Genomic DNA, 113,188 nt, shown 5'->3' with positions numbered 1-113,188 from the left:
AAGTCGCGCCTAGATATTGCATGAGCATGAGCATTTAATCATTTCTAGCATTTATTATTATTATTATTATGAGGATATTATTTTTCTTTTGTTATAAGTTACTACATATTTTAAGCCCAAAGAATTATATTTTTATTTCAGCCCAATTCTTTCTTGGAGCCCATTGCTTGAGCCCAAAGTAATTTCTTCTCTAGAATTTTCAGCACCAATTGAAAACCCTAATTTACCTTTCTTCTTGATAATATTAAAATTATGGAAAGATTGTTCCTTGATTAATTTTACTGTCAAAAATAAACCTCTATCTTCTAGTATAAATACCACTTCTCTTTACTATTTTTCCTCACACTCAAAACAATTATTCATAGAGCTTTTCGGCAGAGGTAAATCATCCTCCAGTTTCTTCCACAGTATTATTTTCGCACAATTCTCCTTTCTCTGTTTCTTTTGAAAACCTTTTGAAGGTTCTATTGCCATATAGATGATAGTGCCTACTAATTATTTTTCTTTGTCAGATTCGTACATATATATGTAGACTAGTTGAGTTTTCTTTTCCTTTTTTTCTTTTAATTTAAGTTCCTACATGTATTGTATAAGTAATGTCAATTACTTTTACTACCTAAACTAATCTTGTCGCTTATTTGTTTTATAAGTTAATGTGCATATATATACTAGATGTACAGTATTTTCCGTAAGACATATATATATATATATATATATATATATATATATATATGTATTTAAGGAGTTATGCTTAAATATTGTGTTTTAACATATTCTGTTTTACTACATATGTTGTATTCTGTTTTAGTTAATAAATAATTAGTGCTAAACGATTTTATTATTATAATTATATATATATATATATATATTTAATAAGTTGAGTATTTTTCCCTAGCACACGTTTAAGGTAAATTATATATGTGTATATGTATTTTACCAGTAAAGATTTATAGAAAAAAGTTTATCTATCTGTATATATATATATATATATATATATATATATATATATATATATATATATATATATATATATTCATATTTTTATGTGCATTTATTGGTTGAGCATGTTGTAATTACAATTCTCATAATTCATTTTAGGAACGGCGCGCGAGACTTGATTTTAATTGCGAGTTTTTGCACAAGAAAGGTTAAGGTGGAGTTATAACGTTGCATTTAACATTTATCCTTATTATACGTTTTACTCAATTTATATGTGTGAGAAGCAGGCAGAGCCTCCGGGCTATGAGACAGAAAGTTATAACCTACGGGTTATATGAGAAAGAACGTTATAGCCTACGGGCTATATGAGACAGAAAGTTATAGCCTACGGGTTATATGAGAAAGAAAGTTATAGCCTACGGGCTATATGAGACAGAGAGTTATAGCCTACGGGTTATATGAGAAAGAAAGTTATAGCCTACGGACTATATGAGACAGAGAGTTATAGCCTACGGGTTATATGAGACAGAAAGTTATATAGCCTTCGGGCTCAGAGACAGAAAGTTATTGCTTTCGGGCAATATGAAAGAGCAGACAGTTTTTATTACACTTATATGTTGTTGTGATTCTTATAATATGGATAAATGCACCCCACTGAGTTTATTGTACTCACCCCAAAACAATATCTTTTTCAGGAGATGACTCGGGCGATGGAAGGCGGGGCGAATGATGGTCAAAGATGAAAGAAGAATAATATTTTCAATTGGAATAAAGACTCATTTTGTTTATGATGTTTATTTTACATTTCTCAGTCGGATTTGGGTTTTTAGTTATTTTAAATATTGAAATCTTGTTATTTTTAATCAAAGTACTTCTTTTATTTAATTAGAAAATTGGGGCGTCACATCAACCGACGTGATGATTTTCATATTATAGGATCTTTGTATTGAATATGTAACATATAGTGGTAGCGCTCTTACCCATTTTTAAAAAACAACAAAGAAACTATTAGTACATTTATGATAAATAAATTAATATTTGATCTCTACGAGTCGAGTATTAGTGATAAATCAATTCTCGACATACTCGATCACTACGCGTCGAGCAATGGAGCATCAGTGGTCGAGCATTCGTAGAAAATGCAGTAATACTCGACATACTTGACTATTACGAGTTGAGCGGTCGAACATTTGCACTAATGCTCGATACAAAGGTTAAAAAAAAAACTCTAAATAAATATAATTTATATATATTATAAAAATAAATAATTTTAAAATTTTATCTTTCAAAATGGTATACATCATTTCACCACCTCATTATATTTATCAAACCTTTATGCTGATCAAAGCCACAAACCAAGCATTCTTTAAAATGCATGGACTTTATTAGTGGGCCTAATCGGCTCTGTGAGGAGTCAAGTTTACTTATAAATAAATCGATTAAAAAAGCAACGACCACTGCTTGACCCTATACACCATCAACTTTCATGTTTGATGTGATTTTCTATCATTTTTTGAGAGATTGGGTAAGAATATGTGGGGACATTGTGCATATCTGTACATTTTATGATGAAATAATAAAGTATATAATCTCATTCGTTTGATAATATATATGGGAGAAGACTACTATTATTTTTTATCATATAAACTATCAATATTATGTTTGTTTAAATATTTTAAATTATCAGCAGTATATGTAAACTATATATAGTTGAGGAGGAGAGGGGGGAGGGGGTTATTGTGCTTTTTCCCAATAATAATTGATAGTATATTTATAATTATTTAATGTATCGGCTTAAAAGGTAGGATACATATATAATCACACATATATAGATAATAAATTGATAATTAGATATTGCTTTATCATAAGTATTTTGATCCTGAACCAAACAAGATAGTAGTTTAGATATCATCACTCTTATAACACGTGGCCAACGATAATTTTAATTAGTTGAGTGTATGCTATTAATAATATTTGTTGTCATGGGGGTAAGATGTCAACGAATATTTTGAGAAGAAAATATATTCCCTCATCATACATAAAAAATAATAACAAATTTTGTTGTTTTTGGAGAAGGATAATACCATAATAGTAATAAAAACAAACATAGAAATAACAACATAAAGACAAACTATAGAAAGAGATATAGTGATAGATGTAGAGCTCACACAAGTAACTAGAATATACTTTGAGCCATTTTTTTATATACAACAAATTAAAGGACAACTCCCGAGGGATTTCAATAACAAAAAAAAAAAAAATGTGAAGTTTATATTTATTTCCATGCTAAATTTAGTATGAATATTTATTACTTCCCTCAAAATTATGCATACCTTTTTCTTTTTGTTACGTCCCCTAAAATTATACATACCCTATTTTTTGGACACTACCCAACATATAATTCTTACAATTTTATTCTTTTAACTTATACTCCCCCTCTCTTCCTTCGATCAGGACGCGGCGGAGTCACCGCCACCGACCACCTCATCTCTCTCTCTCTCAAGAACCACCGGTCCGACTCCCCACTCAGACGACACCCTCTTCGATTGTCCGGCAACCGCGACGGCATCGGTTGTGGCCTTTGAAGAGGGGAGGGGAAGTAGCAAGAGAGAGAGTGTGTGGTGAGGAACGAAATTAAAATTGAGAAATGAATATTAGGGTTTTCAAATTAAATGAGCCCCTAATTATTTCTAATTTAAGACTGAGTCTATTGGGCTGGAACGTCCCAAAAAGGAAAACAAGTCTATTGGGCTGGGACAGAGGGAGTACTATTTACTCATAATGTACTTAACAATACCCTCAATGTGGGACCCTTTCTCCACTATCATTACTACAAACAATTTTTTATTAAAATTCGTGCCAGAGTCAACCATGCATAATTTTGGAGGACGGGGAGAGTATGACAAATATAGAGCAACATTATCCGTACGAACTAAGTTCATTGGATGTGTAAAACTTCCAAATGTTTGCTAAATTTCCAATAGTCATTCTATATATATCCTATTCTGGTTATATCAAAGCATTTTTTTAATTACAAGAGATATCTAAATATAATTTCACCGCACGCAGGCGGGATTGAATCCAAAACTTCTCACAAATGAAATTTTTTGGGTGCATCAACTTTGCCACTAAAGCAAGGCCTCATTGACAATTATATCAATTCACTTGATATAGCTTGATTTATATTCAACTTAGCTAAAGTAAAAAAGTAATATTATTTGTTATTGTTGCTAACATAATCATTCAAGGTAACGTGATAAAAAAATCATTAAAAGCTAATTAGATAATCCATCTATCCCAAACTTTACAAGCTATATGAACAATTATATGCATAATTAACTTGCAATACAACAATGTAAGAATCTCACAATTTTCAAATACAGACCACACTATATATCTACATAATGACATTAATTGTATCAGAAAAAAAATAGTGCAAAATATATGACTCGACAACGCTTCCAGACATAGTCTCGTAGAGACGAACTGAGTAATCAATTCATACGTTTTCATAATTGGTAAATGCTTGTTTTTGCAACATAGTGTCCGATACACTGAATTAATTTTAAGCAATTATCCATTATAGTGTCATTATATTTTAATCACTATAAACTATTTCAGCATTAAAAACTAAAAATATTTTATGTGACAAAGTATATACATTTGTTAAATAGTTATCTTAAGTAATTAAATAATGAAAAGAAAAGAGATAAAAAAATTATATAGCCATTTATTAGTTATATGTGACTCATGTGACATTTTATTTTGATGAAAATTGATTAGGGCACATCGATTTTCTCATCATACTTTCCATAATTTTGATGAAAATTGATTAGGGCCCATCGATTTTCTCATCATACTTTCCATAATTTTGATGATGTTGTAAATATATCTTCTAGATATATCTTATGTGTGTTGACCAAGAAACCTAGAGGGAGAATAACACTTGACATCTTCAAGCCGCCGGAGTTGACTGTCCTCCGTTCACACCGGACGTGTGTGAACGTTCACACTGGACGTGTGTGAACGTTCACACCGGACGTTCACACTTAGTTTAACACCTATAAATATGGGTGTATTGTGAACTTCATTTGTATTCTCTAATCTATTCTCTCGCTTCTCTCAAGTTTATAATATCTCACTTCTCTCTAGTTTATAACACGTTATCAGCACGATAGTTCTAGTTCTCTCATCATCTCCCTTCAATCGTAAAAGCTTTGGAAATTGATGAAAGATGAATCAAAATGGTTATGAATTCGTCTATAACAATAGATTCGAAAAATTATTGCTTTAGGAGTCTAATTCCTTGACATTTACAATCAAAGGTACTATTTGTTTGTTTGGCTTGATTGCTTCAATTTTTTTTATTAAATCTATGCAGTTTTAAATCTATGATATGATTTTGCAAATTGTTGTTTAATTAACTCCGAGAAACACATTAACATTGGTGTTGCCATTTGTATATTTAATGTTGTATGCAAAATGTCAATTGATTTTATAAATGGATTAAGCTAATTACGTGAATTCTGATTAATGAAATTGATTCAATATATTCAATTCTTTTTCATGCTAATATATGTATAGTGATTGATGTCATATATTCCTTGTTAATATATGTATGCGGCAGCGGTCACACATTTATATAGATGTATGCGGTGAGTAAATATATGCTTTTTCCAGTAATCTATCTTTGTATTCAAGATATTACTGTTGTTACTTTGCTTAGTAATTGTTTATGCCAATTTCACATGAGATGATTCAATATCTACCCATAGATTATTATTCAACTTTATGCAATTTTCACTTATATTTGTGTTTCGATTTAGAGATTTGATGCAAATATGTTATATTGCATTTGATATATTTGTTTATTATGAATAATATAATTATCTTTGTTTTCAAAGAAACACGAATAATCTTAAAGATTATATTTTGATGCTATTAAAATAGCACAAGTAATATTCATGAAGAATATTACATGCTCTAAGAGCAAATAAATTAAATATTTGGATAACATATCCTTGAATCTTTATCTATTTGATTCATATTGTTGCTCCCGATGTAGCACAATCAATATTCCATGAAGAATATTACATACTCTTCAAGAGCAATCCATATTACATGCTCTTGAAAATTAGACCTTGAAGGTCAAACGGCCCTAAAAGCCGAATGGTTGTACTCTTTTTCCCTTACTAAGTTTTTTCCTACGAGATTTTCTTAGTTAAGGTTTTTAACGAGACAACTACTGTAATATATGAGTAAATATATATGTCTTGTACTCTTTCCCTCTACCGAATTTTTCCCATAGGGTTTTTGCGGAGAGGTTTTTAACAAGGCATGAATATATATACATTAATATCATATGAAATCTTGTGATATTTGTCTTGGTAAAATACACATATTATTCTTCAAAAGAAGAAGTATTTCTTTAAGTTGACATTAGATGAGAATAATGTTAACACAATATCAGGTGCATCAAACATCATTGAAGGCTCCGGAAGAGCTTGTATCATTTTGCCAAATGATACTAAATTAGATATTGAAAATGCCCTGCACTTTAGTAAGTAACTTACTAAGTTTCAAGAATATCCGTAATAATGGATACCACATCGAGACAATTGTGTGGAAGGTAGAAATGAATATCTTTGCATAAATTCTTTTGTTTCAAGCTATAAGCTGACAAAAGAAAAATTAGCATCACTACCTTCTGGAATGTATTATACATTCATAAAAGCAATTGAGACAAACCATGTCATGAACGTGAAGTTCAATGATACAAAAAGCTTTAAGCTTTGGCATGATAGGTTTGGACATCCTGGAGCGACTATGATGCGCCGAATAATCAATAATTCATATGGGCACAACATAAAGAATCAAAAGATTCTTTCTACAAAAGAATTCCCCTGTGATGCTTCTGCGCAAGGCAAGTTAGTCATTAGACCTTCATATACGAAGGATAATACTGAATCTCCATATTTCTTAGCAAGAATTGAAGGAGACATTTATGGACCTATACATCCACCTTGTGGACCTTTTCGATAATTTATGGTATTAATTAATGCCTTTTATAGATGGTCACATGTATGCTTGCTTTCTACTAGAAATGCAACATTTGCTAGACTACTTGCTCAAATCATAAAATTAAGAGCTCAATTCCCAGACAATTCAATTAAAAGAATTCGTCTTGATAATGCTGGTGAGTTTACATCCCAAGCATTTGATAACTATTGTATGGCTATTGGAATTGAGATTGAACATCTAGTAGCTCATGTCCATACTCAAAATGGTTTAGCGGAATCATTTATTAAACGTCTTCAAATTATTGCTAGACCATTACTTATGAAATCAAAACTCCCAACTACTGCTTGGGGTCATGCCATATTACATGCTGCAACATTAATTCGACTAAGGCCATCAGCCAATCATGAATACTCCCCAATGCAGATTATTTTTGGCCGAGAACCTGATGTTTCTCACTTACGAATTTTTGGTTGCGCGGTTCAAGTCCCAATTGCACCCCCACAACGAACAAAAAATGGGTCCCCAACGAAGACTTGGGATATATGTTAGATTTGATTCACCATCAATTATAAGGTATCTAGAACCTTTAACAGATGATTTATTTACTGCACGTTTTGTAGATTGTCATTTTGATGAAATGACATTTTCAACATTATGAGGAATAAATCTACATCCAGAAAAGCACAAGGAAATCTCTTGGAATGAGAAAAACTTATCACATTTTGATTATAGAACAAATCAATGTGAACAAGAAATTGAAAAGATCATTCATTTGCAAAATATTGCAAATCAAATTCCTGATGCTTTTGTAGATACAATAAAAGTGACACAATCTCAAATACATGCTGCAAATACTCCAGCTAAAATTGATGTCCCTAAAGGACAAATAGCTTTGGCAGCAAATGAGTCCAAAATTCGTCAAAAACATGGTCGACCAGTTGGTTCCAAAGATTCTATGCCTAGAAAAAGAAAGGGGCAAGATGGAAACCAAACAATGACGAAAACGACTAATCAATCAAATGAAAGTGATGTAATTCCTGAAGAATTACCAGTATCTGAAAATCATGAGATCTCAATAAATTATTTACATCAGATACTAGAGAGAGAAAATATCATCGTTGATGATATATTTGCCTTTCATATAGCTCTTCAAGTTTTAAATATCAGGATCCTGAACATAAATCTGTTGCTAAATGCAAACAGAGACTTGATTGGCCAAAGTGGAAAGAAGCTATAGAAAGGGAATTAAATTCCTGTGATAACCGGAAAGTATTTGGGCCTATAGCCATACATCCGGAATCTAAAATCCCTGTTGGATATAGATGGATTTTTGTTAAAAAGAGAAACGAGAAAAATGAAGTTACGAGATATAGAGCAAGACTCGTAGCACAAGGTTTCTCACAAAAACCAGGAATTGATTATGAGGAAACATACTCTCCAGTAATGGACGCTATTACTTTTAGATTTTTGATTAGTCTGGCTATGTCACAAAGGCTTAATATGCGCCTTATGGATGTAGTGACTGCTTATCTATATGGGTCATTAGATAATGACATATATATGAAAATTCCCGAAGGATTTAAAATGCCTGAAGGATTGCAGTCAAAACCCAAAAGCATGTATTCAATTAAACTGCAAAAATCGTTGTATGGGTTGAAACAGTCTGGTCGTATGTGGTACAATAGACTGAGCGAGTATCTTTTAAAAGAAGGATACAAGAATAATGATATATGCCCTTGTGTTTTCATTAAGAAAACCGAAAGTGGATTTGCAATCATAGCAGTTTATATTGATAATTTCAATTTAATTGGGACTCCTGAAGAGCTCAATAAAACTGCTGAATATTTGAAGAAAGAATTTGAGATGAAAGATTTGGGAAAGACAAAGTTTTGTCTTGGTTTGCAAATGGAACGTATCCGTGGAGGAACGTTTATCCATCAATCCACATATACAGAAAAAGTGTTAAAACGCTTCTATATGGATAATGCACATCCATTAGCATCACCAATGGTCGTTAGATCTCTTGATACTAAGAAAGATCCATTTCGACCAATTAAAGAGGGTGAAACGATACTTGGTCCTGAAGTACCATATCTAAGTGCAATTGGAGCATTGACTTATCTGGCTAATAATACTAGACCAGATATAGCTTTTTCTGTTAATCTTCTAGCAAGATTTAGCTCTGCACCCACTTTGAGACATTGGAATGGTGTTAAGCACATTCTACGTTATCTAAAGGGTACCATTGACCTTGGATTATATTATCAAGAAAATTCTGATAATACTCTAGTGGGGTATTCGGATGCAGAATTTTTATCCGATCCACATGAAGCGAAGTCACAAACTGGATATATTTTCACATATGGTGGAACTGCTATATCATGGAAGTCTGTGAAACAAACCTTGACTGCAACATCCTCAAATCATTCTGAAATCATTGCAATCCACGAAACAAGTCGAGAATGTGTATGGTTGAGAAATGTGACGAGTCATATCCAAGAGTCATGCGGGTTAGCTTCATCAAAGGCCAAACCAACTGTTTTATATGAAGATAATGCTACTTGCATCGCGCAACTCAAGGAAGGATACATCAAAGGAGATAGGACGAAGCATATTTCTCCCAAATTCTTCTACACACACGACCTTCAAAAGGGTGGCGATATCGACGTGCAACAAATTCGCTCAAGTGAAAATCTGGCGGACTTATTCACCAAGGCATTACCAGCATCGACATTCAGAAAGTTGGTACACGAGATCGGCATGGGTCGACTCAAAGATATTCAATGATTTCAAGTTCAGGGGAAGCAGTTGTACTCTTTTTCCTTCGACTAGGTTTTGTCCCATTGGGTTTTCCTAGCAAGGTTTTAATGAGGCAACATTTTTTTATGGATTGGTCAATCAAGGGGAAGTGTTGTAAATATATCTTCTAGATATATCTTATGTGTGTTGACCAAGAAACCTAGAGGGAGAATAACACTTGACATCTTCAAGCCGCCGGAGTTGACTGTCCTCCGTTCACACCGGACGTGTGTGAACGTTCACACTGGACGTGTGTGAACGTTCACACCGGACGTTCACACTTAGTTTAACACCTATAAATATGGGTGTATTGTGAACTTCATTTGTATTCTCTAATCTATTCTCTCGCTTCTCTCAAGTTTATAACATCTCACTTCTCTCTAGTTTATAACAGATGAAAATTGATTAGGGCCCATCGATTTTCTCATCATACTTTCTATGTGGTCCGATTTTTCTCTATTATTTCCATGAGTCAATTTTCTCTCATTTAAGGGTATCGCTGACTTTTTCCATAAAATAGTACGAGTACATTTTATCATGATAGCTATATGAATATTTTTATTGTCAATTTTAGCTAGTCTCGTGTATTACCAGTTTACCACTAAGCTTTATTGAAACAATTTAATTGTAAAAACCTAAATATTCCATACGTATGAAATCAAATAATATTATACTACTATATGTTTATTTTTAAATTATGATATATTTATATTTTTAGTTCGATCAAACTCACGATCTAAGAAAAGCAAAATTAACTAGATCTGAAGAATCATTTTCAACCAAAGAGTCAATCATCATTTAAGGGTGGCTACTCAAACAAAACAAATACAAGCTGAACTAATAAAATCTAATGACTACATGTTACTTTATCGAGACAATAACATAATATTTGTTGGAATACAAGCTTGCGGGCGTAGTACAATGTAACACAGAAATGTAGGAGATGAGAATACAAGGGAAAAACTGTATTGAAATTACAAACTAATAAACCAGGAAAGGCAGCCGAGTCGAGGATGGTCCTCTGTCCGCAAGACGAGATACGCCCCGGTAGTGCTCTCGGTTTGGCGTGTCGTCCCCAAAGATGAAACGGCTTCGTCTCGTAGGTAGCAGCACCGCACACCAACGAGCTCCGGCGAACTGGAACGAGGCGAGAACAGAACTCAACAGATGTAGTATGCAGAGTATCAGAGTGATGTTGCTTGTGATGATTTTCAGGTTCGAAATGATGCATGGAGGCTGTCCTATATATAGGCACAGTCCACATCAATAGGGGGATTAATACCATTGATGGTATTCATAAGGTGTCGGGGGTTACAGCAGTAACGGACGTAACAGCCCTGCTGTTTGAATCCTGCCATGAATCCTCCGACGGCGGTTACAGATGTGTAACAGCCCTGCAATTATGTGGGAAGCTTCCTGGGAGACCAAGGGTCCTCCCGGGCCACGCCCGAGTGGGCTTCGTGTGCATGCGCGTAGGCCCAACCGAATTGGGCCTCGTCCCAGGTTTTCGTTGGTCCAAAAAGATAAGAATCGGCGTGGGCCTAGGGTAGGCCCAAAGACCAATTGCCAAGATCCAAGTCCACGGCCGCGCGTCGGGCGACGGGGCCGGGGCCGGGCGGGCGGCGGCGACGGCGCGCGTGTGGGCTTTGCAACCCGTCACGTGTGCACACAGTTTTATTACATCCTGTGATGTAATAGCTTTTATACTGTAATAAATGTGATCCACATTCCAATGTGGGATAAGTATTAAATCTTATTTAATGCTTATCTTTTCCCACAACTCCATGTTTCAAGTACCCAACTTTAAACAATTATTTTTCACTCACCGAAAATCGATTTTGAGTAAATAAATATACTACGATCATCTACTCGGAATGTAGATCGATCCTGTCCCATTTAATTCTGCTAAATTAAATGTTTTCGGTACTCGAAAAATTATTAAACATTGGTTACTCACAACCAATTTCCAACAATCCCCCACATGAGTGGAAATAGCCAAATGCAAATGCAGACACAAGCTCTGTTCTCAAGAGACCTTAGTGCATTAGAATAGGTGGTTTGCGGCCTTGAACCATCCTTAGTTAATACTATCGGATATACTGGTGAATTGGTAGAACTTGATGTCTTTGAACCATTTCTCCATCGTGTATACCGAGACAACAATATTAACACACTAACGCCTCAACCTCATTTCGTTCTCACGTTTTTGTCCTTTGCGGGCCTTGGACAGCTCTTTGGATTCATAAGTGTTAGGTCGATGCGGCCCCCACATCTCACTTATATAGGTGATTCTTTCCCGAGTATCCTGCTATACTCAACCTCCTCGAGGTGTTTAGGAATCATTAAAAGTCAATGACTTAACCTTACCACTAAGCAGGCTTCAACACTCAGTTGCTCTCTAGGGAATGCAAGTAGATGAGTGTTCTACTTGGAATCTTATAGCTTAGTTTTCCCATTGAACCACGTTCTTGGGATCTCCAGTCATCATGGTTGGGTTACCACTATAATCATCCTTATTTTGTGGATTTTACACACATTCCCTCTAGCAATTTATACATTTGATCTCGATTCAAAGCTTTAGTGAGCGGATCGGCCAGATTATCTATTGACTTTATATAGTCAATTGAGATAACTCCACTTTCGATCAAATGTCTTACGGTATTATGTCGTCGACATATGTGTCGAGACTTACCATTGTATAACCCACTTTTCGCCCTCCCAATAGCTGCTTGGTTGTCGCAGTTTATCATGACGGGCGGCACGGGTTTTGACCAACATAGAATATCTTCCAAAAAGTTTCGTAGCCATTCGGCTTCTTCACCTGCTTTGTCTAAAGCGATGAATTCTGATTCCATGGTGGACCTAGCAATACATGTCTGTTTTGTAGACCTCCACGAGATTGCTCCTCCCCCTATAGTGAACACGTAACCACTCGTTGATAACGAGTCTTTCGCGTCGGATATCCAGTTAGCATCACAGTACCCTTCAAGTACCGAGGGGTATCTCGTGTAGTGTATTCCAAAATTTAGAGTATACTTTAAGTATCTCAAAACTCTCTCAAGTGCTTTCCAATGTTCTTTACTTGGATTGCTTGTATAACGACTCAATTTGTTCACTGGGCATGCAAGATCAGGTCGAATGCAATTTGTAATATACATAAGGCACCCAATGATCCTTGCATATTCTTCCTGTGCAACAGGTTCACCCATGTTCTTCTTCATGTGAACGTTGAGTTCTAATGGGGTTTTTACAGGCGATTTGTCAAACGCATTGAACCTTTTGAGCACTTTCTCAATGTAATGAGATTGTGTCAAAGTTATTCCATCGGTGGTCCTGAGAATTTTCATTCCAAGGATCACGTCAGCTAACCCCATGTCTTTCATGTCAAAATTCCTTTTTAACATGTTCTTTGTATCAACAATGATACGATTGTTGCTTCCCATAATCAACATGTCGTCTACATAGAGACACACCATAACGTACCCATTACTAGTGCTCTTGATGTAGACACATTTGTCACATTCGTTGATTTTGAAGCCATTTGACAACATGACATTGTCAAATTTCAAGTGCCATTGCAGCGGCGCTTGTTTTAGTCCATAGAGAGACTTTACTAGTTTGCATACCTTTTTCTCTTGTCCAGGTAATACAAACCCTTCAGGTTGTTCCATATAGACTTCTTCTTCTAGATCACCATTTAAGAACGCAGTTTTAACATCCATTTGATGAATCTCAAGATTGTGCAGAGCAGCAATCGCGAGAAGCACTCGAATAGATGTAATCCTCGTCACTGGTGAATAGGTATCGAAAAAATCATACCCCTCACGCTGCTTAAATCCTTTAACGACTAAGCGCGCCTTATATTTGTCTATTGATCCATCAGCCTTATATTTCCTTTTTAGGATCCATTTACATCCTAAGGGTTTACAACCTTCAGGTAAATCAACCAACACCCAAGTGTGGTTTTGCATGATTGAATCAATTTCACTCTGGAATGCTTCCCTCCAGAGTAGTCCGTCTGATCTAGAGAACGCCACTTTGATAGATGAAGGTTCTTCATCTAGCATGAATGCGATATATTCTGGACCAAAGTCCTTGGCTATCCTGCCTCGTTTACTACGTCTTGGTTCTGACCCTTCAAGGTCAGGGCCTGGTCGCTTTCGCGATTCGGGCACTGTCTCAACAGGTTCAGATCTAGTAGCTTCTTCTCTAGTATCATTGTTTGTACTAGCTTCTTCTTTTCCCTTGTCTTTACAAGGAAAGAAATTCTCAAAGTAAACAACGTTATTTGATTCCATCGTCATTCCTACAGTCATTGTTGGAATGTCTGACTTGTGAACCAAAAAACGATGTGCATTGCTGTTTAGTGCATACCCAATAAAGATACAATCAATTATTTTAGGACCGATTGTGACTTGTTTGGGTGGAGGCACTTGTACCTTGGCTAAACACCCCCACACTTTAAGGTATTTGTATGAGGGCTTTCTGCCTTTCCACAACTCATAGGGAGTGACGTCCCTTCCCTTGAGTGGTATTTTATTGAGGATATAGTTGGCTGATAGAACAGCCTCCCCCCACATGTTCTGGGGTAATCCAGAACTAATCAACATGGCATTCATCATCTCCTTAAGAGTTCGATTCTTGCGTTCAGTAACACCATTAGATTGAGGTGAATATGGAGCAGTTGTTTGATGTATTATACCACTAGCGTTGCATAATTCCTCAAACGGAGCAACATATTCTCCTCCTCTATCACTTCGAACCCTCTTAATTCGACTACCAAGTTGATTCTCGACTTCTGTTTTGAAGTTCTTGAAAGCTTCAATAGCCTCATCTTTACTTTTTAGAAGATAAAGATAGCAATACCTTGTGCAATCATCGATAAAAGTGATAAAGTACTTCTTACCACCTCGAGTTTGCACAAACTTTAGATCACACACGTCGGTGTGGATTAGTTCTAAAGGTTTAGTGCTCATTTCCACAGAGTGAAATGGAGACTTCGTCATTTTTGCTTCAACACAAATTTGACATTTGTTTTGAGTGTTAAACTCGTTTATTTTTAGTAAATCCATATTTACTAATCTTTTTATCACATTTAGATTCACATGTCTACAATGCTATAAATCACAACACTCAAACAGATAAGAAATAAACTCCTTCTTATTGTTATTGAGTTAGATAAGCTCATTGGCTATGCTCTACCAAAGTGCTATCTAAACAATAATTATAACAACTTGGACTCAAACTCTAGTCTAAGACGCCAAGTTGTCTTGATCAACTTCTACTCAATGATAATGATATCACGTCTCGCCTTCTTCTTTTTGAGCTTGTAGCAATCCTTTGCCAAGTGACCCGGTTTGCCACAGTTGTAGCAATCCTTCATTTTTGCTTTGCCCTTGTCCTTGGCATTTGGGCGAGCACGCTTGTTGTTGGAGGGACCGCCTTTCTCCAACAAGTTGCCTTTGATTTGAGATGAGTTTTCGACCTTGGTCATACATTCCCTCACGTCAAATTCTAGGCGCAGCTTAACCATGAGATCTTCAAGAGTCATCTCCTCTTTGTTTTGCATAAGGTAGCTCTTGAAGTCAATCCAGCTTGGCGGTAGCATCTCGATGACCGCCGCAGTGATGAAAGCTTCGGGCATTTTCATCCCTTCGGATTCCAACTCATGCAAGATAAGTTGGAATTCTTGCACTTGATCCATGATCGATCTACCATCGATCATCTTAAAGTCTAAGAACTTAGCTATTACATCATCACTACGATATTTGTTTTCTAGTGCCTCCCAAAGTGGTTTGGAGGTATTTACATTGGCGTATACATTGTATAAACTATCCTCTAAACATTCTAAAATATAGTGTTTACAAAGATAGTCACCATAGCGCCAATCGTCATACGCGGCATGTACCCAGAAATTGGTCTCGTTCTCTGCCGGCGCAGGAGGCTCGTCTTCCCACAGGAAATCGACCAAGCCTAAAGTCGTGATGTAGAACATCATCTTGTGCTGCCACATTTTGAAGTGTAACCCACCAAACTTAGGTGGCTTTTCGGCTATCGCATTTGCCCTCGGGGGCTGCGTTGGCACCGATCCCGCCATGTTGCCATGGCTCACCACGTTGGTCCCGAAGGCCCCAATCGTTCGTCCAAAAGTGGACCCCATGGAACCACTCGAAGTGGAACCAATCGTTGATCCAAACGGAGTTGGGCCAACCGTTCCTTGCACGGAACTATCTCCTCCAAAAGTCGTTTGGTTAGCACCAAACAAGAAAGGCAGCGGTGTTGGACCACCAAAATGTCCACCACTAAAGGTGGAGGCAGCAGCGGCAGAGGTGGCGGGTGCCACGGTTGATGCGGCTGCGGCGGAGGCGGCGGCAGAGGCAGCGGCATTGGCAGCGGCAACGGCGTTGGCAGCCTCAGTGGAGTTTGCAGGACCGGTCGACATCTCCAGCAAAGGTGTTTAAGTTACGAAAGTTTTAAGTTCAGTTACAAGTTCAAAACTCCCACGTTGCAAGCTTATCTCGTCTTGCGATTGTTGGAATACAAGCTTGCGGGCGTAGTACAATGTAACACAGAAATGTAGGAGATGAGAATACAAGGGAAAAACTGTATTGAAATTACAAACAAATAAACCAGGAAAGGCAGCCGAGTCGAGGATGGTCCTCTGTCCGCAAGACGAGATACGCCCCGGTAGTGCTCTCGGTTTGGCGTGTCGTCCCCAAAGATGAAACGGCTTCGTCTCGTAGGTAACAGCACCGCACACCAACGAGCTCCGGCGAACTGGAACGAGGCGAGAACATAACTCAACAGATGCAGTATGCAGAGTATCAGAGTGATGTTGCTTGTGATGATTTTCAGGTTCGAAATGATGCATGGAGGTTGTCCTATATATAGGCACAGTCCACATCAATAGGGGGATTAATACCATTGATGGTATTCATAAGGTGTCGGGGGTTACAGCAGTAACGGACGTAACAGCCCTGCTGTTTGAATCCTGCCATGAATCCTCCGACGGCGGTTACAGATGTGTAATAGCCCTGCAATTATGTGGGAAGCTTCCTGGGAGACCAAGGGTCCTCCCGGGCCACGCCCGAGTGGGCTTCGTGTGCATGCGCGTAGGCCCAACCGAATTGGGCCTCGTCCCAGGTTTTCGTTGGTCCAAAAAGATAAGAATCGGCGTGGGCCTAGGGTAGGCCCAAAGACCAATTGCCAAGATCCAAGTCCACGGCCGCGTGACGGGACGGGACGGGACCGGGGCCGGGCGCCGGGCGACGGGGCCGGGCGTCGGGCGACGGGGCCGGGTGCCGGGCGTGTGGGCTTTGCAACCCGTCACGTGTGCACACAGTTTTATTACATCCTGTGATGTAATAGCTTTTATACTGTAATAAATGTGATCCACATTCCAATGTGGGATAAGTATTAAATCTTATTTAATGCTTATCTTTTTCCACAACTCCATGTTTCAAGTACCCAACTTTAAACAATTATTTTTCACTCACCGGAAATCGGTTTTGAGTAAATAAATATACTACGATCATCTACTCAGAACGTAGATCGATCCTGTCCCATTTAATTATGCTAAATTAAATGTTTTCGGTACTCGAAAAATTATTAAACATTGGTTACTCACAACCAATTTCCAACAATATTGAGTGATCAATAAATTGATGTACTCTTATTTAACAATAATAGACTCTTATATTCCAATCAATAATTAAGGATTCTCGCATCCTTTCTAACAATCGGAATTATGGCCAATCTAGAAGAGGAGGGATTTCAAAGAAATTTTACCGATCACGAGACGAATTCTTGTTAGTGATGTCTTTCATATGTATAGAACGGCCTATAAAACCATCCATTACTCAGTGCGGCATGCGGTGAATTATATCATAACAATGTTTGAAATAATAATATCTCATTGTGATTGGGAGAAATTGTATAAGAAATTATAAGAGATTGTTTCTTTCCCATAAAAGAAATATTAGGGATTATCACATAATATGCGTTAAGTGTAAATAAGTGTCTGTGAGTTATAACTTTAAAAAAATGGTACATAGTATTATTTTTTATAGGCCATTTTTTTTCAATTGATTAGTATTTCAGAATAATTGATGTTGCTTTTCTTCCACTTTAAATATCACTAAACTCCAAAACATCACAAGGAATATGGGTAGGAGGTTAATTCAAATACTATATAACTAGTCGTTGTATAAAATTTCAAATACATTTGCCTAGTCTAGACGGAAAACATTGTGGCACAACAAATTTGTACAAATTAAATAATTGCAAGGAATTATTCCCTCAAAAAGAAATTGCAATATTTAAATATATAGATCGACAATTATAAGGCGGTACCGTACTCCGACACCAAATTGACACGGACGGTACAGATTGCTGGAATTTATTACGCAATTTCTTTTGCTATGTCCACGCTGTCACCGACGCACGTGTGAGTTGATACCACAATTAATGACTTAATAATTGATTAAGATGCCACCTCTACACGTTTATCCAGGTTTATCGAATAATGATGTATTTAAAAAAAATAGAATAATATATGTTAACGATGAGGTTATTATTCTAAAAATGCAGAGCCTATTTTCGCAGCACAACATTTTTGTTTTTGGTTAATTATTCTGCGACATTATATCCACTTCCATTTTTTAATATGTTCTTTTTTTACAATAAATCTATACCACCACTTTATTACCAACCACAAACTATTTCAATAGATTTTTTTATTTTTTTAAATAAAAATATAATTTAATTATTTTATTGTATTGTCTATATTGCCTTTTATCTATTTTTTTGCATTTTTTATTTTTATAAAAAAAATAAAAAGTTACAAAAATAACTAAAATGGACAATACATTAAAATAACTAAATTTCTTTATTTTAAAAAGTAATTTAAATAAATCAAAATAGTTCTATTGAATTAATTTATGGGTGACTACAATGTGGCCGTCGAACATCACTCTTTTTTTTAATCTTGTAATTGACTTCCTTTTCCTTTGCTGCTATAGGAGAAGGCTAAAATAAAAATACTTTTTAAAATATAAAATATGAACAATTTTCAGCCCTTAGATCATCAAGATGTACAGTTAATTCATCACCTTGTTGGATGAATTCATGATCCCGAGGTCGAATCTCATAGGTAGCAAAAAGAAATTATTTTTCGCAATTCAAACATTTACACAGAGAATTCATAGGTGTTTTAAATAGAATTCATACATTTTAATTAGTTTATAGTTTATATGTTAAAAAATATGTATACCGTAGCCCTCCCATGCTGCTATATATATATTTTCTCTATCGCTACGGTATAAATATTTTCTCTATCGCTCTATTCTTTGTCCCATTTTTTTGGGATGCTATAATCGGCATTCTTAATTTGTGTGTCCTATTTTTTTGAGACATTATAATCGGATTATAATCCGGACGAATGGAGTATTTATTTGAAAATTGTGAATTTGGAGGTAAAAAAAGAAGAAGATGCTAAACAGATAAAAGAAACTCCAAAGCTTAACAAAACTCGTAGGCATACACTACAAAAAAAGTCGCAATTTATTACAGAGATATTGTTCTATCTTAGCGTCAGTTTTTCGATGAAATTTTATCTGTTTAAATATTGAGTTATTGAACCATTTGTAATTTATTAGATGTAATATTTTGAATTATTGTTTTTATGGAATTATCGATTAATTATAGTTATAATACTACAAGAAAAACAGGTTAATTGATCATTTTAAATAAATAATAAATAATTTATTTATTTTTAACAATGAAAATTTGTTGAGGTAGCAATGTCAAAAATGAAAAATGCGTGAGATGCCATACTGAAAGAAAAATATTAGTACTAAGGAAACAATGCACGTTTGATATAGAGTAAAATTTTGGAATAGCCAAAATGGATCATAAAACACAAATTATGGCCACTCATTGAAAAAACATAAATTTTGGCCATTTTTATAGCTTTGGGACGTTTTTGCCCTTAATTGGGCGGACTGGGTAAGGTCAGGAGCGCGGGTCGCGTGCCGGGTAGGTCAGGCACGCGGGTCGGGTTAGGCACTTATGGCACTATTAGTGCCATAAGTGCCAACGAAATTTTTTTTACTCCCCCTGCCCTGTCTACCCCCAGACCTCCGACCCCACCCACCCCCAAGCCAAAAACAAAAAAAATTACTCCCCTAGATAAATATAAATCAAATTTTACTTTTGTTATTTTATTTTATGGCACTAATAATGTCATAAGTGCCAACGAAAATCCAAAATAAAATAAAGTAAAATGGTATTTTTAGCACTTATGGCACTATTAGTGCCACAAGTACCAAACATGCAGAACAAATATAGAAACAACAGCATCATCTAAACCCTAAATGGAACATTTAAACCCTAAATGGATAATCTAAACCCTAAATGGAATATTTAAACCCTAGGCGAAATATTTAAAAAGTTTCTTTTGGCTTGGGGGTCGGGGGGTAGACATGGCAGGGGGAGTAAAAAAAAATTTCGTTGGCACTTATGGCACTAATAGTGCCATAAGTGCCTAACCCGACCCGCGTGCCTGATCCTACCCGGCACGCGACCCGCGCTCCTGACCGTACCTAGTCCGCCCAATTAGGGGTATATTAGGCATATTGCCTAATTAATGGCCATAATTTGTGTTTTTTCAATTAGTGGCCAAATATTGTGTTTACATGTTCAATGTGGCCATTTGACACCATTGTTTCTTATATACTCTAAAAGTCGATGTGTGATCACATAGAGGAGCATATGGGTCTCTAATCTTAAATTCACATCCATAGCACAAAATACAAACCAATGATATTCTTAACCCTAAATGCATATTTAATTTGATCACATTTTCAAAACCACAAAAATTCAACTCAAAGAGATTTTATTATGTTATTCATTGATTGGGTACCAAAATATATTTATTGAAACATTAGGACATTTCTTTGGAGAGTGTTAAACGTTGGGACATTATTATATTCGTATATCTTTTCTTTTTATTTCTTACAAACATGTTATAACAAGTTTTGACTTTTGTGCATGGAAAATTATATCGGTATATAAAGTCTTTGAGAAAATCTATCAATTCTATAAAGCAATACATGTTGAAGCCCCCATATTCTTTCTCTCTCCTACATGGCACACTCACAGGGCTTTATTTTGTACTCCTTGAAAGCCTTTTTTCTCACCATTTTTGAAAGCCAAATGCGGTTCTTCCTCACAAGGTATGAGTTCGACCCTTGACTCTTACAAATTAGCGGTTCTTCCTCACAAATTCTATTCAGCCTTGGTGTCGATTTCTCTATTATTCAGCCGTTTCTTTTCTCAGATTTCTCTCACAATATCAAGCAATCAACCGTTTCTTTTCTCAAGTTTCTCTGTTATTCAATCAATCTTTCACAAATTAGGGATGTGCTTCATCCATGGCTGCAAACGCATCTTCCCCACAACTACAGATTATCCATGGCTGCAAACGCATCTTCCCCACAACTACAGATTATCCATGGCTGCAAACGAGGCAGATTCAGTCTCTCTCTCTCTCTCTTTCAATTTCGATTGCCCAAATTTGGGAGGTGCTTCATCCATGGCTGAACCCCACACTACAGATCCATGATTCAAGGTAAGTAATTGGAAGTGATAGATTTGGAAAGGCAAATCAGCGGATTTCATTCTTGCCATATAGCTCTACACCTTCATTTTATTTTTTTACAGCCTATTCCTCTACAAGTGGGCTTTAGAAATTGCAGAGAGAGGGAAAAGTTGCAGGAAAAGTTGCAGGTCATTCTTCGTCCTTGGAGCAACAGTAGGTAACTCTTTGAACTTTGAGGTTCTGAGTTTTGTGGGAAGGATCGAGGCTCATTGAAGTTTAGTGCCATGTGTGGTTTAATGTTATTCCATCTCGATCATGGTTTTGGTTTTTTTCGTTTTTGGAGAATGTTGTGTTTGTTTCGATTTTTTCAATTCTGGTCGCATATATATATATATATATATATATATATATATATATATATATATATATATATATTGATGTCGTGGATTTTGTCTTCGGTTTTCAATTTATTTAAAGAACTAACCATGGATATGCTATTGTGTACAGGTACTACTGTTTTTCGTCTGGGGATTCTGTTGTTGCAAGGTTAGTTCAATATCATCCTTTATTGCAAGGTTATTGGATTTGATCTGTGTTTAAAGATAAGATTTTTTGGGCATTTCATATTGATATGCAGGCATGAAAAACAACAGTTCTGTTAGAGTATACTTTTTAGTTTTTTATTTCTAAAATTTGGGATCATACACACCCAGGTTCCTTCAATGAGCTGTTTTGAGGAGAGGGCTATATTCTTATCACTTTGCAGGTTGTTCCATAATCTTATTTCCCATCTGACATACTCTTCAGTTGCGGTCTGTTCTTTTACTCCTTTTCATTTCTTTTCATAATGCAGTGAAAAAATCGCTCCCTCCAAGCTGCTGCTGAGGAACAAAGAAAGGCTGGTGAAAAAGTAATGAGGTTGGCAGACGAACAGAAGGTATTTAGTCATTCTCATAACTGAAATCTTTCACATGTGAAGTTCAGATAGTTATAGGAAATCCTATGTTGGCTTTGTAATTTCAGAAACAAAAGGAGGAACTCCATAAGAAAATCATTATGCTGGAGAAACAATTGGATTCAAAACAAGCAGTACAACTTGAAATTGAGCAGTTGAGAGGTAAAGTAAATTTTATGAAGCACATGGGAGATGAAGGTGATCAAGAAGTGTTAAAGCAAGTTGAGTTGCTGATAAAAGCCCTAAGGGAGAAGGAATGAGACATTGATGGTCTGGAAGCGTTAAACCAAAGTTTAGTTGTGCAGGAGCGCAAGAGAAATGGTGAGCTACAAGATGCTCAGAAAGACATGGTTAATGTTAGTTCTTTAACATTATTAAATTTCATGACATAGAAACTCATTGCACTCTTCACTATCGCTTCGTGATCACACACACATGAATCTATGAAATATGATTATTTGGTTTACAATTATGAGTATATCTCTCCACCCTTAAAATTATGATTATTTGGTTTACAAATTCTGAATGAAAGCTACTGTTTTCAATCTAATTTGCTTCTGCATCTTTATATTCAATTCTTGCACTATTTGCAGTCTTTCATGTCAATATTTTTGGTAGAATTGTTTCAAAATATGTATCCTACGTGGCGTTCTCAAATCTATTAATTATATATACAGATACATATTTGAGAGCTCTCAGCAATTCTGTATCCTACATGGCGCTCTCTCAATTATGTATTCTATTCTCAATTATGTATTCTATTTGCAGTTTTGGATTTCATATATGCTTAATTTTTCATTCTATACTTGCTTTCTCCATTTATGTTGTACTCTTCGTCTGAATCACGACAAACTTACGATACTACCCTAAATATTGTGTTCGAGAATTGATGGCCGAGTCAGTGTCATATTTGCTAAGGAAAAAAGGGTGCCAATTCAGAAACTAAAGAAATGTATTATGTTTTTTTCAGGTGAACTTGTCATTAGTTTTTTTTTTTTTCTTAAGAATACTCCCAAGAGTGAGCTTCAGTCTTTGTATATGTGAATGATTAGTACTTGGTGTATATGCATTGCACAATACATCCATTCATCTGATTGCCCCTATCATATTAGAGCATTTAAATTATTTAATATATGATATATGCAAAGCATGATGAGGTATTTTATGTTTAGTCCATTCTGTTATTGACTCTTTATCTTTATTAAATAGTAAAGTAAAAGTGTGAGGAAGTATGTTTGCTCTTTAGTACTTCTGTTTGTTGGTAGGTTGTTTTCACATTATTTATAAGGGATCAATTTTTATATTGCAAATGTTGAACAGGTATTCTGAAACTTATGATTGAAGTTGTTGAGGAACCATCGGAAATGAGAGAATCTGCATCGAAGCTCTTCTTTGGTTGTCTATTGTTCAGGTGCTTGACAATTTGGAACTTTATGTATGTATATATGAAGAGTTCCTGGTTGTTCCAGTACTGCCTCCTAAAGTAGCATATCTCCAAAGTGATTGTAGTCCATGACACTCAGAGGATCTTTGATGCATGTGCATTCACCCTAAAATCTTTGAGTAAGCCGGAAAGCTTGGATGCGGCATGACTTGTAGTACCGGCGCAAGCTGTGCACGTATAGGGCATCCTCATTGCCAAGGAATTCACAATTTTCCACGACAGAGAGATCGTTGTCTGACCAGAAAGCTATTTCTTGCTGAGCTTAAGGCTTGCTGTGTTCTGGATGGTGAGACCATTGGCCATAAATCGGCGGGATACAACAGCTGTAGAAGGTGTTAGATGATAAAGAACTTGATACTCAGTAGAAAATCAACTCTCCTACACAACCTTAGTACTAATCTGTATACAATTGTTATACTACAGAGATTTATATCTCATGAAGACAAGTCCAGAAAATAGAGAGCCATACTTCCAAACATTAGAAAATGACTTTTCTGGTAAAAGGGCTTGCCAATATACAACACACAATGGTAAAAAGGTTTGCCAATTCTGATTGAGTTATTGTAAGTTCAAATTGACGTGAAAAACTTCTAATTATAAGCTGTGTTTATGAGATGATTTTTTGAGTTATGTCAGCTAAAGATATTACTTTTGAGGCATAATAATAATGTAAAAAAAATATGAACGATATCAAAATCATGTCAAACGAATAGTGTAAACTATTACCACACTTATTAACAAAAAATATTTATTTATAAATTATAATGTAGTATAATATCCCGTCGAATTTCGATGGATAACACACTTTTTTAAATAATCAATACTCCTATGTTGCATCACCATATTTTTGCATTTTTATTTATCCTAATTCTCCAAAGATTTTAATATTTATCCATTCTTATTTATCTAAATTTTCTCATCCCACGATGATTTTTTATGAGATTTCACCAAAATTAAATCTATATAAAAGGATGCTCTTACTCTCCAACCCAAAATTTCAAATTTAATTAGTGGAATGATTGAGATTAATACTATTTGAATTGCTTTGTCAATTCAAGTTGATCAAATTTATTTGGTTAAATAAAAAATTCTTTAATTTTATTTTTAAAATTAAATACCAGTGATTAAATAAATTATTTATTCATTTTACTTTGGTCATAAAATAAGATATTTTGCATATTTTTTTTTTATAAAAGTTGAATTACACATTGATTTTTATGAAAATTTACCAATTGAAATACTAAATAAATTAATATGATATAATTTGAATCTCATATCATTTTTTTAAGCCTTAGATGAGATGATTCTCGAAACTTAGTTATGGTCTTCCAAACTTCAAATAAGATGATGCTTACTAGCCAGTTTTATTCTTTTAAACTCCAAACAAAATGATATGTGAAACTCAATTATGTTATTTTAAGCTCCAAATGAGATGATGCACATAAACCTGTTATGGTTTTTCAAACTCCGTACAAGATGATGTTTAGAAGTTAATTATGATCTTATAAGCTTCAGATTGTATAATCTCACAGGTCAGTCCTTGTCTTTCAAGCTCCTAATGAAAATAATGTTTAGACTTGAGTTATAATATTTAAAGCATCAGATTGTGATGTTCAAACGATTGACACATAAAAGCCAGATATAGTGTTTCAAGGTCCAGACGAGATAATGCTCAAAAGTTTGGCGTTCAAAAGTCAAATATTGTCTTTCGAGTTATTGGTGATCGACTGGTCTTATAAAGATGAGATGAGATGATGCTTATATGACATATGAGATCTTAAATTAACTTTTATTCGTAAATATAGAAAAATTGTACAAAATTTATATAAACGGGTATTTTTATTATTTTAGAAAAAAAATGAACAATCAATTGATGAAGCTATTAGTTCAAAAACGTCTATACTTTTATTTAGGTTTGCAAATATTGAAATCTATTTAATTTTTTTTTAGAATTTGTATTATGAAGTTTAATATAAATTTACTGTGAAAAACTATTGCAACTATAAAAAAAATATGGAAAACTATTTATTTTAAATACATATTACAAGTATTTCTTTATCTAATTTTTTTTCAATGATTAAATTTAATAGAATATCAACATGGGAAAGATAGATGAGCTAATGTATTCATGGAGATTGAGCCTTTTATTTCGGTTATGAATTGATGAAGTTTGTATAAACTCAATAAGGAATAGATGAAAACAAATGTAAACTGTCATATAATGCATAACTGAGGGTGAAGCAAATATTAAATTGTGAGAGTGCCACATAAGATAGAGAATAGTTATGATAAATAAATATTCTCATATAAATTGATATGATATAATTTGAATCTCATATCAATTTTTTTAAGCCTTAGACGAGATGATTCTCAGAACTTAGTTATGGTCTTTCAAACTTCAAACAAGATAATGCTTACTAGCCAGTTTTATTCTTTCAAACTCCAAACGAAACGATGCTTGAATTAAACTTAGTTAAGGTATTTTAAACTCCAAATGAGATGATGCACATAACTCTGTTATGTTTTTTCAAGCTCCATACAAGGTGATGTTTGTAAGTAAGTTATGATCTTATAAGTTTCAGATTGTATAATCTCACAAGTTAGTCTTGGTCTTTAAAGCTCCTAATGAAAATAATGTTTAGAAGTGAGTTATGATATTTAAAGCATTAGATAGTGATGTTCAAACGATTGACTCATAAAAGTCAGATATAGTGTTTCAGGGTACAGACGAGATAATGCTCAAAAGTTTGGCGTTCAAAAGTCAAATATTCTCTTTCGAGATCTTGATGATCCTCTGGTCTTATAAAGTTGAGATTAACTTTTATCCGTCAATATAGAAAAATTATACTACAAAATTTATATAAAAGGGTAATTTTTATTATTTTAGCAAAAAATTTAACATTTAATTCCCGAATATAGTTGAGATTAATATAAAATAAACTTTAATACATCAAGTTAAATTAATTAAAAATAATTATACTTCCTCCGTCTCACTCTAATAGTCATGTTTTCCTTTTCGGGATATCCCGCTAAAATAGTCATGTTTTTATTTTTTGTAATGATTTTACACTATAAACACTGTGGCCTTATACACCTTTACACACTTTTACACTCAAAAAACAAGTTTTTTAATTTATGTGTTGGAAAGAAACAAGACTATTCTACTGAGACGAAGGAATTATATAAAAATAACACAAATAATTTAAATCATAATTTAAAGTCCCGTCGAATTTCGACGGGTTATACACTAGTAAGTAATGAAATGAAGTCAATTAGATTAATTTAGAGTTAAGATAGATAGCTAATCTCCGTAGGATAGCTTAGTTTTGAATCCGGATAGATTGTTGAATGGGATAAAATGTAAAGACTCTACATCGGTAGACCAATCCCCAATTAAACAAGTTAAAAGAGCTAATAAAGCAAGTCAAAATAGTCTATTAATTACGAGATCAAGTCAACTTACCTTGTTTTACTAAGTCATTAGATGAAATAATTTGATAACATTTACCTATATAAAGAATCTAAGTAAATCTTGGGTAAATCGGTCCAAGTATCAAACGCTATATTTGTCGATCAATTTAATTATCTGACTTAGTTATAAAAAATCCAAACTTCAAAAGTCATGAACCTAGTTAAAAGAAACCTTCAAATGTCACTAAGAATATCTTTAAATGGTAAAATTTTAAATATGAAGCATTTGTTTAAAAAAATTTAAAGCAAATTTATTATTTGAAGAAATACAAAAATAACCCACGCACATACTAATTTCTTTAGGTAAGTCAAATTATTTATCTATTAATTGGGGGGAAGCGCTCTTGTTTCCTGAAAAAATATGAAATACGTCATTTTTAATATTTAAATTCGCCTAAAATTAAAATCAGAGTAAATTTTGACAATAAACTAAAATTTATAAAAACCAAATTTCCGACACCATCTATTATAATTGTGCCTTTGCTTTGTGTCATCGCCATCTTGATTATGCGCTGCACCACCATCCAGTACTTCTATTTTCACTCACCATTTACATTTTTGTAGTTCCCTTCTTAATATACCTAGACTTTAGACTGTGACGACGTTTACTTTAGAAGATTATTTTAAATAAAAAAATAATAAAATTTATTTATTTATTTATTAAAATAAATTGAAATTTTGAGATATCTCAAGATTCTTGATAATTTTTATCATTAAATTAACTTTATTTATATTTTGATGAAAAAGTGAGATTGAATCCTAATTCTAAAGATAAAAATTCTCAATCGCATTGTTTTACCGACCATGTAAAATAAAGAGCCCTAAATCTAGCTTGGCGATGTAGATTTCCTCCATACTTCCTCAGTAGTAATTCATATGTGCCATAAAGATATAAGTGCACACTTGGTGAATCGATGAATTAGTGGTGCACTTGCTATAAGCACGCGCGCGGTATACGTTCAAACTTTTACAAATAAATAGGAAAATAAATTGCGGAAAACTAGACTACAAAATTAGAATAATTAAAAATAACAAGACAACAAGAAATTGAATTATAGAGATGTAAACAAAAAAATCGATAGTCGAATCGAGATAGAATCTATACCCGCAAGAAAAATTTTGTTTCAGTAATGCTCTCGGTTTCAGCGATTTTTCTCCAAAGGTGAAATAATTGAATTCGGATGAAGAATTGAATAGATGATATGTAAAGACATAATTTGATTCGAACTGTTGTTGCTTCTTCAAGTCAACATCACGCACGAGCTTGTGTTTTGAGACTTAAAGTATACCACGCTCATCTACTCACGACATAAATTAACATCCAATAATTATTTTAAAAATATTTAATAAAATAATTATTTTCAGAATGGTAATAAAACCATTTCCAACGCTTTCGTCCAAGATTCGACAAAACCATCTAGCATACATTTTTATACTATCAACTTCTCAGTTCAATTACTTTATTTTATGATATTCAATCATTTAATTAAAAGTATAGTTAATAATAAGATCTTTTTAACTGTGTCCCCATATTTTTTGATCCGATGCACCTTGAAATTGCCCAGATAAATCATCACACATATACATTTGTGAGTGACTTTTCTAATCCAATAAAGATATTTTAAAAAACACATACACATACACTGTATAAATCTTGTAATGAGTTTTTCTACTATATCTTTAATTGAATGATTGGACACGAGCAATAAAATAATTTGACGTAAAAGTTGATAGTGAAAAATCACACGTTCACGGACGTTAACAACCGCCACAATCTTTGGCTTCTCGAAATAGAACTGCATTATTAAGTTGGGAATTTATACTAAAAATCGGTATAAACATTATGATTGTTTATGCATCCAACCCCAACAAAAGAGTAAATCTAGGAACAGAAATTGGTGGGATCCTCATGAGTTGTTGAGTGGGGTTGTCGCCAATGTGACTATCCATTTGCATGTGAAGTTTAAATAATTCCCCATTTTTAACTCATTAAGTGAACATTTATGAAATACTAAAAAAATAAACCCAAAAAGAATATACTCTTACTTATTTCAACGGGGCATCTTCTACACTTCCGCTTCTATCCTTCACTGTCTCCCTCATCGCTTATATTATTTGAGTTTTAATATTAAAAAAAAGACAAATCAACATTAAAAATTGAAGAGAGGGGAGGGGAGCCCCAGCCCCACTGTTTGTTTTGTCGACAGACCCAATTCCTTGCGCGGCTTTATCTCCGCAGATCAAAAGAGTAGAGCAAAATAAACTCAACAAAGAGGGTACTACTACTACTAGTACGCGGTGAGAAAACCTTCTATCAACTCTCCCCCACTTTATCTCTTGCTTCGGAATCTTCACTTTTTCTGTACTTGCTTCTATTGTTTTCTAATAACAATTGATTTGCTCTGTTCAGAAACAATATGAAGCTGTCGGCTTGCCATTCTCTATTCCCGGTGTTCCTCTGTTTCTCTTGACTAGAGAGAGTTGTCATTCTGCGTACCTAGCTGAGGAGAATTTCTTTGATGTGGAATTTGTAAAGTTTTGATCTTGGTTATGTTTTGAATAAATGCCTGTGCTCATCTAGAGAGAGAGAGAGAGAGAGGGAGAGTGATGGGATCTGGGAATGGGTATTATGGAGGAACAGAATTTAGTTTGGACCCCAAATGGGTGGTCGATCCGAAGCTTCTATTTGTTGGCCCGAAGATTGGAGAAGGCGCCCACGCCAAAGTCTACGAGGGAAAGTAAGTTGACTTTATCACTTTTTTGTCTGAATCATGATCTCTACTCTCACCATTTTCCTCATTTTTATCTGTGTTGTTTGATTTCTTTTCTTTCTCCTCTTTTTTTATAAAGCTCTTTTTGTTCGATTTAGGTATCAATTCGACCCTTTCTTTTTTCAGTCACTTAGACTCATAGCTGTTGTTTCTATGGTCTTTTCAATTTGATCTCACCTATTTGCTCACAATCAATCTCTCAGGTACAAAAACAAGAATGTTGCTATCAAAATTGTGCATAGAGGAGAGACACCTGATGAGATTGCAAAGAGAGAGGGCAGATTCGATAGAGAAGTTGCAATGCTGTCGAAAGTCCAGCACAAGAACTTAGTTAAGGTTGTCTTTCGCCCCTTTTGAATTTTGTCTTCGATTTGTGTATGTATATGTAGTTCTGAAATTGTTGCAATGTTAATGGTGGGGGAGTTGTTGGCTATGGCTTATTGGCTTCACCTTTCTCTCTACAGTTCATTGGAGCTTGTAAGGAGCCTGTTATGGTCGTGGTAACCGAGCTTCTACTTGGTGGGACGTTGAGGAAGTATTTGCTAAACCTACGGCCAAGGTGTCTTGATATGCGGGTTGCTATTGGGTTTGCCCTTGACATAGCTCGTGCAATGGAATGCTTGCATTCTCATGGAATCATACACCGGGACTTGAAGCCTGGTAATGATAATTCGGTAGTTTCCTTTGAGCTATTAGGCTTGTTATGTTGATATTCGAACTCAGCTCTCTCTATTCATGATATCAACCATGCTAGATGTTCGAATCTAAACTTTCTCTTGTAGGGAATCTGCCGGCTTCTCTAGTTGCATTGCATAGTTGTTAACAATATTGTGTTTTATGTAGCAGCCGCTTAGACAGATCCGTTGTCGCATATAGGTTCCAACTTTCGAGAGAAAACTGAAGTCTGCTTTGTTTCTATTCTGTTCTTTAAATTACATAATTGTGGGACACATGTTCGATTACTTTTCGGGTACCCTTTTGTTTATTTCTGATGACTGGTTGATTTTAAATCAGTCTCCATTGCTATGCCTACCAAATTGAAAGCATACTATTCTATTGAAAGTGTAGATTCTTGCTAATGATGAGGGATGTTTTAACCACATCCAATATGAACAGTTTAACTTAATTGCTGATTAGAGGATGGTAGAGTGTATATTCATGTTCTATCATTCTATGGTCTTGTGATGAGTATCCAAAAATTGTACGTAAGAGAAATCTCAATGACTCTGTGTATTATATTGAGATACACATTGGACATAGTGAATATTGTTATTTAGTTGACAAACTTGATTGATTTGCCTTGGTTTTGTTTTTCCTCCAGAGAACTTGCTCTTGACAGCAGACCACAAAACCATCAAACTTGCGGATTTTGGTTTGGCACGAGAAGAGTCGTTGACAGAGATGATGACTGCTGAGACTGGAACCTATCGCTGGATGGCGCCAGAGGTACTACCCAATGCCTTTTCTTCTTCCGATTTTCGATTGTTTTTCTGCGACTTCTTTGTGTCAGCACTCAAAGAGTACCTTTTGTTGCTTTCCTGTTGCTCTTGTTGTAGCTTTATAGTACGGTGACACTTAGACAGGGAGAAAAGAAGCACTATAACCACAAGGTGGACGCATACAGTTTTGCCATTGTGTTGTGGGAGCTCATACATAACAAGTTGCCGTTTGAAGGCATGTCGAATCTGCAGGCAGCCTATGCTGCTGCGTTCAAGGTAACTCCTATCTCTCGTTGATGGCCTCACCAGGTGTTTACATTGGGTGATGACTTAGATAGAACTAAGGGTCAATTGTGTGTGCATTTGTTGGCCTAATAGTAGAGTGATTAATGTCTGAGAACTAAGACCTTAGGTCTCAGGTTTGAGTCCACCTGCACACGATATTTAAAATTTCTGTTTGTCCAACCAAAAAGAAGAATAAATGTCAATTGCCTATTAATGTACGAATTTTCACTCATTTTGCAATTTTAACATGACCCTTGAAATGTTGTAATTACGTTACCACCTTTTAATTTGTTGCAAAATTTACACCCCCAAAATTTTCTAGTTACCGGAAAGTTGACGTGGCGTGTCTCACTGGAGTCGCTGCCTAGCTGCAAGGCCTCTTTATTTTCGATTCGGTTAGTATTACGCCCGACATGTCAAGTCCCTGGTGACCTGAAAAAAATTGGTGGCGTCAGTTCTGCTACAAACTGAAAGGTGGAATATTATTGCAACTTTTTAAAGGTCGTGTTAAAATTACAAAATGAATGGAAGTTTGTGAATTAATTGGCAATCAACCATAGAAATCATATAGGCTAATTCACCACATACTTTGACGGACTGAGCAAATTTTGAGGTGTGTTTAATCATGCAATCCTTCAAATACTCAATCTTGTGTGTTGTCAATCTAATCTATCATCCAAGTAAATGTCTCCCCTTAGTTACATTCATCCTCTAACCTTTTCATGATAACGAACCTAAATGTGGTTGATTCGTATGTGAAAGCGACTGAAACTCTAGGTTTTTCTTGTCAGAACGCAAGGCCAAGTGCCGAAGAACTTCCACAGGATTTGGCCTTAACCGTGACTTCGTGTTGGAAGGAGGATCCGAACGACCGGCCCAACTTCACTCAGATAATACACATGCTCCTGCACTATCTATCCATGATCTCACCTCCCGAGCATGCTATCCCACCGCGGATCTTCACCTCGGAGAATGCCGTCTTCCATCCGGAGTCTCCGGGCACCAGCTCGTTGATGGCCAAGAGAGACGACAACTGCGACACCCCAAAGACGCCCATGGAAAGCAAGCCAAGAGGGTTTTTCTTCTGCTTTAATCACTGCTACTAATAATATCTAGATAGCTTTTCCTCCTAAAAAGTGGAAAATTTAAGCAGGATAAAAACCTTTTAACTGTGACTGTGTGTGTAAATTATGGAGTTTGGGTTGCTGTGATGTATTGTAGGTGTAAAATAAGGTGCATCCAAAGGCCTTTGACTCCATTGATATGGTAGAACAAAACTCAGTTACCCAATAAACATGCAGCGACAATCGCTGCTGCTTATTTTCCTATCAATGTATACTACTACTTCTTCACTATGTTATTGTAATCAACATTTTCTTGATCTAGATTTATAAAACCTCTCTTTCATATTTGAGGTTGAGGTTTCAAGTTTGGATTCTAATTTGAGTCGAGTTTGTCGCGGTCGCTTTGTGAATTGGTATAAGGCCAAAATAAGAAAAATAAATAATGTATAGCGAACTTTCTTTGCGTCATCCATATCAAATCTTCAATCTTTAATAATATCCTTTGATTTGGTAGCATAACTCATTCATATTATTTTGGAGATTTGAGTGATTAGTGGTAGTTTCTTTGTCTCCCACCACCCTTTCAACTCTCATCTCCACAATCTGTAAACTATTTAATTAGCAATAAATATTAGTATTAGTGAGTGTTTAGGGTACCCCATAAATGATTCCAACCTTTAAACACAATGCGTGATTGAATTACACATTACACAATTGACTCATATGTACACAGTTGACCAATATAGAACATCATTGACTTGTACAAGATTGATTCATATACGGTTGATAAGTCAAAATATGCTATATATATTATTGGTTATATAATTAAAAGTGGTTACAAAATTCTTAGTATTTTTTTTAATATTAAAATCACCTTTTTTTTTTAATCAAAAGTGGCTATATATATTTTTCCCAAAACTTTAAATATCTATAAATTTTTCTTCACGGTACGTAGAGAAAATTTAGAATCTTGAAATTTTAATTTGGTGCCATTTTTGAAAATTTGTTGAGTAAATAACACTCGATCAAATCCATATAATTGAAAGGATGAAGATGACGTTTCGTTTTGGGCGGTGCTAGGCGAGACGACGATTAATGTTATAGAATGAAACTCCATATATATACCCACATGTAGTAGTACTTGAACTTGAAAAAGGGCTAAAATAGTATAATGGCAGTATATGTTGTTAGGTTTATTAATTACAAGCATACAAGTATATAGATAATGATTCCAATAGAGTGGGAATCATGTTTTGAGAAATGTACTAGTTCCGACATAGGAGAAGCATGTCGTGACCTCTAATGCCAAGTATGAATTTAATTATTGCAAGTCGCAAATGAAGAAAATGATGTTACTTTGTAAAACAAAAATTTGACTATCCTCTATCTAGCTAGGATATTGGCAAAGTGGAGGAACATATCCAACTTATTGAAAACGGCCTTAATAATTGTCACATGATAGACCCATCGATCGAGTCCTTAATTAGGTATTATTTTCATGTGATTTATCCTTTTCTTCTTGAAAAAGATTGTACAAATTAATTATCTTTGCATATAACTTGTGTCTAAAGAGCTAGCCTCAACTAATACTATATGGTATATAGAGCACTCCCCGATATTTATTTTGGTTGGTGTGAAGATTAATAAAATTAGATAGTCTTATTAGATACAACAGAAAATAAGTTAAATTCCTAGTCGATTTTTTTTTAATAAAAAATGTAATTTATAGTCCCAACAATTTGGTAGTTGGATTAGGGGGTGACAAATGCATATACATGATGGTATTGATGGTATTGATGGTATGAGAATGTAGTATATTCGTACTCACGTAGATATGAGTATAAATACTAATTAATAGCATGTATTGGGACATGTACTATAATACTCGATTATTATCCTTATGTTGAATTCATTGTGTGCTGACATAATGTACATGCAAGTATATATAGAATCATAACTCGATACACATCTAAATTAATATCTAAGAGCTACATGCATGCTCCACAAACTCTAGAAGCAAGATAGTGAGAACATTCAATGATGGTTTAACTCATTATTTAATAGGCAAATTAAATCTATTCATGACCGGCGTGGAATTAGACAAAAATTCTATCAATTAATGGAATCTTTCTCTATCGTTACACTATAATCTTTTAATGTGGTAATAGGTAATAGTAGCATTTTTTTTAGATAATAAAATAATTTTTACATCCAGTAACATAATAATATATGCTTTGTAGTTATTTTATACATATTGTAATAAAAAATAAAATGGACTCTCAATTCAAAGTGACATGTGCTTTAAACACAATTGAACTTTATTATACGAATGGAATCATAAACATACAAACTTATCAAGTATTGCTATATATGAATTTGCCCCTTTATTTTATTTGTTAAACAAAAATTCTAATGGAATGATAGTAGTAATATTTTTATGTTAAATAAATGAGGATTATGGGAGAAAAATTGCGGATAAAATTACATTTTCCAACATAGTTGGAGAGCATATTGTTGAGAAGTCATCAAGTCAGCAGATATCTGGAAACTTCCATTACAAGTTTTATTTCTATAAGCAGATAACATAGTTGGGCTTCCAATAAATCCACCCTTAGATTTACTGCCCAATATGCTATATTCCATGATAGAATAACCAACGAATTACCCATCCTACCCTCGCCAGCCAAATGCAATTTCCAGCCAAACTGGCCCTCTAAAACACAATGGCAAGGGTAATATCGACTTTCCAACTGACATCAAATTTCATGACTAGCTTGGGCACCAAGTTTGATTCTGTCAACGGTAGGGCCTATTTGTGATATGGGTTTTCCCGCTCATTACACTACACTCGCTTACTTAACCGAGTGTAGAAAAGGGGGAAAGCATCCGACACTCTCTTCGCAACTTCAAATGAGAATGCATTTACTCATCTAAGAAATATTTGATCCCGGTTTTTTCTTATCCATGGCTAGGTATAACGGGATGCGAATTTTGATTTAATATCGGATGATTTTATGCTGTTACTATCTCAAAAAATTCTTGAATGGATAGGTAAAAATTAAATCTCGGAACCAACAGAATGTTCATCTAAGTCTCAACTTTTTCCTGGGTCTGCTTCAGATTCTATGAGAAGGCCAAAAATACTGTGTGTCTGTGTGTGTGTTTAATCAAGATGGTATTTTTGGGTTGTTATTGCTATGTTTCTAGTTTAAGCTTTCGAGCTCAGTGAATATGGTGTTGAGGGATTAGTTTTTTTGAGGAAAAGGGATTTTTTTTTTCATGTGGGCTCGAGCTTTTTTTCTCCCCATTTTTTCTCTGTTTCAAATGGAGAGGGCTTTGATTTCTTCTGATGTTCATTCATTTTCTGGGTTATGGAAGACATTACTGCTCCGATGATGTTTTCTGTTTCTTGTGTGCATATTAGTGAAAAAAAGGAACATTTATTTCGGATAAAGACGTTTTGGATATGATTAAAATGAGGTGCATTAAGAATAATGTTGGTGTTTTTGATCTTCTGAATAAGGAGAATGAATCTTGACAGAGATTCTCTCTTTCATGTTTGCAAGTTTGTTACCTAATCAGAATAGACAAAGGGTTACTTTAGTTTTTGATCGTCTGGCTGTAATTTGTAGGAGGTGTGATAGTGCAGAGTTATACCTCATTTTTCTATGGTGCTGAAGCTGAGTTTGTTGACAATGTTGGTAATGCAGGTCGTGGCTTATTGATAGTCGAGGGCTCGCGAAGAAGGTGATCAATGCTGGTCTCCCTGCTGCTTGTCAGATCAAAGATTGTGGGGCGAATAGGCGATGCCCCAACTGCCACCATCTAATAGACAACAGTGATGTAAGAGCTTCATTCTCCATTCATCAAGACATTGTGCATTGTTTCTTTTAATCCAATTTGATCGTGCGATGTCAATCTTGTTTTCAAGCATGTTGTGGAGTTTATGTTGCTTCTACTTGGCTTTATACTAATGAAATTTAAGTTTTATGACTTCTTTCAGGTTTCTCATGAATGGCCTGGCCTTCCTGCTGGTGTAAAATTTGATCCATCTGATGTGGAGCTATTAAATCATTTAGCTGCAAAACGAGGCGTGGGGACATCGGAGCCCCACTTGTTCATAGATGAGTTCATCCCAACATTGAAAGATGAAGGAGGTATTTGTTGCAATCATCCAGAAAATCTTCCTGGTGAGCTTAGGCCTAATAACTCTTTTGATAATGTTCTTGGCTGATTTATCCTCAAATGTGATGAATTCATGCCCCAAATGTACAATTTTGCTTCATAGACTGGGTGAAGAGTGCAATGCATTATTCTTCATATCTATAAACACAAGCAGCAACGAGAAAACAGTAATCTTTTGCATCTTAGTAATGGGAAACCATACACATCTCTTGTTGAGTACAAACTTTAAGAATATCAGACTAATCAAATGGTTTTTATGGCTTGCACTTCACTTTTCATTCGTTCTATGCTAACGATTGAGTCATAGATTTTATGGTCTAATGTGTTGAGTCCTCTGCTATTCCTTTAGTATAGTTACTTGGTCCGATTATTGGTGCCTTGATAGATTTTGAATCGACACGTGATTAGAGAGTTCATAGGTTCTGATCAATTGATGAAACCCTTTGCTATCAGGTGCCAAAAAAGATGGAAGCAGTGTGCACTTCTTCTATAGGATAACCAATGCATATGCTAGTGGGAGTAGGAAGCGCCGTAGGGTTCAGGATCAAGAGAGCCCAATGAACACACGCGTGCGTTGGCACAAGACTGGCAAAACCAAACCAGTGATGGAAAATGGAATCCAGAGAGGTTTCAAAAAAATCATGGTTCTTTATGAAACGTCCAAGAGGGGATCGAAGCCTGATAAATGCAATTGGGTGATGCATCAGTACCATCTTGGGAGCGATGAAGACGAGAAAGAAGGAGAGTATGTGGTCTCGAAAATCTTTCATCAGACTGACAAGGACAGGAATGAAAATCCTACTATGGTAATGGAAGAATCTGTTGATGTAAAGGCAGTTCCCGTAATCCCAACGACTCCTAAGACGACTACTCCAGATCCTCCTCGTCAGGACCAAACCCCCTACTCTGATTGCGTCTCGGAAGATTATTTCCTTGAGTCACTTCTGCAGGTTGGCAGCAACTTTAGATAGATAAAAATAATATAGACTAATCCATTGTGGATTAGAAAATTGGAACAAAGGTGAAAATGGAATTATATTGATAAAGTTGGCTACTCTTGCATTGATATTATTGGATGAGTCTATTCATTCATCAAGTTTCATACTACTATATTTCTCACATTTTCATTTCTTTCTCGTTGAGCAGCAAACTCAGCATCTCAAAGATGATGAGTTCATCCCTTGCTTAGGTGCAAACACTGAAGCTGTCGATTCAAGACAACCTGACTCCCTATTCTGCCACGAAATAATCGGATCTTATGATGTATTTGGTGATTCGAGACCAAACTCAACCCAAGTAAACTGTGACATATATGGTGTGCACGAGAGAGACACCAATGGTTGCAGTGGATTTGGGGAGCTTGAAAACTTAGAGCTCGATACTCCACCAGATTTCAACGTAAGCCCTTTCTCTGCTTCTGCAACATCATGCATTTTACTTCACAATTCATAGGCTATATAATGTCCTTTTTGTTCCACACCACAGGATTTGCAGTTCCCCTCTCAAGACAGCGTGTTTGATTGGTTGGAACGACTGTAGAGGACTCGAAGCATCCCATTTTTTATGACTGCAAACCTCTCTCTTGCGAGCAAGAAGATTAAACTAACCAATAGCAAGAGTTGATCGCGAAAACGAGGTTGATGAGATTTGGTTAGTATCAATGTGCATTAGATCTGAGCAGAGTTGATTGGTGGAGGTTGAAGAGCAGTATGGAATGGAATGTTAGTTATTAAACAAGTATGAATGCTGTCTCGTTTTGTCGCTGAACTCCCATTGCTATCAGCTGTGAGAATGTATGTAAAACAATGTTGCATTATCTGTCTAAACTATTTCCTTGGCTTTGTAATATTATTGACTGTCTGTACAAACTCTTGGTCTTATGCTTGGCTATCATCTTGTGTATGTACATTCATGTCGACTTTGCTGCAAAAAAAAAAGTTCGCCAAATTATAATGATATTATTATTATATATTTATATTTAACTTGATTATGCATCATAGGGTGTGTTGTGGTGTATTGGTCGTTGCTTTACGATTTGTTTGCTACGAGTGATCAGGTGCATAGCTATATGATAATTTAATATCATGTTTGCTTAAAATTATGAGGTTCTTTATAAATATGTATTCTACAAATTTGTGGAATTTTGTATATCATTTTTTAGGTGAGGTACGTAGTACAAATTCTATTTATATCATTAATTAATTAATTAATTAAACTACCATAATTTCACTCTCCTACCATGAATTAATATACTACTATTAAACTACAAAAGTTTCATTATCTCATTACAATTTATTTATAAAGCACATAATTTAATACATGTAATCAAACATAATATGAAAATTTATATAATGTAAGACATTTCGATCAAACATATCAAATCGTATCTCATATTATCAAGCAAACGAGCTCTTAATCTATTATGCGTTTACGTCTAACATTTTTCAAAAATGAATTTACAAATAAGTCCATGGTCATTACAAATCAAATAAGTCTAAAATGGTATGGGCTGGTTTGGCTCAATGTCTCTATATTAGATTGGGCAGGGCTCAACATTCTATGGCTTATTTTGAAATGGTCCGGAATTTTTATAAATTTATACCTATTATAAAAGAACCTTCTTTTACAAAATTTGATTTGCCTAATATGTTCCTATTTTTAAATTTATTTTAAGGATAATCGTAATCCTTTTTTAAAAAAAAGTTAATTATTAATATAATTATGAACATACAAGAATTCCACTCCAATCATAATTCTAAAGATTTTATCACATAATTTATTATTTGAATCCAAGACTTATTCTTTTTTTGAATACAAATTTTCGTTATCCTTTTACGAAAATATAATTAATAAAGTTAAATCTTATTAAATTACATGACCAGATCAAACCAGCCCAATCCACTCATAGAGAGCTTTACAGAAATGGCTTAGAAATTAGTCAAGTTTTAGATTAGATATTGACTCACGATATCATTCTCATCTCTCACACTAATTTCTTTTATTAGTTTCGTTGACCAAGATTTTGACTCAAGTAGATCAGACCTCTACTTACTATTCTTTATGAAACAATAAATATGTATTGCAAATAAAACAATTTATTGGATGTTTAAATAGAAAAGAAGCACATTTTGTTGACGTCATCAATATAAAGGTTATTTCATTAAAAACTATTCATCTAATTAGTTTGCAATTTGGACTTAAAGTTTTTATAACACACCAAATAAGTATATATTGATGAATTTTTAAGTTATTTTATACTAATTTTCTAGTGTGTTAGTTTTTTTTTTTTTTTTTTGAGAGGGTTTAAGTTCTATTTTTATTAATCCTACTAAAATTCTATATATCATTACTACAAATGTTATTTTAAATTTATATATTAGTATATATTAAAAGTTTTGAATATGATCACATTAATATATATTAAAATAAAAAATAATTTAACCCTTCGAATAAAGATTTGAATCAATGTAATTACTTAAGGATGTGATGAATTATATATAGGATAACACATTTTTAGAATGTGCACTTTATTGTGAATGAATAATATAATACACAACTTTATGCATCATTTCTCCAATTTTGACAAATTAAAGATGTTAATTAGTAATTACCATTGGAACAATTAATATATTAAAATTCTTCGATTTTGATTATAAATTTTGTTTATTGAATCGAAGTATCAAAACTATACTAATTATCATTAGAACATCATGCCAAACTATGATTAAGTAATAAATATAAGGGGTATTAGCCTATAAATACCCAAACTTTTTGTATTTTCTGGTTTTGCACCTCAACTTTAAAATCTGCCTATAAATACTCAAACTTTGTATTCTTTCTAATTTTGCACGTGACGAATTTTTACCTCCAAATCGTTAATGAGATGCATGACAACCAGATTGAGAAGGAAGTTTGAAATTCATAAAGTTGTATGGTGGTGTAGTGGTATCAATCGGTGCTTCATTTTCTACTTTGAAGGGCATGGGTTCAAAACTTAGCTACACCATTTTACCTTGTTAGTCTCTTTGGGATGGCCTAGTGGTTGGGGTGGTTGGCTGTTGTCCAAGAGGTCACAGGTTCGAATACTCTCGGCCACAATAACCACTAGGTGGGGTGTGTGTGGTTTGTATTATTTATAATGTAATTTCATCAAAAAAAAAAGTTTGAAATTCATAACGAAGCAGATAAGTTTGTTGTCAATGTCGGATTTAGAACATGTCATTATAGATTTGGGATGTCAATTAAATTTTTTTTATTTAATTTATCAAATATATATATATATATATATATATTAACTATCCCTTTTTAAATAAAATAAAAATGACAAAGTATGTAAGTCGAAGGAAGCAAATTAGAAAACGAGACAGAATAAGACAATAATAATGGGATATTCTAATATTCGTGTTCTCCACCAGATGAGATGCGTGTGGCAGGTCTTTGCAACCCCCACCATCCACATGCCAATACTTTGTTTTTAATAACGTACTCATCAAACCAACTATGTAGCTTTCTACTTCTTTATTTTCATGATATTGTTTTCTAAATTAACAAACAAGAAATTAAAATATGATGCAATCAACATAAAAAAAAATAACTGAAAAAAAAAAACAGTTGGTGGGATTTGATAGGCGAATAAATCAGCATCAATATGGCCGGGGGCGGTGCAGAAAATTAACATCACTCCACAAAAACAGTTGAGGCCAACACCAGATGCAGACAAGAGTCATTGACCAATACAAAATACAAGATATTAATTCTCATATTTTGCTTCTTTATTTGCCTATTTCATTGCTCTAGATGAAATTAATCTGAGACTATTTGAGATTAATATGTTTCATAATTATCTGAAATTGTTTTTGTCACATGGATTAATTTTGTCATATGAGAAGATCAAAACTCATGGCATTGTCTTGAAACTAAATATCTGATTATATCCTCCAATTCGAACAACCTATTGCAAGACTGGTAAGAAATAACATACGTAATTATGAAAACGAAAAAAAAAAAAAAAAAAAACATAAGAATTATTTACTAAATTCGTATCTATCCAACTGAACAGTCTATCAATCCCCAATTTCTAATAGTAATAAAAAAAAATGTTAACTAGAAATTTAACATATGTATTATACACTTTTCACATTTTAAAACTAGTTTACATAACCAACTTACTCACGAGTTAATTGATCGAGTAGTACCAAGCTCAAACTTGACTCATTTACTCACGAGCTAACCGGTCGAATAGTGCCAAGCTCAAACTTGACTCATTTAATTAACGAATTTCACTGAAAGAGCTTAAACATACTCAAGTTAATTGGTCGAGTAGTACCAAGCTCAAATTTGACTTATTTACTCACGGGCTAACCGGTCGAATAGTGCCAAGCTCAAACTTGACTCGTTTAATTAACGAATTTCACTAAAAGAGCTTAAACATATCCTCATTGCAACACATGACCAAATTTGGAAGGAGAAGCAAGAAACAGAGTTACCACAAAAAACAGAGAGAATCCCGTAGTAAAACATCAGTGCTAAAATTTCATTAGTCCTAAATCAAGAAAGTACAAGCTATAAGAATACAAAAATAAATAGCCTTTCATAGAAGAGTGAATATTTCATAAAAAGGAAACAAAAATCAAAAACAAAAAAAAACCCAAAATTATGGAGAAGCCTCTGCCCTGAGCAATGATGGCGGTTCCTATACAGCACCAAAGCCATGAAAGGCAGAAAACAGAGCAGGGCCAAAACACTAGGTGGTCAGTAATCAAATCATCATCACCATTGAAGCTCTCTTCACATCAAAATGGAACAAGCTTCTTCTCTAGGAGGGATCTTGTATACAGTATTCCCGCTCGTCCCCAAAACATGTGTGCCTCGTCTCAATCCACCGGCCTCATCTGCGCTCTCTCAAGCAGTGTCCGGGCAGAAGGTACTTGTACTTGTCCGCATTCTCCAACAGATAGGAGGGGAGATTGACGGCCGACAGAGAGTGAGGGATCGGCCCCATTGTCCCGATTATATCCCTAAAAGTGTACTCTTCGGGCAGCATGTCATACAGATCACCCCCCTTGCAGATCACTTCCTGAATCCTTTTAGGGTTCAAGAATCGGGTGAACCTCACCCGGTCGCTGTGGCTGTAGGCCTTCATCTTGAAGATGAAATCGCTCAGGTATCGGAAGCAGAAGCTACAATGCCAGCCCGAGTCCGAGAGTAGGTAGTCAGTCTGCCGGTAGTGAGCGTATTTAGTCCTCCCCTTCTGGTATCTATGGACAGAAGCTCTCCAACTGAGCTGGTGCTGCTGAAACTCAAACGAGTACAGGTAGTTCCGGAGCTGAAGGTGAAGAATCGGAGGAATATCGTCACACCACCTAAGGAGATCAATCGTGTGCCCACTAGGAATCTCATCAACATCGGACATTATCAGCAGATCATCGTCCTCTATCCCTGCAACCCTCAGAAGCTGATCAAGGGCTAGCCTCTGGTATGCTTCCTCAACAAACGGGTTCTCACCTCTCCGGAACCTCCCACCAATCTCACCATAAGTCAATCTAGGCTCAATGAATTTGAACTGGTCCCGGTGTATGGCAAAGTTGTGAGGTTTTGGTAGGCCGGTGAATGTAGAATTCGACTCAAGCAACACATACTGCGTGATGTAAGGGTATAGCTCCTTCCATCGGATGGTAAGCATGTCAACCTCGTTGCTGAACAAGACTGCATCATACACACGCCTCGGGAACTCACGGATGCCCCAACCGTGGAGCTTGCAGAGAGTGGTCATCGACACATTTTGATTGTAGTAGTGAGTTAGAGGGATGAAGGGCTTCGGGGGAGACTCCCATAGGGGCCGGAGGAAGTAGGTGAGTTTCTGGCCGTGGCAATATATGGTGAAGACCCCTGCCGGGGCAATGAGGAGGAAGAAGAAAACTACTCTGAAATCTACACCGTGGAGGAAGCAACGGAGTCTCGACATGGTTACAAATGATGGGGAAGCTTGCTGCATATAAAAACAAGTTGTGCCTAAGATCAATTCAATCCCAATATCAGAATACTAGATCATTCATAACCTCAATACTATCAGCACCAAAGTTTTTACTAATTTTGGGGATTTTTTTGGCCTTATGTATGAATCACAAAAATGTTCATCATGATCATATACAATAAAGAGCCAAAATTCAAGCAATTTTCAAGGTGAAAGATACTAACAAATCAACAGCTTCTACCCTTTCACCTTCCTCAACTCGAATGCAATGAAACACACACACATGCATATATAAATACCAACCATAATGAGGATCACCAATAGAGAATTTCTCTGCAATAAACTAAATAGAATACCCCTCAAAAGGCAATGCATCAATGCAGAAAACCTAGACTACATATGATTCTCCAATAGATACGCCAGAAATTTGCAAACAAACTCACAAAAAAAATCAATAAATTAAGCGAAGAATTCAAATTCAAAAATAACATTAAATTGCAGCTTTTGTTATCATTGAAGAGAGAAAGAATTTATGCACAAAAATCGAATTAGCAAATTGAAAGGGATTGTATAACGGAAAAGGTAGCATACCTCGTCACAATCATCTTCGCATATCTCATCACTTTTTTTGGAAGTATAATAACCATCAGAAATCATCCGGGCGCAAGCTTTCTCTCTCTCAATGTTCATACAGCTTTCCTTTCTCTCTCTAATCCCTCTTCCTCTCCGTGAAGAATTACACATCAAAACAAAAAATCCAGATCACATAATTGAAGAAACTACTGAAAAACACACAAAATTTGGGGGAATTGAAGCGAACTCTTCTTGTTCTTAAAAACACCCCATTTTCGTAGACGAAAAAAGGGCTGGTTTTTAATTTCTCCCAAGATTCAATTGGCGTATTATTTGTGTTTGGCCTTTTTCAAAATATTCTGAAACTGCTCGTCTTCTTCTTCTCGTCTTTCTCTCTCATGAGGGTTGTTGCAGTTTTTTCAGAGAGGGAAAGAGAGAGGGAAAGAAGGGGAAAACAAATATGCAGAGGAAAATCTTTCGACTTCCTATGTTTACTCAAAAACAAGAATTATCCATGATTGAATATCCATAATAATCCCATATAGTTATTACAGATAGGTATAACATTGGATGATTTTGGAAAGTTGAAGCAAAAATATGCGGATGACCGCATGGTACGTTGTTCTAACAATTTTACAATTTTGTCCCAATCCTAAACACCATCACCATCACCTTCTTCTTCTTCTTCTTTTTGTAATAAATATAAATCCATCAAAAATAAAGTCTCCGAGTTTATTAGAAAATATTTGCACATATTTGATCTATACAGATATTATGACGTATGAGTTACCTCAGAAAAAAGGATATTATGATGTATGAGATTATAGTATTAAATATCCATGTCCCCGAGATTGAAGAGTTTGATTTGAGTATCACTTATAGTGAAATAAGATAAGATAATGACATTATTGTATTTTTTTTTTTTTTTTGAAACCAATGACATTATTGTATGAAAAATAAATGAAATTAGTGGCGTGTGTCAGATATTTATGAATCGAGATTTGAGAGTAGTAGTACAACTTTTTGATAAAATGGTCGTATATTTTTTTTTTTTTGAGGTAGAACGAGAAACTATATTAAATCACGCGAAGCAATATCTGTGAGCCAAGCAGGAAAGCTTGACTTCCAGATCATTACACCAGAAGAAGAAGCGGCAAAGTTCGCCAAACAATGTGCCGCCCGATTAGCTTATCTCCGGGCATGGCAAAAATCAAGGACAATGTGGTGTTTCGCATGAGCAAACGCCTCAAAAAGGTCGTCGCAAAGAGAGTCAGTTCCTCCTCGATCCTCATGAAGCACGTGCACAGCAAGAAGGGAGTCGGTGAAGACCAGCAGCGGACCAAGCTCATTCTCCAAACAAAATCCAATGCCAAGCAACAAAGCATGGAGTTCGCCCATCAGTACGGTCTCCGTCCTCCCCACACGGTGAGCAGCCGCTGCCACAATCCTTAAATGGTCGTATATTATAAACTGCAACATTTTTTTAGGCCCAAACTACCACTTTTTTTTATTCTGGAATACTTCGCTGTGACAATTCACTTGTGCCAGTTTTCTTTTTGAACCATTCCACGTATTTTTTTTTAATAAATAAATTTTTGCTATATTAAATATAAATTCATATATTTTACACTGTAATATTATCGTATTTTATGTTATTTTTCTTAATAATTGTACCAAAAAGAACTAAGTCAAGAGAGAGGGGAGAGAAGGAGTATGAATTTCGATTGATTCATATTTAAAATATGAATTATGCAAATTTATGTTTGAATAAATTTATTGTACTTAAAAGCTGAATAAAATTTGATGCGAAAATATATATGTATTTATTTTTTTGCCATACGAGTTGAAATTGTCAATTTTATTAAAAAAAAAATAGACTCAAAATGTTGTTATTTTTTTTAAGAATAAAGATATTTCTTCCATCTCACTTTAATAGGCTCACTTCTTTTGAGTACAGATATTAATAAACTTACTTGTTAAGATGAAAGTGGTGTGATCCACACCAATTAAATACATTTTTTTACTCAAAATGGAAAACGGGCATATTCTAGTGGGACGTCCCAAAAAGAAAAATGAGCATTTTAGAGTGAATAGAGGAAGTAACTTTTTAGGAGGGAGGGACACATGTTTTAAAACACAAATATATAAATGTGAAAAATAAGGTTGAATAGGGTATTTGAGAGTTATGAAAAGGTTAAAAGTATGATAAATGGGAAATTAATTATGGTACGTACTGTTCAAAATAGCAAATAATATTTTTTTTGGGACGGACTAAAAAAGAAAATTAAAATTATTTAAGGGACTAATGAAGTAATATTTTGAACTTATATGACATTAATAAAATGTTCACCTTTACACATGTAATTTCTTGTTTTAAATTTAGAGCGATCCTACTCAACTTTCAAGTACTTGAAAAATTGTTGTGGACAAAGTTGATGTAGTTTTTGTAATAATTGATCAAAGTTGATGGTTTGAGATAAAATTTAAAAAATGGCGATAATTTAAGATATTGTATTTGAATACTAGGTTAACTATAGTTTATAGTCTAAATTTTGGATCGATTATAAAAATGCTTCGCCCTTTAAAATATTTCAAAAATAATCGGACCTTTGGGCACTAGTTGTAATATGACATGGACCTATAATTTTTGGGCTTGAAATTCTAGTGTGGAATGTCCAAAGTAAATATTCCGCGTCTAAAAAAAAGTAAATATTCTGAATTTTTTAAATTACATTAAAAATATATTTTCTACATTGATATTAAAAATTTAAAATAATGTGATTTTGATGCGCAAGAAAATATAGATATATTTGTACGTAAATAAATTAGAATATTTATCTCATAAGTATTTAAAACCTTTCAAGTGTGAATTTCCAACCCGTGGATCATATATATTTTTAAATGGGGTGATTCTATTCACAGCCCCCTTTTTACTCCATATAGCCACTCATATAAAATAATAATAAAAAATAATTATAAAATTACAATTTTATCCTTAATTTATATACCTCAAATTAAATATAATTTATTTTGTAGTGGAATCTAATATGCAGATAGTAGTTTTGCGAAAATATAATTAGGAGACAACTCAGAGATGAGATTCAATTCCTATATAAGAGACAGGTTTTCGAAGCTAGTTAGCTTCATGTTCCTCACATTTTGCTTCATTTTATCAGCAAACTATAAAATTTATTTTTTTGTATATGGAGTTCTATTACAGTTCTATTAAATAACAACGAATATAGAGAGAGAAGCATATGTGCATAAAAAAATTAGAGATTATACAGTTCTGCATCTGCATCAAAAAATTACAAGTTCATTGGCTTTACCAGATTAGGATTCTCAATTTGAATAACAAACAGAGCTACAAGCAATCTTTTCTTCAGTGGTGGAAGAATGGCAGCGGCCAGTCGGCTTCCTTTTACCTATTTTATCTCACTCTTGCTCGTAATTGTATAATTAGAGAGAGAAGCAGATTCAAGAAAATTTATTTTTGAGAGACTCATTTGTTGGTGTATGAGCTATGACTACATAGACAAAATTTATACATATTGCAAACGATGTTCCTCCGTTTTGGCCATTGCTATTGGCTGATAGCACCCATGGCAGTTTTGCTCGCCATTATTGTTGTTCGGACCGTGAGAGGGCAAAGGCGATGCCTTCATTGAAATTGAAGGCGGAATCGGTCGCCGAAAATCGAGGGAAGAGGCGGTCGCCGGAAATCGAGGGAGGAGGCGGTGGTAGATTTAGGGATCGAAAGTTTCAAATAGATATGAGAGACGTGAGTCAGGGAACTAGAGACGAGGGAGGAGGCTGACGGCGGCGTCGGCGCCCCTGCCACTGCTGTTTGTCGGAAATATAAAGGGGGCATCGGCGGAGGATTTAGGAACAAGGGTGGGTCGGTGTCTCTTTGTGTGTGTGTGTTCTGGATCGCGAGAAAGAGGTTAGAAGGAGAGAAGGAGAGGCGCCGATGGTGGTGGTTGAAGCAGCGGCGACCTTCGCCGGAATAGAAAGAAACGGCTATGGTAGATTTGGAAAGAAGGTGAGGAGGTTCTGCACTTCTGCAAATTGAGGCTATACATGTTAGATATTTAGGAAGAAAGGGATGAGTTTCTGTGGGGGCTATACACGTTAGCTGCAAAAATAAATTTGTAGGTCAAAATAGTAAATCTGTATATATTTTTTAATATTATTTTATATAAGGGGTTATAGGGAGTAAAATGGGGACTGTGAATAGAATTACCTTTAAATATCATAGAAACATGTCGGGCTTATTTGGCCCAAATGCATCGGACATCTTCGGCCCGATGCTTAGATAACCCATATGTGGTTTAGCGATTGTGATCTTGAATCCAACTTGTTTGTTCATTATTCATGATTTTATCCTAAGATGGTGATGATTGATTCATAAAAATAAAGTAAAAAATCAGTCACAAGTTAAGTGCAGCTTAAAAAAAATCAAAATTTGCAATAATAATAATAATAATGAATGGCTCATCAGTTGACTTCTGATTCACAGATGACACAAAAATTCTGGTTGTTTATGATTAATTAATTAATTATGGTTTGCTACATGCTATCTGCCCATAATGTGTAATTATTGACTATGACCTTCAAACAAGCTCTCTAATGGAATGTATCTTTAGGTATCAAAATTAGCTAATAGCTATATAGCCTATATTAATGTTTCTTGGCCTACAAAGGAAATACACAGATGTTGCTTCTTCTTTTTTTTTTTTTTTTTCTTTTTTCTTTTTTTTAGCACATTGGAATTGATGTGCAAGAAATCTTCTGGAACGAAACTTAAATGTCTAAGCAAAGCTCTGGTACCATTGTTGTGGAAAGAGCACTGACTAATAATTATAAATTCACTCTAATATTGGTGGTACGAAATATTAGTGGCAACAATATAAGAATATATCTCAATCTTCTATTCAATCAAGCAACAAAAATGAGAAATCAACACCAACAAATAAACAGCTAAGATCGGCAAACAAGTTTCATTGAATTCTTTTAATCAAATTCAGCCAATTTAGGCATATGATGTTATATTAGGTAGAGAATTACACGAAATTATGTAAAATAATACTCCAGCCGTCTATAAAAATTGTAGTACTATTATTTATATTTTCATCCATTCACAAAAATTGTACTAGTAATTTTTTTTCATAAATCACCTTTTGTGTTTTAAATCTCATTCATGTTCAATATTTTCAAAATATTCAACATGCTAATTTTGATGGGCCTCCTTTTATACTTTATACACATATTTTAACTATTTATTAAAATTCGTATCATGTAATTTACACTTTAATTTTTGTAAACGGAGAAAGTAATAGTAATAAATACGAAAGGAATTCCAAAATTAAATATACACCAAAAGCCATTTATATCTATCGGTGAAAGGGGGCTTTTGCTATCAAATAGTAACAACTTTCCTTCCTACCATTTTGAACATGGATTAGTAAATACTCCATCCGTCTATGAAAATTATGGTAATATTTGTTGAATTTTATGTACCAGGTAAATGATATTATCATTATGTGAAAATGAGTGGTTGATGTTGAATTAAGTATAGATTATGTGTAGATTTTTTTATAAATAAATTATACTTAAAAGGGTAAAAAGGTAAAGATAAAATATAGAATTATATCCTAAAAATAAAGTACTTATCATATACTCCCTCCGTCCGCTAAAAGTGGACCACTTTTACTATATCGGACGTCCGCAAAGAGTATACCACTTTCCTTTTATAGAAATGGTCCCACCATCCACTTTAATCTTTTATCCTTACAAACACTCTTTATTTACAAAAAAATCACCCCAAATTCAATCTCAACCACACATCTCATAAAGTGGTGAGACCCTTTCTCCACTACATCAAAATTATCACCAATTTTATTAAATCTCGTGCCTAGCCAAAGTGGTCCACTTTTGGCGGACGGAGGGAGTACTGTTTAACAAACACTCGAATATTAAAAATATCATAATTTTAATGGACAGAGAATATAAATAAGAGAGTTTAGAGTGTAATTGGCCAAGTGATACAAAAGTGATGGATAAAATTGAAAAATTGGCTACGAATATTTTAATTATTGACACATTTCCCCACTTATATATTTAATCAGTTTTATAGAATTGCACACATTTTTTCAGAAAAAAAAAAAGAAAGAAAAAGAATTACACACATTAAGCCCTATAAATAACTCGAATGTGGACTTATCAATTAGACACAAAGTTTTATAGTATATTAATATGTTTATTTTTGTCAATTTTGAGAGTCCTAAGTTAGTATGTAGGGATGAAATAGAAAAGACTTCATGTAGCGTACACGTTCAAATATAGATGATTATCCAACAAAGAGTCAAACACACTAAATGTGTGTATTTGTGTGTGAAACTCGAGCACATGTATAAATAGGCAGCAGCTGCAGAGCCAGAGTTGGGAAATTGAGGTTGATAAAAATGGCGACTGATGAAAATGCAGTGATCGAGCACAGAGCGTATGCTCGGGTGGGTTTGTTGGGCAATCCCAGCGACGTCTACTACGGGCGCACGATATCATTCAGCCTTGGAAACTTCTGGGCTTCTGTCAAGCTCCAGCCTTCCGATAATTTGATGATCCTTCCTCACCCCGCCCATGATCTAGTTCAATTCGACTCTCTCACTCACTTGGTTCTTTTCTATTCTTCCTTTTCTTATGTTTTTGGCTTTTATCTGGGAATGTGTGTGTTTGGATTGAGTTTGGGTGTTGGGGTTTATTGAAATTGTACCATCTTTAGTTAGAATTTTCTGCTTGTGGTTTTAATCTTGGTGATTGAATTTTAGCTGGATGTGAATGATGTTATGGGCTGATGTTGATTATCTTGAAATTCTTTTTTTCTCGGTTGAATATTATTTGTGATGTAGATCTGGATGATTTGTTGGAAATGAGATAAATTGAGAGAGAATATAATCTAATTGTGGTTACCTATAATTGGGATCTTGCAAATGATAGATTTTGATTCAATGCTGTAACTTTCCTTGTGTATTGTATTGATGGATAATTGTTTTGTCGAACTTTGTTTGAAAGGGGGATGATTTTTAGAGGGGCTGCTGTGTGTTTCTGTTTGTGTAGGTTAATCGGCTCCAGACCGATGGTTACTATGGAGGGGTACGTCTGCTCATGGCGATCTGTAAAATCTTTCACAACCATTGCAAGGAAAACAAAATTAGTTTACGTGAGGGGAATTTTAAGTTGTCTTATGATACCAACATACCTCGCCAGGTATTGCTTATGATCTTCCCTGTTCGTACTTGTTGTGATCCAGTCTCTAGGAATTGTACAATGTGATTTGGATGTCTTGATCTATGGTTCATCGTGCTTTATGTGATTGGTATGCTCTTGCTCTTCATGGCATCTGAAGACGATATGAGCAGAATATTGAGCTTTCGCCACTTCCTAGTTAATCTAGAAATGACATAAAATACTATGTTTAAATTCAAACTCTCGCTTTTGGCTCAGGAGATTCAGTAGGCAGTATGGAAGATATAGGATTTAGGATATCATGCAATCTTGGAACATAAGAGGCACCGAGGTCAAAAGTCACGATGTAGCAGGTTCTTAATCAGCACGAGTTTAAGCTCATTTAAGGTTTAACCTCCTCACATTCTCCGTTTCATTTCTAAATGTGGAACTGGTGACATGTTTTAATTTAGGGGGCTCTTTTATGTGGCATAATATGTTCAGATGAAGGTTTTGATCTGGATATAAGTACCATCTTACGGATTTTGACCCCGTGAGATGGTCTAACAAAATTGTGTTGTCTTAAAGCGCAGCAATAATTTTCTTTATGTTCGTTGCTTTACCAAAGAGCTCAACAGTTCTAATACAATATATTATTGAATTCAGTAATCAACTTCCTCTGTTCTTATTTCTCCTGTAACCAAACCATTGTTTGCTTGCTGTATATTCCAAGAAATGCACGATCTTAGCTGTAGTTTAGTTTAACACTAATATTACGTTTACGTATGCCATTGTTTATTATTTTTTATACTCCTGCGCTCAGCTATATTTTTTCTTTTGAATTGTATTAGACTGGGCTTTCTGGTTCTAGTGCTATTGTATGTGCTGCTCTTAGCTGCCTTCTTGACTTCTACAAAGTCAGGCATCTAATAAAAGTTGAAGTCCGGCCAAACCTTATCCTTAATGCAGAGAAAGAACTCGGTATCGTTGCTGGACTTCAGGACAGGGTAGCCCAGGTCTATGGAGGCCTCGTCTACATGGTATGCATTTTAACTGATGTTTCCTATTATCCTTGGAGTGGAATTATCTTCATCCATCCCTTAATGTATTTTCTTGTAAAATTTGGTTTCGGGGAGGATTAGGATTTTGACAAGAAACTCATGGAGGATTTAGGACATGGAAACTATATGCCCATGGATCTGGATCTTCTGCCACCGCTCTACCTCATCTATGCAGAGAACCCAAGCGACTCTGGAAAGGTAATAATCTTATCATCGGATGCCTTTCTGTTCTCGGTCTCTCATCCAAAGTAGTAAAAACTCAGAAGCAAGTTTTGCATGTAAAGGTTTCATCTGCTGTTGAGAAGAACACATAGGAGTATAAATTTGACTCAGTTTCTCGAATACATCTGATCAATCACTTATATTTCCTGTGTTTAATCTCTATGTGCGTGTGACATTTAAGTCGTATGTAGAATATCTCAATCATATATGGTGACGAAGTGCATATGATTATTATTATTATTATTATACAACAGATGCATAGTACAGTCAGACAAAGGTGGTTAAATGGTGATGAGTTCATTATATCATCGATGGAGAAGGTTGCAAATATTGCATTAGAAGGAAGGACAGCGTTGATTGAAAAGGACTACGCTAAACTCGCAGCCCTCATGAACCAGAACTTTGATTTGCGAAGGTAAGGCTTCTAAACGAAAGCTTCAACTCACACACACACACACGCACGCACACATCCATGCTAGCACGTGTTAAGTAGTGCTAATTCAAGTTGGTATTCTGCTCAGAGAAATGTTTGGCGATGAAGCTCTTGGAGCTATGAACATAGAGATGGTTGAAATCGCTAGGCGAATAGGTGCTGCATCAAAGTTTACAGGCAGTGGAGGCGCTGTCGTCGTGTTCTGCCCTCAAGGTTCTTCACAAGCAAGCCTTTTGGAGGATGCATGCAAGGCAGCTGGTTTTGCCTTCCAACCACTTCAAATCATGCCATCTTTGCTAAATCAAGAGGATCTTGAAACTATGTCATCAAGATGAAATACAAATGCACTTATCTCCCCCTTGCTTTTCTATAGTCCCATGATTTGACTAAGGTTTTATGCAATATTGTTAAGACTTTGTAAAACAACAAGAAGGGTATTTTGTAATTGCTCAAATTTATATTCTTGAACTGTGGGAAACCACAATAAAATTTTCAACTGCCGTTACAAATCACAATCGTTTTATTTTTTATGCACTTGATAACTTGCAATTGGTAAAGTGGATAGAAGATCTTAGTTACAATCAAACATATCTTATTAGCCCTTTCTTTATGCATGTGTCATGCCATTCAACTTTGACCCAAGTAATAATTTGGCAATGATTTCATCCAATTGAAAGAAGTATGACTACATTGAAAATTTTAAAAGAATTTACCTTGTCATTGTTTTCGCTAAAATGAAATGTGAATGTGTGCAGCCCACGAACTTTAGAACTTTATTCCAAGAGAAGTGAGAAGGGAATAGTCCCAGAATTGAAGAAAAGGGCTTCAATGAATATATCCATAAATCACACAAAATAATTGGACTCTGCAATCAAGAATATTTCAGTATAACATATAAAGCTAATGAAAAATATAGGCTTAACATTACTTAATACAGTTGCCACAGTTAGAAACAGACTGAGACAAAGACAATAAACTTCAAATAGTAATACACCCTGTGAAATGAGAAAAGAATTTTGGGCATAAGCTGATCATACAACACCCTAACATGATCAACACCTTTCTCAGAAAAATCACATTTAGATGAGATCATTGCTTACAAAATCTAACATCTAACCAAAAGCAAATCTGCATATAAATCATACAAAGCTTCATATGAACACCTTAATCCGCCATCGGACCGCCACCACCACCACCCGATGGAGATACTTGAAGACATCAAGAAATGCCCAACCAGAAATGTCATCCATCATTTCACAATGTTCTTGCTCAAAGATCAACTACATCCCATGAATCCTAGTTTATACAGCTAAGAAGCAACTCAACAATTCAACACATCTGCGGCCATTGTACAGTTTCTCCTAATTGCTATTTTTTTTCCAATCAGAAAAATAATCAAAACTTTTACACTTACAGAGATGCCTATTGATCATCATCACCTAATGCAGCCATGAGCTCGTGCGGCGACGGAACCCAAATCGGTAGGTCTATTAGCTGCTGCTTTAATCTCTCCTCTTGTGCACTGCACAGCCCTTCAGCTACATCGCACAAATTCGATACGCACCCAATTATTGCCTCCTGTGCTTCAACCTACAGTTCCAAATTACAGAAAATTGACCTAATTAGAAAAAAAAAATAGAAGCTTTCAGAAACTAAATGTGGAGCTACTGATGCAGCTCCGGCGAGTACCTGAGAGAGAAGATCATCGACGAGTCTTCGGCGAGAGGAATCCGCCGCGGAAGGCTCGCCGGAGCTTGAAGCCCCATCAGAAGACGTCGTGGGATGCAGCTCCTGACGCTCCATCGACTGCGTAGTAGCGTTCTGCTCCATTGCCGTCAACGTATTCGACAAAAGTTCCCACCGGCTGATCTCTTCCAAATACCTCTCCCTCAACTTCAGCAGGGCCCTCTTCCTTCGCTCAAGGCGGTGCTTCCGCTCAGCCTCCGGATCCGGCGGCGGAGGGGCGGCGACGGCGGGTTCGAGGCGGGGGCGCTTTTTGCGCTTGCAGACGAAGCCGTCGATGTTTATGAGCTCCCAGTCGTCGGGATTGTGGCAGCCGGCTTCACTGGCCATAGCTACAAGCGGAAATTTTCGGTTCGTAAATGCAGGGAAATTGAGCCAACGAAATTTTTCAAAAGATCGCAAATTTTTTGACCGCTAAACCTTGAAAATCAATTTTTTTTCTTTTTCTTTTTTCGTGGAAGCTTAAAAGTGTCGGATATTCTCATTTTCGCCCCTTCCTTTACTGAAAACCAAGGTTTGGTCCCTCAATAATAGGAATTTATAGTATAGAGACATATCGAATTAAGTGACATTTTAATTGATGAGCTCTTTTTGTGAGACATGGTAATAATCTAAATAATAATTGTAGGATTGGGGCTAAAAGCCTAAAATTTAATGCTACTTTCTTTTTCATTTTTATAGAGGGTTTTGTTGCGAAATCAATTTTACTAATGTTGTTAAAGGTCAAAAAATGTTATGAATAAATTTAATACTCCCTCCGTCCATGAAAGAACTTCCTAGGAGGGAGTGGCACGGGTTTTAAGAAAAAATATTGTTGAGTGGATAAAAGGTAGTTGAGTGTATTGGGAGTGTTGAAAAGGTGTTATAATTAATATTGAGAGTTGTGAAAAGTGAAAAGTAAGAGAATTATAAGTGGTGGGGTATAGTCCAAAAATAGGTAGGAAGTTCTTTTGTGGACGTCCCAAAATGAAAAGATATGAAGTTCTTTCGTGGACGGATGGAGTATTTATTGTCATAACTAACTTTACGTTTTATGATATGCGAAAAATGTAGCCATGGTATATATCATTTATTTAGACTTGCTAATTTATTTATCTTTATTCTTCCATTCGAAATATATAAAACTTAAACAATTCGTCCCTCAATTTTATAATTATTTGGTTATAGTGAGTGAAGTATAATTAAATGATTGAGTATAATGTGAGTGAAGTAAAAGTCTCACATTTATGAGAGTGTTAGAGCATCCGCAATGGGCTTACTTGATAGTGGGGAACCACATTGAGTAAGTAGTGCTGCATTGGGGTTACTTGATAGCCTACTTGATTTTTTTAGTTTTGATTTTTATGCTTTTCATTTAAATTAATTTTACTCAAATTTAAATAACATATTTTTCTAATAGTTAAAAACGCAATTAAACTAAAACATCATTAAAAATTACATAAAAATTAAAAACACCTAATACATCATTAAAAATTACATAAAAATTAAAAACACCTAAAACATCATTAAAATTACATAATTAAAATCCTAGTCTAGACCACGACGCTTGAGCACATCGACGACCATGGATGTGTGCAATGCTCTTTGGGCGTCCGTCGTATCCGTGTTGAGGAGCTGCATATCGAGCTCCCTCTCCTTGATATAGTTCCTCCTGGTGTACTGGGCGGTGAATGCCCTCATCTATTGGTCGAACCTGTCCAACCTCTCCACTATTTCGGGTGGAGGCTCCGAGCTCATCTGCGACGCCGACGCCTTCCCTTTCCCCTTCGCCGCTTTGGCCGCCGCCTTCGCCGCCTTGTTGCCAATGGGCCGGGAAGAGGAGATCTCCTCGCCCGACGCCAAGGTGGTAAAGCCGCCCTCTTCTGTAGTCTTTGTCCTCTTGAAGGCATGCACGTCTCCGGCGAGGTACATCGACTTGAACTTGGGATTGTTTCGGAGAACTTTCCACGCATTTCAAAAGTTGAATACGGCCTTTTGTGGGCTTCGAGCCTTGTCGCGGAGCATATCGTCAGAATGGCCGGAAGGCCAATTGTTGCGCGTCTCCACCCAAATAGCTTCTCAGAGACGCACATCCGCGCTCACTCGGGCCCAGTGGCCTTGAATTTGTCGGATTTTAAGCTCGACATCGATGATGGGGTTGACATGGTCGCGGATCCGTCCCCAATACGCCTCTCCATTTTGATCCGTCCCACGGATGGCGTCGTTCGTCTCCTCCGCCCAAACTTGGACGATGAGACCCGTATGCTCGGGAAGATAAGTATGACGGAGCCTTCCTTCCGCCGCCGGCTTGTCGTGCTTGATTTTGTGGGCGATTTCCTTCCTCCGGCCGCCTTTCTTTGATTTGGAGGCACTTTCCTTGGCACTTGCTGGGGTCTCCTCCAAGTTGATCCCCCCCCATATTGGGGTGATAATCGGCGGAGAGATCGGGGCACCAATTAGGATCATAGTAAGGGTTGTGTGGATCCATGAAGGAAGAAAATATGAGGAGAAATGGAAGAAACAAAATTGTAGATGAAGATGTGTGGAGAAATGGAAGAAAATGGTTTTTAAAGAGAAGAAGAGGGGAAAAAAAAAAATTGAACGGTCAAGGCACGAATTCCAAAAAAATAACAGTCAATTTTTTTTCAAAATTCATTTTTTTTTATTCAGGCGCGTGCATTGCACGCGCCATACAATCCCTTCCTTCGTGCATACTCGAACACTCGAGCAAGCCTCAAGTAAGGGCGCCCCGCAACGCCTTACTCGAGTGCAATGCTCTACTCGAGTAAGGCGATCGAGTAGAGCGTTGCGGGTGCTCTTATATATAGTTATTAAAGTGGAGTATAAGTTATCGTTGGTATTTTGAACATACACTAAAATTTATGTTACAACATATTCTACTGCTGGAGAAAACAATACTACTGCTATCATTTATGCCCCACATCTACGGTTTAGGGTTTAGGGATTGGGTAATGCTAAACAGTCACATTGTGGTCACCCACAATTTATTTAAATAATAAATAATTTAATTTATTTAACTTATTTAAAAAAAATAAGATTTAGTTATTTTATCATATTCTCTACATTGTAATTATTTTTTTATAATTTTTTGGTAACTTTTTTTATTTTTATTAAAAAATAAATTAAAAATAAAAAATGCAAAAAATAAAAAAGAATAAGTACAATGTAGAGAATATAGTAAAATAACTAAATCCTATTTTTATTTTAAAAAATAAATTAAATAAATTAAGATTTTTCTTATCATACTAGTGTGTGGGTGGCCACAATGTGGCTGCATAAATTTATTGTTAGGCATTAGCTTGAGAAAATTTCAACTTCTTTTTAAGAGTATAAATAAGTGTCAGATTCGGTAAGCGGTCTATGGTTGAAAAAAAATGCAGTTAAGAAAATAAATACTAACGTCTTCAAAATTATGATTATAAACTACCATTAATCCTTTAACAAAAAAATATCGAGCAGAATTTTCAAATAATGGTGCGTTTATTTTAGTTGTAAAATTTTCATTGAAAAATGATGGATAAAAAAAGATAAAAAAAATTTATTTTTTTCATTTTTTTATCATATATTTAGTAGAGATGAAAAGATGAGAAAACACCATTTAACGATGCTATTATTCAACATTAGAGAGAAAACGAGTTGCTAGAGAAAAAAAATTCACTCTATCCTAATTTTTTAAAATCATAATAAACATGTGAAAATGATGAAAAAATAGTGAAAATATATATTTTTATCTCATTTCCCATCAAATTAAATGCATCCTAACAAAAACGAAGAAGAAGATCTTGGTTCAGCGCCTGAAAATTAATCAAGCTTAAACTTGAATAGCCCCATTTGGCCCAGGCCAATAGGCTTATTGGGAAATTTGGATGGGCCCACAATTGGCAGTTCTTTAATTTAGGGGTGATGTTATACATATGTGATATGTCCTATTTTACTTACTATAACTTAGAGATGGCAATGGATCCTGGACCCGGTCCAGATCCGCAGATCCATATCCATTTTTTAGGATCTGGATCTTAGGAATAATGGACCCAATGGATCTGGATCGGATCTGGGTTATTCCTATAATTTCCGGATCTGGATCTGGAGCAAAAAATCTGAGACCCAGATTCGGTCCATGGATCCATTTATATATAAAAATATATATAATGTTATTTATTTTTATCTAACTCTAATCTAATATCTATGACTAATCTATATATCTCTTTTCATAAATAATATATAATGCAATTAAAGATAATATTTTACTTTTATTTTAATTTAAATTTTAGTTTTCATTATTATTATTATTATTATTATTATTATTATTATTATTATTATTATTATTATTATTATTATTATTTGTATTGATAAGATTAATTTTCTTTTTTCTATGTAAAATAGAGGACACATTGTTCCAGTGTCATTTAGTACTTGATTATTATATTCTTATTTCTTATTGTTATTAAACTTCGATAATATTTTTATAGAATATGGTTAATTCATTTATTTTGAATAATTGTTGAAAATCTAGACAATAATTATAATTTTATTTGGGATTAATTTAAGATTTATAAATTTAATTTAGAAGACAAAAAGTATGGATCCGGGTCTGGACCCGAGAACCTGTGGATCTTATGGATCTGGACCTGGATCTCATTTTTTTGGATCCATTGGATCTGGACCGGATCTGGGCCTAAGTCAAAAAATCCGGATCTGGATCTGGACCAAGCAGGACCCGGTCCAGATCCGGCCCATTGCCATCCCTACTATAACTCTCTATTTAGAGCTTGTTTTGCTAAGAATGATTACGATATACAATACATTTATGACAGTTTAATAATGGCTACGGGGACATCCCGGACATGTCACGAGTCTTGACATTAATTGGATGATAAATGATTTATTACGATTTTAATTTGGGTGTATAGAATCACTCTTAATTTAGGATTGAAAATAATTAGAGAAAGAATCAAAGAACCCGAGCTAAAATTTTCAAGCAGTCTCTGTACAAGTAATTTTTATGTGTAAATAGAATTTTAATGGACTTAGAATTAAAATTCGATCACTTACTATAATAAATAATTATTCTCTTTCTATTGATTTAATAACATATATTAACGCTACCCCTGAAAATTGTGTCATTATAGTTGAAAGAATATAAAAAATTACATATATATATAGGGTTGGGATCTATGAAGAAGTAATTATATTTCGTTCTGAATAAGTCAATAAATTTACCGAATAAATCACGCGACCGCACAAATAGTTATTTTACTGAATAAACACGTACATTTTTCGTTCATGCTCTCGCGTGATTTATTCAGTAAATGTATTGAGTTATTCAGCCTTCGTTGTTTCCTTCTACATTTAGCATTCTTTATTGATCCATTCCCTATATATATATATATATATTTAAAAATTCATCTTCTATAAAAATAAATTAATTTTTATTTTTATGTTGAAAGATTTTTATTTTTTTTTCTAAAAGTTGGACTGGGCTAAAATTAAATTATGTAGATATTAGGCTAAATATATTTAATATATACAGGACAAAATCCGCCCCTGGTTATTGAGTGTATTGGAAATGCTGAAAAAAAATATTATAATTAGTATTGAGAGTAGTGAAAATGTAAAAAATAAAGATAAATATAGTATTACATAAGTAGTGGGGAGTAGTATATTTTTTTGTGGACATCCAAAAAAAAAATGAAATTTTATCACGAACGGAGAGAGTATTAATTAATAATTATATATTTATGTTTAGTAATTATGTCAGCAACTAAATTCTTATATGTATACTTGTGATCCCCTCGTACATAAAAATCGAATATAGAATTCCGACATCCCACGATCCCGATGTTGAACAATATAATTGTGAGATGCTAAGAGCAATAGAAAGTAAAATAAAAAAGCAAAGCATGAGACATGCAGGAGCGATAGGCGTTGGTGGATCGGAAAATGAGGCACTGAGTATACGGGCGGCGATCCACTGGTTGGCGGCCTCAGTCATCCCAGCTGACGTACGAGTCGGCTGCCCGCACCACACGTCAGCATATCTTCATTGCCTCCTACCACATTAATTAATATTATTAGAAATTATACAAAATTAATTATGTTATACCATAGTAGGCTGTGTCAGATCAAGTGATATTTGGCTGGAGGCGCGCCTCAGCTCCTCCACACCTATGGCGTTTTCATGTCGGACGCATCCCATCTGGTCCAGGAATCCTGGCTTAGGCGACATCCAATAGGGAAAGAAAACTACATTTTACAAGATTTTCAATCCCATGCATGCATTCTCTCTTAATCATTAATTAGTTAATTAAAATTAGAGAGGATGAAGTCTACGATAAGGCGGCCGTCGGATTCTCTTCCGGAAGAAACTGTCGCCGTATGGCGGCTGAATTTCCACCGGTGTGGGACTTTGAATCGCCGAAGTTGTAGACTGCCGGAAAATTACACGGCGGCCTCAGATGAACGCGTCTTCCTACAGCAATATCACCCAAAGTTAATGGAAAAGCAGCATTTTTGCACGTACACTTCATTTTTGTGTATCAGAAAATATATAGAACAACTTAACAATGTAGTACACCAATTTATATATGAATTTTGAGTGAGGATGGGGTCGGAGGAGAGGAGAAATTTGAAAAGCTTATTTGGCTTGGTTGAGGTTCACACTAATAATGCATGTGTTGCGAGTTTGTTTATGATTTTGGATTTATTTGCTGATTTTAGGCAGTGGGAGTGGCATTATTCTTGCTCCACTTTTGTTGTTCTTATCTAGCTGCACTTTGCAGCTGGAATCCAGTTTTGTTTGGATTTATATATACACTATTGATACATATTGATATATCTCAACAACATTTTCATAAGGAGGGAGTGATTAGGCTACAAATTCATTTTAAAATGAGAACTACCAATTATGAAATTATAAAAAAAATGGGTAATGAAAAGTGATGATTTACATTTTAAAAAAAAAAATCGCCTGCTATAAGATTTGAACATAAACCATAATTTCATTCAACGAAATGATAAATTGACCATATATTTTCATAATTTAAGGGCGAAAAATCTATACCTATTATAAAAGAGCCTTGTTTTACAAAATTTGATTTGCCTAATATGTCCCTATTTCTTAATCTATTTTAAGGACAATAGTGTAATATCATATTATTATTATTATTATTCTAATCTTTTTTTATTTAGTTGATTATTGTCATAATAATGAACATAAAAGAATTCAACTACAATCACAATTCTAAACAAGTTCGATTTTATCTATATTTATCACATATAAATCTATTATTTAAATCCAAGACTTATTAATTTTTTTAAACAAATTTACTATATAAATTCAATAAATTTATAAAGAAAAACTCAACGAAGAATCTAAATCTATATACACAAAAAGATTCGAAAAATGCATAAACACATTGAGGAAATATTTTTTAGTTAGATAAATAATATCAAATAATAGTATTGTTATCCTTCTACGAAAATAAAATTAGCAAAGTTAAATTTCATAAATAATTTGATTGGATAAAAAGGCAAAAACATGGGTGAGACTGATCGAGTGTATGGATGAGAGGGTCAGGGAAGGGTTGGGGCGCAGGTCAGCGGTTGGGCGCAGGTCGCGAGTCTCAGGCCGGTTGAAAATTACGAATAATTCAAAGTAATTATTGTTGTGATGAAAAAATAAATTTTTTTTCCGCGATGATTGTCATTTTTACCCACGAGAACTTGTACTTTTCATTTATTTGGTCAAATAATTATTATCGTAAGATAAGATAACCATTGATATGAAGAAATGTAATGTTTCAATAAATATCATAATATATATAAAAAAAGCAAAAAAATATTGTTGCAACTAAGAATTGAACCAACGAGAGATGATAGATGAAGGAGCGTACCACTGAGCTAACAAATGTTATTTGTAAAGTAGCAGATACTTTTTATTTATTCGCTCCTGGTGAGAACCAATTTAAGTTCTATTTTTATTCCTACAAATATTCTATTATTATTACTATAGATATTATTTTAATTTAATACATTAGTATATATTAAAAGTTTTGAATATGATTACATTGCTATATATTAAAAGAAAAAATAATTTAAACCCTCAAAATAAAGATTTTAAAAAATGTAAATACTTAAGGATATGATTATTAATATATAGGATAACATATCTTCAGAATGTGCACTTAAAAAATTATCATGGATAAATAATATATCACACAACTTTATGCGATATTCCTCTAATTTTGACATAGATGCTAATTAGTAATTACCATTGGAAGAAGATATGGAAAATAATGCATTAGTTTGACATAAAATAATGCACGACTATTATGATATATTCAAAAATTACTTTAAGCAACATTAATTTGTACATTAATTCATCAAGTAATTGTACTAATTTTTTGTTCAACTTTCAACTTTCAACTTTCAACTTTCAACTTTCAAATTAAATTAATTCATTGGTTTGACAATCTTTTATGTGGAGTTATGTATTCATTTATAGCCTACATACCTAATTCTTTCAAAATAATTAAGAGCTTCTATAAATATTACTCTTAGGAGGCCCTTGCTACCTTATAGATCCATCAAATTATAAAAATATGCATGGCATAAGTTAGGAATGAGACTTTGGGAAGAAGACATATAATTTTGATAGTGTAAGGGGTGTTTACTATTGAGGGTTAACTTAATAGGGAAAGATAGCATATACACCCTCGGTTCCAGCCAAGACGATACATTTATTTTTCGGCACGAAATTTAAGGAGTTGTAGATTAGTGTTTTAAGTGGGGCAAATTGCATGAAAATACCCCACTTTATACCAAAATCTGGTTTTTTGACAATCTTTTCAATTGTAGCAAAAATTTGAACTACCTTTCAATTTGTTGCAATTGACTTCCGGAGTAATTTTCCGGCCAACTTAATGCTGATGTGGATTCCCGTAAGGTTGATGTGGCACGCCTCGCCGGCTAATCAAACGAAAAATTGCATGAAAATACCCCACTTTATACCAAAATCTGGTTTTTTGACAATCTTTTCAATTGTAGCAAAAATTTGAACTACCTTTCAATTTGTTGCAATTGACTTTCGGAGTAATTTTTCGGCCAACTTAATGCTGATGTGGATTCCCGTAAAGTTGATGTGGCATGCCTCGCCGGCTAATCAAACGACAACGTCTCTAATTACCTTAAACGATGTCGTTTTCCACGATTTTAAGCAAATTACAATTTCTAGTTTTATATATTTGTTGATTAGGGCTTCAAATGTCCTCATTTCTTCTCCCAAATTTTCTCATCTCAGTTGAAATTCTTGTTCCATAAATTTTCTAAAGAAAAAAAAACATATGAATTAAATAAAAGTATATTTTAAAGAGTACAAGATACTTGATGTGGGTATTTTTGTACATGATGAGAAGTAGCGCCTCTCCGGATTAGTCACACTATTTGAAGCCTGCAAGATGCATGGCTCTGGTTCTTCGCATCTGCAGAATTTTGGAGGTAAAGGGAAATTGTATGAGCTCAGTCGTCCCGTTTGAGAAGAAGAATCCACCAGTTCAAAGATTTTTGCTGCAAATGAGAATTTATGGAACAAGAATTTCAACTGAGATGAGAAAATTTGGGAGAAGAAATGAGGACATTTGAAGCCCTAATCGACAAATATATAAAACTAGAAATTGTAATTTGCTTAAAATCGTGGAAAACGACATCGCTTAAGGTAATTAGAGACGTTGTCGTTTGATTAGCCGGCGAGGCGTGCCACATCAACTTTACGGGAATCCACATCAGCATTAAGTTGGCCGGAAAATTACTCTAGAAGTCAATTGCAACAAATTGAAAGGTAGTTCAAATTTTTGCAACAATTAAAAAGATTGTCAAAAAACCAGATTTTGGTATAAAGTGAGGTATTTTCATGCAATTTGTCGTCCGGCGAGGCATGCCACATCAACTTTACGGGAATCCACATCAGCATTAAGTTGGCCGGAAAATTACTCCGGAAGTCAATTGCAACAAATTGAAAGGTAGTTCAAATTTTTGCTACAATTGAAAAGATTGTCAAAAAACCAAATTTTGGTATAAAGTGAGGTATTTTCATGCAATTTGCCCTTTTAAGTGTGTAATAATAAAGTGATAAAGTAGGAGAGAGAATGTAATAAAGTGATAAAGTAGGAGAGAGAATGTAATAAGAGAATACTTAATTAGTGTTAATTAAGTGTTTAAAATTCCTTATTTTTGCCAAATATAGAAATGTATCATCTTCGTTGGGATGGCCCGAAAAGGAATATGTAGCATCTTGGGCGGGACGGAGGGAGTATATGTTAACTCATTATTTATTAAGATGAATTCAAATTTTAAGATATCTCAATACCCTTGATAATTTCTATAGTTTAAGATAACCGGCTTGAGTCTTATCCAATTGAAAGGGGATTGGAGAAATCCCATTAATAAGGATAAAAATTCTCAATTATGTATATTTTAAATCATGAAAAGTAAATGCATCTTAAATTATCTACAAATATTAAAATAACCATTTTACTTAAGCAAATATTGATTCTAATAACAAAAATAAAAATATAATAATGCTAACCACTACTACCCAAAATGCTCTTTTATAAATATATATTTTTTGAACTTTTACAAGACAAATTTTGAAAATTTGATAGATTAATTATTTATAAAATTAGTTTTTACAAAGTTATATTTGTAAAAACAAATCGAAAACCTTCCATCACGTTTAATCAAGTGTTAATGGTGTGAAACGTACAAAATTTGGATAGTATGGCTACAACTTAATTTGTTCACATTTACTCTATGGACAATTTTGTCTACAGTGTTAAGCAAAATGATTATTTAAAGGTATTGACACAAAAGAAAAATGAGACATTCCTTATTAGTGATCTTCAAATTTCAAGTATGAGTATCATATAGTGAACTCTCTTTTTGTATGCCATGTAACTATAGTAATTATAGCTAGCCATAATAACAATTTATTTTATGATTTAGAAATATTTAATTGGATTAGTGGGACTATATAAGATGATAGCAAAACAACTTTTTTTGTCTTGTAATTAGAAAAATATAATATGTGCATTTTCTTCGTCTAATCTTACTCAATTATATTATAATATATTATCATTATAACTACAATACAATTTTGATGATCAAAATTCTACACATGTATATGATTTTATTTTATTTTTTATTTATTTCTTTCTACCTTCTTGCAAGTATTTATTAAAGTTAATAATCAATAATTAATAGTATTATAATATTTTCATCTTTAAATATATTATTATTTTTAATAAACAGGGATGTCAAAAAAGCCCGAAACCGACGGGTCGACCCGACTAGACCGATAAAAAAGGTGGGTTAGGGCTGAAAATTTTTAGCCCGAAAAAAAATTAGCCCGAATGGCCCGAACCAAAAATAGCCCGAGCCCGATAGGGTTGGCCCGAAAATCGAGTGGGTTGGCCCGATTAACCGAACATATTCTTAATAATTGATTTTTAAACTTTAATACTTTACTTTTTAATTCGATAATAACATTTTGAAGCTTGTAGAATATGTTTTGATTTTTTTCAACGGTTAATAACAAACATCTATGATATAAAAGTCAAAGAAAGATAGTCATTTATGTTAAATCTATATACAATTTTTATCAGAAACGAAATTAATGTTAGATATTATGTAAACTTATGTTAAAATAACACTATTTTTTGTATCTAAAATAAAGTGAAATGTTTTGATTTAAAAAATACGACATATTTTTATTACAAGAATATGATTATCTATACAAAAATTAAACATATAAAAAAAATCGTAAAACTTGCGGGCCCGAACGGGCTAGCCCAAAACCAAGTGGGTTAGGGTTAGGGTCGAAAAATTTTAGCCCGAAAAATAAAAAAACCGACTAGCCCGAACCAAAAATAATCCGAAACCGAATATGCTAACCCGAAACCGAGTGGACTGGCCCGATTGACATCCCTACGTGCAACGCACGTAACCTCTGCTAGTAATTTCTAAATGTGGCGTGCGAGTATTCTAGAATGGGGAGTACTGAGTAATTGGCGTCGGTCCAACTGCCATGTGAGTCATGTGAGGGACAGAAATATCATACCTGGTGATGAAACGTGTTGGGGTCATACTTCATAGGTGTCAAATGTCAATACAATCATGCATTAAAATCTCATACAAATAGTGATATGCATAATCGATCGACGCCCTATACATTATTTATGAGAATGTAAAGAACAGCATTTACGTTTTCATCATTATGTTTGAATTGTCAACTTTAGATATTACCATAAAAATTGTAATTTAATTTATTTTTTACCCCTTTAAAAACTATAGTGAGGAGTAGAATACTGATACGACTTATATATGAAGTGTAAGAAAGAAAGCAAAATACATTCAGATAAAAGAGAATGATGTATATTTTATCTATAAAAGAGAATTATATTGATAAAATATAGCACAAGATTTGTGGTAGAACTATTATTTATTTCTAAGTTGGTAACTTTTATAACTAACGTGATACATAATTTACAATAACTATTTTAAAAGTGAACAAAAATTTATACATTCAACATATATGTTGATAATATTTTAAAGCTTTGACTTCCCAATACTATACGATTTTGTTTATATGATACATAAATCATTACCGACCATACATATCAATTCCCTTCCAATATACTCCTTTCCTCTACGTAAAATAGTCATTTTTTGCTATTTTTTACGTACATAAAATTAGTTTATTTTTATTTTTGATTTTTTTTTTAATAACAAACCTCAATCTCCACTCATAATACTAATTTTTAAGTGGAACCCCTTCTACATTCACAATACTAAATTATTTTTTATTAAAACTCGTATTGTTCATTTCTATAACTATTTATCATGGACTGATGGAGTATTATTCATACGTGTATTTGTATATAATTGTCTAGGTATTGAAATTTGGACCAATGTAGTAAAATGTATTGAATAGATTTGTACCTAATTCAAGAAAAGTCGACCATCGAACGTGATTAGGCTAAGAGTAGCACCAATTAGTCTCTATTGTCCTTATCTAATGTGTTACTCTAGCTATCAGTGAGTTTAGCCAAATCAAGGATTTCCTAACTTACCTTTTCCTTAGTGATGCAAGAATTGAATATCGAGTTAATTACAATTTTTTTAATATTACCTTTTAAAATCCAGATCATACTTGAATCTAGGGCTGTCTAAATGGTTATCGGGTTTTGGGTATCCAATTAACCGAACCGAAATTTCCGGGTTTGGGTATCCAATAAACGAAAATTTCGGGTAATGGATCGGTTTCGATTATTGTTTTTTTGGAAATTTCGGTTATCGGTTAACCCGAAAAACCGATCGGGTTAACCGAATAACCGAAAATTATTTTATTAATTATTTAATATATATATATATATATATATTATCAATATATCATACTATATAATATATTATATATTTGTAAATTAATATATAAATATATTTGTAAATTATTTAATATATATATTTGTAAATTATTATATATATATTATATATAATATATTTGTAAATTTACATATATATTATATATTTGTAAATTTATATATATATATTATATATTTACAAATATATTATAAATTTGTAAATTTATAATATATATTGGTAAATTTACAAATATATTATATATATAATATATATTATATATTTACAAATATATTATATTTGTAAATTTACAAATAATTTACATATATAGTATAATATATTTACAAATATATTATATATTTGTAAATTTACATATATATTATTTATTTGTAAATTATTTAATATATATATATATAATATATATTTGTAAATATATATTATATATTTGTAATTTCTTTTAGAGTATATAGAGCAAAAAATATTTGAATTTTATTTTTTAAATGGGTATTTCGGATACCCAAATAACCCAATTGGTTAACCGAAGCGGGTATTGGGTAACCGAACTTCTAAAACGGTTCGGGAACGGTTATTGAAATTTGGCAATTTCGGGTTCGGGTAACCGAAAATTCGGGTACGGGTAACCGAACCCGAACCGATCGACAGCCCTATTGAATCTACAACTAATTCTAAACAACCACAAAAATGCAAATATACCAATTGATATGGGTTGAGTTTAGATTGGAATATTGTCTAATGGCTCTTGACTTGTTAAATACTCCCTCCGTCCCAACTGAAATGTCCTGTTTTTCTTTTTGGGTTGTCCCACTTGAAATGTCATGTTTCCTTTTTTGGCAATACACTCTATCTCTATACTTAATATTTAAATAATTTCCACCAACCCATTTTATCTACTTATACACATTTCTTAATTTCCGTGCCGAAAAGAAACAAGACATTTCAGCTGGGACGGAGGGAGTATTTCAATTTTATATTTCTTGATATTTTAGAAACAAAACCAACAGTAAATGTAATGTAATGAATAAATGAGCTAAATAAAATAGCTAAAGCCATAATAAGACTTGGAGTGCCCGCAACAAACAATCTAGTCGATGAATGAGTATATAATTTGTTAAACAGATGTAAGATTCCCACTAAAAAAGCCCCTTTTTTCCACCAATCAATTTTTCAAAAGGCCAGTAAAGAGAAAGTTCCTGCTGCCTGCTAATTCCAGCATTTTCATTAAAAATACAATAAATTTCTAGAAAAGTTGAACCCCTTTTGTTTGAAATTTGCGTGTCAAATTCCCTTTTTCTGATACGGATTCTGAATCCTGCAATGACTCCTGGCGATAAAGAAATGTTGCCAAGACTAATTTTCGCTGCTCAGCTCTCTTTCTCTCTCTATAATTAATCTAGTAAGTGGGATCTTGAAAAAGCTGGTTGAGTCTTCAGAAGTTACAATTTTGATGATGGTTTTTATTTGGGATTTCACATTTTCGCTTAGATTGCAAGTTTCTGTGTGGACACATTAATTTGGTGTGTATTGCGTGCTTGGATGTCTCTTCTTGGCCTTAGTCTATCTAATAAATATGGAGTTTAGTCTATCTAATAAATATGGGGTAATTTCAGATAAAATAGAAGGTTTATTTGACAAGAGCAATTTGAAAGAGACTTGTATGATCTTTCAAAAGTCGGTCCACCGTTTACCAGTACGCTGTTTCTTCTCTCTCGAAGCCGCCTTGCTTTAAATCATTGTCGAATTCACATTTTAGTTGTGATTTTTTAAGGTTATATATGAGTTTTCCGCATGCTGCAGTTCAATAAATCAGGCATCTATTTATTAGCGCACAATTTGATTTGTCTTCTCTTGGTTGTTAAGAGGTTTTCTTGATTCCCTGCCGTTGTCTTGTAATAATTGGACTTATCGTTTTAGGTTGGGATGCTTTGTGTCGGAACTTTTGGGATTTTAAATTGACAGTTTTCTGTGATTCACTTTGTGGTGTAGGAGGGTTTGATAATTGTGAATTTTTTGGGGGATTTTTGCTGATTTTCTTACTTGGATGGGAAATAAAAATTCGAGCCCTAGAGATGAAGGTAGTTGGAGGCAACCTTCAACAACTAGGACTAGTTCTTCTTCTGGATGGACGCACGACTCTGCTCATGCAACATTTTCGCAGTATGCACAAAATTATCCTAAGCCGAATCAACCTTCAACGACTGGTTCTAGTTCATCTGCAGGGCTGCAGCATGATGACATGAACATTGAATCTTCGAATTCATATCATCATGATCAGAGGCCCCCTGTAGCGCCTTTATATCCAGCAGGATATCCCCCGATTGAGCAGTTCTATGCTACGCCCCAATATTATGCACCTCCATCACCTACACCCGAACCATACCATTTGCTCGATCCTACAGTACATGTACCAAAAAAGAGGCTTGATAAGAGGTATTCGAGGATTGCTGACAACTATCATTCGTTACAGGAGGTATGTGTGGTACTTTGTGCCTGAAGACATCAGAATTGGCGGTTTCATCTGATATCATGTGTCATATGTTTGAATGCTGTTGTTACTTCATTGGAATGAACTAGCCGGATTAAAAATCTGAGGAGCATTACCTTCCCCTGACAGGGAAGGTGTAGCTTCAACATCATTTCCATATAAAATGCACGTGAAGTTTTCACCTTCGATAGCTAAAGTTTGGACAAGGCTGTCGGAAGTGTTTTAAGTTCTCGAGTACCATTTCTCTGACAAATCTGCAACTTTTATGTGCCTTTGAGCATGCATGTCACGGACTCCCTGAATATGCCTGGGATAAGATGTTAATTACAATGTCACTCCTTATATATGCTTTTTAGGATATACAACTTTGTGGCTTTAAGCTGATTTCTTTGTTTGGTGGAGTAAATAAAGAGAGTATACACAACATAGATGCAAAACATGATATAATCCATCTTTAAGAGAGTGATAGAGAAGAATAATTCGCTGTAAATGGAAAATGCTTAAGATTCTTGCTTCAAATCAGCTTATCTAAATGTTATGATATCTATAATTTGAGTACTAGGGATGACATACAAATAGTTTCTGACAATTTGAAAGCCAGATTTACGTTGAAGAAGGGAGTGGTCAAATAATTCTTATCTGAACCATATGTTGAGTGTGTATAAGTTTCTTTTCTGTCTTATGATTTTCTCAAAGACACATTTCTGTATACTCTCAATGCTGTGATCCATGCACACACACACACACACACATATATATATATATATATGAGTCTTGAAAATTAGTCTTGTTGAGGAGATTCATTGGAACTGATTTCTGCAGGTGACTGAAGCTCTTGCACGAGCTGGTCTTGAGTCTTCAAACCTAATTATCGGGATTGATTTTACTAAGAGCAATGAATGGACTGGTAGGTATATTTATCCATATAGATCGATTGCATTACTAGAACTTCTGGAGAAATATTCTAAACTTGGTTTCATTTTTAGGCAAGAAATCATATAATGGACAAAGCTTACATCACATTGGAAGTGGTCTGAATCCCTACGAACAAGCCATAACTATTGTCGGGAAAACCTTGGCAGCTTTTGATGATGATAATTTGATCCCCTGTTTTGGGTTTGGAGATGGTACTACATGATAAATTGTGTTTTTTCTAAAAGTTATTGTTGATGTAGCAATTTGTGATCTGTTTCTTTGTTTAAATTGAACTTGGCAGCATCAACTCATGATCAAGATGTATTTAGTTTTTATCCTGATGGAAGGCATTGCAATGGATTTGAAGAAGTTCTACACCGTTACAGAGAGCTTGTTCCCAATCTCAAGCTGGCAGGTTAATCCATAAATAGTCTATCTTGTATAGCTTGGTGTTAAATATAATTTTTTTCTCTAACGCTTTCTTTGCTGCAGGGCCAACATCATTTGCACCAATAATCGAAATGGCTATGACTGTTGTTGAGCAGAATCGGGGCCAGTACCATGTTTTAGTGATTATTGCAGATGGACAGGTATGCTACCTTCATACATGGCTTGTATAGAATAGTTGTTAGTGGACTGCAGTCAAGGATTCTTCTTTCCTTTTAACTATATTTTTGATATAATTCTGTGAATTTTGAAATATTGTAAAGTTCGAAGAAAAAGTTAGAACTGAGGACTAAAAGAGCATATATGAGGCCTGACTACCACGCAAGATGCAGCAGCTTTGTTATTTTTTGGAAAGTTTTGTTTGAAGTTCTAAAACTATGATATTGGGATCTCTATTAGTATCTGCACGGCTTAGAATTCTCTCTTTCGGTCATCAATAGCATTTGGAAGCGCAAGACAAATTTGATCTAATTTTGTAATGTACAACCTTGAAGGATTTCACTTGTTTCAGTGATTCTGATGGATATAGTTGAATGTTTAGGTGCCGCTAGAGCTTTTCCTTCTGTTACTTTTTATTTGGTTGTACACGTCTCATTTATCTTGTCCTCTTCTTAGGTCACAAGAAGTGTTGATACTGAATATGGTCAGTTGAGTCCACAGGAGCAGAAAACTGTTCAAGCAATAGTTGAAGCTAGGTAAATATTAGTAAATGCGAGCTGTATTCTGTTTCTCAACTTTGGAGTAAACATGTTGAAGTAATGTTGCTATAATACCTGCAGCAAGTTGCCTCTATCCATCGTTTTGGTTGGTGTTGGAGATGGCCCATGGGATACGATGAAGGAATTCGACGACAATATCCCTGCACGGGAGTTCGATAACTTCCAGGTAAGTCTCTTTCTTCAGATGGTATATTTCTTTAACTCGTTGAGCATATACCATATTTTTCACTGAGATTCTCTTTGGGCTTCTAGTTTGTCAACTTCACGGAGATCATGGCTAAAAATACTCACCAAACTCGAAAGGAAACAGAATTTGCTCTTTCAGCATTGATGGAAATCCCCACTCAGTATAAAGCAACGATGGAGCTTAATCTGTTGGGGTAAGCTTCTCACACGTGTGGCTTTTTGTGTGTTTCTTCATCTCGTCTGTACCTGCGCACGGTCCCTTTTGGTGTATTTACGACACTCTCCGCGTCTATTAAGTGAATGTGCTGCTTACTCTTTTTTTCATGTTTTGGGCATTTCAGTGGAAGGAAAGGGCACATTCCGGAGAGAATTGCACTTCCTCCTCCCATCTACGGCGCTGCTGCATTTGGCAGCAGTTCAAAGCCCTCGCCTGCAGATACTTTTCAGTACAACCCTAGTTCGTACTATGAGTACACTGCTCGTGCTGCTACAGCTCCTTCTGCTCCGAGTTCTAATTATGAACACCAGGTAAATACAAACAAAATACATATATTTTGTAGGGGTAATTGCGCATGCACTAAGCTCAGCCTGACAGCCTCTAAATACACGAATTTTCAATTGTTCTTATTTTTCACAAGGTTGTCGATTGCCCCCAAATTAATGTTGAAGTAGATGCCTGAAATGTCTACATAGCTTAAACGATCAATATAATAAACGATGTAGTTGGATATGTGCGCCACTTCAGCTAGTCAAGCATTATTTGCCACTTCTGTTAGCCACAATAACATTAATTTGCCAGAAATTGACAACTGTGTGAAAAATCAGAACAATTGCAAATTCATGTAATTTGAGGTTTTAGTCTAAGTGCAAAATCAGAATTAGGTGAATGTTCGTGTATTTAAGCGCAATTACCCCTAATTTGTAATATCGAATCTGCCCTCTTCAACTGCTTCGTCCATCCAATCCAAGAATTAAACTATGAACGCGTTTTGCAGATTTGTCCCATATGTCTTAGTAATCCGAAGGACATGGCCTTTGGCTGCGGTCATCAGGTAATCTATTTATTCGATTTGTAATTCAAGAAGATGCAATGGCAATGGCACCGAGTTAAATCTCTTTGTATTTTCAGACGTGTTGCGAGTGTGGGCAAGAACTTCAGCTGTGTCCAATCTGCCGGAATCGGATAGAGACGAGAATAAAGCTTTACTGAAGCTTAGCTAGTCCAATGCAACGGTACTAACCCTACCGCCAAATTCTTTATATTGGTTTTCAACGTCATAGAAATGAAGCCATAGAATGATGAAATCTGATCAGGGACGCTGATTGATTGATTCAAGAATTTTACTGCTTCGAACAAGATTTGTTTGTAAATACTTTGTTGATACAGAATATTAGTATTTCTCTAGTCGGATTTGCAGATGTGAATACTTTCTTTTTTTTTTTTTTGAGAAGAGATGTGAATACATTTGTTTTCTAATTTTTTAATTTTTATTCACTGCTGTATTTTTACGTTGGTTTTCCTGTGCCCAGTGGAAGTCCCTTTTTGCCTAGTTGTTGTTTAGTCAATGCCACATTTGGTGAATTATGTTCGTATATGTATTTGAAACTCAATTATACAGGTATATATGTTCAAATTTGTAATATATTTTAATATTTTGTATTTAATGTAATGTATCGTTTGTAGTGTTTATAAGATCTTAGTAGCTCAGAATACATGTATTTCGTGCTTAGCAAAAATTTATCCATCAAAGTAAACGCAACCTATGTGAAGTTAATTTCAAGCTCGTGTGGTAGACATATTAGGATATTAGGATATGACGATATAACTTAAATTAGTATATATATTCTAGAAAGAGTTGATTGTTACTGTATTTTTTGTGTTTGGTAATTTAAAAATGAAATGTAGATACCATGAATTAGTTGCTTGGTACTTCCGTTTAAAGTCTAGCTTAAATTTGCAATTTACAATTATAATCTTATTACTATTTCTCTCTCCTCTCATTTTCTCGCCAAATCTTCAATCTTCTTTTTTCTATTTTAATTATATTTAAAAAATTGTTAACTTCGATTCATGAAAAAAAAAAAATATGTATGTTAAACTAAAGATTATGAAAATATTTTTAATTCGATGTAAAATTATAAAAAGATAATTTTAAATGAATAAATTATGATCATTTAAATTATCAAAATTAATTTTTGTTCTCTCTTATTTATTTATAATGTTGAACATCATATTTTTTTCATTTTATTTTTGTTTGTTGGTGAAAAAATAAGTGGATGTTATTTTCTTAACTTTCGAAAATTTTTACATGATTGTATAATTATAATTATTTTAAATTTAAACATTTTAAAATTATAATAAGTTTTAATGCAATTAAGGAGAATAAAATTTATACTATTAATTTTGAAATGAATTTATAAATAAAAAATTAGTTATATATATATATCCTAAAATTAGAATTTAAAATATTATATAGATTTATTTAATTATGTGTACGAATTCTTTATTTATTTATTTACATAAACATATTTTTCGTTATATGTATTTGTTGCTCAAAATGCGATTAGCTTAAATTCTTTGCTTTACATTCTATAACGTATTTAACTATTATTATACAATACTAATTGGATTTAATATTATACTCATCAAGTTAATAATATTGCTATTATACATTATTTTAAATCAAATACTAATATTTAAATTAAACATATTTTTTTCTTACCAATTAATCTAACTTATAAATAATGAGATTTTGATATTTTTATATAATTTAAAATTTTAAAAACAAATAAATATATTGTGACTCGTGCATCGTACGAGATAGCGTACTAGCTTCTAACAAAAGAAAAACCCAACGGTGGCAAATCTTGCTATGAAATAAATATTGTAGGTAACTTACATTATTGCATGAAGTAATTCCTTGTAACCTGGCACAATTACTGCAGCTCACACCATCACATTTATCTCTAGTTATTGTAATAATAATATATTAGTTTGCCATAGTTGAGCCATAATCATCGATATAGTTGTCACAGCCTTAAATTTGAAAGATCCATAATTGTCGATATAGTTGTCACAGCCTCAAATTTGAAAGAGGAAAAAAACATACTCCTACAGTTTCGAATTAATACTTTAGAGAAATATTAATTAAAATATAATTACAATGTAACTAAGGGCATTCTATTGCACAACCAATTACCCTGAAGTTTTCATATCTTTCATGTGCTACGTACGTACCCGAACAGAATATTAAACCTAAAAATAAATAGACTTAATCAAATCATTGTATTAGCAGTTCATATTAATTATATATTAAATAAATAAACCTAATCAAATCATTGTATTAGCAAGTCATAGTTTATTGTTATATTAATTCACTTTGGATCTTATGTAATGTCTCCACTTTGATGTCCCGCTCCGTGTTTCACTATAATTTTTTGGCCATCAATTTTAATATATGGTAAATTTGGTATAAAACCATAATAAATTTTCAAATTTTGATTTTTCCCACAATCTTTCATTTTTGTTTCAAAATTCATAATAAATTATTTTATTTGGAATTTCCCACGATGACAGATTGCAATAAAAAATTTAAATAACGTGCCAATACAATGTAATTACATGGAAATTATGTGACATGACAATCTAATTGCCCCTTGCGTTTTAATTGTGCTTGATCCCGTTAGAGCTGCGCTTGGGGCGGCCGTTAAAACGTGGGGGCGTTTTGCTTCAGTTTTGAAACGTTGAGGTAGTAAACAGCGCCAACCCTGACGTTAGGATGTTAAAAGCGATATGGGTGTCAACGTTGAGGGAGAAAGTGGTACTTAACCCTTAAATATGTCACATCATTCAAGTTCGGCGCCACGTCATTTAAAAAATTCGCTGGAAAGTCACACTATGGGAAATTCCGAAAAAAAGTGATTTATTATGTATTTTGAAACAAGAATGAAATTTTGTGGGAAAAACCAAAATTTGAAAATTTATTAATTTACCCTTTAATATATTGTGACCTAAATAGTACTAAGTTATATTTTTAAAATAGTGGAATGGTACAATAATACAATGGGTCAAGTATGATGTGAGAAAGAGTTGGAACAAAGGATCTCAACCACAATTCTCTATTGCATTAATTCTGTCTCTTAATCTACATTAAGTGATCTACTCCTTAAAATTGATAATATTAATTATATCCAATAATGTACGGATTTAGATAACATGTAGTGTCTAACTCTAACTTAGTATGATCCATCAGTGAAGACCATCTCCATTAATAGAAAGGTCTATATATGGTTCAATTCCATCACATGCATCCCCTCTTTTGTCAACTAAAAAAAAAGGTTTAATATACATGATATATATACGTTTAACATGGATAATGAATCCGCGATAAGTCCCTCGATGCAGACGACGTCGGCTCGATCAAGGAGCGGCGCGATCGGATGAGCTTGGCTCAATAGGAGAAATTTAAAATGCGTGCAATGCATATGCCTATTTTATTAAAAATAAAAAAATAAAAAAAAATTCAACGACTCCCTACTGTCCAGAACAGTAATGCTGCATTTTTTAATTTTTTGTTTTTATTTTTGTTTTTCTTTATTTCATCTTATAATCCACCATTTTCTACACCATTTCTCATCTCAATTTATTTCTTTCTCTCAAATCCTTTTCTTCATCCTTTTTGTCCAGAACAGTAATGCTTCGTTGAAATTTCATAATTGCCTTTGATAATGTAATTTCATAATCTACCAACAACCCGGATTATGTAATTTAAATTTACATAATTGCCTTATTTAAATTTATGTAATTTCCTTAATAAAATGTTCTTATTTAAATTAAATCAAAATTCAAAATGGAGTGATTCATCATATTCCGTTGCCTTTGACCAACAATTTAAAGAACAAAGGTTTTCATAATTTATGAAAAGATAGCAACTGATGTCCACACCTTTTCATTTCACCAAGAAAAAGCAGTTAATAAATAGAGAGACTGAGGTAGCTACATACCTTTTTGTTGCAATCAATTCCCATAATAAAACTACAAACCTAACACCTAATTGTCATCAAATGAAAGCAAAGTTGAGATTCCATGTACATTAACATGCACAAACACAAATGCTATATAATACGAGAAAGAAAAAATGAAAGGCCATATAAGTATAAAGCCTATATATTTTCTAAAAATATGTGTGCAGAAGCCTCTTACCAGAGGCTGAAAGAAGAGATAGTGTTAGAGGAAGGCGAGGGGAAGAGATGGTGGAGGGTGAGAAGAGTGCGTGTGGCGAGGAAAGTGAGAGTGAAGAAGATGCGGAGATGCAAAGCGAGTTTGGTGAAGATAGTGTGGAGCAAGATCTGCAAGAGGTTCAAGGAAAGCCAAGCACATTTTGGAGATCTTTTTGCTGGGAATTATGTCTTCACGCAAGTCACTCCAACTCCATTAATCAACCGTCGCACTCATGCTCTTTTCGGATATTAATTCATTCTTAATTAATTACTTCATTTCTTGCTGCCCTTCACAATTTAATTTTGCTTCTTTCTTATGGAATTTGTTGTTTCCAAGGGGATCGAGTTTAATTGATGATTTTGGATATCTCTTACTGGGTGTTTGGTTTAGTAGATGAGACAAATAAGATGAGTAATGATGATACAATGATTTAACAATTGAATCTAATTTTGGGGTGATAAATAATAATCCGATTGAATGATTAGAGTTGCGGGCCAAATTATCCATCACGGGCATATATAATTATGCAAATTGATTATATTAAATTATTTTATCAATCATGTGTTATCACTCAAATTAAATACCTCATTATTGTGGTCGGACGTTTTGCTCTCTGTTGTATATATGTGTGAATATATATCTCTTATGCAACATTATATACTGATTTATGCAATCATTCTCATTTCTCACGAAAGATAACATTCTCAGTATAACTCATCCAACTCATCCATATATATATATATATATATATATATATATATATATATATATATATAGGGGGCCGCTCCAATGAGACCCTCTAATTTTAGTGAGATCTAGGGCACGATCTGATGCGTTTATTTTATCAATCCTATGGCTGATATTGTATCTGGAGGGTGATTTTTTTTCGCAGGGTTCGAATCCTGGAGGGAGCAGAATATTTTAAATTTTGTTATTCATCAGTATATACTGCATTGTTCATCAGTATATACGGCCCTGTTCATCAGTATATATATCTTATTCATTACGAATTTTTAAAATTTTATTTTTCATCAGTATATACATCTTGTTCATTAGATATACGTTTTGTTCATTAGCATTATATGTCTTATTCATTGTCCTAGTGTTTCACGAAAAATAGGGGGTCTCACTGGAGCGCGCCCCTATATATATATATATATATATATATATATATATATTTTTTTTTTTTTGATCGGGCAAAGTCATGTTAGATGTTAGTAATTAGTTCCCCATCCACTCCAAGAACCACCTTATCTCTCCATTCACCAAATCCACCTTATATCTCCAATCTCCAATTCGCTCCCAAGAGGGATCGAACCCGGGTCACTTCACTTAAGTGAGGACCCGGTGGCCAGTGGGCTAAGCCCCCTGGTTCCCTATATATATATATATATTATGTATTTTATTGGAGGTAAGTATCGTTCGATAGTAGGTTACAGAGAATTGCAAACATGTACATAAAATATTTTTTAAGAAAAAAGAAATTGTAATTTGATAAGGTTGTTAAAAGTTATGGTTTGAGTCGAAGAGCTACATATAATAGCTAATAAATTGCAGATGTGTAATAATAAAAGAAAAGCTAGCTAGTAGAGATAAATTCTTGTAGGGCTGAGACAATTTTGGAGAGAGAGAGGGGAAAATCTCTATTACTATATTCTTTTGGTCTCCATGAATTTGTGAACATTTTTCCTATCATGTGGTGGAAGGTGGATGTCTATTACTCTACGTACAATCGTATGACTTGGGATCGTCTACTGATTCAATTCTTTAGGATGTGTTTTTTTTAATACAAAGTTGTCTATTTTTTAAAATCATTTTTTCACTTTTTCTATATGTTTTGTAGTGTATAAATTTTTTCTTGGGCTGGAATTGGATGGAAAAAAATTTAGACAGCTCTATATGTCATTTTCATTGATGACATTTCAATGTCACTGCGCCAGATTGAACCACGCAAGCCTTTGCAGAGCAACACTGTATAGATAGATATATAAGACACTAGTAATAATAATCATAATCTAACATCTAACATGACTTTGCCCGATAAAAAAAAATAAATAATCATAATCATAATAACAATAACTAATACTCCCTCCATTTCATTAGGTTTGTCCCATTTCTTTTGGGTATGGTCAGGGACGGAGTCAGGAATTAATTTCGGGGGGGCTGAAACTGTACGGGGGTTTGGGGGCGGTAGCCCCCGAGAAATTTTTTTTGGGCATTCTGTATATTTAAGGTATTTTTTTTATTAAAATACGAGCATAATACTAATAATAAAGAACAATATTTTCATAGATTATATAGTTTCAATATATCACAAAACTTTTTTTGGACATTCCGTATATTTAAGACATTTTTTTATTAAAAGGCAAACATAATAATAATAATAATAACAAACATGTTCATAGATTATATATTTTCTATATATTACAAATTAGTTTCAATACATTATAATTTTTTTTAGCATTTCATACATATTAGACATTTTTTATTAAAAGACAAGTATAATAACAAACAATATTTCATAGATTATATAGTTTTAAATAACGGAATTATCCTTAAATTAAGTATATATATGAGAGAATATAATAACCAAATACTCTTTTATAAAACAAAATTATTTTATAATAGGTATAAACTTATATCTATATATATTTTAAAATTAAAAAAAAAAACTCAAAATTTGGGAGGGGGCTCTAGCCCCCCCTAGCCCCCCCTGGATCCGTCCCTGGGTATGATTATTAAAGAAAGTATAATTAGTGTAGTAAAAGTGTCTAAATGTGTGGGACCATATTATTTGTAATGTAAAATCATTACCAAATATAAAAACAGGACAAGATCAATGGGGCAACCTAAAAAAAAAATTGGATAAGATCAATGAGACGAATGAAGTATTTTTTGAAGACATTACAATGTCACTCCGCCTGATTGAACCACGCAAAGCCTATGCAGAGCAGCACTGTATAGATATATAACACAATAATAATAATGATAACTATTTTTTTTTTTAACAAATAATGATAACTAGTTATTTTTATCTTCTTTGCTATAGGGCTGTTTGTCATGAATGGCGTGTTTTTCGTAAACGTTCGCCGGCTATGGTACCTCATACTTCAGGGCTGGATAGTGCTATTGAGAAATAAGATTCAGATCCCCGATATTCTACAAATACTTTCATTTTCATTGATATCAGCTCTGCCAGTATTGCCCCTCTTGATTGAACCATGCAAGCCTATGCGGAGCAACACTGTGCAAATAATAATAATAATAATAATAAGCCTCGTCCTCCTATAGATAGACCGTGACCGTGAGGTTCATTGTTCAGTCTTGGGTGACACTGCGGCGCTGAGTTCTCAAATTTACTCCTACTCATAAAAATTAATTTTTTTTTTTTAAAAATCTCTCACATCTCTCATCTTTTTTTGAATAAGTCCAATTTTCAATTCCTTTTTCTTTTTCTTTTTCATTTGTTTTTTTTTCTTTTTCGGATCAAATAATTTCTTATATGATAATTGAGTTAGTACTTATTATATATATATATATATATATATATATATATATATATATATATATATATAGGGGGCCGCTCCAATGAGACCCCCTAATTTTAATGAGATATAGGGCACGATCTGGTGCGTTTATTTTATCAATCCAATGGCTGATATATATTGTATTTGGAGGATGATTTTTTTTCGCAGGGTTCGAATCCTGGAAGGAGCAGAATATTTTAAATTTTGTTATTCATCAGTATATACTGCATTGTTCATCAGTATATACGGCCCTGTTCATCAGTATATATGTCTTATTCATTACGAGTTTATTAAATTTTATTTTTCATCAGTATATACATCTTGTTCATTAGATATACGTTTTGTTCATTAGTATTATATGTCTTATTCATTGTACTCATGTTACACGAAAAATAGGGGGTCTCACTGGAGCGCGCCCCTATATATATATATAATACATAAATATTTTTTATACATTGCACAAGTACAAATACTAATTTTCTTTAAAGAAACAAGTGTACGAGATAAATGTGACTATAGGATAATATTTTTTTTCCACCTTCAAACATACGGAATAAAAAAAGGAAGACAATTAATATATAATAAATTTTTCTTCCATTTTTTAATCTTTTTTTTTTCACAATAAATTAACAATTAAAGAAAACGCAACCTAAAAAAACATGATAATTTTGATGCCCCTGCAGGCTGCAGCAAATTGGGTAAACTGTAAACAAGTTCTAAAGAGATGGAACCAACTACGATTTCTTAAAATCGCATAGCATTTAAAGGAAACGGGTTTAGGTCGCCTTAGGTGCACAAAATCTCCATACACCAATCTTGTAAAGTCGCCACGTCTGCTTCTTCTCAACCCCAAGGGTTTATCACCGCTAGGACTGTCTAAATGGTTATCGGGTTTTGGGTATCCAATTAACCGAACCGAAATTCCCGGGTTTGGATATCCAATAACCGAAAATTTCGGGTAATGAATCGGTTTCGGTTATTGTTTTTTTGAAAATTTCGGTTATCGGTTAACCCGAAAAACCGATCGGGTTAACCGAATAACCGAAAATTATTTTATTAATTATTTAAAATATATATTATCAATATATCATATATAATATATTATATATTTGTAAATTAATATATAAATATATTTGTAAATTATTTAATATATATATATTTGTAAATTTACATATATATATATTATATTTACAAACATATTATATATTTACAAATATATTATAAATTTGTAAATTTATAATATATATTGGTAAATTTACAAATATATTATATATATAATATATATTACATATTTACAAATATATTATATTTGTAAATTTACAAATAATTTACATATATATTATATATTTGTAAATTATTTAATATATATATAATATATATTTGTAAATATATATTATATATTTGTAATTTCTTTTAGAGTAGATAGAGCAAAAATTATTTGAATTTTATTTTTTAAATGGGTATTTCGGATACCCAAATAACCCAATTGGTTAACCGAAGCGGGTATTGGGTAACCGAACTTCTAAAACGGTTCGGGAACGGTTATTAAAATTTGGCAATTTCGGGTTCGGGTAACCGAAAATTCGGGTACGGGTAACCGAACCCGAACCGATCGACAGCCCTAATCACCGCAGTCCCCTTCTTCTTCTTCTCCATCTTGCTGAAAAACAAAACCCCAAAAAAACTCATTTCAATTTTCCGTCTGCTCTTTCCGTCATGAAGATCCTCCGCGCAATATCAGGTGCTCCTCTCGAATCTACCTATAATAACACATGAAAATGCATATTTATTCATCTGTATATATTCGTGTGTAATAGCAAGCGAGCGCACACAAACACGCAGGTAGCACAGATGCTACGCCTGGTGAATTGCATTCAGAAGCAGTGTTTAGCTTAAATTTGGAGTTTGAATGTATGAATATCTGTATGTGACCGATGGAGTCTATATAGATTGGGTGATGAAGATCGTGTAATCCATTAGGTGTTGGGTGAATATATATATATATATATATATATATATATATATATGTGTGTGTGTGTGTGTGTGTGTGTGTGTGTGTGTGAGTGGCTTGGTAATGTTTCGATTTTTCTTTTTAATTCTTTGGTTCGGTTTGGGTTATAATGTGTTCAGGAAACCATCGTGCTGTGGTTCGGGTGCTAGGGCGTCGGAATTTCTGCGCACCATCAGAGGAGTATGCGAAGCGAAATTATGCTAGCAATGAGCCTGGATACAATACTGTGATTGGCTCGCTCACTGCTCAGCGAAGGTTTTGTCCATTTCTTTTGCATCCTATTTCTTCAGTTTTTAGATTGGATATGCTGATGTGTTTCTTGGATTTAGGATTCTGATGAGGAACACCTTTATTGGCAGATATGATGAATTTTAAATATTTTTCAATTCTGTGGAGTTCTTACATGCAAAAGTTACATTTATATTTTTCATTTCAAGTTGAATGAGAATGAAAGGTTTTGCACTTGTTTTCATCTTTGATAATGATGGGTATGGTTTTCGAGTATCAGGAATTATTTGCTGAGGGATGTGTATGATGATATGATGCTGGATGGAGTGAAGCCAGAGAGAGACACATTTCACTCACTTATTGTAGGGACAATGAAAGGGGCTCGAATACAAGATGCATTCTTTTTCCGCGATGAAATGAGAGCTATGGGTTTGGTTCCTGATGTATGTACTTTCCCACTGTTTGCTGCCATTTATGATTATAAATTATAGTTGATCAATAAAATTGGATTTAAATTCCGTGGTTGTCCTTGAGCAATACACATGTCCAATATGATCTGGTATGCAAAAGATGACATTAGAATAGACCAGTGATCCAATGCTGATGTTCTCTGCCAATTATTATTGCCAGTTTTCTAATGACAATAATGAAAATTGTTTTTATCTTCATCAGGTGGCTCTGTACAACTACTTAATATCTACCTGTGGAAAGTGCAATAACTCTGATCAGGCAATTTCGGTATTGACACAGCTTAGATTGCATTTTTTCTTGCTTTGTGCTAGATTTGGCATTGTTGAAGAATAGTGAAATGTAATTAAAGAGCTGTTTTTCCTTTTACTTGAAGCTTCTAGAAGAAATGAAGAGATCAGAAGTGAAACCTACAGGACAAACCTTCATATGTCTACTTCATGCATGTGCAGCATCTGGCAGATTGGATCGCGTGTGAGATTATTGTTTGTATTAACTTATTTTTGAGTTATCTTTTGAACTGACTGTATTATAGTGAATGAGAATAGCTTTATTTTATAGTACTTGTGCACTTAAGGTTGTGGCTTACTGGCTTCTTAATTAATATTCTTTACCTCATTTAGTAGAGCTTCCATGTCCTAATAGTACATTATCTTCATATTGCCTTGCAGATATGCAATTGTACGAGATATGACTGCTGCTGGTCTTGGTTTGAACAAATTTTGCTATGCTGGACTTATACTTGCACACATGAACAAGTCACCTCCCTCCAATGATACAGCTTCCAAAGTAAATCTACACTTATGCTTGTAAATTTTTATTGAAGTTGATGCTTCCTATTCCATTAGCATATACGATTTCACAGATAAAATTGTTTGAGATATATCTTGCTCCTTTTTCTTTCTGGCAAGATTATTGAGCTCGTTGAACAGTCTAAAGGATGGTCCTCAGTTGATCATACAACAGACATTGCTGAAAATGTTATGAAGGGAATTACTGAAGAAGAACTATACAATCTGCCCACAGCGGATTATGTTCATCGCCGTGGTGGATTCGTAGCCAAACAGTTAACTGTATACCATGTTGCATTTCTTGCTTGTGCTGAACTTAAGGATGTCCAGGTAATAAGTGAATGGTATAATGCTTTCATTGACATTCTACAGTTGGGATGCTATTCTTCATTGATGTTAGAGTTATACTGCACTATCATATCTTTCGGTGTGTAGCACTTACTTATTTCCTTGTTATTTTCTTACATGTCACTTGATATGAAGATGCAAAATTTCTAGTTGTTGAGACTTAAGTGTTTTAAGGAGTAATCTTAGTAGCAGTATTGTTAGAGATTATGCTCATTGTAAGCGGACATGATTGATGTGGTTTGCCTCTTTGCACTTCTTTTATACCAATTTTAATTTCTTCTTTCCATCTTGCTAAGCAATTCACATTTCACACACACACACACAGCGCGAGAGCACTGCTCACGTTTAGCCCATGATTGTGTTATCTATTTTGTTTTATACATTTATTTTGATTCTAATACTTTATAAATCATTATTGAGATCATTAATTTATAAATTACATAACAAAGCTCGATTTGTCCTTTTTCCCTTTAACTTCAAATAATTAATAAAAAAATAACAAATCGAGCTTTGATTTTTATGTAACTTATAAAATTAATAACCTCAATAATAATTTATGAGGTATTAGAATCAAAATAAATCAATAAAAAAAATAAGGGTAGCGTGTGCGGTGCTCACATAAGGTATGTAGCATAACATATAGGGAGAGTTACGGTATAAACACTTCTTAACATATAAAATACGAACTACCTAAAATGTATGAATTATGTGTAGAACACGTATGAATTCGTTGTGTAAATGTATGACTTGCGAAAAATAATTTTATTGCTACCTATGGGATTCGAACTCGGGACCATGAATTCATGCAACAAGGTGATGAATCAACCTTGATGATCTAAGGGCTAAAAATGGTTCCTATTTTATATTCTAAGATGTGTTTTTATTTTAGCCCATCCCTATATATAGGGAGTGGTTCAAGTAAAAACCTTATTTAACGTATAAACAAACCGTTTGCACTTAACATATAAAGTATTTGCACTTAACTTATGAAGTATCTACACTTTTGTGGTCTGTGGTTCGAATTCCATAGGGGGCGCAATCACAACTCATTTATAGGCCCACGGAAATGCAGTTACTTTATAGGTTAAGTGCAAGGTTTGTAGTTTTTATGTTAAATGAGGTTATCACCATAACTAAATCATACTATATATATATATATAGGGGAGAGATCATATAGTACCCACGCCTTAGGTAGTACCGTAGTATCCTTACATCTGCATGATGTTAAACACAAAACTGCATACATGCATTAACATTCATATAATGCATTGTTTTATATACAAAAATGCATGGGTACTACGTGACGGAAGGGTACTACCTGATCGCGACCCTATATAAAACAAAGGATGTTATTGCATATTTCCCCTATAGTCAAGATCTAACTAACTTATCAATCGTAGTAATAGCATATGCACTAAGGTATGTATTGTATATTTTCTCTCTTCTGTGTTACAGATAGAGCTCACAAGAAAGTGAACTTTAAGAATAACTCTTATTTTCACTTACATTTAGGGTAACTATTCATTCCTGGCAGGCTACTGAAAGACTTATGGAGATGTTAGAGAAGGATGGAAAAACTCCTGACGTCTATATATTGATGCAAATTATGAGGTTTGTGACAATCGACTATCTTCCAAAATTGTTTAGTTTCGGTATTGGAATTACTAACTTTATGACAATGTTCGGCCCTTTGTGGGCACCATTTATGCATACAGAATGAACTTAATATAGATGGCCATATATTTTGAAGTTTGAATTTCTTCAGCCACCTTTCTAATTACTTTTGCATTAAAAGGTTCTTATTGATTTGAGAAAAATAGGATTATGAGGACTAGATATTTTACATATAATGTAAACTCTAATTTTAGGAGATGAATCTGAAGTGACTATCAAAAACGGAAAATGTCATTTCAGATGATTGACATAATAAAGTTGGTTATATTTGCATCCAAGTCTTATAACTAGTCTTGTATTATGATATATGAAGAAAGTTTGGTAATAAGTTTCTTTTTGCATCTTTAGATACGGAAAGGTGAAGATAATAGGTTTTAATGTATTATCAATATATATATATATATTTATTTCTAGAGCCATTTTTGGTAGAGGTTATTAAGGTTGATGACTTGATTCTATTGGAAATCCTATGCTTTGATGTTTAATAGGGAAATGTTGGGCCCTTTACCGAAACTAGGCAGCCTCATAATTAAACCAGTTTCCTTTTGGATAATGAATCAAAGAGAAAAGGTTGGATCTTAGACAAATTTACTTCTAACTATTAAATATAAATAGGGCCATTTTGGGTTAGTAAATTAAGTTTATGGCAACATAATAATTGTTGGAATATAGAAAGTGTGGTTGGAGGATTTGTTTTTTATTGGAGGAAGGGAATATTTTACTTTGTGAATTGTGTGTATATGTGGATGTGTCTATTTGAAAGAGAGAGTGATGATAGGAGAATAATTCAAATTTTCTTGTCTTCTCAATTCCCTTTTCAATTGGAAAGGATACAACATATATGTAATTTATCAATGTCAGTTGATTTATCGGCTTAGTTTTGTGGTTACCAAATGTTGATCTAGATACATGCAGTGATTCTGGATTCTCCCTTCTATTTTTTTGCTAGATTTTTTTTTTGGAATTCTAGAAATTTCTCTTGCTACATAGTTATAAAACATCGTCTACTTTAATTCTACTAATCAAGTTTACTTCTTATAATAATATCTAGGTTTAATAAATTGACTAATCAAATGTGAGCAAATATAACAAAATAATCTGATGTGGGATATCACACAAAATAATCTAGAGTACCAAAGAACCTATAAAAATTAGTTGATCTGTTCACATACTAATCTTAGCTAATGCTACGTAGACTAGAAAACACTCTACTAGTGTAATACGGATACGTCTATTCTGATTCCAGATGTTTACCTGTCCTATGCTTATCTCCCTAACAGGTGCTTTTGTTCTGCTGGGGACTTGGACCGTGGGCTGAAATTTTTTGAAGATTACATGAATTCAAACAGAGTCCCTATGGTAGAACTTTTTGCGGTGAGTTCTTAAGCGTACCTGCTTTCTTCCACCAGATATATTTATCTCATAGTGCATTGTGTTACAGCCGATTTATCCCTTTTGTGGCACCAACAATGATAAAATAGAAAGTATTCAATTGTTTTTGTCTTTTATTGAAATATGGTTAATAGATTTGTCTTACTTTTTTTGCTGTGTTTCTGTAGAAGTACAATAGTTTGATTCCTAAATTTCACACTCCTCCTGATGGCTTAGCTAGTCAGATTATAGTTTGCTAGCTGAATTGGCCATACTGCAGAAATCTGATGAGTGGCTGAACTCAAAAATAAATCCACGCCTCACAATAAATTTTGCATGACATTTTGACAAGTTGTGTCTTAACGTATCTGAATATTTGTGAATTTTCCTTATGGTAGTCTTTTTAGTAGTTGTTTATTGCCAAGCTTTGGTTACAATCTTGACTAATTTCATATACTTTTTACTGGTATGCTTGTAAACCTTGTCCATCTTGCTCCAGTTAAGTCCAATAAATTGATTATTATGCAACTTTTTCCTGCCATGCAGACTATTGCAGAAGGAGCGATGATTGGATATACGCCAAAGGGCATGCAAGTTGCTCAAAACGTTCTTGTATGCTATAGCTCGCTGAACTACTAATAAGTCATTTATATGCATTTTCATTTTCTAATTTGTAGATGAGTGCAGGCTGATATCACCACTTGGAGACCCACTTTTATTTGATATCATTTTTCAGTGTTGGATAGATTTTTCTAACCTATTTTTCATTTATCATCCAGGTCGATCTGAATAATAGGGGCATGTTTTTGAGTTTTAATTTGGCAAATGATCTCCTTTTAGCTGCATCTGGTGAAAAGGTTAGCAAATAAATGAAAACAATTGTTTCTGTTGGCAAATTTCTACTGATATTTTCTTGTTCTGTTGGTCAATAACTGCATGATATTTCGTCCCTTTGTTCTTCCTGTCCAGATTAACTTCTTGTTTTTTCCTTTTCTATTTCTATTTTTGTTGTTCTATTAGACCGGCGGGTACACTGTTGCCAACTTGTTGTGGGATATGATGCAAGCTCGTAAAATGACCCCGTTGCTCCCTACTGTTGAAGCATATCACAGAGGGTTGAAAGTAAGTTTTTATGTTTTCCCTGTGAAATGGAACATGATTATGGAGTTTACATTACCGAAACCCTAAAGACACCATTTGTCGTTTATGATCCTTGAACAATATTAGGATGCTCATCACGTTTTGGTTATGCTCGTGTTTCAGGAAAGAGAGATACCCGAGGATGATCCTCGACTAGTGTTGGTTACCACGACTCTTAACAATCTTCGAGCTAGAGTTGGACCTGGAGGTGGAAGATAAAAAAAAAAACTAAGGATGAATTCATTTTTCGGGTTAGGATTTAGCGACATCATCTTCTTGATTTTACGTTTTTCTTGTAGTTGAATAATTCCTACACGCAGGTGATTTCTTGCTATTTTGCATGGATGGGTTTATAGTGCAGGCCTAAAATTGCAATTCGGAATGTGCATCGCAAAAGTGATGCTTTGATTGTGTGTTATTTCATTGGTACATGATGTATGTGTACTGTTCGATCATCAATTTACATGCCCGAGAACATCGTATACTTTCTCCTGCAATTCAGTCTTCCTTATATGTTTACCAGGTTCCAACAACAAAAAAAAATGTATGTATATATAGGTTCCAAGTTTTACGTTCAATTTTAATTAACGTGTTGAATTTTATTTTAAATGGGTAATTTGCATTTTAATATTCGAACTATTTGTCTTTTTATAATTTGCGAAAAACTTTAGAAACAATGAAAACAAGAGAAAGAAATAACTAAATACACATCAATAAAAATTAAATAGAAACTGAAAAAGAATAGCGCACTGCTGAGAGCATTTTTGATCTACTTTAGCGTTCTCTGAGCGTAAATCCCAGCATATATTGGAGATGCTCTGAATAGTGAATAATTGATACACTACTACGCTAAAATTTATTTCTATGGGCATGTTTGTTTGTCAGGAAAATAATGTGAATTGAGATTGTTATTCCCAGAAAAATAATTTCGTGGAAAATGAATCCTAATAAATTCATTCTCCAGTGTTTGGAAATACCAAAAATACTAATTGTTAGGATTCAGGATTTGTATCATTAAATAAATATAATTTATCATTATATATAAGAATTAAATTGTAATTTAATCTTTATAATAAATTTCTCTAATTAATTTTTTTAGTGACAACAAAGTATATTATTAAGGTTAATTATATGATTTATAATTCTATAATTAAATTCAAATTTTCTTACATAATAATAATAATAATAATAATAATAATAATAATAATAAACTGTGATTCATAGTTCTAAAATTTAATCAAGATTTGTTTATAATAATAATAATAATAATAATAATAATAATAATAATAATGTACAACATAAAGTATGATTTATAGTTTAAAAAGAAATAAATTAAGATTTTCTTAAATAATAATAATAATAATAATAATAATAATAATAATAATAATAATAATAATAATAATAATAATAATAATAATACAAAACATTAAATACCTACTAAATAAAAATTATAATTTACATTTTATAAAATAATACAAATAAGTAAGAATCCTGAGAATGAGGAAAAAGAATACCTAAGAAAAGCTAGGGAATAAGAATCATGGAAAGTTGCACTACTTTCCTTGTTTTCAGGATTCTTATTAGTTTCCTTTAATTGATAAAAATTTAACCAAACATAGGAATTTAATATTTTGAAATCCGATTACTTTCCCCGGCCCAGAATCCGTGTCAAACAAACAGGCCTATGGGTTTTGGTGAGAATTGCGGTCATCAGTTTCGTTGGGTTGGATGAATGGATAGAACTATATAAATTCAATAAGATAAAAAAAATTTAAAAATAATACGCACATAAATTTAAAATAATGCACATCGACTTACAATATATTATCACGCAACTTATGTTTGTTTGTATTATTTTGAAATTATATTTTTCTCATTTAATAAAAGAAAAAGATTATTTCCTTTTCATCTCAAACTACTAGAGATAGATGGCTGAATCCATGTTATTTTAATGTATAATCTGTAGTAAAATGCTCTCTTCGTTCGTCAAAAAGTATGTCACTTTGGCTGAGCACGAGTTTTAATAAAATGATTGATAATTTTTATGTAGTGGAGAAATAGTCCATCATTGTATCCCACTATTGTATGAAATGAGTGGTTGAGATTGAATAAGAGATGTTTTTTGTATAAGAGATATTTATAAGAATAAATGATAAGGAAAATGTATGAAACCAAATCCTAAAAAGAAAAGTGACATACCTTTCACATACATTAAATATGGCTAAAGTGACATATTTTTGGTGAACAGAGGAGGGAGTAGAATATACCATTGAAAATTGTCTAAGATTTTTTTGTTGTCAAACGTTATATGTATGTACCAAAATTGAAAAGAGGTCAATTTTCATAAACTGAAAAAGATAATCCCTCAATAATAATAATAATAATAAGAAATAATTTATAATTAATTCTAAACCATCTATGCAAGTAGCCCCTATAGCTCAGTGGTAGAGCGTCAGTCTTGTAAACTGAAGGTCTGTAGTTCGATCCTGCATGGGGGCATATTTTTAAATATTTTTTAGCATTTTTTTAGATAATAAATCGGTTTGTATTGAAAATTACAAAGTCGCATTTTGGGAATTTGCTCTCTTCTTTTCCAGTTCCAATCCCCTCCAAAAACCCTAATCAATGATCTCGCAAATGAATTGAGTCCTGCAAATTCTCGGGCTCTATAATGGCGTCTTCGACTCTGCAGAAGCTCCTCAGGAACCGAACCCGACCTGCTTCCACATTCTTCACCCATCTCCATAGACCCCCTTCTCCATCGCTCCCTTTTATTGTGACCAAAATCCCCCAACCAACTGATCCGAGCCCAGATCAACCCGCAATTGATAATTTCAATCCCAAGAATCCTTTCTGCGCCCAAGTTTACCCGACTTTCTCATTCGAGTTTCTTCTCAACCCGGTTTCTCCACCCACGTTGATTCGACCCGAATCCGATGGCGACGCGGATGACGCCAACGTGATACGAGCTGATAGTGTGAAGAAGAAGAGAAAAAAGAAGATGAATAAGCACAAGTTGAAGAAGCTCAGGAAGCGGCTGAGGAGGAAGACGAAGAAGTAATTCCGATTATTTCGCCGTTTCGGTGAGATATTGTTTTAGTTTTTTCGCCCTTCCTGATTCGTACTCAGATTTTACATTATTCTGGTCGCGTAATCCACCAATGAAGGCAATCTAGTCCATGTTAACCCAGGACATCAATAATTAGTACATTTTGTGTTGAGAGATGTTGGCTTTTGCTGTGGAAATGGATGTGCACCAGAGAATTATTGGTGTTCCTTTTTTTATTGATTACTGATATCTCATTATTTGTTACTTTGAGCTATATTATTTAGGTGGATTTGTTACCGTTTGTTTATATTGGGTTTGATGTTTTTGTGTGGTTTCCTGCTGGCTGGGTGGAGATTGGTGCAAGGTTTTAGACTGAACAACATTTAAGGATGACTATGACACGTGATTAGACGAAGTGCTTGATGTGTAATACAGTTGCCTTAAGATAAACATATTATCAAAAAATTATTGTAGAAAATCTAAAGGATACAAATTGGAGGGTGTGAATCAGACCGATGGAATATGCTCCGGGGAATGGGAAGCATTCTAATCCCAAAGGTCAGTCAGTATCCTTAAAGGCTTAAACACATTGTAATGATTTAGGAATCAGGGGATACGTTTATCTGTAGCTAACATGTTATTGGATTGAACGACTTGTTCGCTCATCAAACATTTGACTAATAATAAGATGTGTGAGAAAGGCTAGCTACAAAAGTGGTTAATCAATGTATAAAATTTCTGTAGTAGTAGTAGCTATGGGTTAAGGTCAAGCGTTCTTTCTTCAGTGTAAATTAAAACTGTTTGGGTGGAATCTTATGAGGGCATTTGGCTTCATGAGGTGATGAAGGGCATGGTTGTGGACTCTAGGGAAATGTGAGATTGTTTCAGAATCTTAAGGCGACTTTTATTTTGTTAACCATATGCCTTCCAAGGATTTATGCTTCTCTAATTTGTGCTGCTCCGCTTACATGATAAATCAGACATTTTCACAAGGATGGAGTTATGAAGTTGAGAAAACTATTGATACCAAATCCTATAGCATAAGTAGAATCATTTGTTGTTGGTGGAGAAGATGATGCAATCCTTTCGTAGGAGAGGCTGCTACTAAAGGTGTACTCAGATGAACAAAAGATGGAAATTGGTTGATTAAATTGACTACTTATGATTGTGAGTGTATTTCAATTTCTGTATAGCTCATTAGTGTCATTTAAATAGAGGAATAACTGTAATAGGGAATCATCCAGAAATTGAGCGAATCATTCAGCTACGAGCTGGGAAAACCTTTGGTCCGAGCGAATTCCCTAAGGGGGAGTTTACTTTGCATGATTGATAAGATGCATGATTGAGTATTTTTATCCTCAAGATTAGGATTTCTCCAATCCCACCCTTTCAATGGGATAAGAATCAAGCAAAACTAGCTTAAATGATAGAAATAACCAAGGGTCTTAGGATAACCCAAAGTTTCAATCTACCAAAGTAAACAAGAAATTAGTCTTACTATTTTTATCTATCAATGCTAATCCTTCAAGTAAACGCCCTCTAATTGTCTTTGGATTCATGATTTTAATACCTTCTTCTCTGGTAGAATTGTATGTGTAAGAGAATACTTGCTGCATAGCAGGGACTTTGATCTGAGCTTTATAGTCTGTTACTGCAACTGGAAAGCTCATATTTATCATTGGCTCGACTTTTTCTTCTGATATCTTTGCCTTTTGAAATGCAGCATGCTGTCTGGCCTGTTTCCCTTGAGCAATCATGTAGTCTTGGGATAAAGTAATCTTAGCATGTAGAAAATGTTTGCATACATTTTGAGTATTTCCTTTGGTGTTTATGTCTCGTATAATAATGCCTGCCTAGCATCATTGAGTCATGTAGATGTGCTGCTGTTTGCTAATAAATTGAAATAGTAGATTTAAGTAGCAAAAATTGGAATAGAGAATTTGGTGCTTATGAACTTTCCTTTAATACTAGTGGCTAGTGTATGACCCAACAAATTGTTGACCACTAATTGGAGCTAGCACGAGTAATTATTACTTCATCATATATGTGTGTGTGTGTGTGTGGCCATTGCTTTGACATGTGGAAACTGGTAGCGTTTGCACATGCTTTGTTTTTGCATTTGTTGAACTTTCATTTCATGCCTTTTTTCCAGCTAATGATTTGAACGCTGTGGACTTGAAAGAAAAAGGGTAAAGACAACACCGCACACTTGCCCTTTTGCGCTTCCTAATTTGAATTTTTTTGTTGCATTTTTATAAGCTTTTCTTATATACGGCGAAGGTTGATAAATTGTAGGGAGAAAGGTATAAAGTGGGGATCACATTCTTTATATCTTTTTTATTTTGAATGAGAATATATATATATATCTATTCTTTATAAGGTGGTATAAAATTTTAACACCCTTTCTAAGGTATAAAATTTTACCTTGTCGAAGGGAAAATTTGTTACCCGAAATTTTATACCACCTGCCCAAATTTTATAAAATTGATCTCATAAATCTAATTCAGATCTATAATTAATCAAAATATTTGGTTTTTTAAAGTTTTCAGTGTTTGGTTATACCCGATATTCTCGATCGTTATAATCGAACAACCTAAATTATACTATATTAAAATAATTCATGTTTGTTTTTATGTTTAATAGTATTTGAGTTGATGATGAATTGATAGTTTAGATTTTATAATAATGTTAGGATTGAAAATTTGGAACGAAATAGGTTCTGAAACATAGGAAAATTAAAAAATGGATTGGGGAATTTTCTTTAAATAAGTATTCGATTATTTGAATTAACCGAATAAAAAATTTGAAAAATCGATTGGTATTTTAGTTAATGGAATTTTAGAATGGTTTGGTATTCTATATGTCACTAGAGTATATTAATCGAAATTTTTGGTGCGGTTAGTTGAACCTAACCGAATTCCACCTCATAATGGTCGGGTAATTGGCAACTTGCCCTTAAAAAATTTGTATTATTGAAATAGCATTCCTACGTATAATTGCCCCTCTTATAATTAGAGTTTAGAGGAGTCAACATTCAACAATTGAACTCAGATAGTTCATTAAATATTTGCAAGAAAAAGATAGTTCATTAAATAAACATATAATAGGGGTGCAGTTGGCAAACAAGTTCCTATTTTGCCCTAGGTTTGCTTAAGACAAATTGTAAACTAATTTACTCCATTTGTCCATATATATATAGGTGATTGAGATTTTTCACAAGGATCAAGAAAAAATATTGCTCATATTTTTGTTAATGATGTATTAAAATTGGAGTAAATTAAAGAATTAAATAGGATAATAATAGTAAATGAGTAAAAAAGGAAATGCAACACTTTCCCAACTGAATTAAATAGGATTATAATAGTAAATGAGTAAAAAAGGAAATGCAACACTTTCGTTGGGACGGCTAAAAAAGAAATACACACCGCTTTCGTTGGGAAGAATGAAGTACTTTTTATGAAAATAAATTTATATAAATGGGACATCCGAAAAAAAGGAATGGAATGGAAGGAGTATATTTTAATGATTGAATCAGGGTGGTATGAGATGTTGATCTCATGCAAAATTTTCTTCCTGTGTCAAACATTAGGTAATATATTCAATAATTGAATGTCCTAACGTGTCCCTTTTACACATTGTATTTCAAAGTTTGTTTATATCCAAACGAACACTTTCCCATCATATTTGGTAAATTAATTATCAAACAATTTTTTTTTTGGGTAAATTCATTTGGATCAAATTGATCCGGATCAAGTTCAAATGAAATGGAATGAAAAATATATATTTTAATTAAAATACATTACCATTTAAAAAAAATAAAAATATTCACTTAATGATGATTTTTAGACCAAATTTAATGATGAATTATTCAATTAATATATATATATATATATATATATATATATATAATCAGTCAAATGTACAAAGGGTAAAAATGTCTTAATATGTTGAAACTTAAATATTTTATTGCATTTGATCCGAATCTAATTTATCCAAATAGCATTACCTTCTTTTGTACAATATGATAAAGAGCAGTTCGTAAAATATTTTACCTTTAATCAATAGGTTGGATATGTGTGTCTAACTCTAGAAAGGAAAAAAAAATCTTACAATGAATTAATTTCAATTTAATGTGATCAATCCACACATTTATCAACTATTGAAGATTCTATGCGGTCCAAATATATCTTCATATTAGTTTTACTAATTCTATCCTATTTATTATAAAGAAATAAAAAATAATAATGATATAATGAATTTCAACTGACATTTACTACTAAAAATTGAACCTTAAAAATTATTTATCCTAGTTATAGAATAATCAATTCTAATAATTTATCCTATATTAAAAAGCCCTGATTTCAAGTTGAAATCAATTTCAAATTGATTCAAAATTGAGTGACAATTTTATAGTTATAATAAAATTGAAGGTTTATTTATATAAACTATTTTTTTTATTTCTTTTTTTTTTCATTTTATTTCTTACTAAAATTGTAAAATTTGACTAATTATAAAATATTTAATATGCATACAAAATTAAAGATCACGATAAGAGCTTTAATTTGATAGTATATTTTACATATTTGATTTAAAATGTAAAAATTATACATTTATTTAAAGATTAAATTTTTAAAAAAATCTTTCTCCTCTCTCATTTTTTTTTGAATAAATCTATTTCTCAGTTTTCATTATTGTGAATTCCTCTTTATTTTTTTAATATTCAACTCAAATATATTCAATTAATTTTTTTATTATATTTATACATATGACAATTGAGTTTATATCAATTTTATATGAGTATAGAAATATAAAATATTATTGACAGAGTGCAAGTGCTAGTTAATTATAAACTAAAAATAATTATAAATGCTAATTAGATTAATGAATCCTAATTAATGGTTATAAAATCAAACTAAAACACTAGAGATTAAAATTGAATGATTAAAAGTGGAACAATAGAAATATTGGACATAGGATCCCCGTTTGGGATTTATGCCAAATTAATACCTCATGTCACTATTAGGGTGTGTTCTTTTTTGTTGGAAAAAAATTTCCTTTTTTCCCCCTCATTTTTATAATATAGAATTTCATTCACTACAAAGGAGAAATTATCCCTCTATTTTTGGTGTGATGGTACTTTTGTAGGAAATGTGATTTTTTTTTTTTTTTTTTTTTTCATTTTTCATCTTCACATTATAAAGTTTCAATCAAAGTAAATGACAATAATTTCACACTCTCATGGAATAAAATAGAGAAGCTTGGGGTTGAATCGAGTAGGATGGTTAAGAAAAGATGAATGAAAAAAACATAGTTAAGAAAAAAGATGATGAAGATTATTGTGTTGTGTTGTAATTAGGGGGTGTTGAGAATGAGAAATAGAGGAGAAGAGAGTAGTGTATTATGAAGTCGGAAAGCAAACACGGCATGTGGGGGCATCAGCCACCATCTTCCAAACCAGAAGATGACACAAATTGGAAATATGGAGTTAGCACAAATTCGGGGGCGCAGGCCTACTCATGTCCCTTTCCATCCCCCCCATTATTTTCACTCGCGCAATAATTCAAACACCTCCCATGCGCCCATCAACACTCGCTAAATATTCTAATCCAATATCTCACTTTCCCTCCCTCTCTCTCTCTCAACTTTACTTTCCTTCTTTTCCACACTTGCACTCATTCATTTTCCCTTTTTCGCACCGGCTGCAACGGTAATGCGGATTTCATTTACAGATTGAAGACCTTGTTTTTAGTAATTGTGTGGTTTTGATGGAATTGTGGTAGCAGGTGGTGGTGGTATGGGTGGCGTGACGTCGTCCATGGCGGCGAAGCTGGCCTTCTTTCCGCCTAATCCGGCGTCGTACAAGCTGGTGCACGACGACGTCACGGGTTTGCTGCTGCTGAGCCCTTTCCCCCACCGCGAGAACGTGGAGGTGATGCGGCTGCCCACGCGGCGGGGCTCCGAGATCGTGGCGGTGTACGTCCGCCACCCCATGGCCACCTCCACGCTTCTCTACTCGCATGGCAATGCCACCGATCTCGGACAGATGTACGAGCTCTTCATCGAGCTCAGCATTCATCTCCGCCTCAATCTCCTCGGGTATCGATTTCTCAATTCTACTTTTTTTTATGAAATTTCTTATTTTGTTGCCGAAAGCAGACATAAAACAAAGATACAAAATTGGGCGTATAAATATACCAACTTTTAGCGTTTTCTGATTTTTCTCATCAACTTTTTCTTTTCTATATACCAACTTAATTACTGCTTGTATGATTTTTCGGACAAAGTTCATTCTCTCCCTGGTTAATTTCGCCGACGGTCAAAACAATACAATTTTTTTCTTTTTAATTGGATAAATATAGATTCTAAAGGTCGCGTCACCGTCGAATCGAACCCGAGACTTCGAAACAACACAGCTCTCTTCTTCTTTTAAATTTCATCTTATTAAAGGAAAAAAATGCAAGTGTAGTTATCTCAATTTCATGGACAATAGTGCATGTACGTAGAAGCCATGTCAGTTTCAACTTGTTCCCGTGGGAAAAATCAGACAAACACTAAGTTCATGTATTTGGATTCAAAAAAAAGTTTGTGGATAAAATCAGAAAACGCTAAAAGTTGGTGTAATTTTACATGCAGATAATGTTATCGTTATTTGGATTGTAAGTTTGTTGCTCTAGTTAGATTGATCATGGTAATTTGGAAATCTAAGAAAATTTGTAAAGGTATGGATTTTTAGCACACTGGAAATCTTGTTCTGGTAGTGATAAATTTAGCATCTGTAAACTCATGTATTTAGATGTGTGTGTATAGACTGTGAAAAATGAATAATTTAGTTTGAATATGATCAGGTATGACTACTCTGGATATGGGCAGTCATCTGGGAAGGTGCGTTAAATCTGAGATATATAGTTGGTTGGTTGTTGATGTGAATGTGTGGTGGTTTAGGTTGAGGTTGAGGTTGTGATTGTGTTTGTGTTTGTGTTTGTAGGCGAGTGAGCACAACACGTATGCCGATATTGAAGCTGCATTCAAGTGTCTTGAGGAGAACTATGGCACCAAGCAGGAAGATGTTATCTTGTACGGTCAATCCGTGGGGAGTGGCCCCACTTTGGATCTAGCAGCTCGTCTGCCTCGTGTACGAGCCGTTGTTTTGCATAGCCCTATACTCTCTGGTGTCAGAGTCATGTATGCTGTTAAAAAAACCTACTGGTTCGACATCTACAAGGTATCTATATATATTCGTTTATAACTTCTTGCTTTCAATTCTCTTGTAAAATTAATGTTTTCTTGTTATTGATGCAGAACATTGATAAAATCACGCTGGTTAATTGTCCTGTCCTCATCATTCATGTAAGTTAGATTTTTTTCTAAAAAACTCTTGTGTCACTATGTTGACAACAACTCCCCAATCTAAACATGAATTTGCAATAAGTTCAAATGAAAGCAAGAGACTCGAGATCAGAGGAAACGTAGTTGTGGTTTAAGTTTTCCTTAACGATGGTATGGATAGGATCAAGTAGATCCCAATTCATGATTACATTTATATTACATATATGCAATTGTAAGGGATCCAACTATGGTAAATGATGGTGTGCAGGGAACTGCTGATGAAGTGGTTGATTTTTCACATGGTAAGCAGCTGTGGGAGCTCTGCAAGGAGAAATACGAGCCCTTGTGGATCAAGGGAGGCAACCACTGCAATCTAGAGCTCTACCCGGAATACATCAGGCATCTCAAGAAGTTCGTTGCAACGGTGGAGCCATCTCCTCCTTGGCACAGAACCAGTACCAGGAAGAGCGTAGATCAGTTTGAGCCGTCTAGGAAGAGCACGGACATGTTTGATGCTCCCAGGAAGAGCAGTGACCGGAGGGACAAGCCGAGACGCAGCACCGAGAGGTCAAAGCCACAGAACGTTGATAAGTTGAGGATGTCGTTCGATCAAGTGGAGAGATCAAGGAGGAGCGTTGATTGCATCGACAAATCTTGGAAGAACATCGATCATCAGCTGGAACGGGGGCGGAAGAGCGTCGACAGGATGCGTATCGGATGAATCTTGCTCATGCTTCTTGTAAAATTTATATATGGTGTTGAGAGGTATAGAAAAGTTTTAGGGTTGGGGTTTTGTTTGAGTCTCTCTTCTTTAATTGGGGGGAAATGTTTTGGAGTGTCTCAAACTGTTTGTCATTTATCCAAAATGCTCGAAAGCTATCCCAACAATGCCTCTGTGATTGAAATGTACAAACTTTCACATAATTCTTATTTTGCAGATAAATTAAAAATTCTACATTAAAATACACTAAATTTAAATTATGTTAATATTTCGATTGTCTATTCTTATAATTAAAGTGACATATTAATCTCATCGTGACTAGTTGAAGTGACATAGACATCTAACTACATTATGTAGTACATCAATTATTTAAGTCATGCAAATATTTCAGGCGTTCACTTCAGCATTAATTTAGAGGCAATGGACAAACATTTAGAAATTAATTACTGGACAATTCAAAGTTTGTGTATTATTGACATAATTAATTTATATGCAAAAACAAAATTTAATAAAAATTCGAATATTTAAGCGTGATTACCTCTTTCAAATACATCGCTTCTAAAAATGTGAACTTTTCACTAAAAATAACATTGGCCAACGCGAGCCATGCTGCGGTAGCCTACTAATCAATAATCATATATGCTCTTTGTCCACGAAAAAATTGTCTTAATTGTTTTTTTGATCTTCTTATAAAAAATTGTTATTTCCATAATACAATTTCACTCATATTTTATTAAAATTTGTGTCGTTAATAATATGATAAATTTTTTGTGGAAGGAGAAAGTGACATTTTTCAAACTCTCGCCTTTTAGCCTTTAGGCATAACTCGACTCCAAGCTCAATTTTGTGGATTATGAGCAAGTGTCGATTCAATTTTCAGTTTTGGAACATGACAATTTAAAAGAAACATATGCGTAAGTTGCAGAAAATGTGAAATTTATGTAATTGTGTCACATTTTAAAGTTCACGTGTAAAATAAAAAATATTCAAAGTGCGTCTATTTATTTTACGATAACTCTCCCTCCAATCAATTAAATATAGACAGTGTCTAGTTATATGAGACACGAGGCGCAATCTTAGATAAGTTGTGGTTTGGACATTGGGATGGAGCTTAGACATCTCAAATAGAAGGATGAGAGTTAAAATAGGTCAACAATTTGCCTCAGCCATTCACCATTTATGGACAGAATTTCCCTATAACTATGCATCAAAATCTTCTCCAAACTCCCCACCCCTTCATTTCCTTTGCAGTATTTCTCTCTGTATATTCACAGAGAGAGTGCTGCAATTCCAAGAATCAAATAAGAATAAGAAAAAGTGGGCATTTGCTCATCAAATAAAATCTTACAACAAGGGGAGATAAAATAATAAAGACAAACAAAAATGGCCCGCCAAATGGTTGTCATCGCCCTTCTCTCAATCGCCGTCTTCGCCGCCGTCGTCTCCGCTCAATCGTCACCGTCATCATCCCCGGCCGCAGCCCCCTCAAAAGCGGCCGCAGCCCCCTCTGCCGCACCAAAAGCAGCTCCCGTGCCAACCTCGTCCGCAGCCGCCGCACCCAAAGCTGCATCCCCTGCGGCAGCTTCCAACACCACCGGAGGAGCCGGCGCTCCAGGCCCGGCGGGCATCGCTGACGACGAAACCGATCCACCGATCCCCTCGGATGAGCCCTCCCCAGCCGGTGCTCCGTCGGACGACTCTCCTGCTTCCGACAACGGATCATCCACCGGCTCAAGTGGTCAGAACACACCGGCTGCTGGCGGCGCTACCACCTTGGAAATCTCTGCTGCCGTCGGTGCCGTCGGTGCCGCCGGATTCTTCTTGATGTAACATGTTTGCTACGTCGATCATTTGCATGCTTTAATTTGTTTTGTTTGATGATAATAGATCATTAGATATATACCCTCTTGCATAATTACTAGAAAACAAATATACAGGAAATCGTCTTTGATCATCATAGACGATGGATATAACTTTTGTATTTCTTGAATTTTGTTGATTTGAACTTGTTTCCTTCAAAATTATTCTTAATATTTGTGTGATGTTTAGCTGAAAGTTTATATAGACAACTACATTAGTTGTGAGAACGTGAGAACTATCAAATCTAATGCATTCACTGTAAAAATTAATGCATTTGCTATTAAAATTAATGTACTCAAAAAAATAAAAAATAAAAATTGCTCCCTTCAGGATTCGAACACAGGATCTGCATTCATCCAACAAGATGATGCATCCACCGTAGATCTTGATGATCGAATGACTGAAAATAGTTCTCCGTTCTTCTTTTATTTGGTTGTTCTTTCTTGAACCTCTCCCAACATATATATATAAATATATACATATATATATATGGGCCGCTCCAATGAGACCACCTAATTTTAGTGAGATCTAGGACACGATCTAATGTGTTTATTTTATCAATCCTATGACTGATATTGTATCTGGAGGGATAATTTTTTTCGCAGGGTTCGAATCCTGGAGGGAGCAGAATATTTCAAATTTTGTTATTCATCAGTATATACTGCATTGTTCATTAGTATATACTGCATTGTTCATTAGTATATATGTCTTTTTCATTACCAATTTTTTAAATTTTATTTTTCATCAGTATATACATCTTGTTCATTAGATATACGTCTTGTTCATTAGTATTATATATGTCTTATTCATTGTCCTCAGTGTTACACGAAAAATAGGAGGTCTCACTGGAACGCGCTCATATATATATATATATATATATATATATATATGGTCAAGTTAAATAGAGAATTATTATATATTTCATTTTGAACAAGTCTATATATTTTACGAACAGATCAACATAACTAACGAACAGACGTATTTAGTAAAAAAAGAGAAAAACTCGCCACCAATAGGATTCGAACCCGGGGCAAATTGTTGTTCATGCGGTACATTGATTTGTTCGTAAAAATTATAGATCTGTTCGTTTTTATTTCACGAATTCTCTATTCTCTAAATATTTAGCATTCTCTGTTTAACTTTTCTCTCTCTATATATATATATACATATTTGGATAATACAACATGCGGGAGTAAACTTCTATAAGAAACGGAATACGAGCCATACAACTATATATTTAATTCATATACTCCTTTTGTCCATCAAAATGGTAGTATTTTATTTTTTAAATTATTTTTTGTATTTTAAATTTTATTTATTCAATATTTATGAAATACAACTATATATTTAACACATCGATTTTGATGAGTTAATTTTTCCACTCAAATTTAGTGCGTTCATTTCTCTATTTTATACGCATCTTTTAACCATTTATTAAAATATGTGCCCCTCAAACCACAATAGTGGACGAAAAAAGTAATTAATATATATAGAGGAATAATACGCTACATACCTATCGTGAGCATATCATTAGTAAACTGCTCTTGTTTAATCCACACACACACACATATATATATATATATATATATATATATATATATATATATATATATATATACTTAATTATTTTGATTCTAATACCTAAAAAATATTGTTAAAAAAATTAATTAATTTTACAAATTATATGAAAATTAAAGTTTGGTTTTTTATATTCATATATTTGAAGTTATAAGGAAGATGAACTAATCAGGCTTTGAAACATTGAGAATTCGGTGTAAAAATGATGAGTTCATTGAAAAAAAAAAACGAGATTTTTTCATCTATATTATTCGAATCTTGTACCACAAATTTGTTCAACAATTTAATGAATTCACCGTAAATATTCGCGATTTAAGGATTCAATTCCTACTATACGGTGTGTGTGTATATGAAATTATTTGAATCACTTCCTCTAAACCACGAATATAACTATAAATCATTACAAAATAATGATTTTGTTGTGAAAGACACTGGCGGATCCAGGATTTTTAAATTGGGGATGCAAAAAATAATCTTATAGACACTAGTGGAGCTAGGATTTTTAAATTGGGGATGCAAAAAATAATCTTATTGAGGCCTTCGATACATTTTAGACATTTTTTTTACTAAAATACAAATATAATAGTAATAACTTTGCATTTCAAATGCAAAATGTATACTTTCAACTTTTTTGTTTAATTAAGAATTGAGGTAATTGATTGATTAAATGATGGGCTTGATCAAAAGAATGAAAAAGAAAGAGATGATGAGCTCTCTTTTTAGTTGGGTCAATGGAATTTAGGATTTTAAAAACTGAATTTCTTTTTATTTTGGATTAAAACTTTTAATTGGGGGTGCAAAAACTAAATCTAAAATAATTTATATATGAATATTAATACTAGTAATTTTTTTTTTTTTTTTTGGGATGCAACTGCACCCCCATGTTCCATGGTGGATCCGCCCCTGGTGAAAGATAATGAATAATAAAAAAATCTCCCCATGAATTCGAACTTTGAAAACGAATTTATTCATTAAAGTGATGAATTCACTATAAATCTTCACAATTTAAAAATTAATATTAAATTAATCTCTTTGAAATTAATATTTATTTTATCCAATCCATCTCTCTTTCTCTCTCTATATATAGATATATGAACTTTTTTTGAACGCAAGTTCACTTAAATTAATACGGCTTTGTGATTAACATGACATAAAATAATGCATCATTATTTTTTTAAATATATAAATTTGAAGATGACATAGTCAATACAAATTGCCAAAACAAAAGGGAAGATTTTATGAAGTTGACTTGTTAATTGGAATGGGATGCCCTAGATACCTCACAATTTAATGTGTACCACATGTCTCACTCTTAATTTCTTTATTTTATAATTATTTATTATAAAAATAAAAAGAATATTATTATATAATAAATTCTAATTAATATTTATCACTAAAAATTAAAATTTTTAAAAATATATATCCTAACTTTGAATTAATTAACCAAAATAATTCATTATAATTCAAATAAATATAAAAAACTAATTATAAACCCTAATTGAATGAGTGAACCCTTGTTAACTACTCCCTCTGTCTCACAAAAATATGAACAATTTGTCATTTTGAAGCGTCTCACAAAAACATGAAGATTTCTATTTTTGTACACTATCTCCTTATTTATCCCTTATTTTCATATTTATTCATAACAAAACTATCATGGTCCACCACTACTTTTCCTCAATAAATTCATTAGTCTCATAATGTTTTATATAGTGGGATTTATTTTCCTCTCACAACAACTTCCAACTAACATTTCTTAAAACTCGCGTCATTCTCAATTGTTCATGTTTTTATCAGACATGAGGTAATATCTTTTATTATATTAAAATGTGATAAACTAACATTGACAAAAAATCATTAAAAATTATACTCCATCCGTCCCACTATAAGTGGCTCAAAATTTTTCAACACAAGAATTAAAGAAAATATATAAATAGGTTGAAAGTGGTAGGGTCTATATTTTTTCAAGAGTTAAAGTTTTCTATTTATAAAAATATACCACTTATTGTGGGACAATCCAAAATGAAATATGGGCCAAAAAAAATTCTCGAATGTATTTAATCGGTGCATTAATCCTCTTTTACTATTGTAACTAAGGTTCTTTTTTGCTCAACGCGACATATACATTAACTTAGTTCTCATAAATTACGGAAAATTAAATAAATAGTAAAAACCAAAATTGACTATATATATATTTTCTAAAAGTGTCCACTATTCGTCTTACTATCTTTATACATGAAATTTGACATCCACCGTTAACCTAGGTGAATAGACCACCGTCAACCTCAGCAAATTATCCGGCGAAAAACTAACACATTTCTCACTAAATATATATATATATATATATATATATATATATATATATATCAAGCATTGATATTTCATCACAAACTTTGTAAGCCTACTTTTCTTCTCAAATTTCTCCCTCTCTAATTTATCGATCTTTCTCAAATATTAAACAGAACAGACCTTGCAAAAAAATAAAAACCATCCACATCTAAAAAAAATTCAAATAAGATGATGGGATCCCAAGTGGTTGCTCTCGCTCTTGCGCTAACAATATTTTTTGGCTCCGCCGCCGCAGTTCGACCGACCTTATCGCCGGCCGTGTCTCCGTCGAAGTCCTCCCCCGTAGCGGCGCCCATGCCGTCGGCGAAGAAAGCCGCCACCCCCATCCCTAGTGCAGCCCCCAAGGCGTCTCATGCAGCCCCCAAGGCCTCCGCCCCAGGGCCGCCCGTCGCCTCCCCGCCAGAAGCATCCGCTTCGGCGGCAGGCTCTCCGGGGGAGGGGCCATCGGCTGCGCCTGGCCCCGATGCGGACGGCTCGTCCGCTATCGATCTATCACCTGCTCCGGCGGCCAATCCCGATGAAGTTGCGCCAGCTGATACACCACCCAAGGACGCTGCCTCCTCCCTAAAGCTCTCTGCCGCCGCCGTCGGCGCCACTGCTGCAGTCGGGCTCTTGTTCTTTTAAATAATGTTTAGCATATGGTTTTGTAGGTGCTAAAAGATCGTCAGCATTTTGTCATTCTTGAATCTTTAATTTGCTTTAGTTTTTAGCCGTGTGTTGAATTTCGTTTATTAATGTAGAGGTATGAAAATGTGCTGCAACAAACAGGCCAGGCTCCCCAAATTATTTCCTTCGAATTTGTTGAATGACTGAAAACCAAAATATATGTTTGAAGCTTATTGGTATTTTTCATTTATCTTATTTATAAATTTTTTCGAAAGAAATATGCAATCAATATTCTATCGATTTACATAATAAATAATTACAAATCCAAAATTACAAAGTTCGAGTATTCCTGCTCATTTATACTTTTATGTCTCTTTTTTTGTAGTTACCACTCATACACACCTCACAATCACGTACACTAGATGACTCGAATTAATCCCAATCTACATTCTGAGAGCAGAAAAAACATCTTATCAATTGAATTGCACTTCATCATCACTTATCTATCTATACAATATAGTGAATTAATTATATAGATATATACACTATCTTTTATATATAATCAATATTTTGATATGTACGTACTTTAAATGCTTATTATTATTATTATTATTATTATTATTATTATTATTATTATTATACATAAAAACTTGTGTAAATCAATCCGCGGGGCTCCGACCTGCCCGACTTAAGCTTGATATGTGTCGTCATTTAACAAGTATCATTTATTGTTATTAAAAATATCAAATATATTTTTAAAAGTATAATGTGTAATGTATTAATATTTATTTTATGAAAATATAATTTGTTATATATAATTAGATGGAAATGGGTTACAAACAGACGGGTTATTGAGTCAGCGTACAAATCCTCAATCCACACAGGTGTGGTCTCCCGTGCAACTTGCAAGTGATCCTCCTTGATATTTGCTCCCTCCATCTCCATTATCTTGAAACCTTTTTTTTTACATAGAAATTAAGAAAGTAGTGTTTTGAAAACTGAAAAAATGAATAAAGAGTAAAACTTTTGTCAAATAAAAAAATGTCTCAAGATAGATGGGACGCCCAAAAATTAAAGTGTCTCAAGATATATGAGACAGAAGAAGTATGTTTATTTTGAGGTATGGATTAATCTGGCATAATGATTTCTGTACGATTTTTAGAAACTCGGTATCTGTAGAGAAAAATTGAAATTTTTAGTTGGCAAAACTTTATCCCTGTTTAATTGTTTATCTACAAGTATATATAACATATATAAATAGTGGCAAATAGAAAAAGACTAAAAAAGTCGAGAAATAATGATTTTTCCTGCTTAAAAGATGTACTGAAAGCAACATACAGGGTTAATACAGCCGTGAATAAAGCAGCTCCTGGTGTTCACACAAGCAGAGAGATTGATTGAGAGATTGTAAAATTATACTTTTGGCAAAACATTAATTTATAAATTCAAAATACCCCAATTTACAAACTATCTGAATTTCTCACAAAAAATAAATTTTCCCAAAATCAAATCCGGCATGATACAACTAAAAACGTTTAAGGTGGCAATCAAAATGATACCAGTTTAATTTTCTTTTTCTTTTTCAAAAAGTAAACAGAAGGATAAAATACAGATGGGATCCTCTGTCCCACAATATAGTGTGTACCACCGTGTACCATTCCTAATTTCTTTATTTTATAATTGTTTTTTATAAAAATAAAAATTACTCCATCCGTCCCGGCTTTTGGTATCTAGTTGAGTGCGACACGGATTTTAATAAAGTGATTGGTGTGTTGTAAGTGGAATAAGGGTCCCACATTTTATGTGAGAGTTAAAATAATTATAGTGGAGTTAGGGCCCCGCCTACTTTTACTAAAAATAGAAATGAATACCAAAATGTGGGACGACCAAAAAAGGAAAGTTGGATACTAAAAGCTGGGACGGAGGGAGTATTATTATATTATGAACTCTAATAAATATTTATCATTAAAAAATTATATACCCTAACTTTGAATTAATGACCCAAATAATCTATTATTAATTCAAATAAATATAAAAAAATAATTATAAACCCTAATTGGATGAGTGAACCCTTGTTAATTATCTTTATATTATTTTAATGCATAATAAATTAAAATTGAACAAAAAAATAATTTAAAATTATAACATAATGAGAGTGGTACACACTATATCCTGGGACAGAGGATCCCATATAAATAAAATACCACATCAACCCAAAAAAAAAAGAAAAATCTCGTACACTTTAAGTCAAATTGTCCTTCAAAGATATCTAAAAGGTGAAATTTCTCATTCGATTCACGAAATTAAATTAATTCAAGATTACTTGAGATTGAGTTGACCGAAGATTAATTTTGTTATAATAAGATAAATCAAGACACATAATACAAGACTACTTCTATATGTCATTATCTCGACATTGAATATCGGGTTGTATCTATCCAACCAAACAAGATACTATATATTATAAGATTAATCTAATCTAATTCTTCAAACCGAACAATCTCGTAAAAGATAAAACGAAAGATACAATCACCCACCATGCTCTTGTCCTCAACTTAAAAAGAAAAAAAAAGTTATAAATAGGGTGCTTGTACGTGTGTTGGTCTAGTAGTAGCAGTAGACTGATTAATGTTAATTAAAGATCTTATGTTTGAGTCTATTGTAATGTGTTCTTTAAATTTATTTTGATTTATCAAAATAAAAAAAATTGTAAGTCGAATTAATTAACCATTACATTATTTAGCTGTGGGTAGTATTAGCTAGTACTTCTAAATGTACTTAATTTTTTTTTTTTTTTTTGAGAACCTTCTAGATGTACTTAATTAAGTAGGACTAAATAGTGCACATTTGCAAATTTTGGCAAGATGCATCAAGTCCACTTTTTTCTCAAAAGGGTTTGACAAATGCGTTGTCTTGGTTTTCCACTTTCATCGAAGACCAAGACATACCATATTGGCGCCCCATTATGTAGAATTTCCAAGTGTATTTCAACACCAATCACGCAACAGACATAATTAATACGTGCTATATATCTTCATAAGTCAATTCTAATCCTAGGTTTGACTTATGTTTCATCTCTTAATTTAGATATTGGTAATATATATGTGGGAATCGATGAATTTGAACTAGCAACGAGATCCCCTCTTGCAATTAAGTGGACCAGAGGCAACAGTCATTGTTCCCACAAGAGAAGATGGCCTTGCGCTCAAACTTGACGCCCTTGCGTACGCCGACGAAGCTCCCGCCTGCCCTGACTGCCGGAAATACGCCCCGTTGAGCATCAAATCGCCTTCCGACCTCCAATTCCACCCTCTCCACTCGCTTTCGGGCGCATCCTCGTGCTTTGTCACCTACACATTTATCAATCGTCTCAATCCACTACAAGAAAAATGCTAATAGATTAGTGTTAAAATACAACACTAATTAAATTTGGACGTACCTCTTTTTTAACCATATTATTGGGGGCAAGAAACCTATTCCCTTGGCTATAAATTGTTGGAGAAGCACTCCCACCAATCGCATACATTTCCCAATGTGTATAGTCATTGTTTACTACATGAAAATATCCATGCCTGCACCTGTTCAACACCTCAAACTCAAATATTCAAATATTGAAAATCACAAAAAAAAAAAAAAATCAAATCATTAACTCGAACATAAAATAATTAAGATTATGAAGTGCATATCAATTGGTAAAACGCTTCCCCTTCGATACTTAAAAAAACATAGAATTAAAAAAAAAAAAATCATATGTACCTAGGCATTCTCTGAACCAATCCTTCTCCAAAATGATTAAAAGCAATGGTGACTTGCATGTTCTTATCTTGCATGAACTCATCACTGTGCCCAAGCAGCATAACCTTATCATGATGCGTGAAGTAATTATTCGAAATGGTTATCGCAGTGGAGCCATGGATCGCATCTATCAATCCGTCGTTGCAGTTGGACAAGGAGCAGTGGTCTATCCAGACGTCGCGGCCGCCGAAGATGGCGATACCGTCGCCGTCGGACTCCTCCCACCACCCGGAGTGGCTGGGGGAGTCCCTAATGTTGGCGTTGCCGGCCTTCCTGCAGTCGTGGATGTGGATCCCGTGGATGATTATGTTGCTGGCGTGGTGGATGGTGATGCACGGCCCGTCGGCAATGTGCACGGAGGCGCCGCGCCCGTCGATGGTCTTGTGCGAGTTCATCACCAGCTCTTGCCTCAGCCGGATCACCATGTCGCTCTTGAAGATGATCCAGAGCGGCTCGTTCTGGATCACCGCGTGCCGGAGGGTCCCCGGCCGCGGGTTCACCGGGTCGTCATTGCCCGGGTCGGTCACGACGTAGATGCGGCCGTCCCGGCCGCCGACCGCGTTCTTGCCGAAACCGATCGCGCAGTCGGCCAACTGCTGGCGGTGGCTCTCCCAGTTAGGGTTGCACCGCCAGCAGTCGTCGATGGGGTTCCCCGTTGAGCATGAGAGGTAACCTAGGTTTCTTCGAGATGAATTGATTTTCCTATATATAAATAGTAAGGACATTTCAATTGTCGGGATCTCGTCTTTTATTGTATCCATGCACCTCATATATGTCTAAAATAAATGAATAAATAAAAAAATTTAAATGAGAATTAATATACTTACTTGTGTACATCTTGGACCACAATATGTGGATCTTGAATTGTGGATGATGAAGCAAGGATTGGAGTCGCACAAACTAGCAAGAGTAAGAGCACAAATGGAGACATTTGGAAACCAAACATTACTATTTTCTATAAATGGTATTGGTGGAGAGATTTGAGGAATATAATGATGTAGTAAATGGAATTATATAAGAGTAAATCCCGTAATAATTGGCGTGATTTAAATGTGGTGGGGTTTGTGTGCTTGCTGCCTGAATTTAATTACAACGAGTTCACATCTACTTCGTGTTAATTAAGGTGCTTTGTCGCTTCCGATTTTTTAATCAAGGTGTTCGTTAAGTTAGTTGTAATAATTGGTTCTTGTTGGCTTTTCCTTGATGGAATTTTATTTTCGGTCTCTTTTCATTTATAAGGCTTTTTCGTAGACTATATTATCCTCGTATCAAAAAATATACTTATGATTGAATATTTTAACCTTGTATCAGAAAAATAAGAGAGATATTATCTTATATTTTTGTTCTTAAATTTTATATACATTAAGAATATATTAGGCGGCTCAAGTTTAATAAGGAATGCTCATGAACTAGATGATCTACTACGTTCTATATATACATTTCTATTAAATTTAGAAGAGATTTACGAAGTTTTATATTATAAACAACCCGAGTAGGAATATATTTTTCATTTAATGTGCTAATTTTATAATTTTCATCAGGTTGTATATATAAAAATAAAATAAAATATATCTTCATGTGTATTCCTATATAGTCAAAATTATCAGACCCATAAGCTGTGTGATTTGCAGAGTTATTCAACATATTGTGATTTGAGAGGCGCAACGTAATTATAAAAATCCACTCCACTAACTGCGGAAGCTACTTTTGACTTCATAAAGGGATAAGTCATCATTCTTTTTCT

General features: G+C 33.9%; 12 protein-coding genes, 1 long non-coding RNA gene and 1 other non-coding gene across 23 annotated transcripts; 11 read left to right on the top strand and 3 right to left on the bottom strand.

Moving 5' to 3' along the window:
- The first annotated feature begins 20,981 nt into the window (after window positions 1-20,981).
- On the top strand, window positions 20,982-21,755 carry LOC131008759 (uncharacterized). The gene is made up of 2 exons (XM_057935794.1): window positions 20,982-21,388; window positions 21,481-21,755. The coding sequence occupies exons 1-2, from the start codon at window positions 21,192-21,194 to the stop codon at window positions 21,629-21,631; spliced, it is 348 nt and encodes a 115-aa protein (XP_057791777.1). The 5' UTR covers window positions 20,982-21,191; the 3' UTR covers window positions 21,632-21,755.
- A 62-nt stretch (window positions 21,756-21,817) lies between these two features.
- Window positions 21,818-24,378, top strand: LOC131008769 (uncharacterized). Of its 2 annotated transcripts, none has more exons than XR_009096345.1 (5): window positions 21,818-21,904; window positions 22,072-22,124; window positions 22,212-22,295; window positions 22,382-22,669; window positions 23,634-24,378. It is a non-coding gene; the product is annotated as an uncharacterized LOC131008769 (long non-coding RNA). The 2 variants fall into 2 exon arrangements; XR_009096344.1 differs by having other exon boundaries at window positions 21,819-21,904; window positions 22,382-22,634.
- A 4,912-nt stretch (window positions 24,379-29,290) lies between these two features.
- On the top strand, window positions 29,291-33,055 carry LOC131008712 (serine/threonine-protein kinase STY13-like). The gene is made up of 7 exons (XM_057935726.1): window positions 29,291-29,526; window positions 29,639-29,966; window positions 30,203-30,335; window positions 30,464-30,659; window positions 31,321-31,445; window positions 31,556-31,714; window positions 32,515-33,055. The coding sequence occupies exons 2-7, from the start codon at window positions 29,836-29,838 to the stop codon at window positions 32,827-32,829; spliced, it is 1,059 nt and encodes a 352-aa protein (XP_057791709.1). The 5' UTR covers window positions 29,291-29,526; window positions 29,639-29,835; the 3' UTR covers window positions 32,830-33,055.
- A 2,587-nt stretch (window positions 33,056-35,642) lies between these two features.
- LOC131008709 (SUPPRESSOR OF GAMMA RESPONSE 1-like) lies at window positions 35,643-38,926 on the top strand. Of its 2 annotated transcripts, none has more exons than XM_057935722.1 (6): window positions 35,643-35,759; window positions 36,498-36,630; window positions 36,791-36,977; window positions 37,426-37,922; window positions 38,119-38,370; window positions 38,458-38,926. In XM_057935722.1, exons 1-6 carry the CDS (start codon window positions 35,752-35,754, stop codon window positions 38,509-38,511), a joined length of 1,131 nt encoding a protein of 376 aa, XP_057791705.1. In that variant the 5' UTR covers window positions 35,643-35,751; the 3' UTR covers window positions 38,512-38,926. The 2 variants fall into 2 exon arrangements, with proteins under 2 accessions (XP_057791705.1, XP_057791704.1); XM_057935721.1 differs by having other exon boundaries at window positions 35,665-35,838.
- A 3,555-nt stretch (window positions 38,927-42,481) lies between these two features.
- LOC131008704 (uncharacterized) lies at window positions 42,482-45,365 on the bottom strand. The gene is made up of 2 exons (XM_057935716.1): window positions 44,537-45,365; window positions 42,482-43,960 (listed from the first exon to the last, which is right to left on the bottom strand). The coding sequence occupies exons 1-2, from the start codon at window positions 44,687-44,689 to the stop codon at window positions 42,860-42,862; spliced, it is 1,254 nt and encodes a 417-aa protein (XP_057791699.1). The 5' UTR covers window positions 44,690-45,365; the 3' UTR covers window positions 42,482-42,859.
- Window positions 45,366-50,746: 5,381 nt separating this feature from the next.
- On the top strand, window positions 50,747-53,970 carry LOC131008711 (glucuronokinase 1-like). Its single transcript, XM_057935725.1, has 6 exons — window positions 50,747-51,192; window positions 51,635-51,784; window positions 52,594-52,782; window positions 52,885-53,001; window positions 53,280-53,440; window positions 53,547-53,970. The coding sequence occupies exons 1-6, from the start codon at window positions 50,983-50,985 to the stop codon at window positions 53,791-53,793; spliced, it is 1,074 nt and encodes a 357-aa protein (XP_057791708.1). The 5' UTR covers window positions 50,747-50,982; the 3' UTR covers window positions 53,794-53,970.
- Window positions 53,971-54,359: 389 nt separating this feature from the next.
- Window positions 54,360-55,765, bottom strand: LOC131008748 (uncharacterized). The gene is made up of 2 exons (XM_057935782.1): window positions 55,148-55,765; window positions 54,360-55,048 (listed from the first exon to the last, which is right to left on the bottom strand). Exons 1-2 carry the CDS (start codon window positions 55,529-55,531, stop codon window positions 54,881-54,883), a joined length of 552 nt encoding a protein of 183 aa, XP_057791765.1. The 5' UTR covers window positions 55,532-55,765; the 3' UTR covers window positions 54,360-54,880.
- A 13,964-nt stretch (window positions 55,766-69,729) lies between these two features.
- Window positions 69,730-74,890, top strand: LOC131008691 (E3 ubiquitin-protein ligase RGLG2-like). Of its 7 annotated transcripts, none has more exons than XM_057935696.1 (13): window positions 69,886-70,146; window positions 70,240-70,319; window positions 70,616-71,099; window positions 71,937-72,021; window positions 72,101-72,241; window positions 72,331-72,444; window positions 72,522-72,619; window positions 73,092-73,171; window positions 73,256-73,361; window positions 73,448-73,575; window positions 73,723-73,909; window positions 74,377-74,433; window positions 74,511-74,890. In XM_057935696.1, the coding sequence occupies exons 3-13, from the start codon at window positions 70,671-70,673 to the stop codon at window positions 74,589-74,591; spliced, it is 1,506 nt and encodes a 501-aa protein (XP_057791679.1). In that variant the 5' UTR covers window positions 69,886-70,146; window positions 70,240-70,319; window positions 70,616-70,670; the 3' UTR covers window positions 74,592-74,890. The 7 variants fall into 7 exon arrangements, with proteins under 7 accessions (XP_057791677.1, XP_057791679.1, XP_057791680.1 ...); XM_057935697.1 differs by having other exon boundaries at window positions 69,975-70,146; window positions 70,240-70,397; XM_057935694.1 differs by lacking the exon at window positions 70,240-70,319 and having other exon boundaries at window positions 69,730-70,025.
- Window positions 74,891-83,754: 8,864 nt separating this feature from the next.
- LOC131008699 (pentatricopeptide repeat-containing protein At4g35850, mitochondrial) lies at window positions 83,755-90,657 on the top strand. Its single transcript, XM_057935710.1, has 13 exons — window positions 83,755-83,870; window positions 84,260-84,395; window positions 84,649-84,811; window positions 85,041-85,106; window positions 85,213-85,310; window positions 85,508-85,625; window positions 85,748-85,957; window positions 87,510-87,586; window positions 88,930-89,023; window positions 89,567-89,632; window positions 89,800-89,877; window positions 90,041-90,142; window positions 90,284-90,657. The coding sequence occupies exons 1-13, from the start codon at window positions 83,846-83,848 to the stop codon at window positions 90,377-90,379; spliced, it is 1,329 nt and encodes a 442-aa protein (XP_057791693.1). The 5' UTR covers window positions 83,755-83,845; the 3' UTR covers window positions 90,380-90,657.
- Window positions 90,658-92,587: 1,930 nt separating this feature from the next.
- TRNAT-UGU (transfer RNA threonine (anticodon UGU)) lies at window positions 92,588-92,659 on the top strand. The gene has a single exon. It is a non-coding gene; the product is annotated as a tRNA-Thr (tRNA).
- A 5,713-nt stretch (window positions 92,660-98,372) lies between these two features.
- Window positions 98,373-101,498, top strand: LOC131008710 (uncharacterized). Of its 2 annotated transcripts, none has more exons than XM_057935724.1 (6): window positions 98,373-98,916; window positions 98,993-99,305; window positions 100,055-100,091; window positions 100,195-100,431; window positions 100,509-100,556; window positions 100,804-101,498. In XM_057935724.1, the coding sequence occupies exons 2-6, from the start codon at window positions 99,004-99,006 to the stop codon at window positions 101,254-101,256; spliced, it is 1,077 nt and encodes a 358-aa protein (XP_057791707.1). In that variant the 5' UTR covers window positions 98,373-98,916; window positions 98,993-99,003; the 3' UTR covers window positions 101,257-101,498. The 2 variants fall into 2 exon arrangements, with proteins under 2 accessions (XP_057791707.1, XP_057791706.1); XM_057935723.1 differs by having other exon boundaries at window positions 98,490-98,916; window positions 98,990-99,305.
- Window positions 101,499-102,639: 1,141 nt separating this feature from the next.
- On the top strand, window positions 102,640-103,086 carry LOC131009936 (classical arabinogalactan protein 11-like). The gene has a single exon (XM_057937334.1). It carries the CDS (start codon window positions 102,640-102,642, stop codon window positions 103,084-103,086), a length of 447 nt encoding a protein of 148 aa, XP_057793317.1.
- Window positions 103,087-107,214: 4,128 nt separating this feature from the next.
- Window positions 107,215-107,667, top strand: LOC131009934 (uncharacterized). Its single transcript, XM_057937333.1, has one exon. It carries the CDS (start codon window positions 107,215-107,217, stop codon window positions 107,665-107,667), a length of 453 nt encoding a protein of 150 aa, XP_057793316.1.
- Window positions 107,668-110,503: 2,836 nt separating this feature from the next.
- Window positions 110,504-112,429, bottom strand: LOC131008703 (pectate lyase-like). The gene is made up of 4 exons (XM_057935715.1): window positions 112,272-112,429; window positions 111,406-112,146; window positions 111,089-111,227; window positions 110,504-110,999 (listed from the first exon to the last, which is right to left on the bottom strand). The coding sequence occupies exons 1-4, from the start codon at window positions 112,388-112,390 to the stop codon at window positions 110,775-110,777; spliced, it is 1,224 nt and encodes a 407-aa protein (XP_057791698.1). The 5' UTR covers window positions 112,391-112,429; the 3' UTR covers window positions 110,504-110,774.
- Between the last annotated feature and the right edge of the window lie 759 nt (window positions 112,430-113,188).

The sequence above is a fragment of the Salvia miltiorrhiza genome, chromosome 2 (assembly GCF_028751815.1).
Source record: "Salvia miltiorrhiza cultivar Shanhuang (shh) chromosome 2, IMPLAD_Smil_shh, whole genome shotgun sequence".
Lineage (NCBI taxonomy): Eukaryota > Viridiplantae > Streptophyta > Magnoliopsida > Lamiales > Lamiaceae > Salvia > Salvia miltiorrhiza.
The sequence above is the reverse complement of the archived record's forward strand: the minus strand, read 5'-3'. Positions and strand labels throughout refer to the sequence as shown.

What these genes read in the sequence shown, in the direction of transcription:
- LOC131008710 (XM_057935724.1), top strand. Translation starts at nt 99,004, where the DNA reads ATGGGTGGCGTGACGTCGTCCATGGCGGCGAAGCTGGCCTTCTTTCCG. An exon ending in ACTGGTTCGACATCTACAAG is followed by an intron (nt 100,432 to 100,508) that starts GTATCTATATAT and finishes TTATTGATGCAG; the next exon opens with AACATTGATAAAATCACGCT. An exon ending in GTCCTGTCCTCATCATTCAT is followed by an intron (nt 100,557 to 100,803) that starts GTAAGTTAGATT and finishes GATGGTGTGCAG; the next exon opens with GGAACTGCTGATGAAGTGGT.
- LOC131008748 (XM_057935782.1), bottom strand. Translation starts at nt 55,531, where the DNA reads ATGGCCAGTGAAGCCGGCTGCCACAATCCCGACGACTGGGAGCTCATA. An exon ending in TCGATGATCTTCTCTCTCAG is followed by an intron (nt 55,049 to 55,147) that starts GTACTCGCCGGA and finishes TTGGAACTGTAG; the next exon opens with GTTGAAGCACAGGAGGCAAT.
- LOC131008711 (XM_057935725.1), top strand. Translation starts at nt 50,983, where the DNA reads ATGGCGACTGATGAAAATGCAGTGATCGAGCACAGAGCGTATGCTCGG. An exon ending in ATGGAGGCCTCGTCTACATG is followed by an intron (nt 52,783 to 52,884) that starts GTATGCATTTTA and finishes GGGGAGGATTAG; the next exon opens with GATTTTGACAAGAAACTCAT. An exon ending in CAGAACTTTGATTTGCGAAG is followed by an intron (nt 53,441 to 53,546) that starts GTAAGGCTTCTA and finishes TATTCTGCTCAG; the next exon opens with AGAAATGTTTGGCGATGAAG.
- LOC131008712 (XM_057935726.1), top strand. Translation starts at nt 29,836, where the DNA reads ATGGGATCTGGGAATGGGTATTATGGAGGAACAGAATTTAGTTTGGAC. An exon ending in GCCAAAGTCTACGAGGGAAA is followed by an intron (nt 29,967 to 30,202) that starts GTAAGTTGACTT and finishes TCAATCTCTCAG; the next exon opens with GTACAAAAACAAGAATGTTG. An exon ending in ATCGCTGGATGGCGCCAGAG is followed by an intron (nt 31,446 to 31,555) that starts GTACTACCCAAT and finishes CTCTTGTTGTAG; the next exon opens with CTTTATAGTACGGTGACACT.
- LOC131008704 (XM_057935716.1), bottom strand. Translation starts at nt 44,689, where the DNA reads ATGTGTAATTCTTCACGGAGAGGAAGAGGGATTAGAGAGAGAAAGGAA. An exon ending in GCGAAGATGATTGTGACGAG is followed by an intron (nt 43,961 to 44,536) that starts GTATGCTACCTT and finishes TTTTATATGCAG; the next exon opens with CAAGCTTCCCCATCATTTGT.
- LOC131008709 (XM_057935722.1), top strand. An exon ending in TCCTTGAGTCACTTCTGCAG is followed by an intron (nt 37,923 to 38,118) that starts GTTGGCAGCAAC and finishes CTCGTTGAGCAG; the next exon opens with CAAACTCAGCATCTCAAAGA. An exon ending in ATACTCCACCAGATTTCAAC is followed by an intron (nt 38,371 to 38,457) that starts GTAAGCCCTTTC and finishes TCCACACCACAG; the next exon opens with GATTTGCAGTTCCCCTCTCA.
- LOC131008691 (XM_057935693.1), top strand. Translation starts at nt 70,671, where the DNA reads ATGGGAAATAAAAATTCGAGCCCTAGAGATGAAGGTAGTTGGAGGCAA. An exon ending in ACTATCATTCGTTACAGGAG is followed by an intron (nt 71,100 to 71,936) that starts GTATGTGTGGTA and finishes TGATTTCTGCAG; the next exon opens with GTGACTGAAGCTCTTGCACG. An exon ending in TAAGAGCAATGAATGGACTG is followed by an intron (nt 72,022 to 72,100) that starts GTAGGTATATTT and finishes TTTCATTTTTAG; the next exon opens with GCAAGAAATCATATAATGGA.
- LOC131009936 (XM_057937334.1), top strand. Translation starts at nt 102,640, where the DNA reads ATGGCCCGCCAAATGGTTGTCATCGCCCTTCTCTCAATCGCCGTCTTC.
- LOC131008759 (XM_057935794.1), top strand. Translation starts at nt 21,192, where the DNA reads ATGGCTGCAAACGCATCTTCCCCACAACTACAGATTATCCATGGCTGC. An exon ending in CTACAGATCCATGATTCAAG is followed by an intron (nt 21,389 to 21,480) that starts GTAAGTAATTGG and finishes ATTTTTTTACAG; the next exon opens with CCTATTCCTCTACAAGTGGG.
- LOC131008699 (XM_057935710.1), top strand. Translation starts at nt 83,846, where the DNA reads ATGAAGATCCTCCGCGCAATATCAG. An exon ending in CTGAACTTAAGGATGTCCAG is followed by an intron (nt 85,958 to 87,509) that starts GTAATAAGTGAA and finishes CATTCCTGGCAG; the next exon opens with GCTACTGAAAGACTTATGGA. An exon ending in AAGTTGCTCAAAACGTTCTT is followed by an intron (nt 89,633 to 89,799) that starts GTATGCTATAGC and finishes TTTATCATCCAG; the next exon opens with GTCGATCTGAATAATAGGGG.
- LOC131009934 (XM_057937333.1), top strand. Translation starts at nt 107,215, where the DNA reads ATGGGATCCCAAGTGGTTGCTCTCGCTCTTGCGCTAACAATATTTTTT.
- LOC131008703 (XM_057935715.1), bottom strand. Translation starts at nt 112,390, where the DNA reads ATGTTTGGTTTCCAAATGTCTCCATTTGTGCTCTTACTCTTGCTAGTT. An exon ending in TTGGTTCAGAGAATGCCTAG is followed by an intron (nt 111,228 to 111,405) that starts GTACATATGATT and finishes GGTGTTGAACAG; the next exon opens with GTGCAGGCATGGATATTTTC. An exon ending in ATAATATGGTTAAAAAAGAG is followed by an intron (nt 111,000 to 111,088) that starts GTACGTCCAAAT and finishes ATAAATGTGTAG; the next exon opens with GTGACAAAGCACGAGGATGC.